This window comes from Bufo gargarizans, chromosome 4, assembly GCF_014858855.1.
Source record: "Bufo gargarizans isolate SCDJY-AF-19 chromosome 4, ASM1485885v1, whole genome shotgun sequence".
Classification (NCBI taxonomy): domain Eukaryota; kingdom Metazoa; phylum Chordata; class Amphibia; order Anura; family Bufonidae; genus Bufo; species Bufo gargarizans.
In genome coordinates this window covers 430,050,535-430,194,713 of record NC_058083.1, presented here as the reverse complement: position 1 = coordinate 430,194,713, position 144,179 = coordinate 430,050,535, and the positions used below count along the sequence as shown (strand labels likewise).

General features: G+C 44.2%; 2 protein-coding genes across 2 annotated transcripts; one reads left to right on the top strand and one right to left on the bottom strand.

Moving 5' to 3' along the window:
• Positions 1-31,885: 31,885 nt before the first annotated feature.
• Positions 31,886-60,693, top strand: LOC122934348 (cystatin-2-like). The gene is made up of 4 exons (XM_044289748.1): positions 31,886-32,040; positions 47,987-48,207; positions 55,022-55,144; positions 59,920-60,693. The coding sequence occupies exons 2-4, from the start codon at positions 47,995-47,997 to the stop codon at positions 60,031-60,033; spliced, it is 450 nt and encodes a 149-aa protein (XP_044145683.1). The 5' UTR covers positions 31,886-32,040; positions 47,987-47,994; the 3' UTR covers positions 60,034-60,693.
• A 5,931-nt stretch (positions 60,694-66,624) lies between these two features.
• Positions 66,625-125,016, bottom strand: DSTN (destrin, actin depolymerizing factor). Its single transcript, XM_044291964.1, has 4 exons — positions 124,866-125,016; positions 104,833-105,104; positions 68,876-68,952; positions 66,625-66,810 (listed from the first exon to the last, which is right to left on the bottom strand). Exons 1-4 carry the CDS (start codon positions 124,866-124,868, stop codon positions 66,701-66,703), a joined length of 462 nt encoding a protein of 153 aa, XP_044147899.1. The 5' UTR covers positions 124,869-125,016; the 3' UTR covers positions 66,625-66,700.
• Positions 125,017-144,179: the final 19,163 nt, after the last annotated feature.

The following is a 144,179-nucleotide window of genomic DNA, read 5'->3' as shown; positions in this document are numbered from 1 at the left end:
GACAGCCTGAATGCAATCTGCTACACAGTCTTAAAGGGCATTGTTCCTAAAAGTCATAATATGTCCACGGATGGTCCTTAAAGGGCCAGTAGCAGCAATATAAAATACCACATTCCTAAATTGCATTCAAATGTACAAATTTACCAGGGGCCATAGTCAGCAGGTAGGAGGCGGGTAGCCAGTCCTCTCCAATGCCCAGTGGCAAGGCGGGTTCCGCCACAATTTCCTAGCAACCATCAGTGAAAAACACATTGCATCCACAGTTGATTCCAGATGCAATGCGTTTTTCACTGAAGCCCCATTAACTTCTACGGGCCAGGGCTGCGTGAAAAATGCAGCGTTTTTCAGGCAACGCAGAACTGATGCGTGCAAAAGAAAGCTCATGTACACAGCCCCATTGAAATGAATGGGTCAGGATTCAGTGCGGGTGCTATGCGTTCACGTCACGCATTGCCCCAGCACGGAAAACTCGCTTGTGTGAAAGGGGCCTTAGGCCTCTTTCAGACGGGCATCCCGGATTTGCTCCAGATGCGTCCCGGGTGCATTGTGGGAAACCTGCGCGAGTGCGCACGCAATTTCAATCAGTTTTGACTGCGATTGAGTTGTGTTGTTCATTTTTTTCCGTGCGAGTGCAATGCATTTTGCACACACGTGAGAAAAAACTGAATGTGGTACCCAGACCTGAACTTCTTCACTAAAGTTCGGGTTTGGGTTCGGTGTTGTGTAGATGTTATTATTTTCATCTCATCCACTTGAACGTGCAGCCGGCATCGTCTTCTTTCTTTTTCTTTGAGGACCTGCAAAAGGACCTCTGAAGACGTAATCGCGCTCGCCACGTGGTGAGCGTGGTGAGGTCAACACAGGTCCTGCTGAATGAAAATAGAAGATCCTATCTTCATTCAGCAGGACCTGCGCTGAAGTCATCAAAAGGTCCTTTTGCAGGTCCTCAAAGAAGAAGAAAGAAGACAATGCCGGCTGCACGTTCAAGTGTATGAGGTGAGTTAATTTTTTTATTTTTTAACCCCTCAAGCAACACTTTACTATGTATTCTGTATTAAGAATGCTATTATTTTCCTTTATAACCATGTTATAAGGGAAAATAATACAGTAAATTGACTTTAATCAATTTACTAACATCAACTCCTAGCAAATAGAGTTGAGCGAACACCTGGATGTTCGGGTTCGAGAAGTTTGGCCGAACTTCCCGGAAATGTTCGGGTTCGGGATCCGAACCCGACCCGAACTTCGTTCCGAACACGAACCCCATTGAAGTCAATTGGGACCCGAACTTTTCGGCACTAAAAAGGCTGAAAAACAGCCCAGGAAAGGGCTAGAGGGCTGCAAATGGCAGCAAAATGTAGTTAAATCCCCTGCAAACAAATGTGGATAGGGAAATGAATAAAAAATAAAAATAAAATAAATAAAAATTAACCAATATCAATTGGAGAGAGGTCCCATAGCAGAGAATCAGGCTTCACGTCACCCAAAACTGGAACAGTCCATTGTCATATATTTAGGCCCCGGCACCCAGACAGAGGAGAGAGGTCCCATAACAGAGATTCAGGCTTCATGTCAGCAGAGAATCAGTCTTCATGTCATAGCAGAGAATCATGCTTCACGTCACCCAAAACTGGAACAGTTCATTGTCAGATATTTAGGCCCCGGCACCCAGACAGAGGAGAGAGGTCCCATAACAGAGATTCAGGCTTCATGTCAGCAGAGAATCAGTCTTCATGTCATAGCAGAGAATCAGGCTTCACGTCAGCCAACACTGGAACAGTCCATTGTCATATATTTAGGCCCCGGCACCCAGACAGAGGAGAGAGGTCCCATAGCAGAGATTCAGGCTTCATGTCATAGCAGAGAATCATGCTTCACGTCACCCAACACTGGAACAGGCCACTGTCAGATATTTTTAGGCCCCGGCACCCAGACAGAGGAGAGGTTCATTCAACTTTGGGTTGCCCCGCAATATAATGGTAAAATGAAAATAAAAATAGGATTGAATGAGGAAGTGCCCTGGAGTACAATAATATATGGTTAAGGGGACGTAGTTAATGTCTAATCTGCACAAGGGATGGACAAGTCTTGTGGGATCCATGCCTGGTTCATTTTGATGAACGTCAGCTTGTCCACATTGGCTGTAGACAGGCGGCTGCGTTTGTTTGTAATGACGACCCCTGCCGTGCTGAATATACGTTCAGACAAAACGCTGGCCGCCTGGCAGGCCAGCACCTCCAAAGCATAAAAGGCTTGCTCTGGCCACGTGGACAATTTGGAGACCCAGAAGTTGAATGGGGCCGAACCATCAGTCAGTACGTGGAGGGGTGTGCACACGTACTGTTCCACCATGTTAGTGAAATGTTGCCTCCTGCTAACACGTTGCGTATCAGGTGGTGGTGCAGTTAGCTGTGGCGTGTTGACAAAAGCTGCCTTGGCGACCTCTTGCTCCTCCTCTGCCTTGGCCTTGGGCTTCCACTTGTTGCATTTGGGAATGCTCTCAGTAGCGCGTCTACCAACGTGCGCTTGTCCTCGCGCATCTTCCTATCACGCTCCAGTGCAGGAAGTAAGGTGGGCACATTGTCTTTGTACCGGGGATCCAGCAGGGTGGCAACCCAGTAGTCCGCACACGTTAAAATGTGGGCAACTCTGCTGTCGTTGCGCAGGCACTGCAGCATGTAGTCGCTCATGTGTGCCAGCCTGCCTAGAGGTAAGGATAAGCTGTCCTCTGTGGGAGGCGTATCGTCATCGTCCTGAGTTTCCCCCCAGCCACGCACCAGTGATGGGCCCGAGCTGCGTTGGGTGCCACCCCGCTGTGAACATGCTTCATTCTCATCCTCCTCCACCTCCTCCTCATCCTCCAGTAGTGGGCCCTGGCTGGCCACATTTGTACCTGGCCTCTGCTGTTGCAAAAAAAACTCCCTCTGAGTCACTTCTAAGAGACTGGCCTGAAAGTGCAAAAAAGGACCCCTCTTCCTCCTCCTCCTCCTGGGCCACCTCCTCTTCCATCATCGCCCTAAGTGTTTTCTCAAGGAGACATAGAAGTGGTATTGTAACGCTGATAACGGCGTCATTGCCATGTTGGTGGAGTACTCGAAACAGCGCAACAGGGCACACAGGTCTCGCATGGAGGCCCAGTCATTGGTGGTGAAGTGGTGCTGTTCCGCAGTGCGACTGACCCGTGCGTGCTGCAGCTGAAACTCCACTATGGCCTGCTGCTGCTCGCACAGTCTGTCCAGCATATGCAAGGTGGAGTTCCACCTGGTGGGTACGTCGCATATGAGGCGGTGAGCGGGAAGGCCGAAGTTACGCTGTAGCGCAGACAGGCGAGCAGCGGCAGGATGTGAACGCCGGAAGCGCGAACAGACGGCCCGCACTTTATTCAGCAGCTCTGACATGTCGGGGTAGTTGTGAATGAACTTCTGCACCACCAAATTCAGCACATGCGCCAAGCAAGGGATGTGCGTCAAACCGGCTAGTCCCAGAGCTGCAACGAAATTTCGCCCATTATCGCACACCACCAGGCCGGGCTTGAGGCTCACCGGCAGCAACCACTCGTCGGTCTGTTGTTCTATACCCCGCCACAACTCCTGTGCGGTGTGGGGCCTGTCCCCCAAACATATGAGTTTCAGAATGGCCTGCTGACGTTTACCCCGGGCTGTGCTGAAGTTGGTGGTGAAGGTGTGTGGCTGACTGGATGAGCAGGTGGAAGAAGAGGAGGAGGAAGCCGAGTAGGAGGAGGAGGCAAAGAATGTTGCCCTGCGATCCTTGGTGGCGGAAGAACGTGCGCCAAACAGCTCTCCGCCTGGGGCCCAGCCGCCACTACATTTACCCAGTGTGCAGTTAGGGAGATATAGCGTCCCTGGCCGTACTTACTGGTCCACGTATCTGTGGTTAGGTGGACCTTGCCACAGATGGCGTTGCGCAGTGCACACTTGATTTTATCGGATACTTGGTTGTGCAGGGAAGGCACGGCTCTCTTGGAGAAGTAGTGGCGGCTGCGAACAACATACTGTGGGACAGCAAGCGACATGAGCTGTTTGAAGCTGTCTGTGTCCACCAGCCTGAATGACAGCATTTCATAGGCCAGTAGTTTAGAAATGCTGGCATTCAGGGCCAGGGATCGAGGGTGGCTAGGTGGGAATTTATGCTTTCTCTCAAATGTTTGTGAGATGGAGAGCTGAACGCTGCCGTGTGACAAGGTTGAGATGCTTGGTGACGGAGGTGGTGGTGTTGGTGGTACATCCCCTGTTTGCTGGGCGGCAGGTGCCAACGTTCCTCCAGAGCTGGAGGAAGAGGCCGAGGCGGCAGCAGCAGAAGAGGTAGCAGGGGGAGCCTGAGTGAGTTCCTTGTTTTTAAGGTGTTTACTCCACTGCAGTTCATGCTTTGCATGCAGGTGCCTGGTCATGCAGGTTGTGCTAAGGTTCAGAACGTTAATGCCTCGCTTCAGGCTCTGATGGCACAGCGTGCAAACCACTCGGGTCTTGTCGTCAGCACATTGTTTGAAGAAGTGCCATGCCAGGGAACTCCTTGAAGCTGCCTTTGGGGTGCTCGGTCCCAGATGGCGGCGGTCAGTAGCAGGCGGAGTCTCTTGGCGGCGGGTGTTCTGCTTTTGCCCACTGCTCCCTCTTTTGCTACGCTGTTGGCTTGGTCTCACCACTGCCTCTTCCTACGAACTGTGAAAGTCAGTGGCACGACCTCCATTCCATGTGGGGTCTAGGACCTCATCGTCCCCTGCATCGTCTTCATCCCTGACCTCCTGTTCAGTCTGCACACAGCAGAAAGACGCAGCAGTTGGCACCTGTGTTTCGTCATCATCAGAGACGTGCTGAGGTGGTATTCCCATGTCCTAATCATCAGGAAACATAAGTGGTTGTGCGTCAGTGCATTCTATGTCTTCCACCGCTGGGGAAGGGCTAGGTGGATGCCCTTGGGAAACCCTGCCAGCAGAGTCTTCAAACAGCATAAGAGACTGCTGCATAACTTGAGGCTCAGACAGTTTCCCTGATATGCATGGGGGTGATGTGACAGACTGATGGGCTTGGTTTTCAGGCGCCATCTGTGCGCTTTCTGCAGAAGACTGGGTGGGAGATAATGTGAACGTGCTGGATCCACTGTCGGCCACCCAATTGACTAATGCCTGTACCTGCTCAGGCCTTACCATCCTTAGAACGGCATTGGGCCCCACCAAATATTGCTGTAAATTCTGGCGGCTACTGGGACCTGAGGTAGTTGGTTCACCACCACATGTGGCTGTGGCAGAACGGCCACGTCCTCTCCCAGCACCAGAGGGTCCACTAACACCACCACGACCATGTCCGCGTCCGCGTCCCTTACTAGATGTTTTCCTCATTGTTACTGTTCACCACAATAAGAAAAAAAATATTTGGCCCAATGTATTGAACTCAAATTCAGGCCTTTTTTTACAGACACCTAACACTATCTGGCTATCTATTTAGGTACCGTATTACACTAATACAGGCACAGCAGTAACCACAGATTTAGCTGAATATAAATTGTAGGCCTAGTATTTAGGCCCTGGATGACAGGTATATGTTTACAGACAGAATTAGACTTGGAAATGCACGGTAGCATGTGTGTGAAGTTATTGAGAATGACCCTATCCGCACCTTCAATCTAATATACCCTTTTATGGATAGATTTAAAGTAGGCCTGATACTGCAGAAACCACTGATTTAGGGAATTGCTAAGTTGGGAATTGTATTTCAACCCAGAACAAAAACTGTGCTTTGGCGGACACTAAATGAATTGACCAGCCTCAGCAATAAACACATATTTAGCTGAATATAAATTTGAGGCCTATTATTTAGGCGCTGGGTGACAGGTATACGTTTACGGGCAGAATTAGACTTGGAAATGCACGGTAGCGTGTGAAGTTGTTGAGGATGACACTATCCGCACCTTCAATCTAATATACCCTTTTATGAATAGATTTAAACTTGGCCTGATACAGCAGAAACCACTGATTTAGGCAATTGCTAAGTTGGGAATTGTATTTCAACCCAGAACAAAAATATATCCTTTACCAGACAGCAGACAGTATTACAATTGGCTGGCCACAGCTGAAACACCAGATTTAGGGTACTGCTATTTTGGCAATTGTATTTCACCCCTCAATAAAATAGCAAGCACGGCCAAGCCCCTGATGTAGGATATAGCAAAAATATAACCACACTATTGATGGTTAAATGCACTTGGTGGCAGCTTGTGCTGGCGCACTACAAGACACAGAATGGCCGCCTATCACCCCAGAAAAAAGTGACTGAAAAACGCTCTGGGCAGCCTAAAAACAGTGAGCAATTAAATAGCAGCAGTTCAATGATTCACAGCTGTAGATCGATCACTGAATTAAGTGTTTTTGAAGAGTAAATCACTGCCTAATCTCGCCCTAACGTCGCAGCTGCATCCTCTCCCTACACTGATCAAAGCAGAGTGACGGGCGGCGCTATGTGACTCCAGCTTAAATAGAGGCTGGGTCACATGCTGCACTGGCCAATCACAGCCATGCCAATAGTAGGCATGGCTGTGACGGCCTCTTGGGGCAAGTAGTATGACGCTTGTTGATTGGCTGCTTTGCAGCCTTTCAAAAAGCGCCAAGAAAGCGACGAACACCGAACCCGAACCCGGACTTTTACGAAAATGTTCGGGTTCGGGTCCGTGTCACGGACACCCCAAAATTCGGTACGAACCCAAACTATACAGTTCGGGTTCGCTCATCCCTACTAGCAACCATGCGTGAAAATCTTGATTTTCATGCAGCCCCATTAATTTCTATGGGGCCTGCTTTGCGTGAAAAACGCTGAATATAGAACATGCTGCGATTTTCACGCAACGCACAAGTGACGTGTAAAAATCACAGCTCATCTGCACAGCCCCATTGAAGTGAATGGGTCCCGATTCAGTGCAGGTGCAATGCGTTCACCTCATGCATTGCACCCGGGCGGAATTCTCGCCCTTGTGAAAGGGGCCTTAGTTTTAACCTTCTACCAAACCAGCTAGCTAACACAGCGGGTTCATGCTCACTAATCTATAGGAAGGATTTATCACCAGGTATGTGGTAACAGATTCCCTTTAAAAAAGTAGGAGTTTTTTTTTTTTTTTTTAACTTCTCTTTATTGAAAGAAGATAATATTGACATATTACAGATTATTACAATGCAAAGCCATATATCTTTTTTTACAACATAGATCTTATATTCCCCTCCATAACTTTCCCAACCCCCCCTCCCCTACCCATTTATCTCGACTCTAGTTTATAGCAAAACGAATATGAGAAACATCTGTCCCTCTCCCAAAATCTATTTTTTGACCTTCTCATTGTGTAACACATACCATGGATCTGAAGTCCCCAATCTTAAGAACCATTCCGTTTGGACAAACGATTTAACAGTAGTCAGGATCTCTTCCTTAGTGAAAAAGTGTTCCATTTACAGGTCCTTCTAAAAAAATTAGCATATTGTGATAAAGTTCATTATTTTCTGTAATGTACTGATAAACATTAGACTTTCATATATTTTAGATTCATTACACTACACTACATAACTGAAGTAGTTCAAGCCTTTTATTGTTTTAATATTGATGATTTTGGCATACAGCTCATGGAAACCCAAATTTCCTATCTCAAAAAATTAGCATATTTTATCCGACCAATAAAAGAAAAGTGTTTTTAATACAAAAAAAGTCAACCTTAAAATAATTATGTTCAGTTATGCACTCAATACTTGGTCGGGAATCCTTTTGCAGAAATGACTGCTTCAATGCGGCGTGGCATGGAGGCAATCAGCCTGTGGCACTGCTGAGGTGTTATGGAGGCCCAGGATGCTTCGATAGCGGCCTTAAGCTCACCCAGAGTATTGGGTCTTGCGTCTCTTAACTTTCTCTTCCCAATATCCCACAGATTCTCTATGGGGTTCAGGTCAGGAGAGTTGGCAGGCCAATTGAGCACAGTAATACCATGGTCAGTAAACCATTTACCAGTGGTGTTGGCACTGTGAGCAGGTGCCAGGTCGTGCTGAAAAATGAAATCTTCATCTCCATAAAGCTTTTCAGCAGATGGAAGCATGAAGTGCTCCAAAATCTCCTGATAGCTAGCTGCATTGACCCTGCCCTTGATAAAACACAGTGGACCAACACCAGCAGCTGACATGGCACCCCAGACCATCACTGACTGTGGGTACTTGACACTGGACTTCAGGCATTTTGGCATTTCCCTCTCCCCAGTCTTCCTCCAGACTCTGGCACCTTGATTTCCGAATGACATGCAAAATTTGCTTTCATTCGAAAAAAGTACTTTGAACCACTGAGCAACAGTGCAGTGCTACTTCTCTGTAGCCCAGACTCAGTCCACAGCTTCCGCAGGTCCCCCAAGGTCTGGAATCGGTCCTTCTCCACAATCTTCCTCAGGGTCGGGTCACCTCTTCTCGTTGTGCAGCGTTTTCTGCCACACTTTTTCCTTCCCACAGACTTCCCACTGAGGTGCCTTGATACAGCACTCTGGGAACAGCCTATTCGTTCAGAAATTTCTTTCTGTGTCTTACCCTCTTGCTTGAGGGTGTCAATGATGGCCTTCTGAACAGCAGTCAGGTCGGCAGTCTTACCCATGATTGCGGTTTTGAGTAATGAACCAGGCTGGGAGTTTTTAAAAGCCTCAGGAATCTTTTGCAGGTGTTTAGAATTAATTAGTTGATTCAGATGATTAGGTTAATAGCTCGTTTAGAGAACCTTTTCATGATATGCTAATTTTTAGAGATAGGAATTTTGGGTTTTCATGAGCTGTATGCCAAAATCATCAATATTAAAACAATAAAAGGCTTGAACTACTTCAGTTGGTGTGTAATGAATATAAAATATATGAAAGTCTAATGTTTATCAGTACATTACAGAAAATAATGAACTTTATCACAATATGCTAATTTTTTTAGAAGGACCTGTATGCTCCCACTTTTTGAAAAAAGGTACTGTCAATTTTGATTTGCAGTTTTCCACCTCAATACATTCTAGTCTCAAGCATTAAATGGTCCAACAAAGTGCCTCATCTATGTTTGGTACACAAGGACGAAGCCAATGAGCTAGTATACTACGTTTGGCCACCAATAGGATCACATGCATTGAATCGATTAGTCGTGATTGCGTTTCTGATCTCCCTACATAAAAAAAAAAATAACTCTGGATCCAAAGGGATCTTCACTTGACATTTGGTACTGATCCCATCAATGAAGGATTTCCAATAAGCTTGGATTTTTATACAGGACCATAACCCATGCGTGAAATCAGTATTCGGAAGACTGCATTTAGGGCAGTGTGTTATCCTATCAGGTAAAACAGGGGCTGTACCTTTTCGTAAGTGAAAACCATATATGGCTCTATGCACTATTTTAAAGTATGATTCCCTCCATATTTCATTACGGATTATTTTCCGGACCTTGTCCCATCCCTCCAATAACTGATGAGGGAGGTTCATGTCTGGAAAATCTTTTAGCCAGGTCTTAAATAAAGATAAATCTCCTCTCCTCGACTCTTCTTCTCTCAAGCAGCTATAGATGAAGGATAAGTCTTTCCGGCTCCCCTCACTTCCTAGCAATGTATCAAATGGACCAGGTAGAAACTCTTTAGATAGGTCTCTCGCTTTTTCTTGTAGAAAGGCCTTAATCTGATAATATGCTAGAAAATGATTGAGAGAAATTCCGTATGTGGCCTGCATCTCCTGGAAGTCATATATTCTCCTCTCTTCTTGCTTCCATATGAGACTGACCTTTGAAATCCCTTTTTGTGCCCATTGTACCAGTTGTTTATTGGTTATAGCTGATTCAAATTCAGGGTGACCCCATAATGTCATTTTTTTTGAGATCCCACATGGGAGGCCGAAAGTTTTCCTTGTTGCTCTCCAGGTCGCTATAGTATCTCTAAGGAGAATGCTCTGTTTCACCAATGAAGGCAATCGAGAAAACTTAGTATGTAACAGTGCATTCAGCTTCCAGGGCTTCACCAGTTCTTTTTCTATATGGAGAACCGAATAATAAGACGTATCCTGAATCCAATCCAGGCCATGCCTCATCAAACTAACTAAATTATACTTCCTAATGTCTGGGAAACCCAAACCCTCTCTTGACTTAAGTCTAGTAAGCGTCTGCATAGATATCCTACTCCTTTTATTCTGCCAAATAAAAGCGCGAAATGCCCGCGACAATATTTGGACGTCAGTATGTTTTAAAAGGAGTGGCAGGGTCTGCATGGGATAGAGGAGTTTACTGAAGCTCATCATTTTTATCATACAGCACCTACCAAGAAATGAAATAGGCAAGTTCACCCATTTAATCAATTCCGCCAGTTTATTTTTTAATTAATGGAGGATAATTTAGGGAATAAAGTGTATCTGAGGTTCTGCCAATTTTTATACCCAAATATTTGATGTACTGAGGAGCTATCTTTACAGGTACTTCCCACTGGTCAATCTCTACTTTGTGCTGAGGGGGGATAGATCTAGCAATTCAGATTTAGTCATGTTAACTTTAAAACCTGACAAGCGACCAAAATATGAGAGGAGATCAAAGAGTGCTGGAGTGTCAGATCTAGGATAGGCTAAGAACACTAATAAATCATCGGCGAATAACACACGTGTAAGCGTTTGAGACCTAATGGGTATTCCTCTAATTAAATAATTCGCACTCAATGCCTTTGAAAGCGGCTCTAATACAATATTAAAGAGTAAGGGAGATAGCGGACATCCTTGTCTGGTGCCTTTTTGTAGTTGAAAGAGATCTGATAAAAAACCCGGAATAGATACCCTAGCCATCGGAGTGCTATACAAAGATGTAACATATGTACGGAATTCACCTGAAAATCCCATGAAGTTGGGGATTGGCCTTGATATCATCTAATAACGCCATTATTTTCCTGATGTTGTACACAGCTGATCTGCCCTGTATGAATCCCACTTGATGAGGGGATATAAGTTTTGGTAAAAACTTTGCTAGTCTATCTGCTAGCAATTTGGAAAGATACTTTAGGTTGTTATCTATTAGAGAGATGGGACGATATGAAGCTGCCAACATGTTATCTTTCCCTTCCTTGGGTAAAACCTTTATATAGGCCATATTCATATCAATTGGTATCGGCTGCCCTTGTAATATGTCGTTATACAGTTGTGTGAGTGCTTTAGCTACATCCTGGGCCATGACTTTATAAAATTAATTAGTAAAACCATCAGGGCCTGGGGCCTTCCCATTACTCGACTTCTTAATTATCTCCATTACCTCTTCTTCCGTAACAGGTCTATTCAGTGTCAACAGATCTTCCTGTGATACTTTTGGCAAATTCAAAGTATTCAGCCATCCCACCCCTTGTGTATCCCTATTCTCATCTCTAGAGTAAAGAGATTTGTAAAATTCGCTCAGCATACCCACTATCTCTTGGACATCCCTATCATTCTTTAGACCTGTGATATGCGTGGATGGGCGTATTCCTCTCTCTAAGGGGGCCAGCAGTTTCCCAGATTTATTACCATATCTGAAATATCTTGCTTCACGTCTTTTACCCTCCAGCTCCTCTTTTTGCCTCAACCAACGTTCATATTCAAGCTTCTTTTCTTGCCATTCTCCTTTAGTACTGTCACGACCCTTGGTCATGGTCGTGACTCCTTGGGAGCCGCATGCAGTTACCCGCGGTTTTGGTGTTGTGTCAACCGCAGCTGGGGGCACTTAGTGGTTTGCCTCAGGTGCGGTTGCCGCGGATAACAGGCATGCGTGCGGTTGCCCTTGGCAACGTGTTTTATGTGCACTCCCTTTGTCTGTTTGTGGTGCACTAGGTCATGTGTTGTATGCACGGAGACACCTTCCTTCACCTGCGGTTGTCCGCGGCAACGTCTGTTGCTGTGTGCATGTGGTGGCAGGGTCTCGGCCTGCTGGCTGTTCCCCAGAACATGGTTGCCACGCATGCCGTTGCTGGCGGTAACAGGTGAGTGTGTTGGTGTGTGTTAGGTATTGTGTGTACTTCCCCTTTAAGTTGGTGTTTTCCCTTTCCTGTGGTGCTGGAAGGGTTAATTCTCTTCTCAGTGTGTGTGATGTCACTGGGTGTGTTCTGACCGGTGGGTGTGGCCACTTAGGCCTATAAAGCCTCTGTCTCTGGCTTGGCTCAGTAGGTTGCTTTCAGCCAGGCATAGCTGGAGCAGCCTCCTGTATATTACCATCATCCAGTGGGGGCCTCCCCTTCTGGTCATAAATCTTTGTTACACGGTGTTATCTAGGTGTGTGTGGGGTTTCTGTATCATTGCAGCTTATGGTCCGGGTCCCTGTGTGATGTCTGTGTGTGCTGTCATTGTTGGTGTCCTGAACAAACAGCACCTGCACATGGGTTCCTGGTTGTGTTGTTCTGTGGCAGGTGAGTGTTGTGTTCATTGCGTTTGCCTGTCACTGCCATAAGGTGTTTTCTGTTTCCCCTTGTTGCTTGGCCATTGAGACTCCTGCTCCTCCGTGCCAAGGAGGAGTAGGTCGTCTCACCCAGCTCCTAGGTCAGGGATCTGCGGAGGGTCAGCAGGGATCCGAGGTTCCTGAGTATGGGCCCTCCTACCATCAAGGTCGGCGCATGCAGGTAGGAGACAGGGTCAGAGTTAGGGACGCAACAGGAGGTGACCTGCTCCCTAATTCTGTGTTGTTTGGCCAAGTGGTAACCCTACCATCTCCTGGCACCGCACGGCTGGGGGTTTCCCCCACTTCCAGCCGTGACAAGTACGTTCTGAGGGAATGGGCGGTGTAAGATTCTTTTAACGCAGATGATAACACCCCAAGTTTCTGTGCCGTAGTCTTCCTAAGTCTATTTACATAAGCTAGAATATTGCCTCTAAGGACTGCTTTTCCCGCTCTCCATACCAACTGTATATCCCCTGAGTCTGAGTTATTTTCCCAATATTCCATCCACCAATGCTTTAGCATTTCTGTAAATTTCTCATTTGAGGCTAGGAAATCTCCATAAAAAATCCTTACCCCTCAGGATGCTATCCGTAAGTTCTATGATCACAGGGGAGTGGTCAGATATCACCAGCTCCCCTATTTCCACCTCTCGAATTTTGTGTAATAGCATTTCCGAGGTCAGTACGTAATCCAAGCAGGACCAGGAATCGTGCACTAGGGAAAAATTAATGTATTCCCCGTCCTCTGGGTGTTTAATTCGCCATGCGTCATAAAGCCCCAGGTCCTTTACTACTGTACTCAAGATTTTATCTCTATGACAGGGTTTTATATGTTTACCCTTTACACTACGCCTATCCTCATCATGATACATAACTGAATTCATGTCCCCTGCTACCATTTTATGAGAAGCTGTATCCTGCAAGATCATATTTCTCACAGAAGTTGAAGAACTCTTTGTTAGCATCATATGGCCCATATATATTGTAAATGCTTAGAGATTCTGTTGGGAATTGAAGAACCACATGTAACCATCTTCCCTCTGTATCCTCCTTCATGGAGGCAACTTGGCATTTCAGGGTTCTGTGAATCAACATCAATACCCCTCCTTTATTGCCCGACGGCGGGGAGCCTAAAACCTGTCCTACCCACAATTTATGCATGCGGGGGAAGTCTTTTCTGTCTAAGTGGGTCTCTTGAAGTAGGGCTATATCTATCTTTAAGCGTTTGAGGTGCCCGAGTATCATCATGCGTTTTTGGGGAGACCTCAGCCCTTTGACATTCCAAGTAACTATCTTCGTCATTTTGCCCTTACTAAGTTACTTGGCTGACGCATAATATCCCAGTCGAGATGAGTAACTTTTAACCTTCCCTCCCTTTCCCCCCTTTCCCCCCAACATAAAACATGAGCTAACCTTAATCAAAGACCCATTTTTGGGCCACATGTAGTAATAAATGTCGACTTCTCTTCTTCCCAGCATAATCTCCTCACCTCACAGGGACACACTGTACATAAACTCCGCCCCCAAAAAACGTGGCTCTTATCGTAAGGAAGAACATGTAAGCAACACATCAACATCCCCCTTAAAGGAACAGTACCCCGCAACATTACCCAGTGTCTCTTAAAATACAGAGTTCTGGTGAGGATTATATTCTTCTGGTCTTTAATCGCCCCTTTCATCTTTAGCAGCTATAAGCCGATCCTCCTCATCAGGTTTCGGGTATAAACTGCTGCAGATCTCGGCGAGCTATCTTCGGGTCTTGGAAGGTGAGTAATTGGCCATCTGGTGAATGAACTTTCAGCGTTGCAGGGTAAATCAGCGCGAATTTTATTTGTTCCTGATAGAGACTGGAACAGATTGGCGAGAACTCCCTTCTGCGTTTTGCCACATCTACGGAAAAGTCATCAAAGAGAAGGATTCGGGGGCTTCCTATCTCTAGTGGGTCCCTCCGTTTCTTGTACGCTCGCAGGATCGATGCTATATCGGAGTAGTCCAAGTATCGAACTATCACTTGTCTTGGTCTCTGGGTCAGAGCTGTATAGTTTTGCGATCCTCCCTTTTGCTGGTCGGCTGGTGGTGGCGCCGGACCTATTCTGTGGGCCCTTTCCACTTTGCATGCTGCTGACATTTGCAGAGCAATTGGTAGATCTTTTTCACAGAGGGCCACAAGATCACGTGCAGGGACCTATTTAGGTATCCCAACTAAACGTAAGTTGTTCCTGCGGGAACGATTTTCTAGATCTTCTATTTTGGCCTTCATCTGTTTATTCTCTATTTGGAGTAAAGAACACGTAGCCTGGCTTTGAGCCTGCGCTTCTTCCAGCGCACTGACTCTTTCTTCCACCGATTAAATCCAGCTGCCTTGTTCCGCTATATCTTGGTGAAGGTGCGCCAGAGAGGCTGATACTGTGGTGGCCAATGACTCCTGCAAGTCCGGTAGAATTCGCGCCGCCACTTCCAGCGCAAAACTTTTATAGTCTATTCCTGCAGATGTCGATTGTTTTTCTCCGTCTCCACTCGTCTCATCATGAAGAGATGCAGGAGGATCTTCACTCGGTTGCGAGGAGGGCAGGTCTGCCATTTCACGCGGCAATGCCAGAGCTTGTGTCTCTTTCTGTTGTTTTTTTTTTTTTGCTTATTTCTACTCCCCATGGTCACTAAAACCAGTCCATGCACCCCCAACGGGAGATAAGGTACCGATCGGTTCGGGTTTTGACAAGATAGCTAGGGAGCAGAGGTTTGCAGAGCAAGTCTGAGCGGAGCTTCACTCAGTGCGTCCAACCATGCTGGCGCCGGAACCGGAAGTCAAAATAGTAGGAGTTTTGTTAGGACTTGATAAACCTGTTTCTTCTTTTAACCCTGTCAACTGTGTAACTATTATCCAGCCTTGTGGCATGCATGGCAATTAACCCTTACTTCCAGGCACATGCCAAAAAGTTACAGTATAGCTTCTGAATATCTATAGTTCGGTTTACATCAATTACAGGCAACTTCACGCATGCAAACCTCTAGTATCCATCAATATCTTGTCTGAGGGTATATGGCTCACACTGCCATGATTAGGGTTATTGGCCAAGTTCGGGCCCTCTACAACCCGTTAAATTAACCCATCCAACCTTCTCTCCATCCCAAATAACCACGCACAGCCACTGTTCGGATTAAATCGGCCACAGCAGCCGTTTTATTAAATAACATAAATAACATAAACAACATAAATAATTATAATAATAATGACATAACCATTTGACTTAGAACTGACGAGGGAGGTCGTAGAAGGCGCCTAAATGCACCTTAACCGACCAAAACCACCACGGCAATTCCATCTTGCCCCCAGCCGCATACCACAAGCTTGGGGACACCAACTGATGGACGCCACACCAAGCCAACCAGGTGCCCCAACTCTGAGAGTCCAGCCCCACCATTTAGGCAGTCTCATTCACCTGTACCATCCAGCTTCTATAACCTCCCCCCGCCAACAACGCGCAGCTTGACTCCAATCCTCTAGCTTGCGTGTTCCGCCACACACGGAGAGCTGTTTCCACTCCTCCTTGCAAATCCAGTGACCACAGATCAATGCCCACTGCATTAAGGTGGACCCCATCCTCTCTCCAGAAACCCCCGGTCCCCAAATCCAACTTTGGGTGCCGCACCGATGTTAAAGATGTGTGAATTTTATTCTATATTTTGTATATCTAGGATTGTAATGAGTTAACTTTTTCTACTTCCAAGTGCCCACCCACCCCCCTCTTTGTTTCAAGACTGGAGAGGAGAGAGAGGGGGGCAAAGAGCTGTGCTGTGGGAAGTGTCTGATTTCTCATCTTTCTACAGGTGTTCAATAGAGTGTGGTGGAATGCGTAGGCCAATCATATGACTTGATGATATGTATATATTATTCACTGCCTATAGAGAAGCACCTCTTTGAAGTGTCACACATGACGTAGGCAGTATTCTTGTTAGAATAAACTCCATTACAAAATGGCGATGGTAACCAGATGTTTACATTAGTTCACATTCCAAAGTGGTACTCACTGCGCAGATGTTGAAGTGTTATCTCTGTTTCTCTTATCACTTTTTCCTTTTTGACCAATGAAACAATGTTTTAGCCTCAGAGAGGACTGCCCTCTTCTGAAGATTCATAAACGCTTAGCCCATGTAATAAAGTTAGAGATTGCTTTGACCAACTTCTGTGTCAGTGTCTAGTCTCTCAGCCACGCGTGGATATTAACCCCTGGGGGGGGGGGTACATTGATCTGGAACACCAGAGTGTATCTAAAATGCCCTAATTTAGGGTGGTTTTAACAAATGGCACCCCAGATTGGATTCTGAGCGAACGTAGCATCAGACAGCTGACAAGACGGGCCCCTGAGCTTGACGAACGGCAGAGGAGAGAGGATTGCAACCTCAAAGAAAGGTGAGAAAACTTTTTATCTCATCTGCCTTTCTGCTAGTTACTTCGTCATGCTCAGATAGCTCAGTCTGCTGTGAGGTGGTACCGATGTAAGTATAGTAGTCGGCTGTAATGCTGAAAGCTTGGAGTCTATTGAACCAATAGTCTGAAATCATAGATCACTATATGTATATGTTTTGTGTGTGTCTGTGATTTATGTGAGGAGTGAGTTGAGCACAGACGGTAAAACCACAGACAAAGGGAGGGGACAGTAACCTCCTGGTTGGGAAGGGGGCGCTGTAGCGCCGAGGTGTGGGACAAAGGAACTCCGGCTGACCTGACCAGGAAGATGCGTAGAGCCGTATGATCTTTTGATCTGATGGAAGACTGCGGAGACTACCTGACCTGACCCTAGGAAGATGGTAGAACCTCTCATGACCTTTTGATCAAGGGGAAGACTGCGGTGATATTCTCTACCTGACCTGACCCCAGGAAGATGCGACGGAGCCCGCCTGACCCCTGGTTTTGGGGAAGACGTGCGGGGAGTCCCGGCTGACTAGTCTGACGTGATAGTCAGATTTGAGGCAACCAGAGGGGAGGGTGAATCCTTTGTCTGCGGAAGAAAGGGCTAAAGGTGCTGATCACTCCTCTGTTTTGTGTGTGTGTCAGTCTGAAATACTGTTGTTTTGATATCGGTCAGTCCCAGCATTATGAAGGAGAAAATACAGCCCCTAGCTAGTAGTGAGGGAAGAATTTAAAGTTAAAATGTGAAAAAGAATGTTAGAGAAAGTGTAGACTCGGACAGAGGTCGCCCCCTGGCAACAGGGATGAAGAGCTGTAAGAATCTGTGAAGTTAGAGCTTACAGACTGTGGGCATCAGAACTCCCGTGATTTTGAGGGGGGGGGGAGTTCTAATGAGTGAAACAGAGCAATGTCAAGATGTTAATTGATGGCATTAACAAGAAAGAAAGAAAGAAAGTGCCCCAGTGTCTGCAATCAGAACGGCGCTTGTGTTAAATGTTCCGAAACGAACCGGTTAAGTTTTGTTACCCTAATAAAATGTGTGTGTTTAACTAGGGAATATCCTAGTGATTACAGCAGTAAAAGATGGTCAGTTAATGGATAGGTGTTGTATCCAGTGTGAGCTACAGAGACTCACTTCCCCCACCTTAACAGAAACATTCCTGAGATAAGGGGAGCAGACGAAGGAAAAAGGTGGGAGGGAATGAGGGAATGATGCAGACTGTGATGTGTAATATATTATACAAGACAAAGAATTGTTCAATAATTTTCTTTCTTCTTTCCCAAGCAGTGTACTGTGGGAATCCAGCTTTTAACAAAATGACTATGATTCTAACATGTATATTGTCTTACAGCGACAGACCATCAGCAATTCTGGGTGTGGTGTGGCTATCTGTTTCCAGGAAAGCTGTGTTTGTCTGTGCTGCAAGTTTTGGGATGAAACAATGTGGATTGGAAGACATAAATGATTCAGTGGAATGTGAATGGGTGTGGCTTTGAGTTGTAATTGAGGCAAATATGTGTGAAGACTGATGGAGGTTTTTCGCAGAGCTGTGAATGCAATTCAGTTTTTATGTATGAGGGCGTGGTTATGAGCCGTTTGTGAAATGAGTACATGAAAATGTATATGAATGCGTATGCAGTACGATATTTTTTTTTTTTTTTATAATATGCTCATTGAGTATTTTATTTTTCTTGGAAGTTTTGGGGTTTTTATTGGTGCCAACAGCATTGATCAAGCTGTACATATTTATTTTATTTTTAAATTGAAGTCAATGAAAAGTTTCTTATGGGCCCTTTGTGTGTTCATGTCTGTATTGTCCGATCTGTTTGTTTCAATGTTTGAAGTTACGTGTTACATGTTAAGTGTTGTGCTTCACATCAGAGCTCTGTTCTCATGCTGGGGCACTAATGACAGAAAGAAGGAGGACCACAGCGTCCGACTGAAGGGGGTGGACTTAGATGACTCAGAGCGGAGGGACAGGATAGGGGTGGACGTTACAGACAACGACAGCCCTTGTGCCCATCCCCTAGTTACAGACACTCCCATGGAAGATGAGAAGTCCTGTTTTGTTTTCCAGTCTATTAATTCTGCAATAGGAAAAGTTGGATACTTCTGTAAGCCAAAATGCAGAGTAACATCAAGCGGCATTGGGTGGTTCAGTGGTGCCAACCATAGGTAGTGTTCCTTTGGCATTGCTTCAGCCCTGATGTCAAACGCCTCATTGAAGTGAGGGAAAAAGTAAGTCTGCCACCCTATGGTGGGCCTGCAGAGTCTGTGGGACCCAGATCCCAGAAGAGAGAGTGTTGTGCTGTGTGTGGTACTCCTCGTCCACACCACACGAGAGGATTGTATTCTATGTTGACCATGCCCGGTTCACTGTCCGTCCCCACAGACACCCATGTTTTTTTGTCATAAGGGGAACACAGACAGGTGAGGGGGGGGGGGAGTTAGATCAAGATTAAGAAACAGGAAATCCAGTATCGGCTCTATCTTTAAACATTTTTAGCAGATTCAATCTGGCCCAATGATATCCCTCACTCTGGGTGATAAAAAGTAGTCCCGTTTTTGAATGATACTGGAGCAGCCAAGACAGTTGTGCACAGCAAACATGGCCTCCCCTGATTTACTCTCCAAGGACACCAGCCTTTGGGTAGAAGTGGATAGGAAAGTAGTACGCTCACTTTTTTCAACAGAAACCATCCATATTAGATTTGCCCCTAACCAAGATGTGCTTGCCCATTTGCTGGTCAGTGGTAACGCCCCTTGTTGCCTCCTGGGTGCAGATTTGTTTGCAAAAGTACATGCTGGTATCTCACATCAGGAGGACGGCACTGTGAAGCTTACAGGTGCCCTCCACGACCAAGAACTTTGTTTGTTGGCCATTAGTGATAAAATTCCCTGGTCCATGTTTGTGTCAGTACTCCCAGAAGCTGAGAAAAGCAAACCACTCACCATTGGATGGTACATGACCTACATGCCGTTAATGAAGCCACAGTTTCTAACACCCACATCGTGCCCAATACACACACACACCTTGTCGGCTCAGGTTCCCATTACCCCTACTCACTCCACTGTGATTGATTTGTCCTTTAGTCCCTACCGCCTCACAGATGAGGTGGTAGATGCTTTTTGTGCCTAGAACTGGCAATTTTGTGTTCCCCCACACTGAGCCTATCAGATTATTACATTTAGATTGTATTGTTATGAAGTGAGTGGCCATGACTCAGCAATCCTCACCCAACTGCATGGCCAGCAATAACGCCCCGTAGCATATTATTCAGTCAGACTTGATCCCGTGGCCAGAGGTGCCCCTTTCTGCATCAGAGCTGTAGTAGTTGTACTAGCTATGCTTGATGAAAGCTCCGAGATAGTTCTGGACCACAAAGTGATGGTGATATTACATCTATCCTCATGAACGTACAATCCAAATGATTGTTTTGTTGCCCATTATTGTTCCATTTTGTTGCCTAACAATGTTGCTCTCCAAAGGTGTAATACTTTGGAGCCAGCCACCCTGTTGCCTCTGGACCAAGGGGGGAGGGAAGAGTTAGGGCACCGCACTTTAAACTTTTCTTTCAGATTCAAAGGAAGAGGCTCCTGACTGTTTGCAGATGATGTCACAAGAGGTAGTGGGATTTGGTAAATCAGTCATTAGGTAATCTAGATCATGTGCTCTTTGTGGATGGATCGAGGTATGGCCAGTATGGCAGGTACTACACAGGTTGGGCAGTGGTGATTAAACGTGAACTACCACACTTGTCTGCTCAGAAGTGGAGCTAAAAGACTCTGAAGATGGCTTGCAGATATGCAGGTGGAAAAACAGCCACCATTTACACTGATTCCAGGTGTGCTTTGGGATAGCCCATGACTATAGGCCCATATGGAAAGCCAGAGACTCCTTGATCGCTTCAGGTAAACCCATCGAAAATGGGGAAGCAGTGAGGTCTCTGATGGAAGCCCTCGTGTCACTAACATGAGGAGTGATAGCAACGAAAGGCCACTGTAATCAGATGCAGAGGAAGCAAAGGGGAAAGCCACGGCAGATCAGGCGGCAAAGATGGCTGCCAAATTACCTAAGCAGACCCCTGTCTTAAGTGGCCACAGTTCAGGTCCCTGAAATAACTCCTCCTGTCTCCCGAAAGTTCTTAAGACCTTACAGAACCAGATGGGGAAGGAGGAAAGGGACTGGTGGATGGAAAAGGGGGGACTACAAATAAGAAGGGAAACTTTACCTTCCCAGGTCCCTCTACTCCACGATGGCACAGGCAACCCATGGAGTGATGCACCAGACAAAAACTGCTATGTGTGATTTAGTACGTAGCATATGGTATGCCCCAGGGTTCAGCACTGTAACAGTCAGACATACTCGAGGATAAATGGTTTGTGCCCAGAACAACATGGGCAAGGTGGTTAAGGTACCCAAGAAACACGTCTTGCTTTTTGTATCTGTTTCAACATTTGCAGACTACCTTCAAATATCCAAGGTGGGCATGTATGAGTATGTATTGATATGTGATGACTTGTTTTCAGGATGGCCAAAACCGTACCCAAAGAAGTAAAGAAGATTATGGCCGAAGTTGTGTGCAAGTATGGGGTACCTTAGATCATTGAAAGTGACACAGGAGTTCACTTCACAGGTAAAGTGATGCAGGAGATGACAAAGGTTTTGGATATAGGACAGGCCTTACATGCTTCGTACCATCCACAAAGCAGCAGTAGAGTAGGAAAAAGGAACTGAACGGGACACTAAGTTAAAGATTCAAAGCCTTAATAGAGTGCCTGCTGGTAGCCCTCTTTTAGTAAGGTATACGCCTAACCGTGAGACAGGCCTTTGTCCCTATAAGGTCCTTTTTGGGTCGGCCCCTAGAATAGGATTTTACTTCCCACAGCAGCTCCAGATGCAACATGGTTGTCTGACAGATTATGTGATCAGTTTTGTATAAGCATTTGACTAAAGTACATTTTCGAGTTTTTGCTTCACTTCCAGGTTTTGATAAAATACCAGGAACCCACCCACTTGTGTCTGGAGATTGGGTGGTAGGAAAAGACACGTTAGAAAAGTCCCAAAACCCTGGTTTGATGGTCCATTCCGAGTGTTGTTGACCACAAGCACAGTGAAGCTCAAAGAAAAGCATAATTGGATTGATTTCAAGGAAGTGTTGAGACTGGTTTTCCCTTGTGTGACTGTTGATCATGACTCAAAAGAATATGAAAAATTGTATGAAAACTTCGATCCAGAAAATCAGGAGCACTGATGATCTCCAGTCCCCCCATATAATGTCAACACCAGTTAGGGAAAGATCATCTGACTTCCCCTTGCTCAAATCCAGTGTCACGGGAGGCTGTTCGCTAGGTATGGCTTGTCGTGGAAGCTGGTGAAGAGGAGGCGGAGCATTGGGACAGATGTTTAGGTTTAGGGAGAGAATGAAATTCAAGGGGGGACTGTTAAAGATATGTGAATTTTATTCTATATTTTGTATATCTAGGATTGTAATGAGTTAACTTTTTCTACTTCCAAGTGCCCACCCACCCCCCTCTTTGTTTCAAGACTGGAGAGGAGAGAGAGGGGGGCAAAGAGCTGTGCTGTGGGAAGTGTCTGATTTCTCATCTTTCTACAGGTGTTCAATAGAGTGTGGTGGAATGCGTAGGCCAATCATATGACTTGATGATATGTATATATTATTCACTGCCTATAGAGAAGCACCTCTTTGAAGTGTCACACATGACGTAGGCAGTATTCTTGTTAGAATAAACTCCATTACAAAATGGCGATGGTAACCAGATGTTTACATTAGTTCACATTCCAAAGTGGTACTCACTGCGCAGATGTTGAAGTGTTATCTCTGTTTCTCTTATCACTTTTTCCTTTTTGACCAATGAAACAATGTTTTAGCCTCAGAGAGGACTGCCCTCTTCTGAAGATTCATAAACGCTTAGCCCATGTAATAAAGTTAGAGATTGCTTTGACCAACTTCTGTGTCAGTGTCTAATCTCTCAGCCACGCGTGGATATTAACCCCTGGGGGGGGGGGTACATTGATCTGGAACACCAGAGTGTATCTAAAATGCCCTAATTTAGGGTGGTTTTAACACCGACACTGCCCCATGCTTGGCACAAAAACGCCCAATCACCCTATTTAACTTGATCCTGGCCTTATTCAACTTATGCACAGATCTAGCCTCCCTCCAGGACTTCCTCAGCACAATGTCTGACGACACAGTGACCATGGACGGGAAAAGGGACCACAAACGTAAAAAATCAAACCTGATGTCCCGAATCAATTCCCTGCAGGGACGAACACCTAGGTCATTACCCCCCACGTGCAACACTAGCACATCCAGGGCCCTATCCAACCTGGCATGATGATATACCTCCTGCAGGACACTACCCGACAACATACCTCGACGCCCGATCCACCTCACTACTGCCACATCACGGTCAAACCCCAACTGCCGCCCGTTTCGCCAAACATCAGCCCGCAAGGCCCCCCAAAAAACCAATGAGTGGCCCAAAATCCACCTGCAAAACAACAAAACTAAAACAATGATTAGAAACAATCCCGCACCCTCAAACCGCCCCTAACCGCACATATAACCGAAAGCGCTCTGACTCCCACCTCCCAATGCGTTTTATCACTTCATCTCGCACGCCCAGCCGAGCAGCCTCCCAGCCGAGCAGCCTGAAGGAATGACCCGTGAAGTTACCAGAATCCAGTCCCAGGTTACGCAAACACTTCTTAACCTCCCTGGCGGTATTCCCGAGCGTGACTCGGGGTTAATTTTTGCTGTCAGGAGCGGTAACCCTGAGTCACGCTCGGGGTAACATTGCACAGAGTTCCCCCTCACCTTCTGCCAGCGATGTCCTCAGCTGTGAGCGCCGGCCGGCATCTGACTTCCTGGTTCCGTTCCCTGCAAGCAGCAGGTGCGCATGGGGGCGGAACAGGGTGGGAAATTCAAAAAAATATAAACACTAAAAGTGACACACACACACAAAATAGGTTATACATTGCAATCTGAGAGGATTACACTGTATAACCTCAGATCTGACATGTGATTACTGTACAGTGCCCCTTGCCTGCCATTTTACTGTAATTTGTGCCCATAAAATAAATTTATACCATGGCATCAAAAAAGCGCAACTTTACTTCAAAAGTGTGTTTGGACCAGTTGAGTGACAGCGACAGTGACACGGAGGTGCTCGTAGAACTGAGCGATAGTGAGTCGTGGGGAGATTTGTCGTCTGACACTGACACTGATCTGGCAAGTGACAACAGCGATGATCCTGCACCTGACCTCAGCTATGTGCGCACTTGGTGCCCTATTGACTGCAATACAGACCAGGTAGCGCCCCCAAGATTCCTGTTCACTGGATCACCTGGGAGGAAGGTAGATGTTGAGCGTGACAACCCCCTGGCATACCTGCAATTATTCCTCACTGAGGAGGTAATTGAAAAAATTGTCACAGAGACAAATCGCTACCAAGAGCAGCAATCCACTACGCTGCATGCCACCTTTTCCTGAAGCAGAAAGTGGGAACCGGTGACCAAAGAGGACATGTGGCAGTTTCTGGGACTCATCATTCTTCAGGGGGTGATGGGGAAACCGTTCCAGAAATGGTACTGGACCACCAATAAGTTACTGGCCACTCCATTTTTTGGCACCGTGATGTAGAATACCGGTTTTCCCTCATCATGAAGTATTTCCACTTCATGAAAAATGAAGAATTTGATGAGGCTACGCATCCTGCGCCCAAACAAAAAAAAATCTGGGAGGTATGGCAAATTATTGTGACCAATTTCCAGTGGACCTATGTGCCAGAAAGGGACGTCAGTGTAGATGAAAGTTTGATGGCCTACAAGGGACGCCTAAGCTGGATACAGTACATATCATCCAAAAGAGCGCGGTTTGGCATCAAATCCTACATGATGTGCAAGTCATCCACTGGGTGCATCTGGAATTCGGTCATTTATACTGGTAAAGGCACGAAGTTAAACCCCAGGTACAGCGGCTATGGGATGGCCACATTATCTGTCCTTACACTGCTGGAGCCATTGCTGAACCAGGGATATTGTGTGACCACGGACAATTTCTACACGTCTCCGGAACTGTATGAGGTTTTGCTACAAAACAAGACTAATGCTTATGGTACTGTTACTGACGTGATATGCCATCTATGTTTGCCAAGAAAAAACGCAAAACCGGAGAAATGGTTGCCTGGCAGAAGGGTAAGATGATGGCAATGCGATGGCGAGACAAGAAGGACGTGTGTCTCATGAGTACTGTGCACAATACCTCTACTGCCATGGTCCACACAAAAGTTGGGAAAGATGTGCTGAAGCCGCAAGTCGTGATAGACTATAATAATACCATGCAAGAAAATTTAGACTAAAACCTTCAGAATCACAGGTGCATATCCATGAAGCAAACATAATTACAAAAAACAAAACGGCTGCACACCATTATATATGCAAACAATAGAGCTAAGAAATGGGGGTCATTCTAGATAAAAATGGTACAATACCGACTATAAATGAGCAATGGAAGCTCTTAGCGCACATACGTGTCGGGCCCACCTACCAAGCGTCAAGGTGACTTCCGCAGATGGGTCCCTATCACTAAAGATACTGTCTCACTTTGGACTTCAATATTCAGGGCTGTGTAGGAACCAGCTACAAAAGTACTCTGCTCAGAAGTCCCAGGTAGATGGGCGTGTCCAGTCTAAAAGGGGTGCCACCCCCAATATATTGCAAGAAAATTTAGACTAAAACCTTCAGAATCACAGGTGCATATCCATGAAGCAAACATAATTACAAAAAACAACTTTTAGACTGGACACGCCCATCTACCTGGGACTTCTCAGCAGAGTACTTTTGTAGCTGATTCCAACACAGCCCTGAATATTGGAGGCTTTAGTAAGTCCAAAGCGAGGCAGTATCTTTAGTGATAGGGAAACATCTCCGGAAGCCACCTTGACGCTTGGTAGGTGGGCCCGACACGTATGTGCGCTAAGAGCTTCCATTACTCATTTATAGTCGATATTGTACCACTTTTATCATTTATTAGTTCTATTGTTTGCATATATAATGGTGTGCAGCCATTTTGTTTTTTATAATAATACCATGGGAGGTGTCGATAGAGCCGATCAGGCAATGACATTTTATCCGGCTATGTGCAAACAGCTAAAAAACACATTATAAGAAGATCTTCAGGCATCTTCTGGAACAATGCCTTTGGAATGCATATATCCTGCACAGAGCAAAGAGTGACAAGCCTCTTGTTCATTCTGACTTTATATGGAAGGTGGTTGAGCGGATTTTTGTCAACCACCAGACGCCATCAGTAGCTGTGAACAGACCTGGACGTCGTGCTGTTGACGTTGTCAAACCAGAACGCCTGACTGGTCGTCACTTTATCGACTTCATCCCGCCAACCGCAAAAAAGGCAGCACCTACCAGGATGTGCTTGGTTTGCTGCTCAAAGAGAGATGGCAATAGAAAGAAAGTCCGAAAAGAAACCAGGTTCCATTGTCCTGATTGTGACGTCAGACTTTGTGCAGTCCCATGTTTCAAAATTTATCACACTCAGGATGTTTATTGAATTTTCTGTGTTTGACAAATTTCATTATTTTTATTACATTATTAAATAAAATTATATTATTTATTAGATTATAATTCATGATTTTGTGTTTGAAACTTTATCACATCTGGGATGCCTACTAAAGTCTTGTTTGGTCAGGTTGAAGTAAGTAATTACTAAGAATTGCAAGCCTACAATACATAACACCAAATTTCATGCAAAAAATTGTACCACTTTTGGTACAAAATTCCTGACATAATCATACCGCCAGGGAGGTTAAATACCGCCAGGAATTGAAACCTTGACAGAAAGGAACCATCTGCATGCCTGAGAAGCGGGCCAGCACCAACCTCGGACCCCTCCTGAAACTCCCGCAAACACTTGACTGAACATAACAAACACCCCGGTACCTCAAGCAACATTATATAGTGACCTTTTCCCTCCCGATCCGTCTTAGAAAAACGCAGAAAAATCACCAATCTGTCTGCATACAAAATTACGTCCTCCCCGCTCAATCCCCCCGCACGACTCACACTTCTAGACACTAACTCTCCCAAATTAAATGCCCCAAAAAAGGCCAGAGAAAAAGCTAATCTGAACAACCTCAATTCCCAAACCGAATGGCAGACCAAGGCAGCTTGCTCCCCCAACTTGAGCAACAGAGAAAAAGACACCGGAAGACGAGGGTCTCTCACCCGCCGAAATCTTCTATACCCCTTTAATACTTGTCGCACCAAAAAGGACTTAGTGATTTCTGGGGAATTCCGCAACTTGAACCCAAAGGCCAGCCCAGCCATGCAGCTGTTCATCTGCGCAACCGACCATCCCTGTTCCTTCACATGGCCAATGAACAATAATAGCGGGATTTCCCCACCCATCACATCGACCCCCAGGTCATCACACCACCATTGCCATGTACGCCAGGCCCTATCATATGCTCCCACACGTGCCTTCACATAATGATGCCTGCAACAGATCCCCTACTGTACCTCTAAGATCTCCCACAGCGACTCTGGACACAACAACCCATCTGGACTTGCCTCTGGGGCCAACTGGCGAAACCGCTCCCACTGCAAACAAGAAAGTGCGTCAGTGATGCTATTAGAAGACCCTGCCACGTGCACCGCCACCACCCAAGCATTAAGAGACAGACACATAAGGACCAACCGCTGTAATAAACAAATCACCAGGGGGGAAGAGGCAGTCAAGCCATTGATCGCTTGCACTACACCTAGGTTGTCACAATAAAACCTAACTTTCGGTCCCTAAACCTTTCCCCCCAAAGCGTGACCGCCAGCACAATTGGGAAGAGTTCCAATAACGCCACATTTTTAACCCAGCCATTTAACACCCATGATTCTGGCCACCTACCCGCACACCACTGTCCATTACAGTACACCCCAAAACCAACCCCACCCGCAGCATCTATAAACAAATCAAAATTATCAACAACCCCACTCATAACTAACGCCCTGCCGTTAAATGCTGCAGAATTGAATCCCACACCATTAGATCCCCTTTCAGTTTCCGACCCAGCCTGATAAAATGATGCAGAGCCACAATACCTCCTACTAAAAATGTGGCCCATAGGGAAAATGCGTCAGGCAAAATTCAATTTGCCCAGCAAGGACTGTAAGTCCCGCAGGCGAATCTTTTTCGCCCTCAATGCGGCCACCACCCCCGCCCTCAAATCCAACACCTTGTCCTCTGGCAATCTACACTCAATTTGCAGGGTATCAATGACTATCCCCAGAAAACATAACTCCGTTGTTGGCCCCACTGTTTTGTCAACTGCAAAAGGAACCCCAAACAAACTAACCCTAAATTTATTCGGCTCCTTTTTGGGAACCAAACCCAGATGGGAGATACGCAAATTACTAATGGGCGGTGTAAAAAACGGGCCATCCATCCTTCCCAAAGAAACCTCTTTTGCTAACTTCTCTGACACGATTCCCGGGAATTCTAATGCCGAGCGCAAATTCTTCCACATCTCCACCACCGGCAACGGATGAGAGGGGATATGAAATCCTAACGTGAAACCCAAATGTAAAAATTCTGCCGCTCTTTGGTTAGGATATCTACTCAGATAAATCCCCATCCTTTCCACTCGCACTGGAGTCCGCCCCTTTTACAAACCCATCCCCCCTCTCTGTCTACCACCTCTAAAACACATGTTGGCCCCATGGCCGCACCCACATGCGGAACACTCATGCCTAAATTTAAATTTTTGTCTAAACTTGCAACCTCCTTCAATAAAAAGGAAGCAGAACCTATTACCGGCTGGCGCGTTCCCCGTGGACTTGGCCGCCCCCCCCCCCCCCCGACTCACTCCGAAAGGACTGACCAGTCCTTCCAGGTGCTGTAACTCTCATCCATAAGGCTATATCCTTATGGTCCCATCTCATGGTAGGGCGGACCACTTTTCTTTGACGGAATTGTTCGTCATAATGTAACCACCCAGAGCCCCCGTACACCCGATAAGCTTCCCCAATTGCATCTAGGTAACAAAAAAGCGCCGAACAGCAATCGGGATACTTTTCCCCAATCACACTTGCTAGAATGGCAAAGGCCTGCAGCTAATTACCAAACGTCCGCGGGATAAGCCGAAAACAACGCTTGTCATCTTCCTCCTTCCTAACCCCATCCTTTTTTACTACATCCAGATTAAAACGTTCTAACGGAAGGAGAGAAAAAATTTCAACGTATTATCCCCACCAAATCTTTTCTCGCACATCAGGTTCAAGCGTGCTCCCAGGGGACCATCAAAACACACATACACTTCCCCTTTTGCAGCATCATCTAACCTGGGCCTATCCTTGTCCCCTCCCGCCTGCGTTTGTACTGACACTGACCCCGCCACCCCTCCGCTAGCGGGTCTGGGTACAAATTCGGAAGACTCTCCGAATCGAAATTTTGAATTTGGAACTACCGTATGTTTTGATATGGTTGGGTGTATTCCACCTTTCATTTTGGTCAGCTCCCTTGGAAAATGAAAGGAGGAATCTGATTGGTTGCTATGGGCAACTACACCCGTTCTACTTTACACCAGTTTGATAAATGACCCCCTTATTTTCTAAAACTGGCCTGGTTACTGACTCCAGCACCTACATCTACTGCCTTGGACCCGTGCAACATCAAGGGCACCCCGTCATCAGACAGCAGCCTGCGGGAAGAAAGGGTGTGGCCTCCTGTCACTGACCTAGGGAGTATCTGTATGAGGACTGCCACTATCAATAATTATTGCAGCCAGAGCCACTACCAATCCCATTCTCCGCTTCTCTCCTCCTAGGCTTGTGGCAACATGGCATAAATACATAGGTCATTAAATTCAAAGTACATATTTTACTTAAGTTTCACACGGCATAGATTAGCAAATGACACATTATACACAGCAAATAAAAGTATTTCACATACTCACAAGGACGGAAATTCTATAATGAGCACATTGCTGGCATTTTCCACAGTAAATAGGCACATGACAGTTCAACATGGCTGCCCAGCAACTGAGGAGAACTGTACATATATCTGTAAGAGGGGGTGCGGGCGTTTTCACCCCTATTACAAGCTCTTGCCCCAACGGAACGATGTAAACATGGGGACATTTTTAAAACCCAAAGACTATAGATTGGAAAGGGTTGACTATCCGGTGTGATGCCGTATGGAGAACATTAAGGCCCCCTGCATACGAACGTATGCACCTCGTTGCCGTATTGCGGACCGCATTTGCGGATCCGCAATACACGGGTGCCGTTCCGTGGGCATTCCGCATCACGGATGCGGACCCATTGACTTGAATGGGTCTGCAAATCCGGAGATGCGGAATGGTGCGGAACGGAAGCATGGAACTGAACCCTACGGAGTGCTTCCGTGGGGTTTTGCCCCGTACTTCTGTTCCGCAAAAAGAAAGAACATGTCCTATCTTTTTGCGGAACGACCGGATCGCGTACCCATTCAAGTGAATGGGTCCGCGATCCAATGCGGCTGACCTACGGCCGGCGATCGTGCATTGCGGGCCGCAGCACGGCCACGGGTCACACACGTTCGTGTGCAGGGGGCCTAAGGGTCATTTATTAATGGTCCGTGGTAGCGAAATCCATAAGAGAATTTTTAGATAACCCGAATCTTGTACGCCAAACTTGAAAACAGAAGTTCGCTCAACGCTACAACGGACTTTTGACTCTTTTAATGGTAAAAAAAAAGTCTCAAGTCCCTTTTTTGACTGGCCATGTGACAATATTTAGGCCTCTTTCACACTTGCGTTGTCCGGATCAGTCGTGTACTTCACTTGCCGGAATTACACGCCGGATCCGGAAAAAGGCAAGTGTACTGAAAGCATTTGAAGACGGATCCGTCTTCAAAATGCGTTCAGTGTTACTATGGCACCCAGGACGCTATTAAAGTCCTGGTTGCCATAGTAGTAGTGGGGAGCGGTATACTTACCGCCCGTGCGGCTCCCGGGGCACTCCAGAATGACGTCAGAGCGCCCCATGCGCATGGATGACGTGCCATGTGATCACTTCATCCATGCGCCTGGGGCGCCCTGACGTCACTCTGGAGCGCCCCGGGAGCCGCACAGACTGTAAGTATGCTGCTCCCTCGCTCCCCACTACACTTTACCATGGCTGCCAGGACTTTAGCGTCCCGGCAGCCATGGTAACCATTCAGAAAAAGCTAAACGTCGGATCCGGTAATGCGCCGAAACGACGTTTAGCTTAAGGCCGGATCCGGATCAATGCCTTTCAATGGGCAATAATTCCGGATCCGGCCTTCCGGCAAGTCTTCAGGATTTTTGGCCGGAGCAAAAAGCGCAGCATGCTGCGGTATTTTCTCCGGCCAAAAAAACGTTCCGTTCCGGAACTGAAGACATCCTGATGCATCCTGAACGGATTTCACTCCATTCAGAATGCATTAGGATAAAACTGATCAGGATTCTTCCGGCATAGAGCCCCGATGACGGAACTCTATGCCGGAAGAAAAGAACGCAAGTGTGAAAGAGCCCTTAGTCGCACATACAGTTTTACGCCGCTCGACAGTTGGACGGGACAGAGGCGAAGCGTGTCCTGGCCCCAGCAAACCTACCAAGCATTACCCTTGGAAACAGGCATAAATATTGGCAAGAAATCACTAGTTTTTTTAATCTGGCTTATGGACATTCACCTTGTCATAAATTTGCCAAATCTTGCGGCAATGCAGCGGAGAATCGAAGGGCGGCGTAAAAATCCGGTCTTAGCAAATGACTCCCATTATGATAAGATCAAAAGACTTCCTTTGCCCCGTACAGTTGTGTGGTATGTGCTGAAGAGGTTAAAAATGTTCCACTATTTAGGAAAGATGCCTACGCAGCACAAATGTCTTGTGCATCTTTAGATCTGTTTTTCTTGACACCATTTCTCTCCTGCGTGCACAGCCAGAGCTGAGTCACTTCCCAGCTGCCTCTCTTCCTCCTCCACGGTCGGCTGGGAGGTGACTACTTGTGTTTTCTCTCAGTGGCTGAGGCGTGGCTTGCAGCTGGGACTCCACACTAACCTGTTCCCTATCCTCATTCAGCAGCTGACTCACCTGCAGATACCTGAAGTCCTGAAACATACTCAGGCTACATTAGGAGGAGGTGACGTGGTCTTGTTTCAGCCGTAAGTAAGATTTTCAATTTAAGTAAATAAAACCGTAACTGTGGTATTTTGTTTCTTAGGCCCAGACTACTGCGATATTAGAAGTGGTAGCTATCATAATGATACAGCATGCAGACGTGTGATTAATTGTTCCTCCCTACAGGCTAAGGTTACTGTCACACTAGCGTTTTTGTTTACCGGTATTGAGATCCGTCACAAGGGCTCAATACCAGAAAAAAACGCTACAGTTTTGTCCCCGTTCATTGTCAATGGGGACAAAACTGAACTGAACAGAATGCTCCATAATGCATTCCGTTCCGCTTAGTTGTGTTCCCAGACCAGAGTGAAAAACCGCAACATGTTGTATTTTGCTTTCCGTCCTGTGATGCGGAGCGAGACGGATCCGTCGTGACCCCTCAATGCAAGTCTTATTTCTCTGACACAATAGAAAACGGATCCGTCCTCCATTGACTTTCAATAGAGTTCATGACGGATCCATCTTGGCAATGTTAAAGATAATACAAACGGATCCGTTCATAATCAGTAACGGAAGCGTTTTTGCTGAACCCTGCCGGATCCAGTAAAAACGCTAATGTGAAAGCAGCCTAAGGCTACATTCACACGAACGTATTTTGTTTATGTGTCCATTCCGTATTTTTTGCGGATAGGATGCGGCCCATTCGTTTCAATGGGTCTCCAAAAAGTGCTGTCTGCATCTGTATGTCCGTTCCGTAGCCCCGCAAAAAAAATAGAATGTCCTATTCTCGTCCGTTTTGCGGACAAGGATAGGCATTGTTACAATGGATCCGCAAAAAAAGCGGATGCCATACGGAACGTCAACCGAAGGGCTCATGCACACAATAGTATGTATTTTGCAGCGCACAAAAAAATGGATCTGCAAAACAATACTGATGATATCCTTGTGCATTCCGTATTTTGCGGAACGGAACAGCTGGTCCCTAATAGAACAGTACTATTCTTTTCTGTAATGTGGACAATAATAGGACATGTTCTATTTTTGTGCGGAACGGAAATACGGAATGCACACAGAGTAAGGGCTCGCTCACAAGACCGTTGGTGTTCCGTTCCTGTATTGCGGACCCACGATACAGGGGCACCGCTCCGTTGTCATTCAGCATCACGGATGCGGACCCATTCATTTCAATGGGTGGGCAAATCCGGAGATGCGGAACAGAACGCTACGGAAGCACTACAGAGTGCTTTCTGAGGTTCCGTTCCGTGCCTTCGCACCGCAAAAAGATAGAACATGCTCTATCTTTTTGCGGAACGGACGGATCGCGGACCCATTCAAGTGAATGGGTCTGCAATCACCATGTGCCTGCCCCACGGAAGGTGCCCATGCATTGCAGACCACAATTTGCGGTTCACAGCACGGGACACCAACAGTCATGTGAACGAGCCCTAAAACGAGACAAAAATAGGACATGCTCTATTTTTTTTTGCGGGGCGGCAGAACGGAAGTACGGATGCTAACCCATTTTGCGGACATGTGAATGGACCCTAATATTACAGTTGTTAATGCTCTATAAAGACTCATTCACACGTCAGTGTTCCACAGACGTGTGCTGTACATGTTCTCCACGGACAGCCCATGTACCCATTCATTGTAAAGTATGTTTTTAACGTGGTCCGTGTTTTTAGCACGGATGCATGCTCTATTTTGTCCATGTTTGCAGATCCATCATGCCCATTATAGTCTATGGGTCTATGAAAACCACGGATGCAACACTGATGCCATGCATTTTTCATCCATGTTTCACGGATCATTAGGAAGAGATGCTTTAAAAATTATTTTTCAGCTGTAAAACACGGATGTCACACAGACAGCAAAAAAATGAAACACGGAACACACACAGATCCTTCACAGACATTTTCACGGATTTAAGCATTTACACGGATGTGTGAATGAGGCTTAGGCCTCATGCACACGACCGTTGTTCTGGTCCGCATCCGAGCCACATTTTTTGCGGCTTGGGTGCGGACCCATTCACTTCAATAGGGCCGCAAAAGATGCGGCTAGCACTCCGTGTGTTGTCCGCCTCCGTTACTCCGTTCCGTGGCCCCGCAAATAAAATATAACATGTCCTATCCTTGTCCGTTTCACAGACAAGAATAGGCATTTCTACAATGGGCTGCCTGTTCCGTTCCAAAAATTGCGGAAGGAACACGGGCGGCTTCTGTGTTTTGCGGACCGCAAAAAACTGAACGGTTGTGTGCATGAGGCCTAATGGGACGCTTTTAACCGCATGGTGAAGAAAACACAAATTCCTCTAGTTTCACAAAGCAGTTTTTGCCCATGCAGCTGTGTAGGTGAAGCTCATGATCTGAATGTGCTTCACACAGTGTGGGACTGAGGTTCCTTGGGCCCACCAGTGGAAATTCTTCTTGGGGCCCAAACCCTATATATCATTAATAATGTCTAATAGGTTTTCAGTCAAAAACATACGGGCAGATTTATGAAACTGCCTAAAAGAAAAACTGTCTTTATTGCCCATAGCAACCAATCATAGCACAGCTTTCATTTCCAATTCTGCTCTTGAAAACTGTAAGCTGTGCTGTGATTGGTTGCTATGGGAAATAAAGCAACAAAGACAGTATTTCTTTTATGCCTCATCCACACGTCAGTGTTTTGGTCAGTGATTTCCATCAGGTGCGGCTCTAAACACAGAACAGGTGCGGGAGCTTTCCATTATACCTCATGTCTGTGGAGGCTCCACTCCTGGTTTTTGGCTCACAATCACTGACGTGTGAATGAGGCATTGAGCAGTTTCATAACTCTGCTCCATAGACCCTAGAGCAGACCTCCCAAGTGTCCCTCTTTTGGAGGGACAGTCCCTATGTTTGACCCAAGTCCCTCTGTCCCCCTTTGCTCCTTAAATGTCCCTCTTTTTGATCTGAGGTACAGATTTGTATTATTACATTAAGGCTACATGCACATGACCGTATGTGTTTTGCGGTACGCAAATTGCGGATCCACCCAAAAAACGGATGACGTCCGTATGTCATCTTTTTTTTTTTTTTTTTTTTTGCGGATCCATTGTAACAAAGCCTAACCTTGTCCGCAAAACGGACAATAATTGAACATGTTCTATTTTTATTGCGGGGCTACGAAACGGATATACTGATGCGGACCCTTTGAAATGAATGGGTCCGCATCCTATCGGCAAAATGTAGCCTTACAATATTGACCCAGAAAGTGTTTGCCTGGTTCCCCTCTGTATGTTAGAGCCCGTCTTGTATATTATTTCATTATTTGATGCAATTGGGATTTTAGACATTTCGAAATTCAGATGGAACTATGGAAGTGTGTAGATATGCAGCAAAATCTTGATCTTTCGCTCAATGAACTACAAGTGTCCCTCTTTAACCGTCCAAAAGGTTGGGAGGTATGCCCTAGAGACAAAGGAATGGCTTCAATAGCAGCTCAAAAAGTTTTTTTATTGGAACTTTAGGGCCCGTTATTGCACATAAGCCTGGGCCCACTGCATCCTCTGGTGGGCCAGTCTAACCCTGGCTTTACACGTACTAGCCATGTGTAGTAATGTGCGAACTTGTGTTTTCAAGTCTGGCGTACAGGTTCGGAATTCTATGACTGCATGCACCACGGAAGCCTATAAGAGGCATTCTGTATTGCATTCCGTCATAATAGAAGTCTATGCTGGCCAGACAGAATGCAAAACAGGCGCCCGGGAGCTGGGCAAGTATAAACTAAACTGGCGGGGGCAGTGAGATTTGTTTCAGAAATTGAGAAAATAAACTGTGCCATTAATCGGAATGGGACTTGCAGAAAATCCATGCACATGCTGCATAAACAAGCCCAATAACGTGCAGAATAGATGTTTGCAGACATTTCTACAACAAATAAAACAGCTGTGTGTGAATGAGGACTAGTCAGTGCAAATGTTGTTGTCATTAGCTGTTCTAAAGTTGCAGGACATTGTGTGGTTCACTGCCCCAGCAACGGGCGGCCATGCCCAAGGGCTCTCTGTCGCGTCCCAGGTGTAGGAAATGCCGAGTAGTATAGTGCGGCCTATCTGGTTTTTTTTGTGTCACGGTGCTCCTAACTGGATACGGCTGGACCCCAGGCTTTGGCTCTGAAGCAGGGGCATAACTACCATAGTGGCAGACCATGCGACTGCTATGGGGCCCAGGGAAAGAAGGAGCCCAGTCTTAGTTAGGATTATCTCTGCTTCCACTGGAGGTAAAAACTTGGTCAAGACTCTACCCTCCTAAGGAACAACTTTTAGTAAATGAGGCAGTGGAAAAATGGGCCAAGGGTCATTGAAAATGGTTTGGGCAGAAAAACCCTTCTGTCCTGTGTGGGGGACCTGGTTTGATCCTTGCTATGAGGCCCTTGCTTCTCTATGTACACCAATGCTCCGAAGCAATAAATAGGGGGAATAATTGAGTGATTGGAAAGAATAACTTGAGTCAAGAACTTGAGATGAAGTTCAATGGAAGCTTTACTTTGAATAAACGTTTCTTCAAACCATTTACAGCAGGCATGCTCAACCTGCGGCCCTCCAGCTGTTGAAAAACTACAACTCCCAGCATTCCCGAACAGCTTATAGCTATCAACCTACAGCAGGGCGTTGTGGGAGTTGTAGTTTTACAACAGCTGGAGGGCAGCAGTTTGAGCATCCCTGGTTTACAGGTTCTAGCAGGCTTTAGCATGAACTGGCAGGCAAACTTAACTCTGCTTTATCTTTTTCTCTCACTTTTAGCTGACTTGGCTTCTTCTTTATGCTGCACTTCACTTTTTTTTGTTGGACTTATCTTCAGCCAAGGAATAGGTTAGAATCCTGGCAGCTCCAACATCGAGTCTCAACCAGCACAAACCAGAACTGCCTAACCTCCCTCTGGTAGCAAGCAGGACTGGCCCACTTCTGACCAAAGGGGGGTGGGGGGGGGAATTAAATGGCGAGTTCCATTCTGCTAACTTTAGCTCTGCTGTGTTTGCTGCCACCTGCTGGTGAACCAGGCACATTACACAAACGGTTACATAACATGATTATGAATGCACATTGTGGAGGACCTAGAAAGACATACATAAGATGACATTATATTAGCCCATTAGAGATCAGGACACCGGTACAGTGGGTCAGTATATATGTGTAATAGTCACGTACCAGGTGAGGAATGCCAGAGGGGGATAATGTCTCTGTATAGCAGATATGGTAGTGTCAACGGTGTCTCCTACCTTGGTACGGCTGGACGCCTGGATCCTGGCTAACTTGCAATAAATTGAGTGTAGTCTGTAGGAGTTATGGTGGAATTATTGAGATCCAGACAGGAGATATAATCCAACTCGTCTTTACTGAATGGCAGCTTTAAATCCATATAAGTTACAGTAATAGTCTTGGGTCCCAGCAGGTATTGGCAATATGTGGCAGGAATTTACATCTATTCTGCTTCTGATCATATGCCTAAAGAGTCTAGCAGGTATTAGTCTTCTGCTCTGTCTGTCTTCTGCTTGTAATGGGCCTGACTAGCTGAGGAGGAATTTGGCTTCTCCTGGACTTTGGATATGTACTCACAGCTTGGCTCACAGGGAATGCTTCTTCCTGGAGGCTGGAGATGGCTGCTTTTCTTGTCAACCAGCTGAGGCTGATGGCTCAGGCTGGGAAGATGGATCCTTGCCTCAGCTGAGGCGGGATCCAGGGTTGGGATCCCTTGTTCTGGGAACTCCTACTAACACAACCTACCCCAGCAGGGGGTGGCTGGTACACTGACTACACTTCCTTCTCCTCCTCATGAGACAGGACATGGGAACGTCCCACTTCTGCTCACACAGGGGAGCCTAGACTGGAATGGACTATTCCAGACTAGATATACTACCTAACCTTGGTCTGCTTACATATTGCTGCCACCTGCTGGCCGACAGGGAAATTACAGTAAATACATGATACAAGCCTGGAAAATACATATACAGGAAGATGCAAAGCAAGATTACACAAGAAGACAATACATACACACCTAACATGTTGTAACAGGGGAACAGAGTTCTTAGTGACATACTCTGGGTTGTTATACAATAGTGGTAACACCACAATGGGGTATTACACCCCTCTTTATATAAGAGTAGTTGATTAGGTAAAAGAAGTAAGAGAGGGATGGTAAAGTGCAATAGTAAAATGTAGCAGCAATCGTTCCCAAAGTCTAAGCAAGGTGCAACAGTGCGATTTAATGGCAAATCATCAGGGTCCAATGTATGGACAACCGCAATCTGAATGTTGGAATTATATCAGTGCTGATCCGATTGTTATTTTTCAGTACTGTATATTCCTGAGTATAAGACTACTTTTTAACACATGAAAATCTTCTCAAAAGTCGGGGGGTCGTCTTATACGCCGGGTATGGCGGGCGCTGCAGTGCCGGGACGCCCAAATTATCAACAGAGAGAGCCCGGGCTATTGCCTTGTATCCCCAGCAGCTGAGAGCTGCGATGTAACCCACGGCATATGCCCCCCCTGCGCTGTACCTTGTATGCCTCCCCCCTGCTCTGTACCTTGTATGCTCCTTCTACCGCCATCCTCCCGGGCCGCTCGCATCTCGCTCCTACGCATGTGCGAGATTTCATGCGGCGAGCGTGGATACACGGGATCCTCACGGCCGCTCGCATCTCGCTCCTGCGCATGTGCGAGATCTCCATGCGGCGTATCTAAGTGCGGCACAGATGTGCATATGTGAATATGAAGAATAACATAACAAAAACATGTTCAGGGTATAGGTGGCACATGTTTAGGGTCTGGGAGGCAGGGAGGGAGGACAAGGAAGGTGGTGGGATGCAGGGATGGTGGTGATACCATGGGATGGCGGTGGTACCTAGGGATGGTGGTGGGATGCAGGGATGGCAGTGGTATCTAGGGATGGGGGTGGGATGCAGGGATGGTGGTGGGATGCAGGGATGGCAGTGGTACCCAGGGATGGTGGTGGGATTCAGGGATGGCAGAGGTACCCAGGGATGGTGGTGGGATGCAGTAATGTACTGCTGTGTGTTGAAAAAGGGGTAGTCTTATACGGCGAGTATATCCCAAACTCTATATTTTCAGTGTAAAAGTTGGGGGTCGTCTTATACGCCCAGTCATCTTATACGCCGGCATATACGGTAGTTATACTGTCAATTATTCTTAGTTCCAAATAAGCGCGTATATAGATGTTATAAGTCCTTCAAGACAGGAAAGACTAAGTGCCACAGTGAGGAAGGGGTTATTTGTAACATCCCCGAAATGCGTATGGGTCATACCTTGCCCCGGCATGCTGGTTAAAGAAGTCCCTCTGGATCCGAAGTAAAGGACTGTCATACCGGAGAATCGACAACCTCTGGAAAAGGAGCTCCGATAACAGACGATTTGAACAAGCGCATGATCAGCTGAGACTAGCGCGCAGTCAGCTGACTTCCGGTTCATTACCAATCATCAAGCCCGCACAGAGACAGGGGAAACATCGACAAGACTAAGGTAATACCGATACAGTAACAACAAGAGGTGGGACGCCACCACGATATGTAATTACACTGTGGCACTTAGTCTTTCCTGTCTTGAAGGACTTGTAACATCTATATACGTGCTTATTTGGAACTAAGAATAATCCACAGTATAACTACTGAAAAATAACAATCGGATCAGCACTGATATAATTCCAACATTCAGATTGCGGTTGTCCATACATTGGACCCTGATGATTTGCCATTAAATCGCACTGTTGCACCTTGCTTAGTGCATGGACTGCGGTCTTCTATAGGTTGGACTTTGGGAACGATTGCTGCTACATTTTACTATTGCACTTTACCATACTGCGGTTGCTCGCTAATCGGACTGTGACCATTGCTGCTACTAATTGCACCATCTGATTTTGTTTTAGCACTTACCGTTTTTATTCATATAAAGGTTTATGCTGCCATTGTTATGAATTATTGCTGCTATTTATGTTTTTAATACTGCTGTCTATACTAATGATATTTTAGGAAATAAATGACATTTAATTAAGCTCCATTTTTGACTACATATTCTGAGTGCCTGGTCTACCTTTTTCATATTGATTACTTCTTTGTGGTTAGGTGGGCCACTAAGACCAAGAGCACCTGATCCAAATTATTCAGCTATAGTGATCCACAGATACTTTGTTTATGTTCTATATTCTGCATTTTTCACGCAGCTATGGTTCCATAAACGTGAATGGGGCTGGCATGAAAAACACATTGCATCCGGATAAAATGCATTTTTCACTGATGGTTGCTAAGAGATGTAGATTGTTGCTCTTCAGTTGTTTTTTTATCACGTGCGTGAAAAACGCATCCAAAACTGATTGTGCAGAAAAAACTGAAATACATAACGCAATCGCAGACAAAACTGACTTAACTGGTATCCAAAACCATCAGTTTTTCCTGAACAGATCCTGACACAATCCGTATCGTTCGTGTGAAAGAGGCCTTAGTGGAGGCCAGGACACGGCTGGGTTTGTAGACAGGATAAGACAGAAAAGGGTTAGAAGGGGAAGGTGGGGTTGTGGATGAGCGGGAAAAAGGATAGGTTGGGTTAATGGGGTTGTTCCACAAAAATATTCTACTGTTTTCAAACCAGCACCAGGATCTTAATACTTTTGTAATTAGATGTAATAAAAAAAAATTGCATAGCCACTGAGTTATTCAATAAAATGTATCTGTGTAGCGCCACCTGCTGTTTGTTTTTTTTCTTATTCTTTGACCTGCTCACTGAGATGGCCACACATGCTCAGTTTCATCCTTCAAGTGGCTACTGAGCTGTGATAGGGAGAGCATGGACACGCCTACTGAGCTGCAGCAGAAAAGACACTCCCTTTGAGCTGCCAGCTTGATATAAATCTAGCAGAGCATTGAATGGGGAGATTTCTGGATCCATGCGAGGTACAGGGCTGGTTCTAGCTTTGTTAGAAAGATGTTGTCATGTACTATATGATGTGTGATTTTCATTTTTTACATTAGTCGTGGTATAACCCCGTTCAGGTAGGATGAGGCGCATATGTACTTTTTATTAAAGGGGGTTTCCAAAAGTGAATAACCCCCACCCCCCTACAGTGCCGGGACCCGCCATATTAGCAATACTTATTACCTGGTTTCCTCCTGGATCCCTACATATGGTCTATGCATCTCCACGTAGGGGGTGCAGCCAATAGCAGACCACGGGAGTGACCCGCCCCATTGTGTTGAGTCTGATATCCACATGTGACACAAGAGGGGAGGTCACTGTAGCGCCTGCTACTGGATGTTGATTTCTGCAGGCAGGGTAGATGGGAAGACAGTGTGGAGTGATCCAGGAGGAAACCAGCGTCGGGGACCAGGTAAGTATTGTCAATATGGCGGGTCCGGGCACTGTAGGGGGGGTTATTCATTTGGAGTGGTGCCTTCACTGCTAAATCCAGACCTGAAGAACTGTCTGCCCAACCAGCCTTTGATAAAAATAATACCCACGGCAACTGAACCCACCGCCATAGTCATCCAGTTCAAGCAAGATATTAAATATATTAAAATGACTAACACAAAATTAGCAAACCGTTTTAATAATTTGTTTCAGTGTCAGGTTGCAAATTTAAAGGGTAACTTTCATGTTTTAAAAAAAAAAAAACTATTTTTGCATGTTGGGGTACTTTCACACTAGCGTTGTTTGAATCCGGCAGGCAGTTCCGGATTGCTCTCTATTCAGAATGCATGGGGATAAAACTGATCAGTTCTTTTCCGGATTTAAGCCCTCAGGGCGAAACTCAGCGCCGGAAAAGAATACAGCTAGTGTGAAATTCCCCTTTACTGCTGTAGCAGCATTATGCATAAAGCAATCTTTAGTTTCTTCACATACCAATGTTTTCCTTGATTTTCTCCCTTAGTTACGGCTGTTTAAACATTTACAATATAAGGGACCTTCTCAAGATGGCTCCTCTGCTAGTTCTGAGGCCAAAACTGCTTTCCCTCACTTCCCATACACACTTGCTGTAGCCAGCAGCTCCCTGCCAACCAATCAGATTGTATTACTGAGAGACACACCTCCTCACTCTGAAGCCTAATGCAGTGTGAAGGACCCGCCCCTCTGTCTTCCTAGCCGGAGACAGACGAGCCATAGCAACGGTCTTTTAAGGGAGCAGTGAAAAGGGACATAGGACATTAATGAAAGCAGTAATTATGAGGTAATTACAGATCTTTTGACTAGGGATCGACTGATATTCGGTAGTACCGATATTATCGGCCGATATTCAGGATTTTGTACATTATCGGCATCTAACCTTGCCGATGTACCGATAATGCGTATGAAGCGAATACAAGTGAGCGCTTCCATTATGGAAGCGCGCACTAGTATGCATCGGGTGTTGGGAGCGGGGAAGAAGAGCAGCAAACCTTTCCGATACTCGCCCTCCCTGGTCTTCTTTGATGGGGTCTACGCTGCACTGTCCTGACCCCGTACAGAGGGCCGGAGAACACAGGGGAGCGAGACGCCGGACCCGGAGATGAAGAGGAGCTGCGGCGCAGGAGAGGGGAGTAGTTATTATTATTTTTTATTCATCTGAGGTCTGATAGGGGTTAATAAAGGTCTGATATGAGGTCTGATAGGGGTTAATAAAGTCAGTGAGGAGGGGGGGGGGGTGTGGAAATTGGCATTTGGCACTAGTATATTATAAATGTAAATGATAAATTGACTACCAACTAAGGGCTTTAATAATTTATCATTTACATTTATAATATACTAGTGCCAAATGCAAATTTCCACCACCTCAGTGACTACCAACTAATATAATATATATTATGAGATATAAATATCGGTATAAATTATCAGCCTGAAAGTTCACAGATTATCGGTATCTGCTCAAAAGAAATCTATATCAGTTGATCCTTACTTTTGACAATCATTGACAGACTTTAACCCAGGTATACATGCCTAGCTCTAATAAACTAGCAAATAAATAAAAAAAATTTAGTTACCCTTTAAAGGGCAAAGAGCTAATCTGCCAATTTTTATCATTTTTTTTTCTCCTTTTTTGCAATTTTCTGCAAATAAAACTAAAAAATAAGAAAAAATCTATATAAAACCTATTAATATAGAGCCCCATGTGTCATGTAAATGTTTAAAAATATATATATTTTGGTAGCCCAAAAAGTTGATGTAGATTTCACTAATAATTTATGTCAATTTTGACATGTTATTGGTAGGGTTGCTGTGTCCCCTCTCCCTTCCAGTAAACACTGCAAAGATTTCTAAACAGTAAATAATTAAAAAATTATGACTTTTTGAAAAAATTGTCTTGAAATATTCCACGAAAGCCTTTATGCAGTGACTGGCTGACATCATCTTGTCTTATGCGGATGACTGCTCACATTGCCTTCTGTACATATCAGATGATTCACATCAACATAATTTCCAAAATAACTAACAGGCAAACATGAAGAGTACACAAAGCAATTGCCACAAGCTAATCTAAAACCCAGGTTAAGGGCTTGTTCACACGACCGTAAGGCCTTTTTAGTGTTTTGCGGGCCGTTGTTTCAGTAGTGTTTCCGGTTCCATTCCGTTTTGCCGTTCCCTTTTTTCATATGACGTATACAGTAATTACATAGAAAAAATTGGTCTGGGCATAAAATTTTCAATAGATGGTTCCGCAAGAACGGATACGAAAGACATACAGAGTACATTCCGTATTTGTTGTTTTTTTTTTTGCGGACCCATTGACTTGAATGGAGCCACAGAATTTGATTTGCGGGCAATAATAGGACATGTTATATCTTGGAACGGAATACATACGGAGTACATTCAGTTTTTTTTGTGGAACCATTGAAATGAATGGTTCTGTATATGGACTGTAATGCGGAACTCAAAACAACAGCCCATATATGGAACGCAAAAAAAACGTTCGTGTGAACGAGTGTGTGCGGACTAGGTCCTGATGCGTTACAAATGCGTTCAGTGAAAAATGCGCGATTTCGCAAAGTCATTCGCGTTTAGTAGTTCAGTTTTTATCGCGTGGGGGCAATGTGATTTAATGCATTTTGCACGCGCGTGATAAAAAAAAAACTGAAGGTTAACAAACAACATCTCTTAGCAACCATCAGTGAAAAATGCATCACATCCGCACTTGCTTGCGGATGTGATGCGATTTTCACGCAGCTCCATTCACTACTATGGGGCCAGTGTTGCATGAAAAACATATAGAACATGCTGCGATTTTCACTCAACACACAAGTACACAGCCCCATTGAAATGAATGGGTCCAGATTCCGTGCGGGCACAATGCATTCGCATCACGCATTGCACCTGCGCGGAATACTCGCCCATCTGCAAGGGTCCTTAAGGTGAAAACAACTTGGGAAAATATTCTATTCCCACCCCTATTTTGTATATATGATAAACTCCATTTTGTATCTCTCTGATAGAACTTAAAGGGGTTTAGCCATCACATACAATCGGACATATCGCTAGGATGTGCCCCCATTGTGTGATAGGTGCAGGTCTCACCTCTGGGACCTGCACCTACAATGAGAGCGGAGCACCGATATTAACGGAGGCTGTACTGCGCATGTGCAGCCGCCCTCCATTTCAATGGGGCCGCCGAAAATAGCCGAGCGCTGACTCTGCTATTTCTGTCTACCCCATAGAGATGAATGGGAGCACAGGCTGCGCGTGTGCGGTGTGCTCCCATACACTTGTATGGAAGGAGCGCTTGGTGGTGGACGGACCCCCGGAAACCCAGGGTCCTCCGGCCACAGCTCTCCCAGCTCAGTTCTCCGTGTAGCGATATGCTCCCATTGTATGTGATGGGAATACCCCTTTAAGCTACTTTTACATCAGCGTTTTTTTTATTCAGGTTTTGAGATACGGCACAGGATCTAAAAACCTGAATAAGACGCTTCCGTTTCATTTAATACATCTGGATCTGGTTGTATTAAATCAAAGTTCAGCAAACCAGATCCAACATTAAAATCATTGTAAGTCAGTGGGAGCTGGATCCGTTTATTTTGGTACAAAACAAAACTGATCCGGCACCATTGACTTACATTGATTTTCATGCCAGATCCGGTTTGTTCCGTTTTGCAGAGCGGACAGAAAACCACAGCTAGTGAAAGTAGCCTTAAAGTGTTGGCTGGGGTCACCAGTTCTGATGGATGAGTATTATCACAAGAAGTAGAAGCTCGCACATTCCAAGAAGCTGAAGTTATAGGGGGTCATTTATTATGCCTATATTACATGTATTTCTGGTGCAAAGGTCCTTTGCGCCGCAATCTGCAACTTTTCCCTGCTCATGCCATGTCTAGAAAAGTGGGTGTGGGGTGGAAGGCGACTGGTCGGCAGGCCCCTCTCATTCATCATTTTCTACGCCTGGTTTAGGTATAGAAAGTGGTCTAAATGTAAGACATCTAGGAAGCTTTCTTACATTTAGAAGCGAATGTGGATGCGCCAAAGTTATGTAGAGGCCGGTTCCTTTACATAACTTTGGTGGATCCACCGCCAGCGCAAGGGGTTATTAAGACCGGAGTCTAAACTGCTGGTTTTAATAAATGACCCCCATAATGTATTATGTGCCATGTGTTTCTATAGGTCCTTTTGGCTTAATAAGGGCTCATGCACAAGAACGTATATTCCTTTTTTTTTTTTTTTTTTTTTTTTTTTTTTTTGCGGTCCGTATGCGGAACCATTCATTTCAATGGATCCGCAAAAAATAAAAACAGAAGTTACTCCGTGTGCATTCTGTTTCCGTATGTTGGTATTTCCGTTCCGCCAAAAAATAGAACATGTCCTAATATTTGCCGCATTACGGACAAGGATAGTACAGTTCTATTAGGGGCCAGCTGTTCCGTTCCGCAAAATACGGAATGTACACGGACGTCATCCGTATTTTTTGCGGACCGCAAAATGCATACGGTCGTGTGCATGAGCCCTAACTCAGTATTCAGATTCTTTTCTATGAGATTTTATTGGCCACTACATTATAAGTGTCTTCAATAAATAAGAGTAAGGCCTCCTGCACACGAACGTTTTTTTACACGGTCCGCAAAAACGGGGTCCGTAGGTCCGTGATCCGTGCCCGTTTTTTCTTCCGTGGGTCTTCCGTGATTTTTGAAGGATCCACGGACATGAAAAATGAAAAAAAAATCTAAGTCAAGTTTGCCATTGAAATGATAGGAAAAAACGGACACGGATCACGGACACGGATGACAATCTTGTGTGCATCCGTGATTTTCACGGACCCATTGACTTGAATGGGCCCGTGAACCGTTGGCCGTGAAAAAAATAGGACAGGTCATATTTTTTTCACGGCCAGGAAACACTGCTCACGGATGCGGCTGCCAAACGGTGCAGTTTCCGATTTTTCCACGGACCCATTGAAAGTCAATGGGTCCGCAAAAAAAACGGAAAACGGCACAACGGCCACGGGTGCACACAACGGTCGTGTGCAGGAGGCCTTAGTTTGAATCGCACCGTCTTGGTCTCCAGCGCGCTGTATCTAATTGGGAACAGTCTGGCAGACCGGGAGGCCTGAGCCTCAGCCTAAAGGATTTTCTGAGGGCTCATGCACAGGGCCGTTGTTCGGCTGTTCCGTGCATTGGGGGACGCAATTTGCGGTCTCCAATGCACGGGCACCAACTGTGTGGCTGCTGCAACGGATCCAGACCCATTCGACTTGAATGGGTCCGTGGGCCGTCAACACCGCAAAAAAATAGAACATGTTCTACGTGCATCGGAGGCACAGAGAGAATGAAGTGGTTCCGTGCCTCCGTTCCGCACCGACCTTCTGGATTGCGGTCCCATTCAAGTGAATGTGTACATGGCCGGCACCCGCATATTGAGGACCCGCTGTTTGCAGGCCATAGTACGGGCACGGGGTGATGTTCCTGACATGACAAAAAACATAAAGTTCCCTTGAATGACTGGAGTGGCAGTCCGCACATGACTGCTACCACCCTATTTATCATATTCCGGATAAAAACCTCTACAATCCGAATATAAAAAAGGGGGTAGATTAGAAAATAAGAAGATGGCTGAGCGCTGTACTTGGCTGTCTCCGGCAGTCACATACAGAATGAACAGAGGCGCAGCGGTCACGAGGCCTATAGGGCATTCCGTCATAATAGAAGTCTATGGCCCGTGGTAACAGAATCCATTATGGAATTCTTAGATAACGCGAACACAAACGCCTATTCGCTCAACACTACTCAATCTACTTGCTATGTCACGGATTGGCTTGTTGGCTGTTTATCTTGCTGTGTGAAAAAATCAGAACAACTAATGTTATAGCTTTGTTTGAGTACCTCATAGAGAATATGTGGTTACTGTTTACAGTTACTGAAAGTGTCATTTAAAGGGGTTGTCTGAGTCTTAAAGGGAACCTGTCACCTTCACTACGCTGCCCTCACTGACAGACAGACCTGCTGATTTCAGTTGTCTGTCACTTTTGGGCTGGCAGTCAGTACTTAAAGGGGGTTATCCAGGAAATGATAATGATGACTTATCCTCAGGATGGGTCATCATTATCACATCAGCGGGGTCGGAGTCCTGCCACCCCTGACGATTAGGGTTGCCACCCGGTTGGTATCTCACCCGCTGGTAATTTTTTTTCTACTGGAAATTATAACTTATGTTAATATAGACTGTTACTAATGAGCGCTTTTATTATGGAACGCTCATAATTGATGGCAGAACTGGTTTTGTAATATATAATAAATGGTTATGCCTATAGAAAAATACACCTATTACCTGAAGGAGAAGCAGAGAAAACCAGAGAACTTATACCTACAGAAATTATTTCCAAGCGTCCTTTGGTGAGTGTAGACGGGAAGATTGGAGTAAGTACAGTCTTATTATGTGATGCAATTTAGGTTGTTTTTTTAGTTTATAAGAGTCCATGTGTGTGATCTATTCTATCCCAGCAATCTTTTGCTAATAGACTTTTACTTAGTAGTTATTTTATTAATATGTACTTTTTCTTTCAGGTAAAACCATGGCTGTGATTTTGTACGTGTGTCTTTTTGCCGCCTCGTGTCTTACCCCTGCTATTATTGGTGGCGGACATTTAATCGGTGGTTATTCCAATGCTGATCCCAATAGACCGGATGTTCAAGAAGCCTCTCGCTTTGCTGTTAAGGAGTACAATAAAGTATCAAATGATGCACATATCTACAGAGCCCTAATAACTGTATCGGCCCAAACTCAGGTAATTGTAAAGAGAACAATGGTGCAATTAATGTAAATTTGCCAATAGCACTACGGTTGAGACAATGAGATCTATGTATTCATTCTTAATTTAGTAGATTTTGCAGCTTGGTAGAAAGAATGTTTTGTCTATATTTTCTATTCCTCATGATATTCAGAATCTAATTTCCTTTTCTCAAGTATAGGCCTCATGCACACAGACAGTTTTTTTTGCGGTCCGCAAAAACGGTTTCCGTTGTTCCGTGATCCGTCTAAGTCAAGTTTGCCTTTGAAATGATAGGAAAAAACGGACGCGGATGACAATCTTGTGTGCAGCCGTGATTTTTCACGGACCCATTGACTTGAATGGGTCCGTGAACCGTTGTCCATGAAAAAAATAGGACAGGTCATATTTTTTTCACGGACTGGAAACATGGATCACGGACGCAGATGCCAAACGGAGCATTTTCTGATTTTTCCACGGACCCATTGAAAGTCAATGGGTTAGCGGAAAAAACGGAAAACAGAACAAGGGCCGCGGATGCACATAACGGTCGTGTACATGAGGCCATATTTAAATGAAAAAGTTAAGATGGCAATAGCTACAAGACCTGAGTAACACCCTGGCAGTCAGACCCTGATGACCATAGAGCCCTTGCTATATTCAGTCCAATATAACTAAAAGGGGAAGAACGTCTGATAGTCCCTACGCAAAATCTAGACCAGGACCACATAACCCTCTTGCACCATTATAGAACTGGTGTCATCCTATGTCGGGCATCAAGGCCTGGATGTGACTACAACTTTGGCACCCACCATAATTATTTCCCTGGGGCGACTGGTTGTTGTGGCAGCAATTCAACTGTATTTTGATTAGAGATGAGCACATTTCTTTTTTTTTCTTTTTTTCTTAGAATTTTTTTATTTAAAGAACATAACATAACAAGGTACATATATAGGTATCTTGAACGTCAAGCATGGCATTGAGGTTATACATAGTGATGTCGCGAACATAAAATTTTCCGTTTGCGAACACAAATTTCCGCAAATGTTGCGAACGTGCGAACCGCAATAGACATCAATAGGAAGGCGAATTTGAAAACCCACAGGGACTCTTTGTGGCCACAATAGTGATGAAAAAGTTGTTTCAAGGGGACTAACACCTGGACTGTGGCATGCCGGAGGGGGATCCATGGCAAAACTCCCATGGAAAATTACGTAGTTGACGCAGAGTGTGGTAAGTTGAAATCGCAATGCAATTTATAGAACTTGAATTAATCGCATTGCGATTTTAACTTTCTCAAATCCGACAGTACATTCTAGCATGGAGTCATTCCCATGGTGATGGGGACGCTCCATGAGCACGGAAGTCGGCAGAAGTTCTAATGAAATCGCAATGTGATTTATAGAACTTGAATTAATCGCATTGCGATTTCAACTTGGAGCTTCTGCCGACTTCCGTGCTCATGGAGCGTCCCCATCACCATGGGAACAGCTCCATGCTAGAATGTACTGTCGGATTTGAGAAAGTTGTAATCGCAATGTGATTAATGCAGGTTATATTAATCGCATCGCGAATTCAACTTAGAGCTGCTGGGTTCCTAATGGTTGTTTTGCTAGAATATAATGAAGATTGAGAATATAGTACTGTATTCGTTATATTCGTCAATTCTAGCAATACAACCATTAGGAACTTAGCTTTAAGTTGAATTCGCAATGGGATTAATATAACCTGCATTATTCGCATTGCGATTACAACTTAGATCTGAGTTCCTAATGGTTGTATTGCTAGAATTGACAACGAATATAGCACTATATTCTCAATCTTCGTTATATTCTATCAATATAACTGTGGCGAAACCAACCTCGCCACGGTGTTTTGGAGGGGGCTGTTTACCAGCCTCCTGCCCTGGGATTATGGTCCCTTAAGTTATTGGGTCTTAAGGCACTTGGGACGGAGCCCTCTGTCCCTGGATTGCATCATTTGCCTTACTTGCTTGGATGAAGCACATGGTGAGAACAATAGATAGCGGCCATTTTAGCTCACAGACACTGTTCTGACTTTTCAACACTGTGCTATCTTGCCTGTATTTGGTGCACAGAGACCACTGCTGACCCTCAAGACGGAGCCTTGTCTCATTATTGGGGGGATTCCCTGTATGCTGTTGGAGACTGATTGCCAGGAGTGTAAGCTGACTGATACGCTTTTCCTGTTCGTCTGCTGACAGCTATTCGCGAGGTTCCAGTTTGGAGTGCTATTTTGTATCCAGTTCGGGAGGTTGGTGTTCTGCAGTAGCTGTGCCTGTCTCTCAGAAAGGGGCATATCGCCTAAACGTATTTTAACCCCTTGTCTGCTGAAACGGTCCGTTACAATAACCATTAGGAACCCAGCTCTAAGTTGTAATCGCAGTGCGATTAATATAACCTGTATTAATCGCATTGCGATTACAACTTTGTGACACTGCAGCTTCAGAATTAATCTAAGATGGATGCTGTCCTTGCTTTTTGATAGGCGGTGGGAGGGTCTGGGAGGGAAGGTCTGCTGCTGATTGGCTGGAATGTGTCTGCTGACTGTGAGGTACAGGGTCAAAGTTTGCTCAATGATGACGTATAGGAGGCGGACCAAACATCGCATATGTTCGCCCGCAGCGGCGAAAGCGAACAAGCTATGTTTGCAGGGAACTATTCGCCGGCGAATAGTTCGGGACATCTCTAGTTATACATGATATGATTCATTCCATATTGGTATATACGATAATAACATATGAAGGCATATACAGTGGTTCAATATAATTGTGTTTCTGGTCACACGTTGTTGTTTAAACATCCGACATTGTTAAAGCAACAGAGTAAGTTTCGAAGTCATCCTAGCTATCAAAGATAATGTGGGTTTCTCTATACATTAATCGGGGTGTCTAAATTCGTGCCATAGGCGCCATTGCTTTTGAAATTTGTTATGATTGCGGGCTTCCCAGGAGGAAAGTTCCTCAAATCTGTATAATTGGTCAATTTTTAACTTCCATTGTTCGAGGGGAGGGGGTGAAGTTGATAACCAATATTTTGGGACTAGAAGACGGGCTGCTATCAGCAGTTGTTTAAAAAGGAAAGGAGTGAGAGATGGCTCTGTATGATCATCTAGGTTAAGTAATTCTGTCAGAGGGGACATCTGCACCTTAGTGTGGCAGATTTGGCTGCTTATATCAAAGATTTCTCTCCACCATTTATTGATTATAGGGCACGTCCACCATATGTGGAGGAATGTTCCTCTATTTTCAAGGCATCTCCAGCATCTATCTGTGGCTGTTTCGGAATACAGAGAGGTTATATCTGGTGTTTTGTACCACCTAGTTAGTATTTTATACGCAGCGGGATGACCTATGGGGGGATAAGAATATATCTGGTAGAGTAAGTAATGGGAAGTCTTGGCCTAGATCTCTTTCCCAATGTCTAATGAAAGCTGGTTTAATGAATATGGAGGGGTTGTTCAGTCTTTTATATAATTGTGAGATTAGCCTTTTTGGGGGGCTAGGGTTGGTTATAAGCGATTCAAACCATACTAGTGGCCGAAACCAATCACTGCTGGATATATGTTGCGAGATATGAGTGTATATAAGATATGGCCGGTAAGGACTGTTTGTGTGGAGTGAGTGTTATCTGGACCTCTTTAATGGAGAATATTGAACCTTCAGGCTTAAAGAGTGAGAAGATGGTTGTGGTCGATTCCCTCACTTCGCGTGGTGTGCAATCGATTATTACAGGAAGAGCTGTTCCTAGAATGTCTCTCACTGAGAGAATTGGTGAGGGGAAGGGTATTGCGCAATGAGTGGACTGAAGCCATTTCCACACATTAAGGGTGGCTTGGATAATTGGAAAGGGTGACAAAGGAACATTAGTCATACTTGCATTCCCTAATAAAAGTGAGCGCAGAGGTCTGTTTACTAGTTCCTGTTCCATCGCTACCCAGGATTTGGCGGTTAGGGGTTCTGAGCCATTCAATTGCTCTGGATAACAGGACTGCCCTACTGTATAGTTCCGGGTCCATAAGGCTATTCCACCCGTGTGTTTAGGGTGTGAAAGTAAGGAATAAGATAATCTCGGTTTCTTTTGGTTCCATATAAATGATCTGAATAGTTTCTTAAGGGAGTCATAATAAGATTTAGGAATATGGATGGGCAAGACTTGTTGAAGGTTAGTAAGGCAAGGCAATATCAATGACATTAAGAGGTTTTTGCGTCCAAACCAAGATATGGTAGGAATGTCAAGTTTATGTCAGCTGTGATGGATTGCAATAGGGGTGAGTAATTAAGTGCAAAAAGTTCAGATGGGTTGGGGCTTATTTTGATTCCTAAATAGGTTAAATAAGGAGATGACCAATCAAATGGAGAGTTATCTTTATGCATATCACTAGGGATTTTTGTTTATTAATTTTAAAATTGGATAGAAGGCCATAGGTATCAATATGTTTTTGGATTATAGGAAGTGAATTTTTCGGATTAGAGGTCATGATCATAATATCATCAGCGAAGGCCGCAATCCTATAGTCATGACCCCCCAGCGTCACTAGAGATGAGCACATTTCTTAAAATTCCTTCTGTGTTCGATTCGCCAAATTTTCTCTCTCCTATTTTCAAAATTCGGGAAGAATACAAAATCAATAGAACCTATTTACTCGTCTCTAATTTCCATCAATTTCATAGCTGTCATTTTTTTTAAAGTAGGAAGAAACTGTAGGGCCTTGAGGAAAATACAAGCATCTCTTGAAGGCAACCTGTCACCGTGTACATGCAGTCCAATCTGTGGACACCGTGGGCCAGATTTATCATTACACTTACATCTTACTCCACTTTCACATATGGCTAAAGTCCGTTTTAGCCAAGTCAGATTTATGATCGGCCCTTTAAGACTGTAATAAATGTGGTTTGACGGTAGCATTTTATCCGTCAGTAAGCGGCTTTACAAAAGTTGCATGTCTTTACGAAAAAGTCGCATGTTCTTTTAAAAAATCGCATAAGATAAGCATGGTCCGCACTGGAGTGTTTTTTTGCGACTTTTCAAATTTTCGCAATAGTAAATCTGTCTAGAGATTCATTTACATAAGAAAACACGCCCATTTTCAGAAAACTGGCGAGCATAGCGCAGAGCCAATAAAAGTTGCAAATTTTTGCGCAGTTTAAGCGATTGTGTAAAAATTTGCGACTTTCTCACTCCATTATTCTGACTTGAGCTAATGATGAATCTGGCCCCATGGTACAGAGCAGGAGGAGCGGGGCAGATTGATATGTACAGTAGTTTTGCTGAAAGATTCACTTAAATTCCTTCTCTTTCCATGATTAGGAGTCCGGTGGGCGGTATTACTTTCTGATCAACACCATACGCACTCGTATAGCAAAGCCTATCAATTACTGAATACTATTGATTGGAAGAGCAGGAATTTAGAAAGACCGGGTCACCTTTATTTTTTAACAATTAAAAGCAGATAGTGAAACACATTCTCTAATTCCTAATCTGTTTTCATTTTCTGATTGTAGATTTTTTTATTGTTTTTATTTTTTATTGTCTGTATGATTACAACCATTTTGCCTTACCTGCCCTTAAAGGGGTATCCCAGGCTCCTGATATTGAAGACCTATTCTCATGTTATGAGAAACAAATGTGTAGGAGCAGCACTCAACGGTCTGTCCTTATTGTAGGGAGTTGCAACAGCCCCGCACCAGCCGCGGATCCAATCAGACAGAGAATACGTGAAAATCAAACAGCGGTGGCAGCATCTCCCATCATTCCATCTTTATTAGGACTTCACAGCAAAAAAAAAAATCTGCAAAATCAGCAATGTTTCGGCTGTACAACAGCCTTTGTCAAGCATGCTTGACAAAGGCTGCTGTACAGCCGAAGCGTTGCTGATTTTGCAGATTTTTTTATTTTTTTTTGCTGTGAAGTCCTAATAAAGATGGAATGATGGGAGATGCTGCCACCGCTGTTTGATTTTCACCTATCCTCATGTTATGTCATTAATGAGGGTCTGACGGCCTGCTCTCCCCCTCACACTCCAGTGCTGGAAGTAGAGCTATGAATAGAGCCAGGTTCAGTTGCTGTTTGCATACTTTCTTCCCAGAAGAGCATTACCTGGCCAATTAGACTCCTCACGCCATTAAGGCGCTCCCCATAAGGATATATTCTACTCTCCTGGTCCATTCACAGCGCTATTTCAAACGGAATAGCCGATCAGTCAGGGTGCAGGTATTGGACTCTTGCCAATCGGATGTTAATGACCTATCCTGAGGATAAGTCATCAATATCAGGAGCCTGGAAAACCAATTTATCAGCATTTAGAAACATACTTTGAAGTAACTACAAGGACTATATGGACACAATGAACTGTAGATGACACACTGGCCCATATGATGCTGTTTTCTAAACATAATCTGTGACCTATGCAGAGGTCATAATGTAGTGAGGGGGACTAGATAAGCTGTGTGCATGGCCTACTGTGAATGGTGGATCTTGTGTTATCCGTCATTGTAATCCTGCCTATAATGATGCATGCTGAAAAGTGATCTCTACAGAACAGTTACTGATATGGAAAACTCAAAATAACATCACCAAAAATTCTTAAAAATTGTTAACCTAAAAACGTGATTTAAACAGATTAATTTCCAATCATTTTCATGATGACCGCTTCCCTTTTAGTTATTGTATATTCTGACTTTACTGTCATTGTCCAGTAAGTAAAATGTATTTACTACTACCACACAGGCTAGTGGATTTCGTAACATATGTATGATTAGTAAAATTACTTGCTCAGTATTTTCTTATGTTTATTATTAATTTTTATGTAGGTTGTTGCTGGAACGAATTACAAATTGATTATGCAAATTGGGAGAACACCATGCCGAAAAAATAATGTTGGTGATGGTGACAACGGCGGTGGCTGTGATGTGACCAATTCAAAAGTGTCGCAGGTAAAGAATCTTTATTAAAACCAGGGTATTGTCATTCATATGATTCTGCTTATATTAATACATACTTGGATGTGTCATTAAAAGTGCAAGGTAACATACATAGTAACATAGTTTATAAGGCTTAAAGAAGACATCTGTCCATCCAGTTCGGCCTGTTATCCTGCAAGTTGATCCAGAAGAATGCAAAAAAAAAAATCCTGTGAGGTAGAAGCCAATTTTCCCCACTTTAGGGGAAAAAAATTCCTTCCCGACTCCAATCAGGTAATCAGAATAAGGCCTCTTTCACATTGCGGATCCGCAATACACGTGTGCCGTTCTGTGGGCTTTCCGCATCACGGATGCGGACCCATTCACTTGAATGGGTCTGCAAATCCGGAGATGCGGAATGGTGCGGAACGGAACACTACGGAAGCACTACGGAGTGCTTCCGTGGGGTTTCGTCCCGTACTTCCGTTCATCAAAAAGATAGAACATGTCCTATATTTTTGCGGAACGGCCGGATTGCAGACCCATTCAAGTGAATGGGTCTGCGATCCACTGCGGCTGTCCCACGGACTGTGCTCGTGCATTGCGGCCTGCATTTTGCCCAGTGTGAGAGAGGCCTAACTCACTGGATCAATGACCCCTCTCTAGTAGCTATAGCCTGCAGTATTTTTACACTCCAGAAATACATCCAGGTCCCTCTCTAGAAGCTATAGCCTGTAATATTATTACACTCCAGAAATACATCCAGGCCCCTCTTGAATTCCTTCATTGTACTCACCATCACCACCTCCTCAGGCAGAGAGTTCCATAGTCTCACTGCTATTACCGTAAAGAATCCTCTTCTATGTTTGTGTACAAACCTTCTTTCCTCTAGACGCAGAGGATGTCCCCTCGTCACAGTCCTGGGGATATATAGATAATGGGATAGATCTCTGTACTGTCCCCTGATATAGTAATTCGATCTCCCCTCAGTCGTCTTTTTCCTAAAGTGAATAACCCTAATTTTGATGATCTTTCATGGTACTGTAGTTGCCCCATTCCAGTTATTACTTTAGTTGCCCTACTCTGGACCCTCTCCAGCTCTGTTATGTCTGCCTTGTTCACAGGAGCCCAGAACTGTACACAGTACTCCATGTGTGGTCTGACTAGTGATTTGTAAAGTGGCAGGACTATGTTCTCATCATGGGCATCTATGCTACTTTTGATGCAACCCATTATCTTATTGGCTTTGGCAGCAGCTGCCTGACACTGGTTTCTACAGCTTAGGTTGCTGTTTATTAAAATTCCTAGATCCTTTTCCATATCAGTGTTACCCAGTGTTTTACCATTTAGTATGTACGGGTGACTTGCATTATTCCTTCCCATGTGCATAACCTTACATTTGTCAGTGTTAAACCTAATCTGCCACTTCTCTGCCCAAACCCGTAATCTATCCAGATCCCTCTGTAGTAGTATACTGTCCACTTCCGTGTTAATTACTTTACACAGTTTACTATGCAAGCCTTCTACAAGCTCATTAATTAATAAATATATAAAAAATAGGCCCAATACTGACCCCTGAGGTACTCCACTAGTGACAGTGACCCAATCTGAGTATGTACCATTAATAACCACCCTCTGTTTTCTATCATTGAGCCAGTTAATTACCCACATACAGACGTTTTCTCCCAGTCCGAGCATTCTCATTTTATATACTAACCTTTTATGTGGTACAGTGTCAAATGCTTTGGAGAAGTCCAGATACACGACATCCATTGATTCGCCGCTGTCAAGTCTAGAACTTACCTCCTCATAGAAACTGATTAAATTAGTTTGACATGACCGATCCCTCATGAAGCCATGCTGATATGGCGTTATTTGTTTATTTTTATTGAGGTGCTCTAAGATAGCATCTTATAGAAAACCTTCAAACAGTTTACCCACGATAGATGTTAAACTTACCGGCCTATAGTTTCTGGGCTCTGTTTTTGGACCCTTTTTGAATATTGGCACCACATTTGCTATGCACCAATCATGTGGAACACTCCCTGTCAGTATAGAGTCTGCAAATATCAGAAATAAGGGTCTGGCTATGACATTACTTTATTCTCTTGGGATACTGGGGTGTTGTGCCACCTGGTCCTGGCGATTTGTCCATTTTAATCTTTTTACGATGCCGCTGTACTTCTTCCTGGGTCAGACAGGTATTCATGATTCCAAATTCTCTTCACAGCACTACACTAAATTTGACAATTGTCATATTTAGTGTTAAGCAAAGCCAGCCTCAGATGCTTCATCCAAAGTCGCTTTGTTTAAACCGTCGGAATAATACTGTACGAAGATTCGTCTCCGTACAGTATTAGAATGTATAGGCTCCAAAAAGCTGAAGTTGGTTATTCATGAAGTCGCGCGTGATTGATTTTTAAAGCAGAAAACCACTTGAAACCGAACTCTGCTTCGGTTCCGACTTTAAAAATCAATTACCAAAGTTATTCAACAAAGTTACACGTGACTTTGTGAATAACTAACTTCGGCTCATTGGAGCCCATACATTCTAATACTGTACGGAGACAGATCTCCGTACAGTATTATTCCAAAGTTTTGAACAAAGCGAATTCGGATAAAGGATCAACACTAGTCATAGGGAAGAGCTAATCGACTTTGGGTGAAACATCTGAAGTCAATTCGCAAAAAACTTTGTTCCAATACTGTACGGACCAGGATCTCCGTACAGTATTAGAATGTATTGGCTCCAATGAGCCGAAGTTATTGCTTTGCGAAGTCTTGTGAGACTTCGCGTAATAACTTTATAAATTAATTTGTACTGTAGAAAAACATTTACCGAACTCGGGTGGTACCTTAGAACCGAACCCGAGTTCGGGAAATGTTTTTTTACAGTACAAACTAATTTATGAAGTTATAACGCGAAGTCTCACAAGACTTTGCGAAGCAATAACTTCGGCTCATCGGAGCCAATACATTCTAATACTGTATGAAGTCGATACGCTCATTCCTACTAGTCATATTACTAATTGCTGCTTCTACTTAAACCATTGGTGTTACCTAAATGATGCATGATACAAAAATAATGCCCCATGTCCTATATGTACAGCCAGTTAATTATCTCTGGAGCTCCAAATGAAGAAAAAATTGCACTTAAAGGGGTATTACAGTAACAGCAAATAAAGGTTATTCATTATTAAATTCAGATTTCCACTATACTTTTTGTATCAAATCAATTTTCAAGATCTCCGCTTGCAGTCATTCAATAAGAACCTGGACCATAATGAATCAAGCTGCTTATGAATATATTGTTGAGCTTAGTAAGAGCTGCAAAATCTTTTTGCAGTGAGCTCCCCCTAGAGGCAGCTGCAGGAAGACATCATTGTAAGATGTTACACTCTTGGGCCTCATGCACACGGCCGTTGTTTTGGTCCGCAACCGAGCCGCCGATTTGGCGGCTCTGATGCGGACCCATTCACTTTAATGGGGCCGCAAAAGATGCGGACAGCACTCTGTGTGCGCTCGCGCATGTCTCGCGCTACTTGTGGCTAGACCAAGAAGGCCTCAGTGGAGCCCATACATTTTACTGCAGTACGGAGAGCATGTTATAAACAATTTCTGAAACTAATTGGTTTCAGATAGAGCAGTCTGAGCCCGATTCGCTTAACACTAGTTTTAGAAATATTACAGCGGACTTTGTTTTGTGTAAAATATACAAACGCACATACATTTAGTTTCTTTAGATTTTTTTTTTAAATTTTTTTTAAAAATCTTTTCATTTTAGCTATTTTTTTTTGTATAATGGGGGGTGGGGGCTTCTGTATAAAATATACGCACCCATATTTTTTTTTTTTTTTTTTTTTTATTTAAAGCTTAATATGTCCAAACTTCCCCATGATCAATACCTTAGGGGGTCGACATAAAAGACATTACCTTGAAGTGGCTTGTAATATTTTAGCAATTTGAAAATATTACAGGCAGTACGGTGCCATAGAGTCAGCAATAGAAAAATAGGCTGCCAAAATGCGCTCTTTTGAAGACTTGCAATGTGCTCAGCCAGTAGATAAATTGCACAAATAGCATCTATTTTTATGGGACAAATATACGGTAATGGTTTTAGAAATGTTGAAAGCTTTTGTAACCGGAAACAAATTGTTAAGAAATTAAAAATATATATAATTTGTGTTTCCTTAAATATTTTTATGCACAGAGATCAGTCATATATAACATAGCTAGAGGATAACTTAAATAAATGGAATTATATTAATGTCTGTCATAAGCTATTAAAACCAACTAAGGGGGAGCGAGGGTGGCCCTTTACCAAATGCTTTTCTATTCTGGAAGAATCGGTTTAAAGGGAACCTGTCACCGGGATTTTGGGTATAGAGCTGAGGACATAGGTTGCTAGATGGCCGCTAGCACATCCGCAATACCCAGTCCCCATAGCTCTGTGTGCTTTTATTGTGTAAAAAAAAAAAAAAAAGGATTTGATACATATGCAAATTAACATAAGAGTCATATCTTACTTGTGTGACCAGAGAAAAGTCATATTTTCAAGCTCTGACTCATCTCAGGTTAGTTTGCATATGTTTCAAATCGGTTTTTATACACAATAAAAGCACACAGAGCTATGGGGACTGGGTATTGTGGATGTGCTAGCGGCCATCTAGCAACCCATGTCCTCAGCTCTATGCACAAAATCCTGGTGACAGGTTCCCTTTTAAATATTTTAAAATGAAGAAATGAACCAAAAAAATGACTTTGTTTTGTAGTTTTATGCATCTAATGTTGTGCTCTCACTTTCGCAGGTGTTTACTTGTACGCTTGTAGTCTATAAAACTCTACCACTACCTACATCAGAGTTCGAACTTTCTGAACACGAGTGCAAGTCTGAATCTGAGGACACTGGCTCTGAAGAATAACGAAATCTCACGCTCTACTTGTCCATGCTACTGAGGTTATGCTGAGTGAACTAGAATTCAGTTCTATTCTCATTGAACATTTTTTTCGTGTTTATTTTGTGTAGTGTGACCTGTATACAAACATATGTAATCAAAAATGGGAGGCATATTTCCCCAGTAGATGAATAGACCCACGAACATTTATCATCTATCCACGGTACAGGTCAAAAATGTATGACTGAGAGGGCTCCGACTGCTAGGACCCCCACGACCCAAGGGTCCCAAGACCTATGTCTGAATGGCAGAGTGCAAGTGTGAATGCCACTGCAATCTCCTCTGTGGGGCTGGCAGATATAGCTAAGCCCCGTACACAACAGTCTCATAGACAGGGGTCACTCGTTCACATTATAGCTCCATTCAAATAGGGGTCTTGAGGACCTCCACTTGCATTACAGTTGGTATTGTCCAAGCAATCCGACCCGAACAATCATACATCTATCAGTTATCCGGTGAATTACTCATAAATGGTAAAGGGGTAAAGAGATATGAAGAGTCTGCTTGTGGCTTCAGCGCTGGCTATGGCTATTGCTGTAAAATATGTAAATCATCATTAAAATATATATATATATATATATATATATATATACACTACTGAACTATCAAATAAAATAAAAATGAGAACATGAATTTTTTCATTGGCATATGAGCGCTCACACATCAACGCATCTTCAATACTGGATATCAGAAGTCCAAAATTCAGTATTTCATTCTGTCTTGTGTATTTTATTTTACTTAAAATCTTTCACCATTGTTAGTCTGAAGATAAATTACATTATAAACTTCCATACAGAATAAGTAATACAAGAAACACCGTATATACTGGCTATAGAACTGTTCTTTTCTCCAGGTAAGATTTTAAGATGTTTCTAGATAATAACCTGTCAAGACATAGATGTCAGATAGTGGACACTGTGTAAAGCTGCCCATACCCCTTCAATAGCTGTTGGCCAACAGTGATTTCTCCTGACTCCACCATACATATACAAGCTCACTCGGGGAAAGCGGAGAAAGCCAATGTCAGACATCTCTGGTTGGAAAAGCGAAGAATCTCCTGTTGAAATCTAATGTGTATGAGGAGCCCCTAACTCTTCCCCAAGTCACATTGGAAGAGAGTTGGCTGCTCCCCACACACATTTGACTGTCAACTGGTTTGGCCAACAATAGCCTAATATGTATTGGGCCTTAAAAGAGTTCTCTGGGCCACAGATATTGATGACCTACCCTCTGGATTAGGCTACTTTCACACTCGCTCTTGGTGCGGATCCGTCTGCATCTGTTCAGAACGGATCAGTTTGTATTATCCTTTACATAGTCAAGATGGATCCGTCTTCAACACCATTGAAAGTCAGCGGAGGACGGATCAGTTTTCTATTGTGCCAGATTGTGTTATAGAAAACGGATCCGTCCTCCATTGACTTACATTGTGTGTCAGGCAGCGTTTTGTTGTCCGCCTCCAGCGCGGAATGGAGACTGAACGGATCCCATTCCATTCAAAATGCATTAGAGCAAAACTGATCCGTTTTGGACCGCTTGTGAGAGCCCTGAACGGATCTCACAAACAGAAAGCCAAAACGCCAGTGTGAAAGTAGCCTAGTCATCAGTATGAGACTGGTAGTGATCAGACACCCGACGCCCCATCGATCAGCTGATTTAGATGGCCATGGTACAAGAAATGATACAGTGTACAGATTTGGAAGCAGACAGCTTTGTACGCGGTGTAGTGGCCGTGCTGGGGTACTGCAGCTAATCTCCTATTCAAGTGAACAGATGATGAGCTTCAGTACACTAGTGTCCCAAAAACGAAAAGGTGTACGGAGACTTCTGCTTTGTACGGTGTTCGCTTCCAGGACCACAACAGCCCAAACTGGTGTAGGTGCTGAGTGGACTCTCCCATCTGATATTATTGGCCTGTCCAGAGGATGGGTCATCAGAATATTTAGCCTGGAGAACCCTATAAGGTGCAAATCAAGAGTATAAAGTCATTCAGGTTGTCTACACTAAATGAGGCTTCTTCTACGTATAGGGAGACCACAAAGTTGTATGTTTATTACTTAGATACATATCTCTCAGTTGAATTATGGACTAGTAAAATGTGATGGCGAGAAGATGCTTCACTTGTGGAATCAAATATAGGAAGCCCAAGTGGATAACCATACATTGCTCTAGGTCTCAGTCCATGGGGTGGATTAGCTCACAGAACAGTAGATGTAGAGCAGAACACACAATGCCTGGAATCTAGGAGATCAGTCTACAGATCTGTACGGTTATTTCGAATGGACCCTCTGTAGAACCACTGTGACCATCAATGATCATGTGGATAACCATACATTGCTCTGGGTCTTAGTCCATGGGGTGGATTAGATCACAGAACAGTAGATGTAGAGCAGAACACACAATGCCTGGAATCTAGGAGATCAGTCTACAGATCTGTACGGTTGTTTCGAATTGACCCTCTGTAGAACCACTGTGACCGTCAATGATCATGTGGATAACAGGGCGCTGATAGGTTCCCATTGTGGATGCTTATCTCGCAGGTGACTAATATATCATGACCATACAAATGCATTTACATCTGTAGCAACAAACTATCTCATAAGAACTGTATTTGCATCCTTGGTTTAGGCTACTTTCACACTCGCGTTTGGTGCGGATCCGTCTTGTATCTGCACAGACTGATCCGCACCAATAATGCAAACGCTTGCATCTGTTCATAATGGATCCATTTGCATTATTCATAAAAAAAAAAGTCTAAGTCAAAACAGATCCGTCTTGACTTACATTGAAAATCAATGGGGGACGGATCCGTTTTCAATTGCACCATATTGTGTCAGTGAAAATGACTATGACGCCACATTGGATAGGGGACGCCACACATCTACAGTGGCTTCTCACCCTATGCTATAACACCCACATCTTTTATGGGTGAACATCACTGGAGGTGTGACCTTACACCCCCTCAGGACGACTATTCTAGGATTGGACAATCCCATATAGACATTAGCCCTATGTCCCCTGATGAGTTCTGGGCTATAGCCCTATGTCCCCTGATGAGTTCTGGGCTATAGCTCTATGTCCCCTGATGAGTTCTAGGCTATATAAATAAATGAAACGCGTAGGGACAACATTTTTCTTTTTATCTGAGCACCTGTGAGTAGGTTTCTTTAGCGCCCTTTAATCAGTACGGATAGGGGTCTATCTCTTCGCTGTCCTCTGATACACCATGCACTATCATATAGATGATTAAGGGGCGACGTGTTTGAGGATTGAAAACAACTGGAGTCAAATTCATCTATGTGTGAGGACGAGATTAATTTGGTGTGGATGCTGGTTCTGTCCACCTTTACCTACACATCTATCTGGGTAAGCGGTGTATATATTGCAGTATACCTATCCATATACATGTGTCCGACATGGAATTTGTCATGCTTATTGCCTAATCAGTTGGCTTCATGGTTACAATTTGGGCTTCATTACTTTTTAGATTTAGTATTAAAAGTTATATTTTACTACTGCCCTTCTAGATTTTAGTTAACGGATCCGTCCCCTATTGACTTACATTGTAAGTCAGGACGGATCCGTTTCGCTCCACATCGTCAGGCGGACACCAAAACTCTGCAAGCTGCGTTTTAGTGATGTCTAAAAAAACGCAATGGAGACCAAACGAAGCCAAATTGATGCATTTTGAACGGATCCTTATCCATTCAGAATGCGTTGGGGCTGAACTGAAACGGATCTCACAAACGGACCCAGAAACGCCAGAGTGAAAGTAGCCTCACTTGCATTACTAACAACTGTACGATATAAAAATCTGTATGTTTTATAGGAAAGTATTTGACCTCATCTATAATGCACAAGGCCTAATGTGGACCTAAACCCCAAAATGTCATGTATTTAGGACTTCATATTAAAAAAAAGCTCCTGTCAGAAGTATTAACCCTATTAAACCTAGCATATTGGCTGGTAGGATTGATCCTGCTGCTTAAAATGATACATATCTTGTGGAAATCGTTTGCAGCGTCCCCATAAATAATTTTCTTCTTTATCTAAGTGAGCACTTAAGTGCACCAAGGGCCATGGTCTAGTCCTTTGGTGCACCTCAGCTTTCCAGCGCTGGGCCCCTCGTTGCACTGAAGCCCTCATTTGCATAAAGAATAAGTCTAGATAGATTTTAACCAGCAGGGTCAACCCTACTATGTAGTATGCATGGTTTATTAGAGTTGATCCTGCTGACAGGTGTTCTTTAAGACAAATATCAGAGAATCTATGCCAAGTGTGCATGCATAGACACACTATATGACTGGGCAAGTGTAAAGTGATCCAGAGATCTCAGGGACCAAATATGAATTGGGTTTGTATTAGGAACTTGCAACAAATCATATAAATGTCATGTTTTATGTCCTGCACAACTTACGTCTACAGCGTCCATTTTTACAAACTACAGCCTTCCATGGAGGTCCATCACCTAGGTTCTCAACCTCTGCTACAAGCTAGGGGTACAAGCCATGTCTCTAAGACCCTTTCACACAAGCGAGTTTTCCGTGCGGGTGCAATGCGTGACGTGAACGCATTGCACCCGCACTGAATCCGGACCCATTCATTTCTATGGGGCTGTGCACATGAGCGGTGATTTTCACGCATCACTTGTGCGTTGCGTGAAAATCGCAGCATGTTCTATATTCAAGCGGATGCGGTGCGATTTTCACGCACTGTTGCTAGGAGACGATCGGGATGGGGACCCGATCATTATTATTGGTTATAAGGGAAAATAATAGCATTCTTAATACAGAATGCATAGTGCAATAGGGCTGGAGGGGTTAAAAAAAAAACCTCACCTTAATCCACTTGATCGCGCAGCCCGGCTTCTCTTGTCTTCTTTGCTGTGCACAGGAATAGGACCTTTGATGACGTCACTGCACTCATCACATGGTCCGTCACATGATCCATCACCATGTCAAAAGATCATGTGATGAGAGCAGTGACGTCATAAAAGGTCCTATTCCTCAAAGAAGACAGAAAAGATGTCGGCTGCACGAACAAGTGGATTAAGGAGAGTAAAAAAAATAATTTTTAACCCCTCCAGCGCTATTGTACTATGCATTCTGTATTCAGAATGCTATTATTTTCCCATATAACCATGTTATAAGGGGAAATAATACAATCTACACAACCTTGAACCCAAACCTGAACTTCTGTGAAGAAGTTCGAGTCTGGGTACCACATTCAGTTTTTTATCACGCGTGTGCAACACACGTTGCACCCACACAAAAAAAACTGCAGGAACGCAATCGCAGTCAAAACTGACTGCAATTGCGTAACTACTCGCGTGGGTTTGCTGCAACGCATCCGGACCTTATCTGGACACGCTCGTCTGAAAGGGGCCTAAGGATCACATGTACTGTATGTACATAGCCCTAGGCCTCCATTCCCCTAAATCTGCGGCCATGTATAATCGTCTATAAACAATATGGCTGAAGTCACACTTCTTTCATGGTGAGGTCACACACCAAGGATCGTTAAGGGCACTATAGTTTGTACTGGTTGAATAGCAGCCCCCAACATAATTTCTCAATTCAAATGCCTCAAAAACTTCTTTAAAGAGGACCTGTTGCCACAAAAAGCAATGAATCTGAAGGCAGCATGTTATAGAGCAGGAGAAGCTGAGCAGATTAATATATAGTTTTGGGGGAAAAGAATCTGTAAATCCTGTAATTTATACATTTGTATCTCTGGTTTTTGCAGCTCTGTAAGCAGCTATTGGTACAGGAGGGAGGCGTTATCAGTGATTGACAGCATTGTGCGCATACAGACATAGCTGTCAGTCACTGAAAACACCTCCTCCCTGTACCGATAGGTCTGCACAGGAGGTAAAGAAAGCAAAGGTATAAATTACAGGTTTTACTCAATCTTTTCCCACAAAAATATCTATCAATCTGCTCATCTTCTCCTGCTCTATAACATGCTGCTTTCAGATTGCATTGCATTTTGAGATGACAGGTCCTCTTTAATGGGGCTATCCCACAAAAAATATTCTAGAGTTTTCAAACCAGCACCTGGGTCCGAATACTTTTGTAATTGCATGCCATTAAAAGTTTAGCATAGCCACTGAGTTATTCAATAAAATGTATCTGTATAGCGCCACCTGTTGTTTGTTTTTTACTTATTTCTTTGTCCTGCTCACTGAGAAGGCCGCACATGCTCAGTTTCATCCTTCAGCTGCCTCCTGAGCTGTGATAGGGAGAGCATGGACACGCCTCCTGAGCTGTGATAGGGAGAGCATGGACACGCCCCCTGAGCTGCAGCAGAAAAGACATGCCCCTTGAGCTGTCAGCTTGATATAAATCTAGCAGAGCAGTGAACGGGAAGATCTCTGGATCCATGCGAGGTACAGGGCTGGTTCTAGCTTTGTTAGAAATAGATTGTCATGTACTATATGGTGTTTGATTTTCATTTTTTACATTAGTGATGGGATAACCCCTTTAAGTATGGGAGCGGTATAGCCTTTAAATGACAGAAGTGATCTGAAATATACAGTTCAGGGAAAAAATGCTGAGATTGTCGTAAATATTTTTTATTCTTAAAGGGGTTTAGATCCACTGTAATCAGCTAGCGTGTTACTGGCACTAATTATCTATAAAAGATGTCCCTCTAAAGATTTTATTTTGCCACTTGTGAGTTTCTGCGCCAGCTGATCAATGGTGAGGTCTTCCTGACAATGAAGCTCCCACTGCCTGTTGACTCCTAAACAGGAAAGAACATTTTTGTTATTAATGTGCAAAAATTCATTAAGCATTTTTGTTACAGCAAAAATGGAAAAACAAAAAAAGTGCCTATATATAAAATATGAGGTATAAATAGATCTAGCTTGACCCCAGACCCTATTACTATGAACGTGGAGGTCGTAGGGTGTAATATGGCCAAGTGTTTGAGAGTAAATGCTCATGTCAGTGGGAAATTAACCCCTTAGTAACCTGCCTGTTTTGTGCCTTACTGACTAAGAGGTTTTTCATTTTTCCATCGTCACTTTCCAAGAGGTGTAATGTCTTTGATTTTTCTGTCTATGTATTGTAACTGTATGAGGGCTTGTTTTATTTTTTAATGGTGCCATTTTGGGGTACACATAACTTACTGATTAAGGCTGGGTTCACACGGGCGTTGCGGGAAAAGATGCGGGTGCATTGCAGGAACATGCGTGATTTTTCCCCGCGAGTGCAAAGCGTTTAAATGTGTTTTGCACGCGTGTGAGAAAAATCAGCATGTTTGGTACTCAGACCCGAACCTGGACTTCTTCACAGAAGTTCGGGTTTGGGTTCAGTATTCTGTAAATGTTATTATTTTCCCTTATAACATGGTTATAAGGGAAAATAATAGCAATCTGTAATACAGAATGCTTAGTAGAAGGTCAATTGAGGGTTAAAAAATAAAAATAAAATGAACTCACCTCCTCCAATTGATCGCGTAGCTGCCAGTCTCCTGTTCTATCTTCAGGACCCGTCAAAGGACCTGTGGCGACGTTACTGAGCTCATCACATGGTCAATCGCCATGGTGATGGATCATGTGATGTATCATGTAATGAGCACAGTGATGTCACCACAGGTCCTTTGACAGGTCCTGAAGAAAGAACAGGAGACCGGCAGCTACGTGATCAATTGGAGGAGGTGAGTTAATATATATATTTTTTTTTAACCCTCAATTGACCTTCTCCTAAGCATTCTGTATTAAAGAATGCTATTATTTTCCCTTATAACCATGTTATAAGGGAAAATAATACAGTGAATAGACTTTCATCCTAGCAACCATGCGTGAAAATCTGCACTTGCTTGCGGATGCTTGCGATTTTCACGCAGCCAAATTCACTTCTATGGGGCCTGCGTTGCGTGAAAAACGCACAATATAGAGAATGCTGCGATTTTCACGCAACGCACAAGTGATGAGTGAAAATCACCGCTCATGTGCACAGCCCCATAGAAATGAACGGGTCCGGATTCAGTGCGGGTGCAATGCGTTCACATCACGCGTTGCACCCGCGCAGAAATCTCGCCCGTGTGAACCCAGCATTACTTTTATTAACTCTTTCTGGGAGGGAGATGGGGAGAAAAAGAGTAATACTGCCACTGAGTTTTTACTTATAATAAAATAAATTTTGCTGCGTTTATTTTTTCGGCTTAAATAACGTGATAACTTTACTCTCAGGATCAGTACAATTACAGCGTTACCCAATACATTGTTTTGTTTTTTTTTAGATTTTACTACTCTTGCGCAATAAAAACCCTTTTTTTAAAAGAAGAAAGTCTTTTTCCATCGCCACATCCCAAGACCCGTAACTTTTTTTTATTTTTCTTTCTATGGAGCTATGTGGGTGCTTGATTTTTGCAGGATAACTTGTAGTTTACATTGGTATCATTTTGGGTTAAATAACACTTTTTGATATTTACTTTTTTTTGGTGGCAACTAAGCAGAAAGCAATTCTGGACTTTTTTTTCTTTCTTACGGTATCCACTGTATGGGATAATTCACATGATATTTGTGTAGTGTGGGTTGTTACAGATGGGTGATGCCAAACGTGGGGGTGATTTTTATTTTTCGCTTATTCAATGGGAAAAAAAAGCTTATTTTCTTATTGGAGTTTTTTTTTTTTTATAATATTTTGTTTTTACTTTTTTTTAACCATTTAATAGTCCCACAAGGGGACTATAACTGGTGAACTTTTGATTGCTTCTAAAATACAATGCACCGTTTCTATACGATCTCATGTGTTGTATGCTTTTTCACATAGAATTTTCAACCTCTTAATTCTGTACATACCTGAAAATGCTTGTCTTAAGTAGGGTTTTGAGCTTGCAAACAGTAGCTTTTCTTTGATCGGTGCATCCTCAGGAGCCCTAGTTAAACAACAAAAGTTTTATGATTTCATGGTATTTAATGCAAAAATTGAGAAACAAATGTATGGCACTATGACAATGGGTGTGACCTGTTTCCTACATCTGTCCTTGAGCAACCCAAACTGGCCATGATGCCTTAAAGATTTTCCATTAAGTATGCAAACAGGCTAATTATTGATATAACACAATTAAACATATCTGTGCAATATAAAGGATGCAGATGTGGATCTACTGTGTCACCTGAACAGATTTGACTACTCCTAGAGGCCCCTTTACGCTACTCAATTAAGTAGACAAATGTCGGGAAGGAAGTGTTCCTTCCCAACAACGGCCTGCTCTTCAGTAAAGGAGACTTCCGGATTTACATGCAGCGATCTCCTCCACAATATGGGGAGGATCAATTGCTAATGTAATTGTTCATCCCCATACAGGATCATTGTTTGCTGGCAGCAGAGACTATTTAGATGGCATGATCTGCTGCCCGCAAACTATGTCTGCACATAAGATCTTGTTACCTTATTAATGAGCATTAGGTAATCGGTGGCACCTTTACAATGGCAGATCTTCACTCAATGCTTGGGCAGTGTAAAGGGGCCTTAAGTGGCTCCCCGGGTATTTACCCTTTAACCCCTGTACAGGGATCTGGACTCTGCTGCAGGGGAGCCTTCAGGCCACTACTTCTTTGAGTAGCCAGGGGCGTACATAGAAGTCACTGGGCCCCATAGCAAAAATCTTAATTGGGCCCCCATGCACCATTCATAGCTCCTCCCACTACCCGTTCCTGGCCAGCGGTGTACTGATATGTGGGGTATGATATATAAATTACAGCTCGTACCTCATATCAGTACACCACTGGATATACTATATACCTGTACACACTGCATCCATTATACTGTATAATATATATATATATATATATATATATATATATATACACACAGATGCAGATGACCTAAACTTGATGGTTTACATGTTAAGTAAAGAATGTCATTAAAAAGATAACTCCTATTTCAATGGCTTTTGTCACAAGATAACCAAGATAACACTGTTCCATGTGTTATCGGAGTCAATTTTAACATTTTAGCTCGTAGATATATCTAATAGACTAGCTGAAGGACCCGGCTTCGCTCGGGTATATTTAATCTATTTCATTTCATGTTTGTGTGTGTTGTTAAAAGATATCCCCACTATCCACTATAACAGTGACATCTACAGCACCCCGCCCCCAAAACAGTGACCACCACAGCAGCCCACCCCCTAAACTTTGACCTTTACAGCAGCATTCCCCTTTAACAGTGACTTTCACAGCATACCACCCCCTAAACAGTGGCCTTAACTGGATCGGGGGATTGTCCTTTTGAACAGCTCATTATAAGACAGCAGCACTGTAGCGTGAGCTGCAGGGAGAATGTCACCCTCCCTCCCACCTCTGCAGCTGACAGAAGTTGATTTTTACCTTCAATTTTTCAATCCCTGTCGGCTGAGGAGTGGAGGGGGGCGTGGGCTAACCAGGTCTGGGTGTGGCATATCAGGACCTAGAAGTTGATTTTTAACTTCATTTTTTTAATCTGTCGGCTGAGGAGTGGGACGGGGTGTGGCCTAAGCAGATCGGGGGCGTGTCCTTTTGAACAGCTCACTCTAAGACAGCAGCACTGTGCTGTCTGAGTGTGAGCTGCAGGGACAAAAGTCACCCTCCCTCCCACCCCTGCAGCTGACAGAAGTTGATTTTCACCTACATTTTTTTTTTAAATCCCCGTCAGCTCAGGAGTGGGAGGTGGCGTGGCCTAACCAGATAAGAGGCATGGCTTAGTGGGACCTGGGGGCGGGGTTTTAAGTCTTTTGAGGGTGGACACATTGTGGCAGGGGGCGTGTCTGGGCTCCTTCCTGCAAGAGTGACTCCCCTCTGGGCACCTTACTGGCTCATTTGCATACCAAATAAACTGGATTTTCAGAGGATAAAAACATCTATTGCTGGAACAAAGTAACATCTAGAACTAAGGTACTAAGTGCTATTAGGCCATGGCTTTACTTCAATAGCAATTATCCTGGTGACAGATTTCCTTAAAAGCTCACCTACAGCAGTGAAAACAAATGGCTGGGTTGTTATGGAAATTTTGAGTATAACTGTAGGTGGAGGCTGGAGGACCTGCGAGCTCCTATTGGCTGATATATATATATATATTTTTTATATCTCAGGAACGGTACGTGCTAGAGAGCTGAGACCTGGCCTAAAACCTTCCTGGACACCTGATGTACCTGTGTGCCAAATTTCGAGATTGTAAATGCGACGGTGCGGATTCCTTTAGCGGACATACAAACATATACACCCCCCTTTTCAGCCCCCCTTTTTCCTACTTCCAGCATGAGGGCGGGCTTGGGCTCCTTCCTGCAAGAGTGACGCCCCTCTGGGCACCTTACTGGCTCATTTGCATACAAAATAAACAGGGTTTTCAGAAGATTGAAAACATCTATTGCTGAAACAAAGGCACATCTAGAACTAAGGTACCAAGTGCTATTAGGCCACGGCTTCACTTCAACAGCGATTATCCGGATGACAGATTTCCTTTTAAAAGGGCAGGGCTCTGTGGATGACACTGTTAAGGGAGCGGAGTGCTGTGGAGGTCACAGTTCAGGGGCAGGTAGAGTGGCCATTCAGGCCACCCTCAAAAAACAGACTAACCCTCCCCCGGTCCTGCTAAGCCACACCCCTGATCCAGTTAGGCCATGCCCCTCCCACTCCACAGCCAATGGGGATTGAAAAAATTAAGGTAAAAATCTACGTCAGCTGTAAGGGTGGGAGTGAGCTGTTTAAAAGAACATCCCTGTGTCCGTCCAGGCCCTGCGCCGGGCGGAGGACAGGGAGTCTGAAAGCCGGACTGTCCGCCCTAAAACCGGACCTCTGGCCTAGCCACTTTTCACCTTAAATCCCAGTCCGATTTTTGCAAATCTGACCAGTGTCACTTTATTTGGTAATAACTTTAAAACGCTTTAACTTATCCAGGCCATTCTGAGATTGTTTTCTTGTCACATATTGTACTTCATGGTCAAATTGAGTCAAAAAATGTCATTTTTATTTATAAAAAAATACCAATTTTACCAAAAATTTGGAAAAATTAGCAAATTTCCAAATTTCAATTTCTCTACTTTTATAATAGATAGTAATAGCTCAAAAAATTAGAAGGCTTAGATAATAGAAACTACATCCCTCAAGGTATTTAAAGCAGATTTTACAAACATTGTTAACCCTTTAGGAGTTCCACAAGAATTAATGGAGATGAAATTTCAGAATTTCACTTTTTTGGCAGATTTTCCATTTTAATCATTTTTTTCCACTAACAAAGCAAGGGTTAACAGCCAAACAAAACTCAATATTTATTGCCCTGATTCTCGCATACAAACACTGTCATATGATCATCTCCTAGTTCATACAGGTAGAAGATCTGCATTACATACATCACGCACATGTATACATCACACATGTACACATTACACGGATCACACTGCACTACACACATCACACCCTGCACCACACGGATCACACACATCACACCCTGCACCACACGGATCACACCCTGCACCACACGGATCACACACTGCACTACACACATCACACACTGCACTACACACATCACACACTGCACTACACACATCACACCCTGCACCACACGGATCACACCCTGCACCACACGGATCACACCCTGCACCACACGGATCCACGGATCACACCCTGCACTACATATATCACACCCTGCACTACATATATCACACCCTGCACTACATATATCACACCCTGCACTACATATATCACACCCTGCACTACATATATCACACACTGCACTACACACATCACACCCTGCACTACATATATCACACCCTGCACTACATATATCACACCCTGCACTACATATATCACACCCTGCACTACATATATCACACACTGCACTACACACATCACACCCTGCACTACATATATCACACACTGCACTACACACATCACACCCTGCACTACATATATCACACCCTGCACTACATATATCACACACTGCACTACACACATCACACCCTGCACTACCATAGAGTTCCATTGTAAAAAAAAAAAAATGTACTTTTTTTTAGGACTCTGCAGGATGGAAAAGTGTAGTGTACCACGTTTTTCCATCCTGTATATAAAATATATATATATATATATATATACACACATATATACATATACCATCTATATAAATGTATATAGAGATATAGATCGGTAAATAAATATCTCTATAAATATATATATATCATTTATATACACTGAGCACTGCTACACCAGAAAAACTGAATTCTGCTACATTTGACAAAGTCAGCACTGCTATATCTCAGCTCACCTACACTTCATTTGATAAATGCAGCTGTCAAAACTCATTTGCAAACACAGCCCTCATACATCTCAGCTTTCTTACATCTGACAAACCCAGCTCTACTGCATATCAATCTCCTACATTTCTCCGACATTGGAAGGACTCATTTTACTACAGGTGACAAATTTTGCTCCACTATTCTGAAATAAAACTCCAGCATTGTCCCATTTGAAGGGGCCTCTGCCTTGTGACAGCTCTGCTACACCTGACAAACCAAGCACAGCTACATGTGTAGAACTCAGCACTATGTGTAAAGAACTGAATTCCACTACATTTGACTAACTCAGGTCTGCTACATCTCAACTCTCCTACATTACATTTGACAAACTCATTTGACAAAGTCCACCCTACTACATCTCTGCACCACATGTAAAGATCTGAAAGCCACTACATTTGACAAACTTAGCACTGCTACATCCCTGCTGCATTTCATCTGTCCTACATCTAACAAAACACAGCTCTACTGCTTATCATTCTCCTACTTTCGAACAACGCGGTGTACTACAGGTGACACATTTAGCTCTGCTACTCTGAAAACAAACCTCCAACGTTGTCACATTTGGAGGCTTGTACCTTTGGTCTTTGTCAGCTTCAATCATGGGCAAGGCTTACTTGTATGTGGTTGTCTGGGGGGAAAGGGGGGAGGTGGCTTTGGGGTCCGAAATGGGTCAGGGCTCTGGTGTTTTCACACGGCGGCCTGCACTGGCAGCAGGAGCCGGCCAGCAGCCAAGCACAGGGGGAGGGAAGCGGGCACAACAGTGGATAAGGGCGATGCTCGTTTCACAAGGCTTCCGGCACTGGCAAGGATTGCACATGCGCGATCCCTCATAGGAGCTGGCGCAGCCACATACAGGGAGAGAGGGGGGCGCGCACACAAAGCTCTGACGTTTCGTGTACAGAGCAGGGCCACTCCCTCAGGCAGGGAAAAGCCTGTACACGAGACGTCATCACAGGAGCCTGGTGGATGACGTCGTGGGTCATATGACCCGCATCGGCCCTGCAGAATCCCGGTACTATAGTAGAAAACTGTAAATTACAAAAGTATTATTAGATAGGTTATAAGGCACATGGGCATATATTTATATAACTCGGAAAACCCCTTTGAGTTCAATATTTTGTTAATCTGAATTTTATGTGATGGATCAGAAGAACACAATAGTCTAAGTTGGAGAAGTGAAATGAGAAAAATATATAAATAAAACTATTGTTTAGTAATAGAAAAGAGAAAATTGCCATGTGCGTATGTATTCACCCCCTTTGTTAGGAAGCCCATAAAAAGCTCTGGTGCAACCAATTACCTTCAGAAGTCACATAATTAGTGAAATGATGTCCACCTGTGCGCAATCTAAGTGTCACATGATCTGTCATTACATACAGTACAGACCAAAAGTTTGGACACACCTTCTCATTCAAAGAGTTTTCTTTATTTTCATGACTATGAAAATTGTAGATTCACACTGAAGGCATCAAAACTATGAATTAACACATGTGGAATTATATACATAATAAAAAAGTGTGAAACAACTGAAAATATGTCATATTCTAGGTTATTTAAAGTAGCCCCCTTTTGCTTTGATTAATGCTTTGCACACTCTCGGCCTTCTCTTGATGAGCTTCAAGAGGTAGTCATCTGAAATGGTTTTCACTTCACAGATGTGCCCTGTCAGGTTTAAAGGGTTTCTACCACTTCGGTTTCACATATTTAGCTGTCAGACACTAGCGATCCGCTAGTGTCTGCTCTGCCCAACCATCCTAATATAATTGCTTTTGGGGCAGCCGTTTTGCTAAAAAAAGAACTTTTATTAATATGCTAATGAGCCTCTAGGTGCTATGGGGGCGTCATTAGCACCTAGAGGCTCCGTCTACCTTCAGAAACTGCCGCCGCACAGCGCGTCCCTCCAGCCTGCCCATCTCCTCCTGAATGCGATCCTCCTTGTGAGCGTATGTATTCTGCGCATGTGCAGTGAATGTCTGACAGCTTCCCTGCTCAGACATCTCCACTGCGCCTGTTCCTCGGAGCACTATGGCGTCATCGCGCAGGCGCAGTGGAGATGTCTGAGCAAGGAAGCGGTCAGACATTCACTGTGCATGCGCAGAATACATACGCTCACAAGGAGGATCGCATTCAGGAGGAGATGGGCGGGCTGGAGGGACGCGCTGGGCGGCGGCAGTTTCTGAAGGTAGACGGAGCCTCTAGGTGCTAATGACGACCCCATAGCACCTAGAGGCTCATTAGCATATTAATAAAAGTTCTTTTTTTAGCAAGACGGCTGCCCCAAAAGCAATTATATTAGGATGGTTGGGCAGAGCAGACACTAGCGGATCGCTAGTGTCTGACAGCTAAATATGTGAAACCGAAGTGGTAGAAACCCTTTAATAAGTGGGATTTCTTGCCTTATAGATGGGGTTGGGACCATCAGTTCCGTTGTGGAGAAGTCAGGTGGATACACAACTGATAGTCCTACTGAATAGACTGTTAGCTGCTTTTTTCTTGCCATAATACAAATTCTAAGTAAAGAAAAACGAGTGGCCATCATTACTTTAAGAAATTAAGGTCAGTCAGTCCGAAAAATTAGGAAAACTTTGAAAGTGTCACCAAGTGCAGTCACAAAAACCATCAAGCGCTACAAAGAAACTGGCTCACATGCAGACCGCCCCAGGAAAGGAAGACCAAGAGTCACCTCTGCTGCGGAGGATAAGTTCATCCGAGTCACCAGCCTCAGAAATCGCAGGTTAACAGCAGCTCAGATTAGAGACCAGGTCAATGCCACACAGAGTTCTAGCAGCAGACACATCTCTAGAACAACTGTTAAGAGGAGACTGTGTGAATCAGGTCTTCATGGTAGAATATCTGCTAGGAAACCACTACCTAGGGACAGGCAACAAGAAGAAGAGACTTGTTTGGGCTAAAGAACACAAGGAATGGACATTAGACCAGTGGAAATCTGTGCTTTGGTCTGATGAGTCCAAATTTGACATCTTTGGTTCCAACCACCGTGTCTTTGTGTGACGCAGAAAAGGTGAACAGATGGACTCTACATGCCTGGTTCCCACCGTGAAGCATAGAGGAGGCGGTGTGATGGTGTGGGGGTGCTTTGCTGGTGACACTGTTGGGGGTTTATTCAAAATTGAAGGCATACTGAACCAGCATGGCTACCATAGCATCTTGCAGCGGCATGCTATTCCATCCGGTTTGCATTTAGTAATTTATTTTTCAACAGGACAATGACCCTAAACACATCTCCAGGCCGTGTAAGGGCTATTTGACCATGAAGGAGAGTGATGGGGTGCTGCGCCAGATGACCTGGCCTCCACAGTCACCGGACCTGAACCCAATCGAGATGGTTTGGGGTGAGCTGGACCGCAGAGTGAAGGCAAAAGGGCCAACAAGTACTAAGCATCTCTGGGAACTCCTTCGAGACTGTTCGAAGACCATTTCAGGTGACTACCTCTTGAAGCTCATTATGAGAATGCCAAAAGTGTGCAAAGCAGTAATCAAAGCAAAAGGTGGCTACTTTGAAGAACCTAGAATATGACATATTTTCAGTTGTTTTACACTTTGTTGCTATGTATATAATTCCACATGTGTTAATTCATAGTTTTGATGCCTTCAGTGTGAATCTACAATTTTCATAGTCATGAAAATAAAGAAAACTCTTTGAATGAGAAGGTGTGTCCAAACTTTTGGTCTGTACTGTATACACACCTTTTTTTATTTAATTCTTTTAAAGGCCTGAGGCTGCAATGCGTAAGCAAAAGGCATCACTAACCAAACACTGCCATGAAGACCAAGGAACTCTCCAAACAAGTAAGGGACAATGTTGTTGAGAAGTACAAGTCAGCGTTAGGTTATAAAAAAATATCCAAATCTTTGATGATCCCCAGGAGCACCATCAAATCTATCATAACCAAATGGAAAGAGCATGGCACAACAGCAAACCTGCCAAGAGAAGGCCGCCCACCAAAACTCACGGACCGGGCAAAGAGGGCATTAATCAGAGAGGCAGCACAGAGACCTAAAGGTAACCCTGGATGAGCTGCAGAGTTCCACAGCAGAGACTGGAGAGTATCTGTACGTAGGATGACAATAAGCCGTACGCTCCATAGAGTTGGGCTTTATGGCAGAGTGGCCAGAAGAAAGACAGTACTTTTAGCAAAAAACTAAAAGGCACGTTGTGAGTTAGCGAAAAGGCATGTGGGAAACTCCCAAAATGTATTGAAGAAGGTGCTCTGGTCTGATGAGACGAAAATTGAACTTTTCGGCCATCAAAGAAAACACTATGTCTGGCGCAAACCCAACACATCACATCACCCAAAGAACACCATCCCCACAGTGAAACATGGAGGTGGCAGCATCATGCTCTGGGGATGTTTTTCAGCAGCCGGGACTGGGAAACTGGTCAGAGTTGAGGGAAAGATGGACAGTCATAAATACAGAGATATTCTTGAGCAAAACCTGTACCACTCTGTGCGTGATTTAAGGCTAGGATGGAGGTTCACCTTCCAGCAGGACAATGACCCCAAACACACTGCTAAAGCAACACTTGAGTGGTCTAACCACTTAAGGACCTCTGCCGTATATGTACGGCGGAAGTCTGGTCCCTAAACATGGCGCCCGCCCTCGCGTGGTGAGGGCGCCATAGCCGCAGAGTTTCTGCTATTTTAAATAGCAGAGACCCGCGGCACATGTATGTGATCAGCCATAAGGCTGATTGCATACATTTTCCCCTTCAGATGCCGTGGTCAAATGTGAACACGGCATCTGATCAGCCGGAAGCGGAAGTCGAGCGCTTCAGCTCAGCTAACAGCGGTCCCCGACTGAGATCGGGGAACCTGTTACATGCCTGAAATAGACCAAAGCCTGCTTGAGGCTTCGTGTCTATTTCAGGAATATACCAATACAGGCACCAATTGGCAGCATTGTATTGGTATAGTGTAAATGATGTTTTCAATGATGCCTATTTAGCCATCAATGAACACAATGGGCAATCTAATGATTGCCAGTTATTTTCACCCAAGGTGACTTAAAAAAAGTAAAAAAATATTTTTGCAAATAAAAAAAAAAAAAGGTCAAATCACCCCTCTTTCCTTAAAATAAAAATACTTAAACAATAACAAAAAATAAACATCATGGGCATCGCCATGTGCGAAAATGCCCATACAATTACAATATAACAATAATAATGGCATAAGGCAAATGGTGTAATGGGCAAAAAAAATAAAAACAGACGATTTGCCATTTTTTGTCACTTCAACTACCCAATCATTTTTTTTTTAAGTGATCAAAAAGTCGCACACGCTTCAAATTGGTATAACTGAAAAGAACCGATCGTCCCGCAAAAAATTAACCCTCACACTGCCCCATACACATAACTACAAAAAAGGTATAGGGATCAGAATATGGTTCTAAAAAGAATATTTTTTATTCCTCAAAGGTTTTAATTCTTTTTCAGTATTAAAACGCAAAAAAAATTATACAAGTGTGTTATCATTGTAACCGTACTGACCTGGAGAATGAAGATAACAGGTCAGTTTGACCGCATAGTGTACAGTGTAAAAAATAAAAACCTTTATCAGAATTGCGTTTTTTCCCAATGTCACCCAATTCCACCCCATTTGGATTTTTTTCCGCTTCCTACTACATGGTATGCAGCCTTAAATGGTGCCATTAGAAAGTACAACTTGTCCCGCAAAAAATAAGCCCTCATAAGGCTGTGAATGGAAAAATAAAAAAGTTAGGACTATGTGAAGGCGGCGAGTGGAAAACAAAAACGCAAAAAATAGAAAATCTCAGGGTCCTTAAGGGGAAACATGTAAATGTGTTCGAATGGCCTAGTCCAGGGATGCCCAACCTGCGGTCCTCCAGCTGTTGCAAAACTACAATTCCCAGCATGCCCGGACAGTCTACAGCTATCAGCCTACAGCAGGGCATGATGGGAGTTGTAGTTTTACAACAGCTGGTGGGCCACAGGTTGAGCATCCTTGGCCTAGTCAAAGCCCAGATCTCAGTCCAATAGAAAATCTGTGGTCTGACTTAAAGATTGCTGTTTACAAGCGCAAACATCCAGCTTGAAGGAGCTGAAGCAGTTTTGCAAGGGGGAATGGGAAAAATCCCACTGATAAGATGTGGCAACTGCTCATAGAAACTTATCCAAAGCGACTTAGAGATGTGATTGCAGCAAAAGGTGGTTCTACAAAGTATTGACTTTAGGGGGGTGAATAGTTATGCACATTGGCTTTTTCGGTTATTTTGTCCTATTTGTTGTTTGCTTCACAATAAAAAATAAATAAAAAATCTTCAAAGTTGTGGGCATGTTCTGTAAATTAAATGATGCAAATCCTCAAACAATCCATGTTAATTCCAGGTTGTAAGGCACCAAAACACAAAAAAAGTCAAGGGGGGTGAATACTTTTGCAAGGCACTGTATGTATGTCCGCTAAAGGAATCTGCACCGTCGCATTTACAATCACGAAATTTGGCACACAGGTACATCAGGTGTCTGGGAAGGTTTGAGACCGGGTCACAGCTCTCTAGCACAGACCGTTCCTGAGATATTACCAAAAAATGCAAATATGGCACATCTGATGACCTACATTAGCCAATAGAAGCCTGCAGGTCTTTCTCTTCATATCCCAGCTGCCATATACAAGGTCACATGTCCTAATAGAAGCTCACAGGTCCTTAGTCTCCACATACACACAGTTTTACACCAGGTTTCCATAACAACCCAGCCATTTTCCTTCACTGCTGCAGGTCAGCTTTAAAGGGACAGGACGCTGTGGATGACACTGTTAGGGGAGCGGAGTGCTGTGGAGGTCACAGTTCAGGGTGCAGGTAGGGTAGCCATTCAGGCCACCCTCAGAAGATGGATTTAAAAACCCCGCCCCCAGGTCACGCTAAGCCATGCCCCTCCCACTCCGCAGACGACGGGGATTGAAAAAATTGAGGTAACAATCAACTTCTGTCAGCTGCAGGGCTGGGAGGGAGGGTGACCTTTTCCCTGCAGCTCACACTCAGACTGCACAGTGCTGCTGTCTGAGAGTGAGCTGTTCAAAAGAACATGCCTATCTCCGTCCGGGCCCTGCGCCAGATGGAGGACAGGGACTGTGAAAGCTGGACTGTCTGCCCTAAAACTGGACCTCTGGATACCCTAGGGGCAGGCTGCTGTGAAGGTCACAGTTAAGGGAACGGTCCACTATGGAGGTCAGTGTTAAGGGACAGATTGCTGTAGAGGCCACTGTTAAGGGAACAGGGTGTTGTGGAAATCACTGTTAAGGAAATGGGGTACTGTGGAGGTCACTAATAAAGGGGCGGGTTGCTGTGAAGGTCACTGATAAGGGGGAGGGATGCTGTGGAGGTCACTGTTAAGGGGACAGGGAACTGTGGAGGTCACAGTTAAGGGGGACAGTCCGCTATGGAGGTCTGTGTTAAGGGGGCGGGGTACTGTAGAGGTCACTGTTATAGTGGATATCGTAAATATATATATATATATATATATATATATATATATTATAAATAAAAATAGGGAATGGGGAGCAAATTAGGGATACTTTCACACTTACGGTAGCCTTTTCTGGCAGGCTATTCCGGAGGGGGAACAGCCTGCTGGATCCGTGCTACTGCAAGTCCACCGTGTTGGCAGAAGTCCACTCCGGCCAATTCACTATAATGTAGTTTCATTCCAGCCGCCTCTCTACATGTTTGCCCTGCTGCAGCCAGACCTTCGGCCTGCTTCCATTATAGTGAATAGGGTCAGAGCGGACTTCCGCCAGCACGGTGGACTTGCGGTAGCACGGATCCGGCAGGCTGTTCCCCACAAGTGTGAAAGTAGCCTAAGGGAAAGGAGGAGGACCTCCTCTTTCCACTCCATTCTAGGCTCAGTGGAAAGCTCATATTCTGCACTGTTGGGGGTTGCAGGACCTGTGATGATGCTCTGCTGTGCAGTTCTTTACTAGATATACATCATCTGTGAGTATGATGATGTCATCACAGGTCCTGGCAGATGCTCCTATCTATGTAACCTAGGAACTACACCATTCTTTGTGCAGTCCCTTTACTACCGTAGGTGTACAGGACTTGTGAAGACATCATCATAGGTCCTTTAACTTTTCCCAACTGATGGTAGAGATAACTATACAGGAGCTGGACTTAATGAGAGTACTTAGGGGACAGGGCCTATCTTCCACTGCAGACCTCTTTTCCCCACATTCCCCTCTATTGGAGGTACACCACTGTCTTCAAGTGACTGTTGACTGCCTGGGGTAAAGCGACAATGGTGCAGAACCATAAGGTATCAGGCAAAACCAAAACCATAGTCAGGGACAGACCGAGGTCAGGGCAGACAGAGTACATACAATCTAAAAATCAGTCCGAGGTCAGAACAGAGATCAGGCAAGGGTAAGGACAGGCAGTAATCAGAAGTCATGCAGAAGTCAGTACATAGAACAGACAAACAAACAAGTAATACACCTTTGAAGGGATCTTATCATATTAGAACTAATTGCTGGGAAAGGTGCCTGAAGTACACCAGGGTAACCAGCCATTGTCTGGGGAAGATTCATTTGTGTCTGCTCGCCCTATAAAGCTGGGGAGAGCATGCAAACGTGTCCTATGGGCAGAGAGAGGCATTGTCTGCATCATACCACCAAATTAGCCCTGGCCCATTGCAGTGTCCCACTACGTGACTGTGGGCACCACAAACGTGTTTTAATTATATATTAACCCCTTCACGTCTGCAATCTGTATATATACGTGATAGCTGCACATACCCCGTGCAGCTACCACGTATATATACGTTCTGGCAGCTCTTTAATCCAAGCGCTGGAAAGTTTCACCTTGAATTTCATCTTGCTTGCCTCAGTCTCAAGTTCCTCAATTAACACTATAGTAAATGGTTGTCCCTCTATACAAAAGGTACTGGCGTCACGACTACAAGGGACCTTGTCATAGGCACATGAATACAGACCACCAAGGGCACCTCAAACCACCATCTGGCCTGTGTCCCTTACACCAGAGTGTGCCCCAGAGAATCCCTGTGCCGTTCTCCTCATCACTGAAGGTGTCGGCCCTTTAAAGAGTAATGAGGGGGAAGTCGCAGAGAGCGATGAGGAGAAAGCAAAGCTGTTAAAGGGATTCTGTCACCTCCCCTAAGGCAAAAAACGATTTAAAACCAGCCATGCAGCACAGCTTACCTGGATTAGGCTGTGCTGTTCAATCTTGAAATCCGTCCAGCAGTTAGTTCAAAAAACGAGTTTGATCAATGAGGAAATGCGTCCTGAAGGTGCCCAGAGGGGCGTTTTTTTCTTCTGAGAGAGCCCAGTCCCGCCCCTTTTTCAGTGCCCAGCCCGCCTTCCTTTTACTTCCTAACCGCCGCCCCCAGCCTGCCACAGCCTCTCCTGCCTCTCCTCCCCCTCCCTCTTGCCGAACAAAGTCTCGCACAGGCGCAGTACCCACTGAGGGCTGCGCCTGTGCGATCATCAGGAGACTGAGGGCGGCAGCTTCATCTTCGTCACTGGGCATGCGCCGAGCCCAGTGACGTCCGATGCTCGCTCTTCCCTGCTGACTGAGGGAAGAGCGAGCATCGGACGTCACTGGGCTCGGCGCATGCCCAGTGACGAAGATGAAGCTGCCGCCCTCAGTCTCCTGATGATCGCACAGGCGCAGCCCTCAGTGGGTACTGCGCCTGTGCGAGACTTCGTTCGGCAAGAGGGAGGGGGAGGAGAGGCAGGAGAGGCTGTGGCAGGCTGGGGGCGGCGGTTAGGAAGTAAAAGGAAGGCGGGCTGGGCACTGAAAAAGGGGCGGGACTGGGCTCTCTCAGAAGAAAAAAACGCCCCTCTGGGCACCTTCAGGACGCATTTCCTCATTGATCAAACTCGTTTTTTGAACTAACTGCTGGACGGATTTCAAGATTGAACAGCACAGCCTAATCCAGGTAAGCTGTGCTGCATGGCTGGTTTTAAATCGTTTTTTGCCTTAGGGGAGGTGACAGAATCCCTTTAAATATTTTTTTCTCCAATGTATTCACTGAGGAAAATAAATTGTCAGATGACATGCAGAATGCAAAAATAAATTCCCCATTAAAAGTGTCCTGTCTGACCCAGGAAGAAGTACATCAGCGACTTAGGCTCCTTTCACACTAGCGTTCGGGTGTCCGTTCGTGAGCTCCGTTTGAAGGAGCTCACGAGCGGACCCGAACGCAGCCGTCCAGCCCTGATGCAGTCTGAATGGAGCGGATCCGCTCAGACTGCATCAGTCTGGCGGCGTTCAGCCTCCGCTCCGCTCGCCTCCGCATGGACAGGCGGACAGCTGAACGCTGCTTGCAGCGTTCGGGTGTCCGCCTGGCCGTGCGGAGGCGTGCGGATCCGTACGGATCCGTCCAGACTTACAATGTAAGTCAATGGGGACGGATCCGTTTGAAGATGCCACAATGTGGCTCAATCTTCAAGCGGATCCGTCCCCCATTGACTTTACATTGAAAGTCTGGACGGATCCGTCCGAGGCTATTTTCACACTTAGATTTTTTTTTGCCATTTTAATGCAGACGGATCCGTTCTGAACGGAGCCTCCGTCTGCATTATTATGAGCGGATCCGTTCAGAACGGATCCGCCCGAACGCTAGTGTGAAAGTAGCCTTAAAAAGATTAAAATAGACAAATCGCCAGGACCGGATGACATACACCCCGGTATCCTAAAGGAATTAAGTAATGTCATAGCCAGACCCTTATTTCTGATATTTGCAGACTCTATACTGACAGGGAATGTCCCACAGGATTGGCGCATGGCAAATGTGGTGCCAATATTCAAAAAGGGGCCAAAAACAGAGCCTGGAAACTATAGGCCGGTAAGTTTAACATCTGTTGTGGGTAAACTGTTTGAAGGTTTTCTGAGAGATGCTATATTAGAGCATCTCAACAGAAATAAGCAAATAACGCCATATCAGCATGGCTTTGTGAGGGATCGGTCATGTCAGACTAATTTAATCAGTTTCTATGAGGAGGTAAGTTCTAGACTTGACAGCGGCGAATCAATGGATGTCGTGTATCTGGACTTCTCCAAAGCATTTGACACTGTACCACATAAAAGGTTAGTATATAAAATGAGAATGCTCGGACTGGGAGAAAACATCTGTATGTGGGTAAGTAACTGGCTCAATGATAGAAAACAGAGGGTGGTTATTAACGGTACACACTCAGATTGGGTCACTGTCACTAGTGGGGTACCTCAGGGGTCAGTATTGGGCCCTATTCTCTTCAATATATTTATTAATGATCTTGTAGAAGGCTTGCATAGTAAAGTATCAATTTTCGCAGATGACACTAAACTGTGTAAACTAATTTACACTGATGAGGACAGTATACTACTACAGAGGGATCTGGATAGATTGGAGGCTTGGGCAGATAAGTGGCAGATGGGGTTTAACACTGATAAATGTAAAGTTATGCACATGGGAAGGAAAAATGCAAGTCACCCGTACATACTAAATGGTAAAACACTCGGTAACACTGACATGGAAAAGGATCTAGAAATTTTAATAAACAGCAAACTAAGCTGCAAAAACCAGTGTCAGGCAGCTGCTGCCAAGGCCAATAAGATAATGGGTTGCATCAGAAGGGGCATAGATTCCCGTGATAAGAACATAGTCCTACCACTTTACAAATCGCTGGTCAGACCACACATGGAGTACTGTGTACAGTTCTGGGCTCCTGTAAACAAGGCAGACATAGCAGAGCTGGAAAAGGTCCAGAGGAGGGCATCTAAAGTAATAACTGGAATGGGGCAACTACAGTACCCTGAAAGATTATCAAAATTAGGGTTATTCACTTTAGAAAATAGACGACTGAGGGGAGATCTAATTAATATGTATAAATATATCAGGGGTCAGTACAGAGATCTATCCCATCAGCTATTTATCCCCAGGACGGTGACTATGACGAGGGGACATCCTCTGCGTCTGGAGGAAAGAAGGTTTGTACACAAACATAGAAAAGGATTCTTTACGGTAAGAGCAGTGAGACTATGGAACTCTCTGCCTGAGGAGGTGGTGATGGTGAGTACAATAAAGGAATTCAAGAGGGCCCTGGACGTATTTCTGGAGCTTAATAATATTACAGGCTATAGCTACTAGAGAGGGGTCGTTGATCCAGGGAGTTATTCTGATTGCCTGATTGGAGTCGGGAAGGAAGTTTATAGTCCCCTAAAGTAGAGAAAATTGGCTTCTACCTCACAGGGTTTTTTTTTGTTTTTTTTTGCCTTCCTCTGGATCAACTTGCGGGATAACAGGCCGAACTGGATGGACAAATGTCTTTTTTAGGCCTTATGTACTATGTTACTATGTTACTTATGCAAGCCTGCCCAGGGACGACATAACCGTGAGTAACCAGAACTGTACTTACCTCGGCCCACCTATTGCTCACACCGTGACCTCACGCATAATTCCCCTGCAAGGTCTGGCATACCACACCATCATGACAGGGACTCTGAAAGACCCCTCTGAAGGTGACCTGTAGTATCCGGCACCTAGGTTGCTAGGTAGGTTCTCATTGTTGTTCCAGCACTTTCCACAGACGCTTGATCACATAGCGCTCTGGTGAATTTGGAGGCCAAGTCAATGCTGTGGATTCTTTTCCGTGTTCCTTAAAACATTGTTGAGCAGACAGAGGACTGGTCATCACTAAATGCCTTGCAATCTGCAGGCAGCAGGTTATAGAGCAGGATGAGCTGAGCAGATAGATATATCGTGTTATGGGAAATGTATACATTTATATCTCTGCTCTTTCACAGTTCACTTGGTAGGTGTTATCAGAGAATGATAGCATTCCCTATATACAGTGGATAAAAAGTCTACACACCCCTGTTAAAATGTCAGGTTTCTGTGGTGACAAAAATAAATCATTTCAGAACTTTCTCCACCTTTAATGGAGTTCTGAAATGAAGTATATTTGTCGAATTTTTTTACAGCACAGAAACCTGACATTTTAACAGGGGTGTGTAGACTTTTTCTATCTACTGTAAATGAATATACATAGATAGTTATCAATCAATGATAAAACCTTCCCTGATAAAAAAAAAAACCCATCTTTTTAAGGTTAGTTAGTTAGTTCGTTTTTAACTGATACATGGGGCTTTAATCTTATGGGTTATTTATTTTTATTTTTTTATACCTACCTGGGAAAATGGGAAAAAAATAAGGCCCCTTTCACACAAGCGAGTATTCCGCGCAGGTGCAATGCGTGATGCGAACGCATTGCACCAGCACTGAATCCGGACCCATTCATTTCAATGGGGCTGTGTACATGAGCGTTTTGTGCGTTGTGTGAAAATCGCAGCATGTTCTATATTCTGCGTTTTTTCACGCAACGCTGGCCCCATAGAAGTGAATGGGGCTGCATGAAAGTCGCATCCGCAAGCATCCCGACCTAATCTGCTTACGCTCGTCTGCAAGGGGCAAGTCATTCACATGTTTTTCAGCCCCCAGAGAGGTTTATAGTGCTGTTCAACCTCAATGCAGAACAGATATCAGTCTGCTAAGACCCAGCAGCTTGTACAGTTACTTTGCACCCAGCAACCTCGCCATTGCTAGGACCGGAGCAGTAAGTGGCAGCATTGGCACTTCCTGATCTGTATATACAGCAATGGACAAGACTGTCACTGACAACAGACTCCCCACTCTTGCAGCTTCATGATTGGCGAGCAGCTGCTAAATCTGCAAGTACCGACTATCCATTTAGTGCAGGTGTAGTACCCCTGACCTGGGGGTACTACTATTGTAAATGGTTTGTAATTAGGGATGAGCGGACCTGTGGATGTTCGAGTTTGATGGGTTTAGCTGAACTTTAGTTAAAAGTTCGGTTAGAGTACCCAAACTTGACCCTAAACCCCATAGAAGTCAATGGGGTGCTGTAAAATAGTTGTAGTAATGGCTAGAGGGCTGCAAAAGGAAGCAAAATTGCGGGGAGGGGACGGAGAGCAGGACAATTGCCCTGCAAACACATGTGAATAGGCTTAAATGACTTAAAGGGGTTATCCAAACCCTATAATACCTCCCCAAATGCCCAGGCCCCTCACACAGATAGCACTTACCTCGCTTCCTGGCACCCGCGTTGCCGCCGCTGCATCTCCTCATCACAATGAAGAAAACATCCAGCGTCGGGGAAGGTTCCAGCTAAAAGCAGGTCGCGATGGGAACGAGTCTCTCTAGCGTCTCCCGCTATGCTAGGGAGGCTCGTTCCTGTAGTGGCCTGCTACTGGCTGCTCCCTCCGTGATCGAATGTTTTCATCCACACGACAGGAAGATGCAGCGGTGGCCGTGCAGGCGTCAGAAGCGACAGGGGTGTCGGGGACTAAAGTAAGTACAATCTGTTTGAGGGGCCCAGGCATATGGGGGGGGGGGCATTATAGCTCTTGGATAACCCCTTTAAAACAACATACAATAGAAAACTATTTAAAATAATAATCTTGAACCAGGAGGCGGAGGTCCATGTGGAGTAGGAGTTTGAGGAGGCGGTGGACATGGCAATGTAGCTGGAAGAGGAGGAGGAACAGGGAGCCGACCTATCAGTGGCTAAGTGCGGCCAGTATACTTCTCTACTCTGTCAATATAACAAATAATAATCTTGAACCAGGAGGTGGAGATCTGAGTGGAGGATGAGGTGGTCATGGAGGTGTAGGTGGAAGATGCAGAGGAGGTAGCCAACACAGTTTTTGTGGGTTTTTTTTATTTGGGGAGGCCCCAAAATATTGGGAAATGACAAACAGAACAAACTAACTGCGCTGCAGTATAACAATGGCTGGGTGTGGCCGGTATACATGTCTACTCCGCCGAAGGCACGGACAAGTCCTGCGGGATCCATGCCTGGTTCATTTCACTCCCCCTACCGTGCTAAACAGACGTGCGGACAATTCACTTGCCGCCGGGCAGGCCAGTACCTCCAAGGCATAAAAGGCAAGCTCAGGCCATGTGTCTAATTTTGAGACCCAGAAGTTAAATGGGGCAGACCCATTAGTCCAGACATGTGCAGACATGTGGACATGTATTCTTCCACCATGTTGCTGCCTCAGCTGCGTTGGTGACTTCCACCTCTTTCTCCACCTCGTGCTTCCACTGAGCCCCCGCTGTCAGGTGTGAACGCTGTCAGTAGTGAATCTAGCAGCGTGTGCTTGTATTCACACATCTTCCGATCACGTTCCAGTGACGGAAGTAAGGACGGCATGTTATCCTTGTAGTGGGGATTTAGCAGGTTGGCCACCCAGTAATCAGCACTGGTAACAATCAGGGCAACTTGGCAGTCGTTGTGCAGGCACTGCAGTATGGCCTCGCTCATGTGGGCCAGGCTGCACAGAGGCAACGATAAGCTGTCCTCAGTGGGAGGTGTATTGTCTATGTCCTCTATATCCCCCCAGCCACGCTCCAGTGATGCCAGTAAGCTGCTTTGGGTGCCACCCTGCTGTGAACACAGTTCCTCCTCCTCATCATTATCATCCTCCTCCTCCTCCAAAACTCTGCCCTGGCTGGACAGTTGTGTACCTGGCTGCTGTTGGTGCAGGAACCCACTCTCCGAGCCACATGTGGACGACTGGCCTGATAACCTTGAGAATGATCCCTGTTCCTCCTCCTCTTCCTCCTGTACCTCATCCATCATCACCTGAAGCATTTTTTCAAGGAGGCATAGGAGTGGGAAAGTAATGGCATCATCAGCGCTGGCCATGTTGGTGAAGTACTCAAAATAGCTCAACATGGCACACATGTCCCGCATGGAGGCCCACTCGGTGGTGAAGCGGTGCTGTTCCATAGAGCGACTCACCCGTTCATGCTGCATCTGAAACTCCACTATCACCTGCTGCTGCTCACACAGTCTCTCTATAGCATGTGCAAGGTGAAGTTCCACCTTGTGGGATCGTCGCATATGAGGCGGTGAGCGAGAAGGCAGAAGTTATGCTGCAGCGCAGACAGGCAAGCAGCAGCAGGATTAGAATGCCGAAAGCGCGCACAGACGGACCGCACTTTCTGCAGCAGCTATGACATCTCGGGGTAATTTGTCAGGAACCTCTGTACCACCAAATTCAGCACATGCGCCAGGCAAAGGATGTGCAATGAACGACAATGTGAAGGAACGAGGCACTCTCAGCCATCCAATCTAATACCGCATCTACTTGTTCGTAAAGCGGTACTCGGGCCTACAAAATTATGCAGAATATCCTGTCACCTGCGTGCACCAGAGGAAGCTGTTTCATTTGGGAATGTAGTTGGCACAGATCAACAACATCTTCTGCAGCAGGAGCTCCAGCAACACCAGCAGCACCACGGCCACGTCCCTTCTTTGATGCTCTCCACAAAATTAACGGATATACAAATAATTTTATTTCTGTGTCAAGATTGCAAAGAGGTGTATCTCTCCCCAAAAAATGGGGTTATGTCACCTACATAATTAACAGACAGATTACCTATTGTATTTCTGTGTCACGGATGCAAAGGAGGTGTATTGTGACCTATAGCCATTTTTTGGGATGCAATACACCTCCTTTGCACCTGTGACACAGAAATACAGTAGTTAATCTGTCTGTTAATTGTATGCAAATGAGGTGTATTGCACCCAAAAAATGTCTGTAGGTCACACACAGATTAACAATTGTATTTCTGTGTCATGGATACACATGAGGTGTATTTCACCCCCAAAAATGGCAGAGTAATCAAGCTATCAAGGCTCTGCTACAAGGTGGTGGGAAACATGATTAGACACCATCACCGCAGTTCGGGACAGGCATAACTAGAAGCCTGCATCATACATGTAGGTGTGTACAGACACCTACAGCCACACGTGCCACAGTAAAACCATAGGGAAAGGAAACAGGAGAGAGATGTTGTCAGCTAGCAACTTCTGAATGTCCCCACCGAATGTGAACAGGGACTCCTGTGTCAAAGTCCGTGTTTGGTTCCCCAAACCCTCGATGGTTGGTAAGAAGCCGAACTCTACAGTTCGGGTTCGCTCATCCCTATTTGTAATGCAATGTAATGTCATGCTATACAACTTGTTCACCAGTAGATGGGGTATGGATTACAGTGTTTACCAACAGGAATGGGCCTTACCATCCCATTCCTCCCCTCTTGGTAGGAGTGGGCTGATCCAACTTCCTGTAAAGGGAGGGGCAGATCTAGTTACGTAGTCGTAGAGAGGAAAGTGAAGAGTGTGGGAACATGTGATCCATCTCCTGCTCCTCCAGGCTATCAAGACTCCACTGCATGGTGGGAATCATGCTAAGACACCATCACCGCAGTTTGGGACAGGCATAGCTAGAAGCCTGCATCATACAGTGGACACCTACAGCTACAGGTGTCAGAGTAAAGCCGTAGGGAAGGGAATCAAGACAGAAATGTTGTCAGCTAGCAACTTCTGGGTGTCATCTTCTGCCACATTGCCAGCCACCATATCCCTTTATCTTTCTTATATTGATTATATTGAAACACCTCCTGTTATCTGCACCTCAAAACACCTCCTCCTTTTCTGTTTTAGGAATTAATTAAACTCATTGAGGGTGATTTAACAAAATTGGTTCTAAGGAGAACTGGCTTATTTGCCCGTATCAAAGGAGCTCTGAAAAATGAAAGGTTGAATCTGATTGGTTGCTATGAGCAACAAAGCCTGTTCTCATTTGCACCAGCTTTGATAAATCTCCATTAACTAGTGAAATAATAGATAGGCACACTTCATCTGAATCTAGAGACCCGAATATCCTTAAATCATTTATTAAAATTTTTTTTACAAAAATGTGAAAATATCCCTGAAACAATGTTATTCAAAATGCATGCAACCTAAATTAAAACTAAACATAAAATAAGACACTAGATGTTTATCTCTCCATCAATGTGCAACTTGGCCATGTATATTCCTGCACACGTGTGCGCTGTAGTATTAATACTATCTTGATGGTTGCTAATAGTTACTCTAGTTTAGTATATAACATAGCCACTGAGCACATATGGTCATCAAACATTCACACAATATATGATGGACGATAATAGCACACAATATATACGGTATATAGCATCCATTATCTGTATTTAAATAGCATCATTTATACTCTGCAAATCCAGGTAGTCCAGCTCTCTAAATACTGTATGTCTCTACTCCTTAAAGGGGTTGTCCGGGTTCAGAGCTGAACTCGGACATACCCTTATTTTCACCCAGGCAGCCCCCCTGAGGCTGGCATCAGAGCATCTCATGCTCCGATGCGCTCCCTTGCCCTGCGCTAGATCGCACAGGGCACAGGCTCTTTTGTTCATAATTAAAACACACTGCCGGGCGGAAGCTTTCACCCGACAGTGTGTTCGGTGACGTCACCGACTCTGATGGGCTGGCTTTAGCGCTGCCCTAGCCGTTTTACTGGTGATGTCACTGGGCTTTCTGGCAGCCCCATGAAGCGCCCGGTTCGTCACTGGAACTCCTAAAAATGCCTTTGCCCTGCGCAATTTAGCGCAGGGCAAAGGAGAGCATCAGAGCATGAACTGCTCCGATGCTCAAGTCAGAGGGGCTGCCTAGGCGAAACCGGACAACACCTTTAATAGGGGCTTGATGATTCTTAATACCAGTTGTACTTAGTCCACAGTCACTTTCCAATTACTGCCATTTCTTCTTTAATAATACAGATGTTAATCCTTTGATATGTTTGCTGTTAACAGCCTTCATGTACTCACTCGTTGGTGGATAATGGTGCATCATCTGAGAGAAAAAAGACAATGCAGCAGCACCCTGCAAACCAGATAAAGTACAGCAATGCCATAGTCACAGAAATTATTATAGTGCTAATGCTACGCTTATTTATAAAGTGACATACTTGGCCAATACATTTTGTACGAAACCATTTGAGCCAAACACTAAATACTACCTGTTATGCGCCATAATGGCCGCCATAAAGTTCAGGAAGTGTTGGATCCACATGCATGCTGCAAAAATGCACCAAAAATGGTAAAAGGCAGAGTGGACCCAGCATGCATGTGGATCCAACACTTCCTGAACTTTATGGCGGTCATTATGGCGCATAACAGGTATTATTTAGTGTTTGGCTCAAATGGTTTTGTACAAAATGTATTGGCCAAGCATCTCACTTTATAAATAAGCGTAGCATTAGCACTATAATAATTCTGTGACTGTGGCATTGTCGTACTTTAGCTGGTTTGCAGGGTGCTGCTGCATTGTCTGTTTTTTTCTGTTTTCAGCCATGGCGGCATGCACCTGCGCATTGGGAGGTGCTGACTGACCCCCTTTTCTTTGCAGGTGGATCAGCTGTGGCGTCCCACGTGATCTTGCTGCTGGTTACCACTTACCTCCACCATGCAGTTAAACCTTGGCGTCCCACGTGATAAAAGGGATCGCAACCACTTGTTCAAACGATCTCAAAGTTCATATAGCTTTACCCTGCTTTCACACCTGAGCGTTTCCCAAACGCGCGTCAAACGCGCGTTTCTGAAGCGCGTTTCTGACGCGCGTTTTTTGTAATAGTAAACGCGCGTTTGACGCGCGTTTGTGTCATTGACTGCAGTGTCCTATGGCCACAAACGCGCGTCAAAACGCCCCAAAGAAGCTCAAGTACTTGTTTGAGCGTCTGGCTTTTACAGCGCGATCGTACGCGCTGTAAAACGCCCAGGTGAGAACCATTCCCATAGGGAAGCATTGCTTTTCATGTGTTGAGCGTTTTACAGCGCGTTTGAACGCGCTGTAAAACGCTCAGGTGTGAACTTAGGGTTAGGCAAATGATCAAGGGAGCTCTCCACGTTTTGCTTTTATTTTTCCACTGTCTGTCGTATTTTCCTTGGCAGAATAATCAATGTCTTTTGATAGGTTTTAAAGGAGATGTCCTGGTCAAACCATCTCACCAAAAGCGTTTCGGAGTCCCTCCAACTCCTTCCTCAGTGGCCATATTGATCCAGGAGATCTTACCCCTTTTTATACCTTTATTTTCAGTCCAATACAAAACCCGAAACGGACTTGCTTCTATATCATCACTACATACCACTTTCCTCCATACCTCCAACTTAATATACATATTATTCACCTTAAAATTCGATAATATCCCATAATATTGCTTCCATTACTTCCATCTCTCTTTCAAATTGTCCAAAAAACGCATTGCAGTTTTTGATGTGTTTTTTCAATATTTTAGTTTTTTGGAGTATAGTTGCCTTTTGTTGCATCTTAACATGGGTATAAGGTGATTTGTCTTTCTTATGATCATACCTTATAATATACACATATAAATGTTAAAAAAAGAATAGACATACATAGAAATATGGATATTCAGACGTCATGATAATAATTACTCTTGTTTCCTTCTGTATACCATTATTGGCAACTATTTGTACTTTTCTTATAAAAATTGTATAAAGATAGAAACAAGAGTCTTCAAAGGTTGCCAATAATGGTATACAGATAGGAACAAGAGTAATTATTATCATGACGTCTGAATATCCATATTTCTACGTATGTCTATTCCTATTTTGACATTTATATGTGTATATTATAAGGTATGATCATAAGAAAGACAAATCGCCTTATACCCATGTTAAGATGCAACAAAAGGCAACTATACTCCAAAAAAGGCATCAATATTGAAAAACACTTAAAAACTGCAATGCGTTTTTTGGACAATTTGAAAGATAAATAGAAGCAATGGAGGGAGATAAAGCAATATTATGGGATATTATCGAATTTTGAGATGAATAATATGTATATTAGGTTGGAAGTATGGAGGAAAGTGGTATGTAGTGATGATATAGAAGCAAGTCCGTTTCGGGTTTTGTATTGGACTGAAAATAAAGGTATAAAAATCTCTTGGATCAATATGGCCACTGAGGAAGGAGTTGGAGGGACTCTGAAATGCGTTTGGTGTGATGGTTTGACCAGGACATCTCCTTTAAAACCTATCGAAAGACATTGATTATCCTGCGGAGGAAAATACGACAGTGGAGAAATAAAAGCAAAATGTGGAGCGCTCCCTTGATCATTTGCCTAAATCTATATGAACTTTGAGATCCTTTGAACAAGTGGTTGCGATCCCTTTTATCACATGGGATGCCAAGGTTTAACCGCATGGTGGAGGTAAGTGGTAACCAGCAGCAAGATCACGTGGGACGCCAAGGTTTAACGTGCATGGTGGAATATAAGTGGTAACCAGCAGCAAGATCACGTGGGACGCCAAGGATTAACCGCATGGTGGAGGTAAGTGGTAACGAGCAGCAAGATCACGTGGGACGCCAAGGTTTAACGTGCATGGTGGAATATAAGTGGTAACCAGCAGCAAGATCACGTGGGACGCCACAGCTGATACACCATTATCCACCAACGAGTGAGTACATGAACGTGTACAGTACATGAAACATATCAAAGGATTATCGTCTGTATTATTAAAGGAGAAATGGCAGTAATTTGAAAGTGACTGTGGACTAAGTACAAACGGTATTAAGAATCGTCAAGCCCCTATTAAGGAGTAGACACATAGTTAGAGAGCTGGGCTACCTGGATTTGCAGAGTATAAACGATACTATTTAAATACAGATAATGGATGCTATATACCGTATATATTGTGTGCTATTATCGCCCATCATATATTGTGTGGATGTTTGATGACCATATGTGCTCAGTGGCTATGTTATATACTAAACTAGAGTAACTATTAGCAACCATCAAGATAGTATTAATACTACAGCGCACAGGTGTGCAGGAATATACATGGCCAAGTTGCACATTGATGGAGAGATAAACATCTAGTGTCTTATTTTATGTTTAGTTTTAATTTAGGTTGGATGCATTTGGAATAACATTGTTTCAGGGATATTTTATATGTTTTAATAAATGTTTTAATAAATGATTTAAGGATATTCAGGTCTCTGATTTCAGATGAAGTGTGCCTATCTATTATTTTACTAGTTAATTTTTAATCTTTTGTGTGACGGGGTGAAGCACCTTCATCCAGGGCAACCAGAGGGTGAACCGCTTTTACAATACTGAAGTTTTCAATCTCCTCCATTGTTGCTGTTATTTATGCTGAGTCTGACTACTACAACTCACTACAAATGGGTCTACCCTTCCCCAAATTCTCCCCTCTCCAGTGTGTCCTATACTGACAGAGCATGCCTCTACCTTGTGCCGGCTTCCCATTCCCTCTAGAATTCAATGTAAATTTATCATTCCCATAGAAGTTACTGGGAAAGAGTATAGCCCAGCGAGCTATGTTGTTTCCGTAACTCGAGAACTACAGAAACAAGGTAGCTTTTTTTTCTAGCCTGTTTCCGAAGATCCCATTGACTTCTATTGGAGTTACAGAAACAGTGTAGCACGGCCACTTGGCTATTTCCGTAATTCTGGCTGAGATAGGAATACCCCATTAAATCCTGTATTATAGCTCAGATCTACATTTAGGCTACTCTCCCCCCAGCATTTTTGCTGGATCTGTCATGGATCAGCAAAAACGCTTCCGTCACAAACGGATTCAGTTGTTTTATCTTTAAAATAGCCAAGACGGATCCGTCATGAACTCCATTGAAAGTCAATGGTGGACGGATCCTTTTACTATTGTGTCAGAGAAAACGGATCCGTCCCCATTAACTTACATTGTGAGTCATGACAGATCTGTCTTGCTCTGCACCACATCGCGGACAGAAAAACGCTGCTTGCAGCATTATTCTGTCCGCGATGGGGATGTAACTAAATGGAACGAAATGCATTGTGGTGCGTTCCGTTTCATTCAGTTCAGTTTTGTCCCCATTGACAATGAATGGGGACAAAACGGAAGCGTTTTCCCTCACTATTGAGATCCTATGACGGATCTCAATAGCGGAAAGGGAAAGCGCAGGTGTGAAGGTAGCCCAACAACTCAAATGTCTTTACAGCTGAAATCTACCAATTCACCATGCAGACTCAATATGAGCATGCAGCTTGCTCTGGTGATTTACACAGTGGACGGAGCTGTGTAGTTCCAGAGTTGACTTCCAGCACTGAAGCTACTGTAGAACAGCTGATTGACGGGTTTCAAGGTGTCCAACTCCCATTGATCAAATAGTGATGGCTTATCCTGTCAGTAGCTCGTCACTTGTAAAATGCAGGACAGCCCCTTTAAAGCTATGTCTTTGCAGCAGTGCTGCGGGCTGAAAAACATCACTTGGGTCCCTTTGCTCCACAAGTCAAAAATCTTTGTAGCCAAATAACATATTTGGTTGCTTATTGGTTATGTTACTACATATGTAGTATGCAATATGTACGGTACTTATGATTAAAGATGAGCGAATCAAATTTGATTTGCAACGAATGCGAATTTCCTCTCGCTTCGTGGTAACTGTTGGGGATGCAACAGCATGTACCATATACAGTATTGTGTATTAATATCACTTGACCAGTAGATGGCACTGTATGTTAAGGTTACCAGTTGTGTATATCTGTAAAACTTGTTGGTTCTCTCTCTCTCTTTGTACCAAGATGGCTGCTGTTACAGTTTGCTGAAATGTCTTGTATGTTTGGAACTTAATCCACACAAGTAAGCCAAGTTCTGCCTCATCACAAGCTACTAGTGTCTTCTCTAACCCACAACCAACAGAGACTAACTGCATTTTTCCTACAATGGCGGCTACACGTGTGAGGATTGAGGACATGGGGCAAGGAACTCTGGGAAGGCGGGATCACCCAGATTGACATGCTTGCAAGCAGCCAATCAGCAGCCTGCCAGCCCTGGGATGTCACAGCCCTATAAATATCTTAGAGTCAGACATTTTCCAGTGTTCAGAGTGCAGGGACAGACATGTGAAGGTGCTAGGGACAGCAATTGGAAAAACTTCTATGTTTTAAAAAAAAAAACTGAAAAAAGGATTTATAAGTGCAGGAAAAGGATAGGGAGGAATCATTTCACAGCATCTTATTGCAGGGAAAGAGGTCAGAAGGCGCTAGGGACATTGATAAGAAAGTGATTGACAAGTGGAGGGAACGATTATTTGGGGATCCAATTAGCCATTAGACAGTTCTGTCATTCCAGCTTTTTGTTATTGGGCTGCATGTCTTATGTTAAAAAGCATTTACTGGCTTATATCTTAGTATCTTTAGTATGTTATATCAGTACTACAAGAAAAATATTTTCTCAATTCACTTCTGCAGTTATTTCTGGTGAAAGCGTATAGGGGCATATTACAATAAAAAAAGGAAAATATATACGCACAGCACTGTTGCAGTTATTTCTGTTTAAAGCGTATAGGGGTGTATTACAGTAAAAAAAAGATAAATATATACGCACTGCACTGTTGCCGTTATTTCTGGTGAAAGCATCTAGGGGCGTATTACTGTAAAAAAAGGAAAATATATACGCACTGCACTGTTGCAGTTTTTTCTGGTGAAAGCGTCTAGGGGCGTATTTCATTAATTTCTAATTAATTTGTTTAGTTCAGCTACAAGTATGTCAGGCAGAGAAGTGCCAGGCCACTAACATAACTGTTGCAGTTATTTCTGGGGAAATCGTCTAGGAGCTTATTTCATTAAAATAATAATAATAATAATAATAATAATATATATATATATATATATATATATACGCAGTGCACTGTTGCAGTTATTTCTGGTGAAAGCATATAGGGGCGTATTACAGTAAAAAAGGGAAAATATATACGCACAGCACTGTTGCAGTTATTTCTGTTTAAAGCATATAGGGGTGTATTACAGTAAAAAAAAGAAAAATATATAGGCACTGCACTGTTGACGTTATTTCTGGTGAAAACGTCTAGGGGCGTATTACTGTAAAAAAAGGAAAATATATACGCACTGCACTGTTGCAGTTATTTCTGGTGAAAGCGTCTAGGGGCGTATTTCATTAATTTCTATTTAATTTGTTTAGTTCGGCTACAAGTATGTCAGGCAGAGAAGTGCCAGGCCATGCACAGAGGAGTGGCAGAGGCCTAAATGTTTCTGGCGCACTGGCGCAAGCAGAGGTTGCAGCAGAGTAAGACGACGTGGCAGCAGGAGTCGCAGCGAGAGGCCTGAGCTCCCAGTGTCATCTAGCGGTCATGTCTTGACCAGCAACCCTGTGGTTCTTGATCGGTTAACTCGGTCATCCACGTCATCCCAAGTGACATCAGACACCCCCAGCCAATAGTCGGTGGGTTCATCAGACACAAGCCTTTTCTGTTCCCTCACCGCGAGAAGTACTACATGCTGTGGGCTCAGCTTCACTTTTCAGCAAGGACGAGCTACTAGAGGACAGTCAGCAGCTACTGGCCACCCAAGATCTGGAGGAGACATCTGCCGCTTCCTCCGCTAGGTGGCAGGCAAGTAGTGATGAGGAGAGTGGCGTGGGAGGTGGTGTTGCAAGCGGTCAGACCCAGAGACAGTTGAGGAGGACATCAATGATGTGCAGACACTACTCTATGATGATGAAGCCGATCGCACTTGGGAGCCGGGTGTAGAAGGGGCTTCATCATCATCAGGAGAAGAGGGTGGCATCTTGCCCGTGAGGCAGTGGCTGAGCCAGCAAGGTGGTAGCATGGCTGGGAGTCAGAAGGGTGGCAGCAGTGGGAGGTCAGGAGCCAAACGTGCCAGGGGTAGACCACCTGCTTCGCAGCAGTCTACCTGCTTGGGAAGTAGTGGTGCAGGGGTTCCTGGAGGCAGTGGCGGTAGCAGTCACTCAGTGCGGACTGTTGGGGGGAAAATACTCGGCGAGTGGCAGTTTTTTGTGAAGTCACCGGGAGAGGTCAACATGGCCATATGTAGAATATGTGGGCAGAAGGTGAAGCGTGGCCAGGATTCCAATGTTGGCACCATGGCCCTGGGTCAACATATGAAGTGTCACCATAAAGTGGCCTGGGAGAACCGTGGCTGAAATGTGGTGGTCCAGCCTGCCGCAGCGACCTCTGCACACCCAGTGGCACGCACCCGGTTTCAGCCAGTCAAGGCTCCACCACCTCAGCCGAAGGGAGCTGTCTGTCATTCCCTTCTTCTGCTGGTCCAGATGCTCCTGCTCCTACCCCTTGTCAGTCATTCCGTCAGCAATCGATCACTTAAGCAATTGCCAAGAGACAACGGCACAGAAGCTAAACATGCTCCTGTTCAAGTTGTTGGTGCTGCAGTCCCTCCCTTTCCAATTGGTGGACTCTGCACCTTTCAGAGAACTGATGGCTTGTGCCAAGCCGAGGTGGAGAGTCCCAGGTCGTAATTTCTTTGCGAAAAAGGCAGTACCAGCCCTTCACAAATATGTAGAACAGAAGGTGGGCCAGTCCTTGAGCCTGTCGGTGTCTGCCAAAGTGCACGGCAGCGCCGTGTGGAGCTGTAACTACAGTGAGGGACAGTACATATCCTTTATGGCCCACTGGGTGAATGTGGTTCCTGCACAGCCATACCAGAAACTTGGCCAGGTCACGCCGCTTCCGCATACCTCAGCCTCCACTGCTGGCACAAGTCACAGTGCCCCTCCAGCATACCACATATGCAGGGCACGGTGGTGTCACGCAGTTCTGCACCTCGTTTCCCTGTGCGAACAGAGTCACACAGGGGAGGAACTGCTCCGTGTGATTCATCAAGAAATTGAATGCTGGCTTTCTCCGTGACAAATGAAAATCGCAACCATGGCGACCAACAAAGGGAAGAACATAGTGTCGGCGCTGCATCAAGGAAGGTTGAGCCATGTGCCCTGCAATCTTCCACCCATCTGCAAGACATCCTAAAAATGACCAGGAAACTTTGCATGCACTTCAGCCACTTGTACATCGCAAAGCACACCCTTCTTGAGCTGCAGCAGTAGAACGGCATCCCCCCAACATAGGCTGATATGCAATGTTTCCACCCTTTGGAATTTCACCCTCATATGTTGGACCGACTATACAAACAGAGAAAGGCCATCAACGATTTCTTGATGATGCAAACGGATAGGAGTACTCCCCTGTGTAACTTCGATGTCAGCCACTGGCAGCTCATGTGTGACACCTGCCGTTTGCTCAGGCCCTTTGAGGACACAACGTTATTTGTCAGTCGCCAGGACTAGGGGATGAACAACGTCATTCCACTTCTTCATGTCCTGGAACAAATGCTGGTAAGAATGGCTGGTCAGGGGACAGGAGACATGGAGCCTAGATCTCACGGCCAAAAAAGCCCTGTGGGGGCTGAACTGGAAGAGGAGGAAGAGGGGGAGGAGGACATTGGAGCACAGGCAATGTGTAGAGAAATGGATGTTTTTTCTACTCAGCTGACAGGAAAGGAGGAGCAGAAGCAGCCAGAGGAGCTACAGGGTGATGAGGAAGACGAGACAGAGGACCCGGACACACCGTGGCAGTATGCAGTGGAGATAGAGGCAGGGAATCCATCCAAGTCACTTGCACCAATGGCCTGATGCATGCTCACTTGCTTGCGTAGTGGCAGCCGAATTGTCACCATTCAGCAGAGGGATGACTTCTGACTCTCAACCTTGTTGAACCCTCGCTACCGGTCCAGAATGGGGGCATTTTTTACACCCACTGAGAGGGAGGACAAACTGAACTATTACAGAGATATCCTATGTAGTTAGTTGGCCGCTGCCTATATGCGCCATGGTCCATCCGCTTGCAGATCTGACCGGGGGGCCCTCTGCGCTTACGTTCCACTGCCATGGCTGCTGGGGAGGGGTGGGGTGGCAGGAGCAGTACCAGCTCCATCAGCAGCAGCCTCTGAGTCTACAGTCGCTTATGAGTAGCTTTCTTCACCCGCATAGTGAAGAAACTACTCACCAGAAGCAGCAGCAGGTAGACCTGGAGTAGGACCTGAACCAGCAGGTGGTGGCATACTTGGACAGCACCCTGCCACCCCACATTGAAGAACCGCTGGACTACTGGGTAGCCAAACTGGATTTGTGGCCGTATATAGCAGAGTTTGCCCTGGAAAAGCTGTCCTGCCCGGCCAGTAGTGTTGCATCAGAGTGGGTGTTTAGTGCGGCAGGGGCCATAGTTACCCCAAGGAGAAGTCGCCTGTCCACCCAAAATGTGGAGAGACTGACCTTTGTCAAGATGAATCAGGCGTGGATTAGCCAGGATTTCCAACCACCAATTCCTGATTCATCAGACTAGATCATCTATGGTGCCACACCAACATTTTGATTAAAGAGACCGGTTTCCTCTGACTACCTTCCTCAGCTACTACTCTGTTGCTGCCTCCTGCCTGATGCCACACATCTGACGCCAAGTGCTCCTTCTTTCAGCCACCTTCATTAGCAGGTACTGTTATTACCACCCATCACCCCACTCTGTTACCAGTTCACTTTGTGGTCTGCTAATGCTGCTGCTGCTACTGCTATCTCCACATTATCTGGTCTCCTGATGCTGCTGCCATATCTACACTATGTCACCTTGACACTCTGTGGTATCCTCCTGCTGCTACTGCTGCTGCCATATCCACATTATGTCAACTTGCCACTCTGTGGTATCCTCCTTCTGCTGCCAGATCCAAATTATGTCACCTTGCCACTCTGTGGTCTCCTGATGCTGCTTCCACCTCACCACTATGTCATAGGTCCACTCTGTGGACTTCTCATGTTGTTCCCACCCTCCCCACTTCATGACTGGTCCACTATTTTGCCTTTCGGCCTGGCTGACATTATCATTTATTTGACATTTCTTCTGATCTGTCAGAAGAAAGTAAAAATGAGATGCACAACTGATCCTGTCTGTGCAGCAGCTGTAAGGCCTGTATGGTCCCATCAGAATTGGCTTATGATTTGGTAGCCAAAAGCAGGAGTGGGTACAAAACACAGAAGACATGCAAATATTCCATTCACATGTCATCTCTGTTTTATATCCACTCCTGGCATTAAAAATACTGATGGATTATTGATCAAATGCTGACCGAGTGAAGGCGTATACTCCACGGACATGATCTGTTTTTTGGGGTTTTTGTTCTGACGGATCAGAGGAAAGGCAAATTAATCAGCGATGTAAACACAAACTTACTGCTGACACCCTCACCACTATGTCATAGGTCCACTATTTTGCCTTTCGGCCTGGCTGACATCATCATTTATTTGACATTTTCTGATCTGATGCTGATGCTGCTATATCCACATTATGTGATCTTGCACTCTGTGGTATCCTCCTGCTGCTACTGCTGCTGCCATATCCACATTATGTCACCTTGCCACTCTGTGGTATCCTCCTGCTGCTACTGCTGCTGCCATATCCACATTATGTCACCTTGCCACTCTGTGGTCTAATGCTTCTGCTGCCATATCCACATTATATCACTTTGCCACTCTGTGGTATCCTCCTGCTGCTGCCATATCCATCCACATTATGTCAACTTGCCATTCTGTGGTATCCTCCTGCTGCTGCTGCCAGATCCATATTATGCAACCTTGCCACTCTGTGGTATCCTCCTGCTGCTGCTGCCAGATCCATATTATGTAACCTTGCCACTCTGTGGTGTCCTCCTGCTGCTACTGCTGCTGCCATATCCGCATTATGTCACCTTGCCACTCTGTGGTTTGATGATGCTGCTGCCATATCCACATTATGTGACCTTCCCACTCTGTGGTATCCTCCTGCTGCTACTACTTCTGTCATATCCACATTATGTCACCTTGCCACTCTGTGGTCTCCTGATGCTGCTTCCACCTCACCACTATGTCATAGGTCCACTCTGTGGACTTCTCATGTTGTTCCCACCCTCCCCACTTCATGACTGGTCCACTATTTTGCCTTTCGGCCTGGCTGACATTATCATTTATTTGACATTTCTTCCGATCTGTCAGAAGGAAGGAAAAATGAGATGCACAACTGATCCTGTCTGTGTAGCAGCTGTAAGGCCTGTATGGTCCCATCAGAATTGGCTTATGATTTGGTAGCCAAAAGCAGGAGTGGGTACAAAACACAGAAGACATGCAAATATTCCATTCACATGTCATCTGTTTTATATTCACTCCTGGCATTAAAAATACTGATGGATTATTGAGCAAATGCTGACCAAGTGAAGGTGTATACTCCACGAACATGATCTGTTTTTTGGGTTTTTTGTTCTGACGGATCAGAGGAAAGGCAAATTAATCAGCGATGTCAACACAAACTTACTGCTGACACCCTCTCCACTCTGTCCGGGGGGTCTCTACTTGTATAAGTGTTTAATAGAACAGGTTCTGTAGACATCTATGTGGAATCAGCTGATGAGGGTGTAAAGGGACAGCGCTTCTTCTTGACGCTAACATCAACCTGAAAGGCTGACTTTATACTTGAGTTGTTTGGTCAGTTTTGACCCTGTGACTCCCCAAATAAGTGAATTATGCAGTGATTCTAAGAGCGACACCTGTTATCTGCATGTCATACGGACACACAATATTATTTCACTACCAAAGCAGACTCCCTATGCGTGTTACTGCAAGGCACAGTGTTCTACACCACTAGCAAGGCTCTCTGCAGGCAGGAAATAGCTGGTTTTTAACGTAATTCACCGCAAATTTATTTGGATCGAAGCAACATTTTTGCCAAAAATTCGACGATCCGGCGAATCAAATTTTTTAAAAATTAGCTCATCTATAAGTTATGATGATAAAATGATTGCTTGTGGGCGCTATAGTAGGACATATGATCATAACAGGGGTAGACTGGCCAGAAACCCTACAGGGAATTTCCAGGTGGGCCAATGCCCCGGATCTGATGCTCCTACAGCTGGGAGCATCAAGTACCTATGTACCTGGCTGGCGGCGACAGGTGCCCTCCTGAAGTCTGGATTCAACTGTATTGCCATCCTGAGGCAACTGTTGTGAGAAGACAGAACATGGTGCTGGCCACCACAGTGGGGCATCTTCTGAGGAGGCATTTTGTGCTGCTGGAGCATTATTTTGTGGTGCACTGTGGTATTTGGTTCTGCCTGGTTAGTATATTAGTCTATACTGTGATATTTGGTGCTGCAAAATGGTATTGCCTACTTGTAGTGGCCCCACCTACTTTTGTTGGCTCTGTCTTCTGTCAATTTGGACCTGCTTACAACACAGGGCCACTTTAAGTTTCCAATCTGCCCCTGGATCATGAAGAAAATTCTTACAAATGGTTATATAGTGTTCTCCACAAAGATGAACAGATACAAAGCCCCTAGATCAGTGATGGCTAACCTCCAGCACTCCAGCTGTGGTAAAACTACCACTCCCAAGATGCCACCTTGCTTGGCTGTTCTCAGAACTCCGTAGAAATGAATGGAGCATGCTCACAGTCGGAATTTCACCACAGCTGGAGTGACGGATGTTAGCCATCACTGCCCTAGATAAACCAGTGCCCCAGGTGATTTCAGTGTCTAGTAATGCCCTATGCCCATGTGTGTTAGAGTGGATTAGGGTGCCCCACAGAGAAAGCCCATTTGTATCTGCTGCCATATAACTACACCGCTAGTTAATTTCTAGAATCATACAGAAGGTTCCTACAAAGAAAACTATTTTTGAGCATTCTTTATGAAGGGACAGTTGGGGGTGGTTTTCCTGAAACAAGCGTCTACTTTCCTTAAACCCTTAACTTACCACATAACAAAAATCAGGTCTTGTTTTTTTGATTCTCCAGTAATATAGTGAATATCCAGCAGGGCATAGCAACATTTGTTTTCAGGGAATAAGGCTTTCAAACGTGGAAAAAAATTAGCAGAGTCATCTGATGAAATCTCTTTCCCCTCTTGCACAATGATGCATTTTTCATCTCTGCTGAAGCCAAATAAAACAACTTTCTTCCCAGATTTCTTGAGCTTCATTTCTTGGAATAACGAGATGACTGAGTCATCAACTTGGACACCCGATGCCTGTGGGAAGAGCAAAGAGCACAATTACTTAGGACCTGCATCTCTGTACAAAGAATGTATTCATCCACATGAGTCTATGGATCAAAGGGTACATCAAAGTAAATTGCCTCTTATGAACATTTACACAGGAAGCCAGCTAATGTGGTGTGTTTTGGGACTAAGGAAAGTGAATAGTACATAGAGAAAACATATAAGAATAGGAAAACATTCATGAAAACATTAAGAAATTAAAAACTTGAAAAACTAAACACAAAGCTCTAGACCTGGTTTCTTACACAGTACTTTTTGAAGTTGTTGCCAATTATTAGACAGAGTGGCCAGTGCAAAAACGTTCAATTTTTTTTGTTTTAGTTAAAATCTAAAAAATGACATGGAACATTAAAAATAACATCATCAATAATTATTTAAAAATGTTGAACATAAAAAAGGGATTTAAACAGCAGGTCATTTTCTGATGACACATTCCCTTTAAATATGGATGACCTATTTTCTGAGTAAAGCCAACAATCAGTGGGGGTGTGACTCCCAGCAACCCCAACAATCAGCTGTTGGAAGCAGCATTTGAGCGAGCACTGCAGCCTCTTCCTCGGCCTGTAACATTATGTCCATTGGGCACATGGCCTCAAATAATGGTACTAGCCACAATACCAAGCGCAGCCACTATACAGTGTATGGCACTGTGCTTGGTATACTATGAAGGGGCTATGGCACTTGTCTAAATGCTCAGGCCCCTTTCAAACAGCTGATCGGTAGGGGTACCGGGAGTTGAAGCCCCAGAGATCTGATATTGATAACCTACAATGAGCATAGGTAATCTACTTCCCAAAAACTTTAAATTAATTTAAATTAAACTTTTAATATGTGAGGCTGTCGACAAGAAGCTGATTTTGCCTAGGATATTCTTCAGAAGAGGGTGGAGCATTACTTTGTTGTCCATCAAATTTAATTTAATAATACATGGGCACCCCAAGTTCACCAGAACACGAGTGTAGGAAAGTACAATGGGTCGTCATTGATGGTAGGTATGTGTCACCAAGTTTCCTAGCCTCGGTGAAGTAATTTTCATGTGTCAGCAGCAGTTAATGCTGATTACCACTTTGATATTTAGTATGGCTGTAAATAGCTGATCCGGGACGGCTCTTACTGGGAGTAGTCAAAGTGCTGGGTGGGTGACTACTCCCCTCGTGCCAGGCAGGCTTATAAAAAACTGCCAGCACTGTCAGGTGGTGTGGATTACCTCCCTCTGACAGTGGAGCTCTGGAGATCTCTGTGCTGAGGTCTGAAGACTGTGTGTCAGGCGATCAGGCCGCCTTAAAGCATGCAAGTGGACTTTCTGATGCTGAGCATTCAGCCGGGTGTGAACTGACACCCAGGATACCAGGTGAACTTTATTTAGTTTTTTCTGTGTGTGAACAAGCACCAAGCCTGAAAAGTGACTGTTGTGTTATAAGTGTGAATAAACACTGAAGAGTGATTTACAACCTGGTCCTTTGCCTCTATACTGCGTCCGCTAACCTGCCTACCAGAGCGAATCCCCACAGCGAGGTTGAGATTTCCACTCATAGAGATACTTAATAATACTCATATACCCTAATAGCTCAACCCTTTTAAGTTTATATAAAAATGAAATGTATGTAACCATTTTTATATATAATTAACATGAGGATGAAAGGAAACAAATCGAAAATATTAGCTTTCCATTTTAGACATTGGGGGCATATGCCTAGGATGTCTGATATGAGGGGTCCCATTTTACAGGATCCGCACCTATGCTTAGAATGGAACCCGTAAAATGCCACACGGCGCACCCCGCATGCGTGGCCATCCTCCATTAATTTCTATGGGACTGCTGAAAAACAACTGAGCGCTTGCTCGGTGCACTTCCCATTCATTTCAATGGGACTTGTGAAAATATTGGTAAGATATGCAACCAATTTCTGATAGATATATCAAGGGGAGAAAAATAGAACTGGATCGCACATCCACAATGCCATGCCCAGATCTAATTAAACACGCTTCTCAGCGCAATATTAAAGTCTACAGCCCCCTATACTGCATGTTGTACAAGAGCTGATCAAAAGGCATAAGCCATTCACCACATCAAGGTTGCCTCTTTCAGTGGGACCTACTCTGACAAAAAGGCACAGCACAATGCAGTGACAAAGCGGCACTGCCCTAGTAGGCGGCAGGACCCAGGAGTCAAACAGCAACCCTGCTGGCTGACAATGCCACCCATGGCACTGGGTCTCACCAACCCACCAGCACAGCGCCACAAAAACAAAGGCCACCACGCAGTACTGCACCATGTGAACAGTTGTCTAACACAACATGTCCATTGCTATAAGTGGTAATTGACCTGCAGTTCCTGATAGTAATGGACATGTTGTGTTAGACAACTGTTCACATGGTGCAGTACTGATTGGTGGCCTTTGTTTTTGTGGCGCTGTGCTGGTGGGTTGGTGGGACCCAGTGCCATGGGTGGCATTGTCAGACAGCAGGGTTGCTGTTTGACTCCTGGGTCCTACCGCCTACTAGGGCAGTGCCACTTTGTCACTGCATTGTGCTGTGTCTTTTTGTCAGAGTAGGTCCCACTCAAAGAGGCGACCTTGGTGTGGTGAGTGGGCCTATGCCTTTTGATCAAAATGTACACTAATGCCTCTTGTACAGCATGCAGTAAAGGGGGCTGTACACTTTAATATGGCGCTGAGAAGCGTGTTTAATTAGATCTGGGCATGGCATTGTGGATGTGCGATCCAGTTCTGTTTTTCTCCCCTTTATACAATTTCTCATAGATGCAGGTCCCATCTTTGTGACTCGCACCTATTAGAACAGAGTCTCAGCTATTTTCTGCAGTCCCATAGAAATGAATGGAGGACGGCCACACAATCAGAAGTTGGGGTATATCCTACCAATATGCCCCCAATGTCCAAGATGGGAATACCCCTTTAAAATGTTTAAAGTGGCACTACCAGATCAAAATTGCCCCCTCCCATTTGTACATGTACTGGTTTACATAACAGTGTAGTTTGTTTAACCCGCTCACTACCAGTGAATAAAGCCTTTAGATTCTGTGAGATAATGGCATCTAAAGGGTGAAAAACCCAGAAGCTTGTGCTTCTTACTGGCATCCCCTGCGGTCAATGAGGATACAGGTAATTGGTTTCTATACACTGGGTCTCTCTAAAGAGACCCAGGGTATTGAATCTGCAACTCTTATTTTGGCCAGCAGGTGGCAGGCCAACATAAGAAATGAGCAATTCTGTACAAATCATAGGTCTAAAAGACCTATGAGGGTTCAGAGTTTATAAAAAAAAAAATGGTTTTGTAGGCTCAAATACGAGCTTCAACATAATAAAAAAAAACATAATTTAAAAAAAAAAATATAAAAGTTTAAATCACCCTCCTTTCCGTAGAATAAAAAATAAATACATAAGTAACAAAAAATATAAACATCATGGGCATAACCACGTCTGAAGACGCCCGTACTATTAAAATATAAAAATATTTTTCCAATACAGCTAATGGCATAACGGAAAGTGTCAAAATGGCCAATTTGACATTTTTTCATTCTCTTACCGCAAAAAATGGAATAAAATGTGATTAAAAAGTCACACACACTCCAAAATGTTATTGATAAAAACTACAGATTGTCCGTCAAAAAATTACCCCCCACACAGCTCAGTAGCTATAACTATAAAAAAAAATGTTATGGAGGTCAGAATATGGTGATGTAAAAAAATAAAATAAAATTTTTTAAACTTTAAATATATTTTTACACTATTTAGACATAAAAAATAAACTATATATATGTGGTATCGTTATAATTATACTGACCCAGAGAATAAAGGGCACAGGTCTGAAAACGGTGGAGGAATTGCATTTTTTTCCAATTCCACCCCATTTGGATTTTTTTTCTCGCTTCCCACTACATTGTATACCATATTAAATGGTGGAATTAGAAAGTACAACTCGTCCCGCAAAAAATAAGCCCATACAGCTATGTGAATGGAAAAATAAAAAAGTTATGGCTCAAGGAAGATAGGGAAGAAAAATGAAAAAACCTCCAGTATCCTAAGGGGTAACAAACTTAAATATCTATTTATGGATGTATTTTTAGTCTATTACTTTTGGTAGTTAGATCTTGATACCCATGATGAGACTTGTTGAATCCCACATCATCTGCTGTGTGGACAGGAAGTAAATTTCACTATTCATTCGTATGTGAGCCTTTATTACATGATCTTACTTCCAAAAATAACTGAAAATGCATCAATAAATTAATATATGTTTATTTATTTTACCAGGTCAATGACAAATGGGAGGAAGACAGAGATGCATTTTGGGAATACCTCTTTAACCCCTTAATGACCAGGAAATTTCATTTTTTTTTTTTCATTTTCATTTTTTACTACCAGCCTTCCCAAAGCCATAACTTTTTTATTTTTCCATTCACATAGCCATATAGGACTTGTTTGCGGGACAGGTTTTACTCTCTAATGGCACTATTTACTGTTACATACAATGTAGTGGGAAGCAGGAAAAATTTCCAAATGGGATGGAATTATATGAATGCCACAACAATGGGCCTCAGGATCTTGTCACAGTATCTCTGTGCATTCAAAATGCCATCAACCGGATTCTCCAGATCCAGTTGTTAAAATTACGGCTGGATCGGAGAACCGTGTTACAGGCTGAATCCCGATCCGGTGCAGCGGTAGATGAGTGCTTGCATTGTGGAAGCACTTATCTCCCTACATTCATCTGTATCACCATCCTCAGGACGGCGATGCAGATGAACACTGCAGCAGAGCAAGGGAGAGGCGTCTGTTTTTTTTTTTCTTTTCTGTAGCGCGCTGGTGGCATTGTTGGCACATGGGGACACTATGAGGGTATCTACTGGGGGCATGGCTGGCACATGGGGAACACTATGGGGGTATCGATTGGGGACATTGCTGGCATAAGGGGGACACTATGGGGGTATCGATTGGGGACATTGCTGGCATAAGGGGGACACTATGGGGGCATCTACTGGGGGAATTGCTGGCATATGGGGGACACTATGCGGGCCATCTACTGGGGGCATTGCTGGCACATGGGGGACAGTATGGGGACATTACTGGCACTTCATGGGGACACTATGGCGTTGGAGGGGGGAAGAACACTATGGGGACATATTATATAGGCACGTTATGGGGCCACAACGAAGGGGCATTTATACTGGCACATTCTAGGGGACACTATGGGGGATCCTATACTGGCACATTATGAGGGCACTATGGGGAAGAGAAGAGGAGCACTATGTGGGCATTTACTAGGGGTATTTTATACTTGCACACATTATGGGGGCACTATAAAGACATTAGCTCAACTGGAGGCACTGAGGGAATTTTTTTTATACTGGCACACAGAACTGGAGTATTTTTGAACTTGTGCACATTGTTATTATTATTGAAGGTGGCAAGGGAGGTGTTAAGAAGGTAGGAGGATGATGGAAAAGTAGGAACCTAAGATGTCTTTTGTCAAACTGCAGAGACGAGAGATGGGTGAAAAATCATCATGGCGGTCTGGTCTCAAAGGAGAAGATGAAGAAAGAGAAGGTCTGCATCAGAGGAGAAGTCACTTGATGTAAGAGGTATGTGGTGCTGTATTCTGGATAGCACAGAATATAATATGTATGCAAATATGTATTTAGTGCTAGGTACAAATGTGTATAAAATGTATATGGTGTAGGTAAATCTACTCACCATAAGGCTACTTTCACACTAGCGTTATTCTTTTCCGGCGCTGAGTTCCGTCACAGGGGCTCTATACCGGAAAAGAACTGATCAGGCATATCCCCATGCATTCTGAATGGAGAGTAATCCGTTCAGGATGCATCAGGATGTCATCAGTTCAGTCATTTTGACTGATCAGGCAAAAGCTAAAACCGTAGCATGCTACGGTTTTATCTCCGGCGAAAAAAACTGAAGACTTGCTTGAATGCCGGATCTGGCATTTTTTCCATAGGAATGTATTAGGGCTGGATCTGGCATTCAAAATACCGGAATGCCGGATCCGTCCTTCCAGTCTGCGCATGCACAGACCTTTAAAAATGAGAAAAAAAATTAATACCGGATCAGTTTTACCTGATGACACCAGAAAAACAGATCCGGCATTGCAATGAATTTTTCTGACTGATCAGGGATTTTTCAGACTGATCAGGATCCTGATCAGTCTGAAAAATGCCCGATCAGTCAGAAAAAATGACATGCATTTGCATACAGTTTGCCTGACGGAATCAAACAACGCAAGTGTGAAAGTACCCTACGATGCACCTGCACATAAGACACACCTAGGTTTTTGAGGAGGAAAATAAGAAAAATAAATATTTTGAACCAAAACATGTGCTTTTGAACTAATAGTGGTCTGTGGATGACACTATTATGGGGGATCTGTGGATGATGCACTGTTATGGGGGATCTGTGGATGGCATTGTTATGGGGGGGATCTGTGGATGGCACTGTTATGAGGGGAATCTGTGGATGGCATTGTTATGAGGGGGATCTGTGGATGGCACTGTTATAGGGGATCTGTGGATGGCACTGTTATAGGGGATCTGTGGATGGCAATGTTATGGGGGATCTGTGGATGGCACTGTTATGGGGGATCTGTGGATGGCACTGTTATGGGGGATCTGTGGATGGCACTGTTATGGGGGATCTGTGGATGACACTGTTATGGGGGATCTGTGGATGGCACTGTTATGGGGGATCTGTGGATGGCACTGTTATGGGGGATCTGTAGAGGGTACTGTTATGGGGGCATCTGTGGATGACACTGTTATGGGACATCTGTGGATGACACTGTTATGGGGGCATCTGTGGATGACACATATATAGCATTTTATGCTATATATGTGTCATCCACAGATATCCCCCATAACAGTGTCCCTGTGAACAATAAATAGTGACCCTAATACAAGTGGGGGCTGGCAACTTGTGTTAAAATTGCTGCGGGGCCCGGTGCAGTCACTGTACTCTAATACTGGGCCCCGCACACACAAGTATTCAGATGTAAACTGTAGGCAATTGATATGTTAACTGTAGGCAATCCATATTTAAACTACAAGGTAGTGCAATCCGCATACCTTAGTACTCACTATTGAACGCCCATACTTGAAGGCAGGCTGGCCGGTCACACACTTCCTCATGGCGCATGCTCCGCCTGCTTCATTAATAAAGTGGGTGGAGCATGCGCTTTGAGGAACTGAGTGACCGGCCAGCCTGCCTGCAACTACGGGCGTTCAATAGTGAGTACTAAGGTATGCGGATTGCACTACCTTGTAGTTTAAATATGGATTGCCTACAGTTAACATATCAATTGCCTACAGTTTACATCTGAATACTTGTGTGTGCGGGGCCCAGTATAAGAGTACAGTGACTGCACCGGGGCCCGCTGCGAGTTGCCTCCAGCCCCTCCTCCCTCCCCGCTGATACATTGCAGCCTGCGATGTAAAAATGTCAGCCTTCGCCCCATAAGACACACTGTCATTCCCCCCCCCCCCACACTTTTTTTGGGGGAAAAGTGCATCTTATGGGGCGAAAAATATGGTATATGGTGTATTTATGTGTGTTGCATATTTATGGTGTATGTATATGTAAACATGTGTCGTGACGCCGGCTATCTGCCGTTGAGTAGGGAACCTGTTGTTAAAAATTTGAATCCCACCCCTGGAGACAGTGTTCAGTTAAAGAAGAGGTCTTTAAACAAATGATTAGCAGGGTTCTTGGAGTCAGACCCCCACCATTCCTGAGGATAATATACATGCGCTGTAAGACCCCTTTAAATTGTGAATGTAAGACAAATAACCTAAGACCAATTTTGTAAATTTCATTTGTACAGACTGCAAATATATATTCCATTTGGCCAAATAAAAAATAACAATAGAAAGTGATCTGAAAATCACTTTTTGATCTTTAGAACATTGTAAAAGACGTCAAGACAGAGAAACCTATTCACAAAGACTAGAGAGTAATTTAAAACCAATTGACTATGTCATTCTCCTTGAAAAGACTGGTTTTCTAGGCTGTGGGCCAATGTTTTATATTCATTTAGTATCACAGTGAGCACCTTTGAATGTTGGATTGCACATGCTGTACTTATGCTCCGAGCATTGTATGCTTAGAAAATGTTCTCTTTGACTGTGCCAATATACTATGGTAATGCCAAGAAAGTGGAGACCATTACCGGGGGTAGAGGTGCTTAAAGAACTGCCTAGTAAATGGTTTCAAGTAGGAAAATAGCAAAACATTATTTTAAGTAATGTCCTCCTTTGCATCATTTGTCCCCATCTTTCAAATAACCATTGTTACACTAGACCCTTTTTTACAATGGCAGATCCTGGGTGTTGTCCAGTCTCCTCCTCAGACAACCAATTAATAAAACCTGTCATGGCAGCATGTTATAGAGCAGGAGGAGCTGAAAAGACTGATAAATAGTTTAATGGAAGCGATTCAGTATAATAAGGCCTGTTTTTACACTTGCGTTGTTGTTTTCCAGTATTGAGATCCGGCAGAGGATCTCAAAACCGGAAAAAAGGGTATTGTTTAGTCCTAATGCATTCTGAATGAAAAGAAATCCATTCAGGATGCCTTTCGTTCCGTCAGCATTCCGTTTTGTGATAGAAACAGAACAAACTGTGTTTTATTAATATAATCCCTAAACTTTCTAATCCCTAAATTCAATCGTACAAGTAAATCTGAGAAACTTTGTAATAAATGTGATCAGAGAAAAATCAGTTAATCTCTACTCACTAGCTCTGGGACAACTGAGAATTGGATATGGAGTCTGCAGAGAGGGGTAAACTGCTAAAAAAAAATGCATGATACAACAGGTCATAATTATTCAATCTCCAACTTTGATAGATGTAAAGAGGGACACCACCACAGCACGCCATGGCCACATACTGTAGTCACACATCTATCCCTGCCCAATCCCTATCCCTACATGCCCAATCCCACCCTGTTCCCTTTTTTGTATCTAGACAGTATTAGTGCTCCTTTGTGCCCCCCACACAGTAAGGATTCTCCCTTAGTGCTCTACACATAGTAAGGATGCCCTCTTAGTGCCTTGTCACACAATAAGGATGCCATCTTAGTTCTCAGATCAGAGTGGTGCTGCCTCCTTGGTGCCCTTTCACAGTAAGGATGTCCCTTTAGTGCCCTTTCACAGTAGTGATGTCCCTTAGTGCCCTAACACAGTATCTCTGCCACCCAGAAAGTAATGATGCCCTTTTAGTGCTTGGATGGTTGGGAGGCATGACATAATAGCCAGATATATTGTTATTCCTTAGTTACATATATATGAGAGATTAAGAGTCTCGTGGATGTTCCGACCTAGTGATTAGCAGTTATATTTCTATACACGCTTGTATGGGAAGACTGCAAATTATTGAATCCCTCTGCCCACTGGACTACTAAGTAGGTATTTGAATTAATACAGTACAAATTTTACTGAATTTGTTTTCCACAAAACTATATACAGGTATCAGTCTGCTCGGCTTCTCCTACTCTATAACGTGCTGGCTGCAGGTAAGACTGCATGTATTATGGGACAGGTTCCCTTTAGTGTAAAACTCACATCAGTGGTGTACCTGCCAAGACACAGGCCACACTATCACTATGGGACTAACCCACTGGGCACTAGAAAGGGCCTGAAGCCAAACCACTACTTTCTTAATGGCTAATTCTGTGCAGGAATCTGTGCAAGTGTTTCTTGGGCAGCTATACGATGCCTGCAGTAAGTTTGGGGCATTATAAACGGCTTCTGCTGTCCCATTACATTACAATACAGGCTCTTTTCAAGTTACACCTCCTAGTTGCCCAGTTTGTGAATGCAACTTAATGTAAAGGGATTGTCCTACACTGGGCGTTCATCACCTATTCAAAGTAATAAATACAGTGAGGAGAAACATGGGGCGTTAGGATCCCTATTCTAGTGATCAGTGGGGCCCCCAGCAATCAGACATTTTTACCATTTGGATAGCCATATTTTACTTTCACCTGTCTTGGTAGACAGGTCTGCTTTAAGTAACACCTAAATGCTGTATCAGTCTTAGTAACAACTCTATTTGAGCCATTTTGGGGTTAGGAATTTATCTGGCCATCTGGATTTAACATCTGCACCCCATAGTCTGGGAACTGCAGAAAGGGTTAACAAGAATAAAATAGCACGCCTGTGGTTTTTACTGGAAAGTGTCCTTAAAAAGAGAGTCAGGAAGTACTACTTTTACCATTATTGTTGCTGCCAATGCACAGTTATTGAGAGAATACTACACTGGGATATACTTTGGAGCTGTGTCTTTTACTGCTATATGTACTCCCTAACTAGGCTTGAACTGTCCTATATATACTGTGGTGCTACCCCATCTAGTGGTGGAATGTATGTAATGCACCTGACAGCCTGATAACAGGGATTTCACATAATAATACAATACAGCATGATATTACAGATGACAAAACAAACTTTTGCAGTGCCCACGTAAGCTAGTGGGACGCTGCATACCCCCTTTGTTTAATATGTTTCAACGTCGACACATTCTTGACGAAGTCTCCTGAAATATATAAATGGGGAAAGCATGCAGACAAGCATACAGATATAAATAACAAACAGCATGAAATATACATTATAAAAATACACTTTATAAAAACACAATGAATTATGTGGTTCACAATGCAAAATGGAATGTGGGGCGGCGTTTCTTCTGATCTTGCCGGTGACACAAATGGGTGTTGATCTTGCAAACATAATATAAAGTCCATGGCAAAGTCCAACCAAGTCTTTAGAATATTAAACTTTTTAAGTGCAGCATAATAAAGAAAGTGCAAAAAGTCTGTTGAATTGCAAACATAAGAATGTCATAGAAACAAGCACAGAAGAATGTCTTTCTGGGTACCTGGCTTAAACAATGTTATAGTCCTGTTGCATAATCCTCATCAACCTGAAAAGGCGCAACTGGGACTGGGACAGAAGGAAAAACACAGGCCAGAAGGGGTTCTGGTAAGTTCCTTAAAGGGCCAGCAGGCTGAGCAATGACCTAAAACAACTGTCACCGTGTCTTTAAAAACTGACAACAATCCATGCTGGGCAACAAAGAAGGACTCCCTAGTAGCACAGTCATTGTAGAATGGCCTACAGGCCTACTCACAGGTATGGATTCGGTGGTGAAGGCACATCTGTAGATAGTGGACTCCCAGAATCCCACTTATCCGGAGATCATCCATCAGGGACAGCTCCCATTGGACAATGTACTGGCATAGTTGGTAGCTTTAACTGCCTCCGAATTTCATTGAAGATAGTGATCTTCCCTCTGGTCACTGGCTTGCTCATCCCTTGTGGCAGTTCCTGGAGGGACAAACTTTGCAGCCCCCGAACGCACCCTTCTTTGGAATTCGGCTTACAGATAGAAGCGGTCTTCTTTTTAAGGCGTCTTCTCCGGGGTTCGGATCGAGGCCCTTGTAGTGAGGACACGATGGTGGGCTGGTAGATTTCTTTTTTCCCCAACCATGGGGGATCTGCCATATTTAGGATTACCATAACCTCCTGACCAATCAGCATAGGATCACCATCTCCTTTGCAGACTTGCACCCTGTTACCCTGGGGTGGCAAACACAAGTTTAATTACCTGACCTAGTTATCGCTGCAGGTTATATACCTATGTTTTTTCCCTTTGTACTTATTCCCCTGAAGAGCCGACACGGACAGAAATGTGCCACGTCGGCAGGTCATCAGGAACGCATTAGCTGGCCACATTCATCATCAGATTGAGGGATCAGGTCCGAAGTAGGGACAGGTATCCGGACGGGGTCACCCCTGTTGGGGGGGGTGCTCTGTATTAATGGGCAGAATGAAACCAGTCCCCTTCCCCACTCATACGGTTTAATTGGGCACAGCTCTGCATCGACTATGCAGACGCCATTTAATACTGTGACCTTCCATCCGGCCTACACCTGATGTCCTTTGGATATATATATCCATGGACACATTCGCTGATCCCATTGCCCATATTGGTCTGGTAAGACTGCTCGCACCTTTCAATAGGTGGAGCAGGTTTATATTTACTCTACCAGTGCTGGGGTACCAGGCTTGGACCCCTCATGTCTTTTAGATTATTGCGTCACAGTGGTGCGTTTTAGTTGCATACTTAATTAAAAGTTATGTTTTAGATACTGACACTCTCCCCTTGAGGGCTTACTTCTTGATTGATATTTGAGTGCTGCTTAAGCCTACACACGTTTAGAGCTTTCATTTGTGTTGTAGGCTGCCACACTACATTAGTGCTTGCCGTTCCTGTCTCGTACAGGCACTGCGCTGGAGTGGTGGATGGCCTTTGTGGAAAACTCGGCCACTCAGGGTTAGGGAATTCCTCCGTGGCTTCCTCCTTGCGTTTCCTCTGGCTCCCGTTGGGCCGTGGCTTACTCCTCGTGAGTGCCGCTGGAGTCCGGTCTCCTCCTTCAGCAGTGTTGGAGGTAAACGGATCCCGTTGAGCTTGTAGGGGCTCTTCTGGCCTCAATGGTGGACTCACTGTATAGTACGAGCCATAGCGGGAGGCCCATGCCTTGTTCATCAGTTCGTAAAAGTTGTCACGTTCCCCTGCCAGGTAAAGATCGCCCTCCGACGACCATTGTGATGGCTGTGGGCCACGACGGATCTCCGCTGTCCGCAGGGCAGCCTTAGGTAGCTTCGGCATCGTGTCTTCTGAAGCGGTTAGTGATTTTGGCTCATTGTTAGACCCTGCGGGTACATTTGCTGCCATGCTCATGAATCTTTCTTCCTGCGTGTCTGGAAGCAGTCACTCATCTAGCAGACTGATCCACTGATCATGCAGGCTCCACCTTTTCTTTTGCACGCCCCCTAGGTTCTGCAGCATAGGGGAGGCGGCGCTCATATTGTAATCCATGGTAATGAAGTGATGTCGCAGTAGAAATTATTTTCCCGCACTTTTCAAGGGGCGGCGCTCTATTTTCCCGCCGAACAGTGTGTTTTGCAGAGTGATTGCGCCATAAATCAGACAAGAAGGTCCCTGGCGGCCATTTTAGGTTCAAGGTCAAAGTCAATTCAGTCACAGCAAAAATCTGGGTTTTTCTAAGTTTTAATAGTGTGATTTCAAAGTAGATAATTGGCACAGTATATCCAGGCAGTTTCTAAGCAGTTTAAACTGTTCTTTAGCCCAATAAAACAGTCAAACAAATGGGGCTCATTCACATAAGGCACAGAGGATATAGATCCTGTTCTATAAGGCACAGAGGATATAGATCTGTGACACCAATTTGAAATTGCAGCGTGCCACTCCGCAGGTGTAGTGTACAAACAGTTTATCGGTTACTCACGGTTTAGCAGACGCCTCCCTGGGCCAGCAGTGCAGTGAAGGGGAGAACAGCACTGGATTCTCCGGGGGACACTCTATTACAGGGGACACCAGCCAGGTGGTGATTGAGGTGCCCTTGATGGTGCTTGGGTTTCTGAGTGCTTGTGCGGCTGGGTTCCTGACTTAGGTATTGTCGTGACGCCAGCACCTTGATGGTGCAAAATGTTAAGAGTTGTAGCAGTATGAAGTTAGAAGAACGAGGCAGGTTTAAATCCAACTGGAAACTTTACTATAACTAGGTCAAGTCTTAGTCTTCTACACACAAGTGATGCAACAGAACCCTTATCTGTCCTTAGAATAACGGTGAGGGTGCCAGAAGCTAATAGGTCCTTCACCTAGATACAAAGGAGCCCAGAGCCCAGAATAATGGCCTTGTCCTTCCTTTGTCTTTATCCAACAATAAACTTGACGAAATTCATTTGCTACTCCGGAAGAGTGAATGGTAGAATATAGACTTTACCTCTGCCTATCTTCCTAGCTTGATACCGAGATACACAATGACTCCTCTGGGCCTCAGAGCCCAAGAGAGAGCTGAGATGAGAGGGGACCTCTCACTCTATCTCCTTCTTCCTGCACACTCTGAACTCAACCATTACATCTTCTCAACTCCCTAACTAAACCTGAACTGTCCTATATATACTGTGGTGCTACCCCCATCTAGTGGTGGAATGTATGTAATGAACCTGACAGCCTGGTAACAGGGATTTCACATAATAATACAATACAGTATGATATTACAGATGACAAAACAAGCTTTTGCAGTGCCCACGTAAGCTAGTGGGACGCTGCAAGTTGTTTAGGTACTCTGTGCCTTTTCTAGTTGTTGCCTTGGTGCCAGCATCACACCCATTAGTCCATGAGATTTTAATAAGCAGATGGCTGCAAAAAGGTTTTTACTATCTTAGCTGTTTGGCAAGCTTTTGTCATCTGTTCGTTTCTGCATGGGGCTCTGCTACGGTGCACTTGGAGGCTGTAACCCAGAGCCATGGGGGCTTCGCCTGGCAGCAGGGATGCTGTTGGACTGCTGGGTTACTCCCCCTGTGGTGCAAAATTGCAGTGGCCACTGTGCAGTTCTGCACCCAGCTTTAGAGCAGGGATGCCCAACCTGCGGCCCTTCAGCTTTTGTAAAACTACATCTCCCACCATGCCCTGCTGTAGGCTGATAGCTGTAGGCTGTTCGAGCATGCTGGGAGTTGTAGTTTTGCAACAGCTGAAGGGCCGCAGGTAGGGCATGCCTATATATAGACCCAGTTTAAAGTGTAAGGGGGGCTTATACGTTTAATTTTTGAAAAATGATGCTTAGCAGCAATAGACCATTGTATACTGCTGGAGTTGTTTAACTAGTCTACGGCCCTTTCTGGTTTATGCATTGGCATTGGCACTCCACCCTTTTCACCCAGGGGATTTTATTTTATTTTGAAGAACCATTTTACCATATTACATGATTTTACACCAATATACTATTTATTAGTTGAAATAACCAATGAGGATGACAACTGTATCACCATGCTAAGCAAACATGGTATAAACAGAGGTTTCCATGGAAATAAGACAATGATGTTCCTATGCCAGCAGTACATAATTACAATGCATGTAGGGTTGCTATGCTTTGTATATTGAGTTTGAGTGTATATAGTTTATACATATTTTCCCTCTTGAATTATGCATATGCTTTCTTCGTGTCAGATCGATGGTGCACCTGCTGTCTGATAAATTATTAACTTTGCAGTATGTTCACCTCCTTCTTCACTCATATGTCATGTGCTGTTTAGTCGGATGCTTTTAGTATATTTCCTGTGTGTCATTGTTCACACTTTTGATGAACCAGGTAGACCAGATGATCAGTGCTATACTACATGAAATTTTTGAAGGACAAGTAAAAGGCAAATACATTTGAAATACCTAATATGGACATCAATTATTTTTTTAGCACTAATGCTGAATCTATGGCTTCAGTATATAGTGGCCTTCTATGTATAAAGCCTAGGTTTACCTAGGCTACAATAAATGAGAAAAATAAAAAATGAATCAACTTTCCAAATAGTCTTGAATCTATTTATATACAGCTGTGATACAAACCTATGTGTCTCTATGGTAACAGACTACAAACAAAGCCTGTGCAGTCTGATCCTACAATCATTCTTCTTCTTTCCACCTGTTTTATTCCTGTGACCTATCGAATGTATGTTCAGTGGAAGTAGCAAACAGATGGAAGTGAGTATTACTGTGGGATCAAACTACACAAGGTTTGTCTGTAGTCTGTTCCCATAGAGACACACCAGACATGTAATAGCGGTAGACACACAATGATAAAAGGTATGTATTGACAAAGGGAGTCATTTACTAATCTGAAATACAGTACGCCTAAATTAGGCATATTTCAGGAGCAGATGGCGACACAACTCTTAGTTGCACCGCTATCTGCGACTTTTCCCCCCTAACGCCAGGCCTAAAATTGTGGGCCTGGCGGGGAGGGGGACAGGCCGCACGCCCATCTCACTCATCATTTTCTATGCCTATTTTAGGCGTAGAAAATGGTCTAAATGTAGGACAGCTCGGAAGTAGTGATGAGCGGCATAGTCAATATTCGAATTCGCTATATTTTGCGAATTGTTGGCCGAATATTCATCATAAATTTGCAAATTCGAGAATTCGTGATCTCCAGTCATTGTTTACTTGTTTGCGAAAAATTAGCAATGTAATATATTCGCGATAAATTCACGATAAATTCACAATAAGAATATTCAACACTATTCGCAAATACGAATATATAGCACTATATTCTAAATATTCTCAAATTCTCAAAGTGGCGATATTAGCAATTAAAATTTGCGATTCGAATATTCGCGCTCAACACTACTCAGAAGCTGTCTTACTTTTAGAACTGGTGCTGGATGGGCCAAAGTCATAACTTTGGCGGATTCCCCGCCAGGTATGGGCCTTTATTAAGACCGTCGTCTAAAACGCTGGTCTTAATAAATGTGCCCCAAAGTTCCTTTGTTTTTGTTTTTAGCTGCATGGGGATATTTGGCCACATTCAGACATATGGCAATTGTTAATATCTATCCATGCAGAAATATGAGAATACTGCAGATTTGAGAATCCTCAGCATGTCCATTATGTTGCAGAAAACACACAGATTTTTATAGAGGATTTCACCCTTGGCAATACAGAGTCAAAGCCACTGAATATCTGTGGCAAAATCTGCATGTGAAAGAGGTTCAGAGAATATCTGCCACCTGTAGACTAAGGGTACGTCTACATGCAGGGCCCGGCGCCACCCATAAGCAGAGTAGGCCACCACGTAGAGCGCACTCTTGCTGGGGGCGCCGGCGCTCTGGAGTCTGGCCGCAATAGATGTCACAGTAGCAGACTGGTACTAGCAGTGGCGTTGCCAGGGGGGTTCGGCGGGTGCTGGCCGCACCGGGTGACATGTCTGATGGGGTGATCCCGGTCCGGACACAACACGCACGCCTGTGCAGCCAGCCCCGCCCCTTTAAACTTACACTGTCCCAGCTCCCTGGCAGCGGCGGCCCCGGCGCTGCACTATCCTCCTGAGCACGTACAGCATCAGGATGTAGTGTGCGCACTATGACCTGACGCTGCACGCTGTCAGGTGACACGAGGAGCACGAGGAAGAGTAGCCGCAGCGTTCTAGGTAAGTATTGTAATATGTAGTTAGTTCTGCATGCCGCAATGATTTAAGGGCGTGGTTAATGGGCGGAGTCAAGGGGGGCGGCAAAATTAGCTTTTGCCTAGGGTGGCAAAAATCCTTGCACCAGCCCTGTCTACATGGCAACATGTGCTGCTCGACTCCATGTTGCAGAAAAGTTGTAGGACACAAAAATATGTCCAACTTGTCTGCAACCAACTTGTTAGAACTATGATTTGGCTGTGAAAACCCAGCCAAGCCACAGGTGAGTTGCAAGTGAGCCATGCGTCGCACGTGACAAGTGATCGGTGACACAAAATACAGCATATCTGGGTTTTTTGTGACTGTTGAATTACAATCTCAGCATTTTGCATTGCGACATTACATGAAATGTTGTGCGAGTTTCTTGTTGAGCGACACACGTAGCCGTACCCTTATTAGAAAACTGAGCATCCACCCCCCCCCCCCCCCCCCTCATAGATGACAGGTGTGTTAGTAGTTCATCAGTATTTTGTTCTGTTCAGGGAAAAAATTGATGGTTTTGCATCAGTAAAAAGCACATTACATCCAGATACCTTCCGTTTTTCATACAAGCCCCATTTACTTCTATGGAGCCAGAGCTTCGTGAAAAACGCACAATATAGAGCATGCTGTGATTCTTCCTGAACGCAGAAATGATGTGAGAAAAGCTACACTCATGTGCACAGACCCATTGAAATGAATGGCTCAGGATTCACTCCGGATGTTATGCGTTCACTACATGCTTCACATCCAAACAGAAAACGACAGTTTTCCATTTGCATCACTGAGTATGTTTTTTTTCTTCCTATGACGTGATCAAATACAGCTAATTATTGAATGTTCCTGGTGTACAGAGAAACCGCCTGCAGCTTGCTCCGTATTTTTGGGTCCTCTCTTGGGAGATCCCTATGTAAGCACAAATGATGCAGAAGAAAGATATGTATTGAAACATGTTTTTACATCAAATTTTTATTATATTGGCTTTTATTTTTGGCTTCACTTGTTCACTGGTAATAGATAGTTAACTGAATGTCACCTGTCCTCAAAGAATGACGTATGTCACAAAACTCAACAGCCAGTCATATTTGCATAGACACAAATTCATGTGAATAGCTGATAGGTTTCTGACCCTTTAAGGCTAGGGCTACACGATGATCTTGGGCAGGGTTGGACTTTTTCCCATTCTGGGGTCACAGCTGCAGCAACCAACCCCCCATTCATTTCTATAGCTGCCCTGCTACACTGCGATCCTTGGTCACGCGACACCTGTGGCACCCAAAATGCCATGTAACCCTACCCTCAGGCAGAACTGGTATCATAGTATACTATAAATTGCTGACATTTTCAAATAAAGCTTTTGGCCAAGCACTTCTATAGGTGAAACAAGCCTGCAATGTATAACTACTTCTACTAAGTGGTGCATGATAAGCATGGTTAGTTAATACAAGTAAGGGGTAACCCGATTTGGAACCCCCTCTATCCATGACTCTAGATGACCCACAAGTTCTAGGCTTATCCAAGCTTGAGGCCCTCCTTAAGATGAATTACCAAATTTGAACTGCTAGAAACTTTAGATGTAACCAGGGGCGGATTGGCCATAGACCTTCCAGGGAAATGTCTCAGGGGACCGATGCCCAGGGGGCCGCCTGAGCCCTCCTCCTTACGTCCTGCCAGTGGAAGTTTGTGGGATGTATTTTGTGCTGCTGGGGGCAGTATTTTGTGATGGGGTGCTATAATGTGCCACAATATGGTATAGATAGCACCGCCTACTTGTTTTGGCCCTGCCTTCCATCAATTTGGACCTGATTACAAAATGGGGCCACTTTTAGTATTTTTTCCAGGGCCACTTTAAATTCCCGGTCCGTCCCAAAGGCTCTGATAGCACATGTCACAGTGTTATCCCGTTTATCTCGTGACAAAAGCCATTAAAATCCATTGAAGAGTCATTTAACATTTTCTTGCCATTCTTTAACCATCACGTTTTGCTCGGCTGCATCCGTACTTCACGTTTCCCATTAAATTATTTTCTTCTTTATATTTTTTTTGCCCATTTAAACTACTTAAAAATTCTTAAAAAAACATTTATACTATTTAAAAATTCTTCTCTACTCCCATAGCCCCTAGTTTATTTGATCATTAAAAATCTTGTTTCATTTTTAATCATTTTGAGCCATTTTATTTCTCATTTATTCTTATTAATAATAAATACAATTAGTTTAAAACGTGGGATAATTAATGTAATTTAACTGTAAAACTACTAAATTTAAAGCAAGTAATTAGCAATTTTAAAATGAGTGCATTTTTTCTACAGATTATTCTTTCCAAGTAAAATAGAATGATTTTGTTACATATATTATATACAATATACATTATTTTATTATATATTTACTCAATGATGTATATAAACTATATATATATATAAATATATATATATATATATATAGTTTTATTAACCTTTTGCAACCTATTGAACGTTTATTGTGCACTTTATATACTTTATATAATTTATGATCTTTACAGACTTTATAGTTTGTATAAACATTTCTAAAAATGATTTTATATATATATATATATATATATACACACACACACACACATCGGTATATATATACAGTTTAAAATTACACATCATATGGTTAGACATAAATATATTAGATTTTTTTTCCCGTCTCTCATTACTTACCATGTTGGCTGTCGTTGAGTGCACGCTCCTAGAGTCTGGGATGAAGATGTCAGGAATTGTAGATGTAGGGATGCCCTTTGTGTTTGCTGTGCAGGTGAAGTGCTCTGAAGGCTGACAGAATATCACTGAGGACAGTCTATCCCTGGGCGTAGCTCTTAGTCACGCAGTGGTGGCACTGGCTTACAGGCTATTCAGAACAATAGAGGTGGAGATACTGCTGATGTTGTTTTTACCTGTGATGCTTTTTTTTTTCATGTGAGATTTTTGAAACATGTTGTAGTTTTCCATCAGCACAACATAAAACTAAATTTGATAAATGCAGGTAAAGACTGGTTTGTGAATGTGAAACTACACGTATAATTGCAAGGTATTAATATACTGTATGAGGGGTTTATTTACCTTACTATAGTATCAAGAAATATACAGCATTTAAAAAAATATAGATTTATTTAAATATAGATACAAAATTCTACGAAAAAGATATATAATTTTAATCATACTTTTTAGACCGCTGTATTAAGGTTTAAATTTAGGGTCTGTTCTAGAGCTGAAACATGTAGTGGGCCTAAGAGTGCCCCCCATAGGTGAGGTTGAAGAAGTCCTAGACTCTCATGTTCTGGGATAGAGGCCTGTGACGAGTGAGAACCCAATCCATGTTGGGGGACCCATATGTTAAATGAATTGTCTGGTATTAGAAAAAGGGAGTGCCCATTCACTTAAAGGGGTTATCCCATAACTAATATTAAAAAAAAATCATACATAATCTAGTACGTGGAAGTCTCTTTCTAACAAAGCTAGAACCAGCCCTGTACCTCGCATGGATCCAGAAATCTCCCCATTCATTGCTCTGCTAGATTTATATCAAGCTGGCAGCTCAGAGGGAGTGTCTCAGCTTTACCTATCACAGCTCAGGAGGCAGTTGAAGGATAAAAAACTGAGCATGTGCGGCCACCTCAGTGAGCAGGACAAAGAAATAGGAAAAAACACAAACAGCAGGTGGAGCTATACAGATACATTTTATTGAATAACTCAGTGGCTATGCTAAATTTTTACATGCAATTACAAAAGTATTCAGATCCAGGTGCTGCTTTGAAAACTGTAGAATATTTTATGTTGGACAACCCCTTTAAGTGGGAATGAGTTGGAATACCAGACAATACCAATGGTACTTTGGCAATATGCTCATGGTGCTCCAAAATTGACTTTTTCCCCTTTTATCTAACTTGTAAATTTGCAGAAAAATCAACTTCAATCCCTTTCCCCGTTATATGCAAATTAGCTGCTTCAAGTCAAGTAGGCCAGCGCTGTTGTCCTCAAAGTCAAAATTTCCACACTGGATCCCTGCCTCCTACATCTCGATTGATGTTCCCTGACTCAAAGAACGTCATCCCCTGGCCCTCCTCAGATCCTGCGCAGGTTCTATTTGGTTGCATTTCCAGTGCATGTCCACTGACTTTAGGTGTTTAGCCACTAGTTGCAAGGCTTCACTGCACTTGCGCCATACATTCGAGAGAACAGATCCCCGGCTGCAGCATATTGGATTGGTACTGTGGGCATATTGGATTGGTATGACATAAACAAGCTGACAGGTTCCCTTTAAAGGGGTTGTATTGTGAAGCATATTTTACATTTTTTAAACCAGCATCTAGAACTGAATACTTTTTAAATTGCATGTAATAAAAAATGGAGTATTGGCAGTGAGCTTTTCTATAAAATGTAGCTTTATAGCGCCACCTGCTGTTTGTTCTTTTCTTTATTTTTTGTCTGTCTCACTGAGCTGGTCGCACTTGCTCAGTTTAAATCTTCAACTGCCACCAGCCATATGTTCTGTTAGAAGCTGTGGCAGTTACAGGGAGAGAACTGCAGCAGAAAGGACACACCCCTTGAGCTGCCAAGCAGAATATAATCTAGCAGAACAATTGTAGCAGTGAACGTGGAGATCTCTGGATCCATGTGAGGTACAGTCGGTGCCAAAAGTTTTGAGAATTACATAAATATTGGAAATTGGAAAAGTTGCTGCTTAAGTTTTTATAATAGCAATTTGCATATACTCCAGAATGTTATGAAGAATGATCAGATGAATTGCATAGTCCTTCTTTGCCATAAAAATTAACTTAATCCCAAAAAAAACTTTCCACTGCATTTCATTGCTGTCATTAAAGGACCTGCTGAGATCATTTCAGTAATCGTCTTGTTAACTCAGGTGAGAATGTTGACAAGCACAAGGCTGGAGATCATTATGTCAGGCTGATTGGGTTAAAATGGCAGACTTGACCTGTTAAAAGGAGGGTGATGCTTGAAATCATTGTTCTTCCATTGTTAACCATGGTGACCTGCAAAGAAATGCGTGCAGCCATCATTGTGTTGCATAAAAATGGCTTTACAGGCAAGGATATTGTGGCTACTAAGATTGCACCTCAATCAACAATTTATAGGATCATCAAGAACTTCAAGGAAAGAGGTTCAATTCTTGTTAAGAAGGCTTCAGGGCGTCCAAGAAAGTCCAGCAAGCGCCAGGATCGTCTCCTAAAGAGGATTCAGCTGCGGGATCGGATTAGTGCAGAGCTTGCTCAGGAATGGCAGCAGGCAGGTGTGAGCGCATCTGCACGCACAGTGAGGCGAAGACTTTTGGAAGATGGCCTGGTGTCAAGAAGGGCAGCAAAGAAGCCACTTCTCTCCATAAAAAACATCAGGGACAGATTGATCTTCTGCAGAAAATATGGTGAATGGACTACTGAGGACTGGGGCAAAGTCATATTCTCTGATGAAGCCTCTTTCCGATTGTTTGGGGCATCAGGAAAAAGGCTTGTCCGGAGAAGAAAAGGTGAGCGCTACTATCAGTCCTGTGTCATGCCAACAGTAAAGCATCCTGAGACCATGCATGTGTGGGGTTGCTTCTCATCCAAGGGAGTGGGCTCACTCACAATTTTGTCCAAAAACACAGCCATGAATAAAGAATGGTACCAAAACACCCTCCAACAGCAACTTCTTCCAACAATCCAACAACAGTTTGGTGAAGAACAATGCATTTTCCAGCACGATGGAGCACCGTGCCATAAGGCAAAAGTGATAACTAAGTGGCTCGGAGACCAAAACATTGACCTTTTGGGTCCATGGCCTGGAAACTCCCCAGATCTTAATCCATTGAGAACTTGTGGTCAATCCTCAAGAGGCGGGTGGACAAACAAAAACCCACTAATTCTGACAAACTCCAAGAAGTGATTATGAAAGAATGGGTTGCTATCCGTCAGGAATTGGCCCAGAAGTTGATTGAGAGCATGCCCAGTAGAATTGCAGAGGTCCTGAAAAAGAAGGGCCAACACTGCAAATACTGACTCTTTGCATAAATGTCATGTAATTGTCAATAAAAGCCTTTGAAACGTATGACGTGCGTGTAATTATATTTCACTACATCACAGAAACAACTGAAACAAAGATCTAAAAGCAGTTTAGCAGCAAACTTTGTGAAAACTAAAATTTGTGTCATTCTCAAAACTTTTGGCCACGACTGTACAGGGCTGGTTCTAGCTTTGTTAAAAAGAGATTGGCATGCACTATATGATGTCTGATTTTATTTTTTCCTTAAATCTACAGGTATATATGATGATGTGTCAACGGTTGCTGATCCCTGCCCTACTTGTTAGGGTCTATGCACACAACCGCATATTGCGGATCCGCAAAACATGGATGCTGCCCATGTGAGTTCCACAATTTGCGGAACTCAATGGGACACTCATAATAGAAATGCCTATTTTTGTCCGCAAAATGTACAAGAATAGGACATGTTCTGTTTTTTTTCCCCCAGAGCCACGGAACAGAGCAACGGATGTGGACAGCATGCAGACTGCTGTCCACATCTTTTGCTGCCAAATTGAAGTGAATGGGTCTGCATCTGAGCCACAAAAAATGCGACTTAGTTCCGGACCCAAAAAACATTCGTGCATGAGCCCTTAAAAGCATTCTTGACAATAAATTGATCATAAACATTTCCCTGCAGTGCCTCCGCAGGGGAAATTATGCATTACACACTGCCAATCCAAATCAGGGGGTTGTCTTTGTAATGCAGGATAAAACAGGTCCCCCAGAAAGAGGGGCTTTTTGTAACTGTTCTCCACTCTGGACAAGAGGAGGGAATCCTAAACAGAAGACCCCTTTACTAACTCAGAACTCCCTAACAGGGTATATGACAATGTTTCTCCTGACTTGTAAAAACCCCTTCAAGTTACAGACCCGTAGTCCTACTCTGTTGCTAGCTATGCCCTGTACATGTAATTAATAGTTCATGAGTTATTGGAGAGTGTTTTCATTCTAGTCACTACAATGCGTCCCTGAAGAGTCTGGACATATAATACAACTGTCTACTACACAAAGAAACCACTTTAAGAACTTCTTTTGAGAAATCCAGGTCTACATTGGTTGTATGCCATTCACGATGAATTTGTTTTCATGCTTGCCCAGTGATGTGAGTAAAGCTGGCCACTAGGGATGAGCGAATCGACTTCGGATGCTTCATCCGAAGTTGATTCGCACAAAACGCTACCTTGTAACCGAACCAGAGTTCGGTACAAAGGTTTTTGCTGTAGAAATTAATTTCTGAAGTTATTACACGAAGTCTTGCGAGACTTTGCGAAGTAATAACTTCGGCTCATCGGAACCAATACATTATAATACTGTACGGAGCTCCTGCTCTGTACAGTATTAAAACAAATTTTTATGCGAATCCACCCTGACAGCAGATTTTAGGGGAGTTAGGTTTAAATCAAACAGCCCGATCCTTCTGAAATATGTCTGGCAGCAGCTTTTTCCCCTCCTCCTGTTAAAGGGATTCTGTCACCTCCCCTAAGCCAAAAAACGATTTTAAAGCAGCCATGCAGCACAGCTTACCTGGATTAGGCTGTGCTCTTTGATCTTGAAATCCGTCCAGCAGTTACTGCAAAAAACGACTTTGATTGATATGTAAATGTGTCCTGAAGGTGCCCAGAGGGGCGTTTTTTTCTTCTTAGAGAGCCCAGTACTGCCCCTCTTTCAGTGCCCAGCCCGCCTTCCTTGTACTGTCTAACCGCCGCCCTGCAGCCTGCCACAGCCTCTCCTCCCTCTCCTCCCCCTCCCTCACGCCGAACGAACTCTCGCACAGGCGCAGTACCCACTGAGGGCTGCGCCTGTGCGATCAGCAGGAGACTGCGAGCAGGAGCTTCATCCTCGTCACTGGGCATGCGCCGAGCCCAGTGACGTCCGATGCTCGCTCTTCCCTGCTGACTGAGGGAAGAGCGAGCATCGGACGTCACTGGGCTCGGCGCATGCCCAGTGACGAAGATGAAGCTGCTGCCCTCAGTCTCCTGATGATCGCACAGGCGCAGCCCTCAGTGGGTACTGCGCCTGTGCGAGAGTTCGTTCGGCGTGAGGGAGGGGGAGGAGAGGCTGTGGCAGGCTGGAGGCGGCGGTTAGACAGTACAAGGAAGGCGGGCTGGGCACTGTAAGAGGGGCGGTACTGGGCTCTCTAAGAAGAAAAAAACGCCCCTCTGGGCACCTTCAGGACACATTTAAATATCAAAGTCGTTTTTTGCAGTAACTGCTGGACGGATTTCAAGATCAAAGAGCACAGCCTAATCCAGGTAAGCTGTGCTTCATGGCTGCTTTAAAATCGTTTTTTGGCTTAGGGGAGGTGACAGAATCCCTTTAAAGACAGATGCATGTACAGCCAAGCAGAGCCTGCATGTGTATGGCGGTGTATGGCCAGCCTATCTGCAATTACATAATGGCTACAAAATCCGTAAAATATCAGACTCAAAGTTATATCATCTTCGTCATCCCATCCAAACAAAATGTGATTGACCCAATGAATGGGGGAATGAGTCTCTGAATGTCTACATACACAGCTATAAAGTCCTATGTGGCCACTTATATGTCACTTTCTGGCAGTGGAGAGAGCCGCTTGGGAGTGTGGAGTTGTTAAAGGGGTTGTGTCATCTCACACATTGGGGGCAAATAACTCAGTGTCTGATAGGTGCAGGTCCCCCCGGCGCTGCCGGAGATGGTGAAAAAGGGCAGAGGATCTTTATTGATCCTCTGTCCTTTGAAGAGGCTGAAACTGGACACAATTATCCAGTTGTAGGTCTCTCCCCCCCCCCCCCCCCCATTCCCCCACAGCAGGCAGATTCCAGGAGAGGGGGCAACCATGGGAGCTACTGGCCACATTTTTACTGCACTTATATATTTATAGATACTTGGGGCACATCTATAAATATATATGCAGAGATATAAAACTGGGGGATATACATATAACTGGGGATAAATAAATATATACAGTTGCAAGAAAAAGTATGTGAACCCTTTAGAATGATATGGATTTCTGCACAAATTGGTCATAAAATGTGATCTGATCTTCATCTAAGTCACAACAATAGACAATCACAGTCTGCTTAAACTACAACACTAACACACAAAAAATTTAATGTTACCATGTTTTTATTGAACACACCATGTAAACATTCACAGTGCAGGTGGAAAAAGTATGTGAACCCCTAGACTAATGACATCTCCAAGAGCTAATTGGAGTGAGGTGTCAGCCAACTGGAGTCCAATCAATGAGATGAGATTGGAGGTGTTGGTTACAGCTGCCCTGCCCTATAAAAACACACACCAGTTCTGGGTTTGCTTTTCACAAAAAGCATTGTCTGATGTAAATGATGCCTCACACAAAAGAGCTTTCAGAAGACCTACGATTAAGAATTGTTGACTTGCATAAAGCTGGAAAGGGTTATAAAAGTATCTCCAAAAGACTTGCTGTTCATCAGTCCACGGTAAGACAAATTGTCTATAAATGGAGAAAGTTCAGCACTGCTGCTACTCACCGTAGGAGTGGCCGTCCTGTAAAGATGACTGCAAGAGCACAGCTCAGACTGCTTAATTAGGTAAAGAAGAATCCTAAAGTGTCAGCTAAAGACTTACAAAAGTCTCCGGCATATGCTAAACAAGAATTGAATTTATGGGAGGATACCACAGAGGAAGCCACTGCTTTCCAAAAAAAACATTGCTGCACGTTTACAGTTTGCACAAGAGCACCTGGATGTTCCACAGCAGTACTGGCAAAATATTCTGTGGACAGATTAAACCAAAGTTGAGTTGTTTGGAAGAAACACACAACACTATATGTGGAGAAAAAGAGGCACAGCACACTAACCTCAAAACCTCATCCCAACTGTGAAGTATGGTGGTGGGGGCATCATGGTTTGGGCCTGCTTTGCTGCGTCAGGGCCTGGACGGATTGTTATCATCGAAAGAAAAATGAATTCCCAAGTTTATCAAGACATTTTGCAGGAGAACTTAAGGCCATCTGTCCACCAGCTGAAGCTGGGTGTTGCAACAGGACAAAAACCCCAAAAGCATAGAAATAAATTAACAACAAAATGGCTTAAACAGAAGAAAATACGCCTTCTGGAGTGGCCCAGTCAGAGTCCTGACCTCAACCCAATTGAGATACTGTGGCATGACCTCAAGAAAGCGATTCACACCAGACATCCCAAGAATATTGCTGAACTGAAACAGTTCTGTAAAGAGGAATGGTCAAGAATTACTCCTGACCGTTGTGCACGTCTGATCTGCAACTACAGGAAACATTTGGTTGACGTTATTGCTGCCAAAGGAGGTTCAACCAGTTATTAAATCCAAGGGTTCACATACTTTTTCCACCTGCACTGTGAATGTTTACATGGTGTGTTCAATTAAAACATGGTAACATTTAATTCTGTGTGTGTTATTAGTTTAAGCAGACTGTGATTATCTATTGTTGTGACTTAGATGAAGATCAGATCACATTTTATGACCAATTTGTGCAGAAATCCATATCATTCCAAAGGGTTCACATACTTTTTCTTGCAACTGTATAACTGGGGATATATATATTCATAGATGTTTGGGGCACATCTATAAATATATATACACATAAATACATAGATATAGATGGGGGTCTGAATGGGCAGCAATAAGCCCACTTACATATATATAAATAATATACATAGAGATGTATGCTGACCAGGGAGCATACATACATCTCCATGTATACAAATACATCCCCTGGACAGGCCTATGAAAAAGGGTCAATATATACAGACGTGGACAAAATTGTTGGTACCCTTTGGTCAATGAAAGAAAAAGTCACAATGGTCACAGAAATAACTTTAATCTGACAAAAGTAATAATAAATTAAAATTCTATAAATGTTAACCAATGAAAGTCAGACATTGTTTTTCAACCATGCTTCAACAGAATTATGTAAAAAAATAAACTCATGAAACAGGCATGGACAAAAATGATGGTACCCCTAACTTAATATTTTGTTGCGCAACCTTTTGAGGCAATCACTGCAATCAAACGCTTCCTGTAACTGTCAATGAGACATCTGCACCTCTCAGCAGGTATTTTGGCCCACTCCTCATGAGCAAACTGCTCCAGTTGTGTCCGGTTTGAAGGGTGCCTTTTCCAGACTGCATGTTTCAGCTCCTTCCAAAGATGCTCAATAGGATTGAGGTCAGGGCTCATAGAAGGCCACTTTAGAATAGTCCAATTTTTTCCTCTTAGCCATTCTTGGGTGTTTTTAGCGGTGTGTTTTGGGTCATTGTCCTGTTGCAAGACCCATGACCTGCGACTGAGACCAAGCTTTCTGACACTGGCTAGTACATTTCTCTCTAGAATTCCTTGATAGTCTTGAGATTTCATTGTACCCTGCACAGATTCAAAACACCCTGTGCCAGACGCAGCAAAGCAGCCCCAGAACATAACAGAGCCTCCTCCATGTTTCACAGTAGGGACAGTGTTCTTTTCTTGATATGCTTCATTTTTTCGTCTGTGAACATACAGCTGATGTGCCTTGGCAAAAACTTCGATTTTTGTCTCATCTGTCCACAGGACATTCTCCCAGAAGCTTTGTGGCTTGTCAACATGTAGTTTGGCATATTCCAGTCTTGCTTTTTTATGATTCGTTTTCAACAATGGTGTCCTCCTTGGTCGTCTCCCATGTAGTCCACTTTGGCTCAAACAACGACGGATGGTGCGATCTGACACTGATGTTCCTTGAGCATGAAGTTCACCTTGAATCTCTTTAGAAGTCTTTCTAGGCTCTTTTGTTACCATTCGGATTATCCGTCTCTTAGATTTGTCATCAATTTTCCTCCTGCGGCCACGTCCAGGGAGGTTGGCTACAGTCCCATGGATCTTAAACTTATGAATAATATGTGCAACTGTACTCACAGGAACATCTAGTTGCTTGGAGATGGTCTTATAGCCTTTACCTTTAACATGCTTGTCTATAATTTTCTTTCTGATCTCTTGAGACAGCTCTTTCCTTTGCTTCCTCTGGTCCATGTCGAGTGTGGTACACACCATATCACCAAACAACACAGTGATTACCTGGAGCCATATATATAGGCCCAATGGCTGATTACAAGGTTGTAGACACCTGTGATGCTAATTAGTGGACACACCTTGAATTAACATGTCCCTTTGGTCACATTATGTTCTGTGTTTTCTAGGGGTACCATCATTTTTGTCCATGCCTGTTTCATGAGTTTATTTTTTTACATAATTCTGTTGAAGCATGGTTGAAAAACAATGTCTGACTTTCATTGGTTAACATTTATAGAATTTTAATTTATTATTACTTTTGTCAGATTAAAGTTATTTCTGTGACCATTGTGACTTTTTCTTTCATTGACCAAAGGGTACCAACAATTTTGTCCACGTCTGTATATGCATATATGTAAGGGCATATATATACAGTCCTGATCAAAAGTTTAAGACCACTTGAAAAATGGCAAAAAATGATATTTAGCATGGCTGGATCTTAACAAGGTTCCAAGTAGAGCTTCAACATGCAACAAGAAGAAATGAGTGAGACAAAACATTTTTTGAGCATTCAATTTAATGAAAACAACGAATAAACTGAAACAGGCTGTTTTTCAGCTGATCAAAAGTTTAAGACCACACCTCCCCAAAAAAACTAAACCCCCACAAAACAGAAATCCAACTTCCAAACATGAACCAAGTAATGAGTAGCTCTGCCGTTATTGTTTATCACTTCCAAAATTCCTTTCAGCATCTTTGATGCAAGCGTTTCCATGAGGTGAGTGGGAACATTTCTCCAAGTGGTGAAGACGGCCGCACAAAGGCCATCTACTGTCTGGAACTGTTGTCCATTTTTGTAAACTTCCCTTGCCATCCATCCCCAAAGGTTCTCAATTGGATTTAGATCAGGGGAACACGCAGGATGGGCCAAAAGAGTGATGTTATTCTCCTGGAAGAAGTCCCTTGTCCTGCGGGCATTGTGTACTGTAGAGTTGTCCTGTTGAAAAACCCAGTCGTTACCACACAGACGAGGGCCCTCAGTCATGAGGAATGCTCTCTGCAACATCTGGACATAGCCAGCGGCCGTTTGACTTCCCTGCACTTTCTGAAGCTCCATTGTTCCACTGAAGAAAAAAGCACCCCAGACCATTATGGCGCCCCCTCCACTGTGGCGCGTAGAAGACATCTCAGGTGGGATCTGCTCGTCATGCCAGTAACGTTGGAAACCATCAGGACCATCCAGGTTAAATTTTTCTCATCAGAGAATAAAACTTTCTTCCATCTTTGAATGTCCCATGTTTGGTGCTCTCTTGCAAAGTCCAAACGAGCAGTTCTGTGGCGTTCAAGGAGACGAGGTCTTTGAAGACAATTTTTGTTTTTGAAGCCCTTCAGTCTCAGATGCCGTCTGATGGTTATGGGGCTGCAGTCAGCACCAGTAAGGGCCTTAATTTGGGTCGAGGATCGTCCAGTGTCTTGACGGACAGCCAATTGGATCCTCCGGCTCAGTGCTGATGACATTTTTTTGGGTCTTCCACTTGACTTTTTTGTTCCATAACCCTCAGGATCATTTAAGAAATTCCAAATGACTGTCTTACTGCGTCCCACCTCAGCAGCGATGGCGTGCTGTGAGAGACCCTGCTTATGCAGTTCAACAACCCGACCACATTCAAAAAGGGAGAGTTTTTTTGCTTTTGCCATCACAACGTATGACTACCTGACAGAAAATGACAATGAATCCACATCTTTTCACAGATTTGGCCTTTTAAAGGCACGTGGTCCTAAAATTTGGATCAGCTGAAAAACAGCCCATTTCAGTTTAATCGTTATTTTCAATTAATTGAATGCTCAAAAAATGTTTTCTCTCACTCTCATTTCTTCTTGTTGCATGTTGAAGCTCTACTTGGAACCTTGTTAAGATCCAACAAAATTTTATTTATTTTTTTTGCCATTTTTCAAGTGGTCTTAAACTTTTGATCAGTACTGTGTGTGTGTATATATATATCAAAATCTAACAGTTCCCTTAACACATGTCACCACGTTGGCCTGCATCATGACATCATCACGCACCCTATGAGATTTCGTGCTGGATCGTCAATCAAGATGGCCATGACGGACTCTTCGTGAGCAAATGGATAAAGTATTATACATTTTTTATTCATATTAACCCCTGACAGCCCTCAATGGTCATCTCAGATGCCACGATAAACATCATGGCATCTGAGCAGTTCAATGGGGGGGGGGGGGCAGTACCATAGCCGTTCCCCGTCATTGTGCCCCCTACTCACAAAGAGATGTGCTTCGTGACAAAGTAATTCACAAAGTCACGAAGCAAATTTATTTGTGAAATTCGCCAAACAATCGAGTCGAAGTGGTGGCCATAACCCCTTGCTCACAGTTCGCTCCTCCGTAAACCGTTCATAAACCAGTGCCAGTGAGTTCTATGAGGTGTGACATGTTTCCGCATCTTGTTGGAAAAAGCAACATAATCTGATGTGCCCAAAGATGCATAGATGTGAACGGTGACCACTTTCAGCATCTTTTGTGACTTGTGGGTAATTAAAAAAAATAACCCAAAAGAATCCACTTGCTCGTTTATCTTGTTATACTGTACTTTCACTGGAGGTGGGCTACTTTTTCATGGCCCACCCTGTATAACAGGGGTGCACAACCTTTTTTGGTCTGGGGGCTGTATTATCACATTGCTCTATTTCAAGGGGCCGCAAAAAATAAATAAAAAATTGTTAATCAGCGCTTGTTTGCATCACCCTATTACACAGGGCGATGCAAAGTGAATGGGGAGGAATGATCGCTACCACAGTCACTGCTCCCTCATTCAGTTCTGTTGATTATTGGCAGCACATTCCTGATTACACGGTGAGATGTGTTGACAATAATTGTACATCTTTCATCCTGATAAAATATGCAAATCAGCCGACAAACGAGTGATCACTTGTTTATCAGCTGATCAGCGTCACGATTATACCGGCCAGATATCAGGGATGAGTGCTCCTATGAAGACTTATTCCGCTCCAGCCAATGACTGGCTTCAGTGGTGATGTGTACAAATTTTTTTTATGTGAATGGGGCGATAATAGTGATGGTTTTGGTTGACGTGGCCATTTTTTTTTCTTTTATGTATTTTATTATTTTTTCTTTTTTTTTTACCTTTGGGGGACACTGACTTTTTTAGATTCCTTTTTTTCCCCTTTCATTTGTATTTTATTATTTTATATAATCACTTTATTACTTATTTTTAGATATATTTTTGCCACATATATCCCCCTTGAGGCCATAAAAAGGCCGTTGGGGGACAGTGAACAATTTTATTTTGCACTTTCCTTTTTATTTTTTTAAATTTGTTGTTATGTTTGTTTTTTTATATATATTTTTGTAACACTGTATGCAAAAGACCCCTGGGGGAAACTGACATATATATATATATATTATTATTATTATGATTATCATTATTATAATATATATATTACACTCACAGCCAATCCGGTTTCCTGGAAGTCTCCATGACACCACACACTGAGATTGACTTCCTCTGATAGAACAGGAAAACACACAGAGAGGTTAAAAACCCCACCCCTTTCCCCTCATCACCAGTGTATTTTAACGGAGACCAGGATAAAGGGTAGAACCCAATCAATTTATGAGAGGGATATTGGGAGTGGACTGAATAAACCTGTGTCTCGCTGTGATTACTTGAGCAGGGGAACCTTTCGTGCAATGCATGATTTGAAACCATGATGGCGTAGTGTTCTACCGACAGGGACCTTTGAAACTGTGGTCCCAGCTCTCTTCATGTCATTGACCAGCTCCTCCCTTGTAGTTCTGGGCTGATTCCTCACCTTTCTTGTCATCAGTGATACCCCAAGAGGTGAGATCTTGCATGGAGCCCCAGTCCGAGGGAGTCTGACAGTCATCTTTAGCCTGCTCCATTTTCTACCAATTGCTCCAACAGTTGATCTATTTTCACTAAGCTGCTTGGCAATTGTCCCGTAGCCCTTTCCAGCTTTGTGGAGGTCCACAGTTTCGTCTCTGGTGTCTTGCCCACGGTAGTTGTTGGCGTAAATTGAGAGCCAGAATTCTTGCTGTTTCTCAGGTGTTCAAATACCTATGTTCAGCAGTGCAAGACAAAAATTCTAAAAAAAATCTGTGATTTCCTGATTTATTTATTTATTGTCGGTCTCTCAGAGTGGGAATGCACCTACAATGTGAATTTCAGACCCCTCCATGATTTCTAAGTGGGAGAACTTGCAAAATCTCAGGGTGTTCAAATACTTCTGTTCCTCACTGTATCTTCTGGTTCAGACTTAGCTGAGACCTGTTCCATTTCCTGAGGATCAGATCTTGCAGGGGACTCATGTGGTGTTGAGCCCAGGCAACCGGCAGGGATACATGGCAAGAGACGACCCAGCATCTTCATGCTCTCTCTTACAGAGCAAGCTGGAACTCTCAGGAATTGCTGGATTTTGACCTTCAGATCCTGGACATTTAGGGAGTGTAGGAAAGTTTTTGGAGGATGGAATCTAGAAGGATGCCCAAAAAAACTCTGATTGGCTGGAAAAAGGCTGGACTATCCAGCCAAGATTCTGAAGATGAGCAAGGACCACCTGGATATGTGATTGAAGCAGATCTGTACTTTCCGCTACGACTAACAGATCGTACAGATATGGAACTATTAGTATTCCATTTCGGCCTAAGGAGCCACTACTTCTGCCATAACTTTGGAGAAGATGCAAGGGACAGAAGATATTCCGAAAGGAAGGCAGTTGAACCGATAATGATGAACCCTTCCTTCCAGCTGTACCGAATCTTAGATACTTCCTGGATTGAGGATGGATCGGGATGTGGAAGAACGCATCCTTGAGGTCCATCATGGCCATCATAGCCCCTTTATTAATAAGTTTCACTGCAGACTTAACGGTTTCCATTTTGAATCTGTGGTAGATGATTGTTCAGTGGCTTCAAATTTATAATAGTCCTGAACTTGCAGCTTGGCTTTTGAACTTAAAATAGAGGGGAATAGTGACCCCTTCCTACTTCCCAGATGGGAACACATTCTATTGCCCCTAGGCATAATAATTCTTATGCCATCGGACAGAAAGGTCATTTGAGATAAGGGGAGCCGTGTTAAGGTGAATTTTTGTGGGGGAAGAGATTCTAGTTCTATTGCATAACCTTCTCTTAAAATATTAATAAAAGGGTCTGCGATGACACGCTCCCAGGTATCTATGAAGGAGCTGAGTATTCCACCGACCCTGATGGCATCATTGCTTGGAGGTGGAAGGGGAAGGATCCCCCTTATTTGGATTGAAGAGGAAATTTCTTTCTTTCCCCCCTTTTGTATAGCTCCACCTACCTGATTTCCCTCTATCTGTTTTGGTATCCTGATGTTGTTGAACTGCCTCCTGTTTTTAGCTCCGTCTTCGGGAAACCCTTTTTTGCGGTCAGTGGAGTTTTATAGGATTTTATCCAAGTCTGGACTGAATACATACTGGCCATGAAACGGAAGAGAGATCAATTTGTTCTTGGATATCATATCCCCCGACCAGGTCTACTAGGAAGCTAGTGGCCATCTTCAGTAGGGGGAAGGCTGTCCATGATCTGTTCCCTCAGTTTTATTAACTAAATGTAACTAACTGGTCCAGCCATACTTTTAGGCCACACATGGCGCGGCTACCCCCAGTTATAAAAGGGCTGCCGTGGCTTCCCATGTGTTCTTAAGAAGGCTCTCCGCCTTTCTGTCCATAGGATCTTTCAACTGTGCGGCATCCTTGAAAGGAAGGACTGTGCGTTTTGCGATTTTGGCCACAGGAGCATTGACTCTAGGGATGGACTTCCAGTCTGTGCAATCTGCTTCGTTAAAAGGATGCCGCCTCTTAATGTCACGGGGAATGAATGAATCCTTTTCAGGTTTATCCCATTCAGCTTCTGTACGTTATCCGGCACCGGAAACACAGACCTCCGTCTTTCCCCCAGACCCCCGAATATCTCCTCCTGAACAGTTCTAGGCTTCCTAGGAATTTCCATCCTGATCGTGGCCCTTATAGCTCTGATTAACTCTTCAATGTCTGCAGGGTTAAACAGAAACTTCTGTATTCGTTATCTTCATCGGACTCCTGGGTCATATCCAAGATCTCAGGATCCGAAAGATCTGGATTTACTGAATCAGAATCACTTCCCACACTAATAAGATCTCTAGAAATTCCCAGTCTAGGGGGAGCGGGCCTGGGAAGCTTCCCTCCTTTGTGAGGCCAGGGCTGATTGAACCTCCTCTCTAACCATAGACTTGATGTCCTCCAACAGGCTAGAGGACTTGCACAGCAGTTTAGACCCAGAAGAGGGCAGACGCTTTAAACACAAGCCGCACTTCCTGGTCTTAACTTTAACAGAGGAGGAAGACTCTTTTTCTCTCTGAAATTATATAGGGGAGAGAAGGGTCAACTACTACAGGGCAACACAGTACATGAAGGGTGCCTGACTCAGGCGACTCACTGGACCCTAGGCAGTGGGGGCCTCCGATCCTGAGCCAGGTGTGGTAGGGGCACTCATGCTGCACAGGTCCCGTCCACCAGAAACACCAGAGGCACGACAGGGATGAAGATCCGCTGGGCGCCGTTGTCCAACCGGCATCGCCCTCTTTTTGTCCGCTGGGCCTGTGCTGGCGAGCCCCCGCGTCATGGCGCAAGCCACGCCTCCACGCGTCTTACATCACCCGGGGGCTGGAGGGACTCGCGTCCTAGCATCGCTCCAGCTGCCACTACCACTCCGCATATAGTCCTCCTGGACCGCCGCAGGAGGGAACTTCGCCGGGCCCCATCATTTATCAGGGGCCCGGGCACAAACCCCGCTGGAGGAGGAAGAGCCGAACACGCCGGAACTGACCTCCTGTCTGTAAAATAAGATGTCCATTTGGAAATAGTGCTGCCAGGAATCCCAAAGGTCCCTCTCTGGTCTTCCTTCCCTGGCAGGACAGGAAAAAAGACACTGGTGATGAGGGGGAAGGGGTGGGGGTTTTAACCTGTGTGTTTTCCTGTCCTATCTGAGGAAGTCAATCTCAGTGTGTGTTGTCATGGAGACGACTGGGGAAATAAATATTTGCCACATAATTTGTCCCCAAATGGTCCATGAAATACTTTGGGGGACACAGATTAGTTTTTTTGTACTATTTCCACTGTAACTGGAGCATCCAAAGGAGCCCCAGTTACAGGGGAAGCCAGCCTGCTGGGTGGGTAAGGGGAACTTTCTACAGGGCAGAGACGATCAGGGTCTACTGACCCTGCAGCTCTGCGCTGCTCTGCCCCCAAGACACTCTGTGATCACGTGATCGCTGGGTTTAAACTGCAGAGCGCTCCTTGAGGAGAAGGCAGAAGCGCTGACAAACTGTCTGCCTTCTCCTCGGCTCCCCCACTCTCACCAATAGCCAGGGATCCGTCCTGATCCAGACTCCCGATACAGTGCAGGGGCAGGAGCTGTAATCCTTCCCTGTGCGGCGCTCCAGGAAGAAACCTAGCTGATCACACGATCAGCTGTGTTTCTGTCCAGGACAAGGGCCCCAAACCTTGGCTCTGGGGTCCACAGGTTGTGTACCCCTGCTGTATAGTAATAGTCGCCTCCTGCAGCAGTCTTGCATGGGCACCATAGGATTGGTCAATTAAAAAAAAAGTTTGGAAAGCAAAATCCACATTTTCTACACTTTAAATTTCAGAAGGTTTACCTGTGATGTCCTATGGCAGAACTTTGTAATATCACAGCAAATCCTACCTAATGACGAATTCAGCCCTGCTACATCTATATGTGTGGAAACTGAGCCTGTGACTCAGGATGATGCCGTTTACAGCAGCATAATAAGCTACTCTAAATTATTGCTTTCTCCCCCATACGTCAGATGTAGCAGCCCTGAGAGCTGGCTAATATATCCGCTGGCAGCGTCTAATATTACACCTGTTGCTGGTATTACGCTGCGGCTTCCAACTGTCTCACACCTGAATTATTCATACCCACCGAAACCACTTGTTCAGTTAATTGCACTGAACAGTAGAAGACAAACTTCTTCCCTAGACATCCAGACAGCATTCAGCTTTGTTTCTTCCTATTTATTATGATGACATTTAAAATATTTTAGTGTATTATGCTTTTATTTTTAATACTGTTATTTTTCTTTCTAGCAATAAAACCATATTTCAAACTTCCAAGACAGTACAGTCCCTGGGCTTAAAGAGACACTTCCATCATAAAAGGCTATTTTTGTTAAAAATATAAATGCTTTCTATGAATATTGAGTTTATTTTTTTGACATTTTGTCAGTACAATACAAAAGATTGTCCTGCTGTAGCAGTCAACACAAGTAATATGCCTTTCTATATGAATATAGGTATTCCGTTGTCAGTTTACTGCTGCTGTGGGGGGGGGGTTATCTGCAAGGTAATAGAATAGGAATAACAGTATCACAGTTCTACTACTCTCTTGATAGGCACATATAAGGCCACAGAAGAGCACTGTACTTATGGTCTGACTGAAATAAGTTGAGAGTCCATTTGCCGCAATCAAAGTCCAAAAAGAGGAAGTTAACAGATCAGAGCGATTTCAAAAAATTATATCCGCAAAACTGTCCACCCATTTTTTTTTTATTTTTTGTTATAAAGGACTTACTTGTCACCAGTACTCTGGCCACACCCAATCAATGGTTTTAGAGGCGATGCAGGCATGGCACATGACCGCTGCCAGTGCTGAGACCATTGATTGTCCGGCATCAGTAAATACAGATGAGCGAATTTCAGGTTATGACTCAGGACTCCCCTGCATAAAGCCTCATTCACATGTCCGTGCTCAAATCCGTGACCAGGTGGTCAGTTATGCATCCGTGAAAGATCAGTGTTGGGTCTGTGTGTCCGTTTTTTGCTGTCCGTGTTTCACTAACACTGCACAGCTGAAAAATAAAATTTTCAAAGCATCTCTTCTTAAAGAGGACCTTTCACCAGAATAAAACTTCTAAACTAACTATACAGGCATGTAGAGCGGCGCCCAGGGACCCCCCCTGCACTTACTGTTATACCTGGGCGCCACTCCGTTCTCCCATTATTGCCTCCGGTATCTTCACAGTTAGGCTCCACCCAGGGGAACCTGCCGGCGCCTCCTTCTCCCATGCTGCAGCGCTGCCCAATCACAGGGCTCAGCTCATAGCCTGATAGGCTTTTTTCTCTCTCAGGCTATGAGCTGAGCGCTGTGATTGGCCAGCGCTACAGCATGGGAGAAGGAGGCGCCGGCAGGTTCCCCTGGGTGGAGCCTAACTGTAAAGATACCGGAGGCAATTACCGGAGAACGGAGCGGCGCCCAGGTATAACAGTAAGTGCAGGGGGGTCCCTGGGCGCCGCTCTACATGCCTGTATAGTTAGTTTAGAAGTTTTATTCTGGTGAAAGGTCCTCTTTAATGATCCGTGAAACACGGATGGCATCCGTGTTGCATCTGTGGTTTTCATTGACTATAATGGGCGTGAGGGATCTGAGAACACGGACCAAGATAGGACATGCATCCATGCTGAAAACACGGACCGTGCTAAAATACTAATGTGTGAATACACACATTCAAATGAATGGGGACATGTGCTGTCCACGGAGAACACGTACAGCACACGTCCGTGAAACACTGATGTGTGAATAAGGCCTAACGGAAACAGAATGGATCTGTTTTGCTGCCCATAGACTTCTATTATGACGGAATGAATAACGGAATGCCTCTAAAGGCACGTTATGGTCCGTGGTAATGAAATCCATAATGCAATTCACCTTTTACCAGTAAACAAAGGGTAAACGAATATCAAAATATGAAATTCGCTCATCTCTATTAGAGATTAGTTTTTCCACTCATGGCTTCTTGCCAGCCAATATCAAAGTAGTACAACATCACATTGCCCCCCTCCCCCATAATGCAGGGCTATTAAGATCTGCAGAGCTTAAATAGCAGTG

Excerpts from the sequence above, each read along its gene's own strand:
- LOC122934348 (XM_044289748.1), top strand. The coding sequence starts at position 47,995 with ATGGCTGTGATTTTGTACGTGTGTCTTTTTGCCGCCTCGTGTCTTACC. Across the intron at positions 48,208-55,021 it reads CTGTATCGGCCCAAACTCAG|GTTGTTGCTGGAACGAATTA; the intron begins GTAATTGTAAAG and ends ATTTTTATGTAG. Across the intron at positions 55,145-59,919 it reads CCAATTCAAAAGTGTCGCAG|GTGTTTACTTGTACGCTTGT; the intron begins GTAAAGAATCTT and ends TCACTTTCGCAG.
- DSTN (XM_044291964.1), bottom strand. Across the intron at positions 68,953-104,832 it reads GACCTGATTTTTGTTATGTG|GGCTCCTGAGGATGCACCGA; the intron begins GTAAGTTAAGGG and ends TTGTTTAACTAG. Across the intron at positions 66,811-68,875 it reads CTTAAGACAAGCATTTTCAG|GAGTCAACAGGCAGTGGGAG; the intron begins GTATGTACAGAA and ends TTTCCTGTTTAG.